This window comes from Pseudophryne corroboree, chromosome 8 (assembly GCF_028390025.1).
Source record: "Pseudophryne corroboree isolate aPseCor3 chromosome 8, aPseCor3.hap2, whole genome shotgun sequence".
NCBI classification, from domain to species: Eukaryota; Metazoa; Chordata; class Amphibia; order Anura; family Myobatrachidae; genus Pseudophryne; species Pseudophryne corroboree.
In genome coordinates this window covers 85,418,239-85,562,417 of record NC_086451.1, presented here as the reverse complement: position 1 = coordinate 85,562,417, position 144,179 = coordinate 85,418,239, and the positions used below count along the sequence as shown (strand labels likewise).

Sequence of the window (144,179 nt, the reverse complement as noted above, 5' to 3'; positions counted from 1 at the left end):
AAAAAGAGGCAATTTGGAGGCCCTTGCACAAACTGGCTTTATTCTACCTAAGTTGCCCTCACACAAGTGTGTACTCCGAAAGAGTGTTTAGTGCCGCCGCTCACCTTGTCAGCAATCGGCGTACGAGGTTACATCCAGAAAATGTGGAGAAGATGATGTTCATTAAAATGAATTATAATCAATTCCTCCGCGGAGACATTGACCAGCAGCAATTGCCTCCACAAAGTACACAGGGAGCTGAGATGGTGGATTCCAGTGGGGACGAATTGATAATCTGTGAGGAGGGGGATGTACACGGTGATATATCGGAGGATGATGATGAGGTGGACATCTTGCCTCTGTAGAGCCAGTTTGTGCAAGGAGAGATTAATTGCTTCTTTTTTGGGGGGGTCCAAACCAACCCGTCATATCAGTCACAGTCGTGTGGCAGACCCTGTCACTGAAATGATGGGTTGGTTAAAGTGTGCATGTCCTGTTTTGTTTATACAACATAAGGGTGGGTGGGAGGGCCCAAGGACAATTCCATCTTGCACCTCTTTTTTCTTTTATTTTTCTTTGCGTCATGTGCTGTTTGGGGAGGGTTTTTTGGAAGGGACATCCTGCGTGACACTGCAGTGCCACTCCTAAATGGGCCCGGTGTTTGTGTCGGCCACTAGGGTCGCTTATCTTACTCACACAGTCAGCTACCTCATTGCGCCTCTTTTTTTCTTTGCGTCATGTGCTGTTTGGGGAGGGTTTTTTGGAAGGGCCATCCTGCGTGACACTGCAGTGCCACTCCTAGATGGGCCCGGTGTTTGTGTCGGCCACTAGGGTCGCTAATCTTACTCACACAGCTACCTCATTGCGCCTCTTTTTTTCTTTGCGTCATGTGCTGTTTGGGGAGGGTTTTTTGGAAGGGACATCCTGCGTGACACTGCAGTGCCACTCCTAAATGGGCCCGGTGTTTGTGTCGGCCACTACGGTCGCTAATCTTACTCACACAGCTACCTCATTGCGCCTCTTTTTTTCTTTGCGTCATGTGCTGTTTGGGGAGGGTTTTTTGGAAGGGACATCCTGCGTGACACTGCAGTGCCACTCCTAGATGGGCCCGGTGTTTGTGTCGGCCACTAGGGTCGCTAATCTTACTCACACAGCTACCTCATTGCGCCTCTTTTTTTCTTTGCGTCATGTGCTGTTTGGGGAGGGTTTTTTGGAAGGGACATCCTGCGTGACACTGCAGTGACACTCCTAGATGGGCCCGGTGTTTGTGTCGGCCACTAGGGTCGCTAATCTTACTCACACAGCTACCTCATTGCGCCTCTTTTTTTCTTTGCGTCATGTGCTGTTTGGGGAGGGTTTTTTGGAAGAGACATCCTGCGTGACACTGCAGTGCCACTCCTAAATGGGCCCGGTGTTTGTGTCGGCCACTAGGGTCGCTAATCTTACTCACACAGCTACCTCATTGCGCCTCTTTTTTTCTTTGCGTCATGTGCTGTTTGGGGAGGGTTTTTTGGAAGGGACATCCTGCGTGACACTGCAGTGCCACTCCTAGATGGGCCAGGTGTTTGTGTCGGCCACTAGGGTCGCTTAGCTTAGTCATCCAGCGACCTCGGTGCAAATTTTAGGACTAAAAATAATATTGTGAGGTGTGAGGTATTCAGAATAGACTGAAAATGAGTGGAAATTATGGTTTTTGAGGTTAATAATAATATGGGATCAAAATGACCCCCAAATTCTATGATTTAAGCTGTTTTTTAGGGTTTTTTGAAAAAAACACCCGAATCCAAAACACACCCGAATCCGACAAAAAAAATTCGGTGAGGTTTTGCCAAAACGCGGTCGAACCCAAAACCAAAACACAAAACCCGAAAAATTTCAGGCGCTCATCACTAATTCCTATGCTGATAAAAGCTAGGAAGAATGTGACAGCAAAGCATTATCACCGCATATGGCGGAAATATGTTGCTTGGTGTGAGGCCAGGAAGGCCCCAACAGAGGAATTCCAGCTGGGTCGATTTCTGCACTTCCTACAGTCAGGGGTGACTATGGGCCTAAAATTGGGGTCCATAAAGGTCCAGATTTCGGCCCTATCTATTTTCTTTCAAAAAGAACTGGCTTCACTGCCTGAAGTTCAGACGTTTGTTAAGGGAGTGCTGCATATTCAGCCCCCTTTTGTGCCTCCAGTGGCACCTTGGGATCTTAACGTTGTGTTGGATTTCCTGAAATCACACTGGTTTGAGCCACTTAAGACCGTGGAGCTAAAGTATCTCACGTGGAAGGTGGTCATGCTGTTGGCCTTAGCTTCAGCTAGGCGTGTGTCAGAATTGGCGGCTTTGTCATGTAAAAGCCCATATCTGATCTTCCATATGGACAGGGCAGAATTGAGGACTCGTCCCCAATTTCTCCCAAAGGTGGTATCAGCGTTTCATTTGAACCAACCTAATGTGGTGCCTGCGGCTACTAGGGACTTGGAGGATTCCAAGTTGCTGGACGTAGTCCGGGCTTTGAAAATTTATGTTTCCAGGACGGCTGGAGTCAGGAAAACTGACTCGCTATTTATCCTGCATGCACCCAACAAGCTGGGTGCTCCTGCTTCAAAGCAAACTATTGCTCGCTGGATCTGTAGCACGATTCAGCTGGCACATTCTGCGGCTGGACTGCCGCATCCTAAATCAGTAAAAGCCCATTCCACAAGGAAGGTGGGCTCTTCTTGGGCGGCTGCCCGAGGGGTCTCGGCTTTACAGCTTTGCCGAGCTGCTACTTGGTCGGGTTCAAACACATTTGCTAAATTCTACAAGTTTGATACCCTGGCTGAGGAGGACCTTGAGTTTGCTCATTCGGTGCTGCAGAGTCATCCGCACTCTCCCGCCCGTTTGGGAGCTTTGGTATAATCCCCATGGTCCTTACGGAGTTCCCAGCATCCACTAGGCCGTCAGAGAAAATAAGAATTTACTCACCGGTAATTCTATTTCTCGTAGTCCGTAGTGGATGCTGGGCGCCCGTCCCAAGTGCGGACTCTCTGCAATACATGTATATAGTTATTGCGTCACTAAAGGGTTATTGTTATGAGCCATCCGTTAAATGAGGCTCAGTTGTTGTTGTTCATACTGTTAACTGGGTATGGTTATCACAAGTTGTACAGTGTGATTGGTGTGGCTGGTATGAGTCTTACCCTGGATTCCAAATCCTTTCCTTGTTGTGTCAGCTCTTCCGGGCACAGTTTCCCTGACTGAGGTCTGGAGGAGGGGCATAGAGGGAGGAGCCAGTGCACACCAGATAGTACCTAATCTTTCTTTTAGAGTGCCCAGTCTCCTGTGGAGCCCGTCTATTCCCCATGGTCCTTACGGAGTTCCCAGCATCCACTACGGACTACGAGAAATAGAATTACCAGTGAGTAAATTCTTATTTTTCTCTTACGTCCTAGAGGATGCTGGGGACTCCAAAAGGACCATGGGGTTTATACCAAAGCTCCAGACCGGGCGGGAGAGTGCGGACGACTATCACTGGAATAGTGTATAAGAGTAACATTGTCATTATAATAGTGTATAGGAGTTACCTGATGACCATAGTGCATTGTCTCTATGATAGTGTGTAGGAGTTACCTGGTGACCATAGTGCATTGTCACTATAATAGTGTATAGGAGTTACCTGGTAAACCTACTGTATGTGCATTGTCACTATCACTGGAATATTGTACTGTAGTAACCTGATCACCATATCTGGTCTGTGTATTATCACTATAATAGTGTATAGGAGTTACCTGGTCACCATAGTGCATTGTCACTATAATAGTGTATAGGAGTTACCTGGTAAACCTACTGTATGTGCATTGTCACTGTCACTGTATAGTAATAACCTGGTCCCTGTGTCTGGTCTGTACATTGTCACTATAATAGTGTATACCTGGTCAACCTATGTGCATTGTCATTATCACTGTAATAGTGTATAGGAGGGGTGTGGTTCGTTTTATCGACAGTGTCTAGGTCGACAATGTTTAGGTTGACCACTATAGGTCGACAGTCACTAGGTCGACATGGATGGAAGGTCGACAGGGTTTCTAGGTCGACATGTGCTAGGTCGACAGGTCTAAAGGTCGACATGAGGATTATTATTATTTTGTGTCGTTTTCTTCGTAGAGTGTCGTTTTCTTCGTTTTCTTCGCTCGCCATGCTTCGGGCATGGTGCCTTCGCTCCGCTACCGCTTCGCTCTGCACACTTTACCGTTCCAATCGTAGTCCACGTGGATCGTTAAGTATGAAAAAATAAAAAAATAAAAAAATGTGAAAAACTCATGTCGACCTTTAGACCTGTCGACCTAGCACATGTCGACCTAGAAACCCTGTCGACCTTCCATCCATGTCGACCTAGTGACTGTCGGCCTATAGTGGTCGACCTAAACATTGTCGACCTAGACACTGTCGATCTTCAGACCGGATCCCTATAGGAGTTACCTGGTCACCATAGTGCATTGTCACTATAGTAGAGAATAGTGAATTACCTGGCCTCCATAGTGCATTGTCCCTATAATAGTGTATAGGAGTTACCTGGACACCGTCACTATCACTAGTTGGTGTGTAGTAGTAACGTGGTCACCATATCTGGTCTGTGCATTGTCACTGTAATAGTGTATAGTAGTTACCTGGTCAATCTATGTAGGAGTTAACTGGTCACTATAGTCCATTGTCACGATCGCTGAAATAGTGTATAAGAGTTACCTGGTCACCATAGTGCATTGTCACTATAGTAGAGAATAGTGAATTACCTGGCCTCCATAGTGCATTGTCACTATAATAGTGTATAGGAGTTACCTGGACACCGTGACTATCACTGGTTGGTGTGTAGTAGTAACCTGGTCACCATATCTGGTCTGTGCATTGTCACTGTAATAGTGTATAGTAGTTACCTGGTCAATCTATGTAGGAGTTAACTGGTCACTATAGTCCATTGTTACGATCGCTGAAATAGTGTATAAGAGTTATTTGGTCACCATATTACAGTCACTATCATTGTAAAGGCCCATACACACTAGCCGATTTTGAGCTCAAAGTAGCTTACTTTTGGCGTTCTGAGCTCAAACTCGGCCAGTGTGTATGGCCGGGCGATGAGCGCTGATGCGCGCTCCTGCATCATCACTGGCCGTCGCCGTCCGTCGGGCTGTTTTACCAGCCGAGTGAACCACTTTCCACAGTCTCCTACTGTGGAAAGTGGTTCACCTCCCATGAACATCGCTGGGCACAATAAAAATCGCTCAGTGTGTATGCACTGAGCTATTTTCCTGCCAGTGATGTTCACATCATCGCCCAGCATACACACTGGGCAAAAAAGCCCAGTGTGTATAGACCTTGATATTGTATAATAGTTACCTAGTTAACATAGTGCATTGTCACTATCACTGGGATATTGTATGGCAGTAACCTGGTCACCAAAGTGCATTGTCCCTATTACTGTAATAGTGTATGAGAGTTATCTGGTCACCATAGGGCATTGTCACTATCTTCTGTAATAGCGTATGGTAGTTATCTGGTCACAATATTGCGTTGTGGCTGTTAATGTAGTAGTGTGTAGAAGTCATCTAGTCACCTTAGTGCACTGTCACTATCACTGTAAAAGTGTACGAGAGTTACCTAGTTATCATAGTGCTTTGTCACTATCACTATAATGGTGTATAGTGGTTACCTGGTCACCATATCTCTGTAATAGTCTACAGGAGTTACCTAGTCATCATAGTGCAATGTCACTATCACTGTATTAGTGTAGTAGTGTTACCTAGTTATCATAGTGCATTGTCACAGTCACTGTAATAGTGTATAGTAGTTACCTGGTCACCATAGTGCATGGTCACGATCAGTGTAATAGTGTATGAGAGTTGCCTGGTCACCATAGTGCATTGTCACTATCTTCTGTAATAGTGTATGGAGTTATGTGGTCACCATATATTACCATTATCACAGGGAGATTGTACAGCAGTTACCTGGTCACCATAGTACATTGGCAATATCACTGAGAGATTGTATGGCAGTTACCTGAACAAAGTGCATTGTTCCTATCACTGTAATAGTGTACAACAGTTACATGGTCACCATAGTGCATTGTCACTAGCACCTAGATGGTGTATGAATTATCTGATCACCATAGTGCATTGTCATTATCACTGTAGTAGTGTATGGAGTTACGTATTCACCATAGTAGATCACCATTATCACAGGGAGATTGTATAGTAGTTACCTGGTCACCATACTGCGTTATCATGGGAAGATTTATGGAATTTATCTGGTCACCATTCTGTATCACCATTCTCATGGGAAGATTGTATTGGTAGTTACCTGGTCACGGTAGTGCATTGTCACTGTAATAGTGTATAGACGTTATCTAGTCACCATAGTGCATTGTCACTATCATTGTAAAAGAATATGAGAGTTACCTAGTCACCATAGTGCATTGTCACCGTTACTGTAATAGTCTACAGGAATTACCTAGTCATCAAAGTGCAATGTCACTGTACTAGTGTATGGTAGTTACCTGGTACCATAGTGCATTGCTACTTTCACTGTAATAGTGTATGGAGTTACATGGTCATCATAGTGTATCACCATCATCACTGAGAGACCCAACCAGGTGAATTGGAGTAAGTTGTTTAGTCATTAGGGAATTGCTTTGCCATTATTAAAGGAAGTTATAAAACTAGTCAGAGGGTGGACTGTCAAAGTCGAAAAATATCGTGCTTCACATTGCCATATACTAACCCCATGCACATGCCCGCTGCTCGTGCATTTAGTCTGCTGTACGTGCACATGTCCGCAAATTGCGTACGCTCGCTCCGGCGATTACGTGCGGTATATGTGTATTTACGGTAGAGTTTATGAGCTTGTAGCGGGCGACTCGTTTATAGCAAAGTTAACCTTTATAGTGTGTTTTGTAGATATTAATCCCCTTAATAATGTCTGCAAGTATGTTTAGTGTAAATGGTTCGTGGACATAGGGATTACTCTTTGCATGATACGAAGGGTCTGACAAAGGTTGAACAGTGGTGTCTAGTACCTAACTGAAGAGTATTTTATTAGAAACAATCCGGTGTTGGTTAGGAAGAGATTAGTCGCTCCTGCGTATAGTTATGTTTAAAAGAAGTTTATGGACATTTACAGTATTTGCAGTTCATTATCCATGCGGCGGGAATCCTGAGGATTCCTCCCACCTGAGCAGTTTGAAATAGTCACAGCCCACCTGTTCGAATCCACCTATGATCTTTGGTTATAATGCAGAGGGACATTCCTGTGTCCAATGAACAATGAGATTGTAGGGCCCTTTGTAGTGTACAGTATGCTGTGTATATAAAGACCCCCATAGCCAGACCAGCTCTCACTTCTCTCCACAAGGTTTTCCCCGTGATGACTGAGAGCTGGTTTCCAGATAGCGCATGCGATTCATTCCCAAGTGTGTAAGTTTTCTCTGTGGCCATTTCGTTACTCTGTGTGTATGCAATTGTTCTCTTTTGTTATCCTTTAAGTGTTTGCCATTTATTCTCTTTCTGTTTATTTGTATTTGTGATCGTTCGCTATTGTGTATATTCCTGTATAGTTATTCTGTTTAGTTATTAATGTTAGGACTGTAGTGTATAAGCTGTTAACTGTACTTTTCCCTTTTACTTACTAAAAAATCATCTGGTAAGATGTTGGAACCTTAACAAGTGTTTGTGTGATTCACCATATAAGTGCTAAGGGTTTCAGAGCATCTCAATTGCTCAAACAGCTTGCATACTCACAAAGGTTCAGTGTTACACCATTATAGTACCACGGTATTAAGGTTTACAGTGTAAGCATATTCTGTGTTTAAAGTTTATAAAGGTTACTGTCTGTGTGTACGCTCGCTGTGTGTATTCCGTACACCCAGCGCAGCGTGTGTACGTAACTTGCGTACCACGTGTGAGGTCTTTGTACGCAAATAGCGTACGAAGTGCGTAGCACGTGCACGTGGTTTAGCGGCCATTACGGCTACACGGTATTAGTAAATAGCTTATGTTAAAAGGTCAATAATTAGCTTTATCAATTGGGGGCAAGTCCGGTCCACCTCATATCCGCAGTCAGGCGAAAACACACAGACTTTATCGATCAGCAAAGGGCGGATAGGTAGATAGGTAGTATCTTGTAGTGCTGATCGGATGTGCGTCTGTGTCTGCTTCTCTTGGTTTGCAGGGATGCTGGTGGAATCCGAGGAAGGTAAGAACGTTACGCTATTGTCTTTTTAAACGTTTTTTAATTTCTGTTAAGTAGGTTTGAAAGTATTTTAATCGCTCTGCATAGCTTGATAGTTTTATTTTTAACCCATGCCTAAAATAACTTCAGGGGCTTGTATGATGATTTTCTTTGTGACAAAAGAAGCCGCATGGTCTGTCCTCCATTTTGTGTAACCCTCATGGATGTGGAAGGGGGAGGAGCAGCGGCCATTTTGGGAAGGTCAAAATTTTTGTTTTTTTCTGAATGGCTGATTTTCAGTTGACTCAGGAATAATCAGCCATCCCTTGTCAAAAAGAAATCACCATTTATGAGTTTCCAATGCATTTATTTAATCCATATCATAATCAATTATAAATAGTTCAGATAGGGTTTAATGTAAGTTAATAGTAAAATTTATATTTTGATTTAAGAACGACACACACAGATAAAACAAAGTTTTGTTTTTTTTTGTTTTGTTTTGTTTCTTTACCTCCAAGCTTCTAGGATTCTCTGCTTGTTGTAGGATAGCCATTGAAATGCAAATTAACCTGTGTAATTGTTTTTTTTTCCCCAGCAGTGAAGAGACTCACCCTCACACACAGTCAAGGGCACATTCATATGCAAATTAGAGAAGTGAATGGGTCTCATAGATGTAATAGTGATCAGTACATAGATGTAATACTATATATGTGTGCTTACATCAATGTATGTTATTAGATTAATTTAGAATTGTATTGTATCTGTGTATTTTCACCTATCTACCTTCCTGTTTGCCATTTGCATTGATAACGTACTGAGAAAATTTGCTGCTATTTTAGTTAAAAGTAAAACAGTAATATTTAAAGGAGTAATTATAAGACGCACGCACACAGCATAGCGGATACTGTGTGGTGTTCGATAAGCGATTATAGTTAAATATCGTTTATATTTATAGAAGTGTGTTATTTGCGTTACTGTGAGAGTATCTGGCCTTTTGCATACGTGTCTCGGGCAACGTGCGAGATTACGTACGCAAACGCAAAAGCCTACACACGTGGCGTATATTACGCAACGCAGTGTGCAGATGCGCCCACTAAACACAAATCACACGATAGCATTGTTTTAGTAAGGCGACACGGAAGCCACGAAGATAATAGCACACATTTGTTTAGTTTCCAAAATTTATTTTAAATACCTTAATTTACTGTAATATCTCTGGGGAGAGCTATCAGATTACGGGAAATGATTATTTTTTTCTGATCAGAAAATTATAGAATGATAGTGTGGGCAAAAAGAAAAAAAGGTATGAGTGTATTGAACTCCTCTTGATGGTCTTGGTGAAGTCTTGGTGAAACTTGGTGAAACTTGGTGAATCTTGGTGAAGCACGGTCTAGGTGAAGACGTGCGACGAAGTGTGGTATTACGCTCCGGCTGTTGTGGAGCACAGTAGGAAGACTCCAGTGATCCTACCATTTATAGATAACAAGTATCTATAAGTGGTACGATTGGACCGCACGGTTGTATGTGTGACCAATAACGCAACGTGATATGAGGTCGTATATTTAAATTGCCCTCATGCGTGTTGTAGGGAGCACATGCAAGCGTGATTTGTGTAAAATATAAAGGTAAGGAATTTTCGCTGGTAGGGCCTGCAACGATTACGTGGGTCTGCTAAAAGGGGCGGATTCGTTGTACTCGGAGCAGAAGAAGCTGGTGGAAGAGCTTGGAAAACTCCCACCGTAGACTACTGTGTTTGGTGCATTTTAGGAAGTTTTTCTGTGTTAAAAAGGTCCACAATGGAAGCCAAGGGCACAACACAGGGACGTTTAGCAGTTAGGGTTCAGACTGAAGAGGCTTGCAGACCCCGAGGGTCTGCTCGGTTAGTAATGTGGGGGAAGTATGGTCCCCACACTGAGACCTTTTGTGATGAATGGACACGAATGACTGTGGGGGATAAAGCACCATTTCCTGGGATAGGTAGTTTTGACTCAGAGGTATTGCATAATTTAAGGAGAGGGATCTGTCTCATAAAATCCGGGAAGCAACGGATTAGACATTATGATTGTTTACAGATATGGCAACAGGAAGGTGAGATACAAAGGGAATTAGCTTACACAGCTGGTTCTCACCTTAGCAGGAAACATATGGCAACTGGAGAACAAATGGCTGCAGAGAATGACATACGGGGATATGATGATAATTGTGCACTTAGTAACTGTATTAATGATAAGAGAAAATGTAATAACTGTAATAAATGTAAGAATGATAGAAGGAAAACTGATAAATATACAAATTCTAACCCGTGCAAGTTGCACTCCATGTTAAACTTCCCTCAGGATTACAAGCAAGAAAGTGAGCCCAGCAGGATGTCGGCACCTCTTCCAGCAGCCATCATACGAGACACCCAGGTGGGCACGGCCCAATCGGTAAAGGCAGTAGTCAAGCCCCCTAACGGAGGGTCAGGTGAGGTCGTGTCCACAGGTAAGTATGGTATTGTATATCATGCACAGACAATTGCACCTCACATTGTAGAGTCAACACAAGATGGTGTAATTGAACTAAATCCTGTCAGGGTGATCACAGTCCCCAATGGGAGGACTGACGCTCAGGGAATCACTCCCGTCAGAGACATTGCTATGCATTGTCCCTGGTCCCGGATGGAATTGAGAACAATTATGTCTGAATTTCCTGATCCCAGGAGAGATCTAGCCGCATGTCAGAGGTTTATTAAAGAACTGGGTAACTCCTCAGAACCCACAAACAAAGATTGGCGAACAGTGCTACGAGTATGTTTACCTTCCAACATTGATCCTGCAAAATTCATCACTGATTGTAGATTAGACACAGACGTACCCCACACTGAGGAATACACCCAGGAGAATGTACGACAAATCAATCTGCAATTAGGAGTATATTTCCCAACTATTGTCGAGTGGAACAAAATTTTCTCCATTAGACAAAAAGAAGGTGAAATGGCAGCGGAATATTTCCAGGAAATATCTAGATACACTGGGATCACGGACATTGAGGATAATGTACATCATAGGGAGGTAGCTGTGTCCGTATTAATGGACGGCTTAAAAGACACACTAAGAATCAGGGTACAAACCTCTCTACCTCACTGGAGAGGTATCTCGGTGGCTGCATTAAGAGAGTCCGCTATCGAGCATGACCGTAATATCCAAATAACCAGGGAAGCACAGGGAGAGCGGTTGATGGTGATGAGCATTCAAGCACTAGAGGAGGCATCAAATCGACCAAAACCCCAGGCCCCTGGCACATGGAGGAAGCCAAGGGTTTGTTATCTTTGTAAAAGAGAAGGGCATTATGCCAGCAACTGTAACAGCCCACATAAAGTTAGACCCCCTAGACAAGAACACAAGCAAAGTTATGACACACGAAATTGTAATCAGGGATCATATAGGAAGAATTTTGGGCCGCACCTGTAATTTGCAGCCAGTAAAGCTAATCAGTAGCCTTGATAGTAAGCCTGAGGTTACAGTTAATGAAATTGGGAGGTCATTTCCTTGTAAGACACAGGGACGGCCGGGTAAACTTTGTAATTTATCTTTAAATGTTTTCTTCTCATCCGTAACTTTCACCAACAGAACTCAAAAGTCACATGGCTACTTGGTCTTTTCAGAGGTCTACCTAACCCCAGTATGTCTTACCAACATCGTTGTGTTTGGCCAGACACAAAGGGTGGAGAGGGGAAATACTGGTGGGGGGAGATTATGCAGAGATACTGGTGGACATGTTGATATGACAGCCTGTTGATGAAAATCTGATAATGTTTTTCCTTTTCAAATTGTTCTCTCTCTTTTTGTTCTTTCATGTTTTACGGATGGTATGTCACACAAAAGTTATACAAATGGTAATGCAAGATTTATGCTCCTTACAGAAAGATCGCTGATTTGGAAAGAATATTGTATCACCAGAGTGTTCGTTTTGGGAAGACTGAGAGACAGCACCTTTGAGATGAAATCTGAGCAAGAAGAACAACAAGACTAGAGGACAAATCATCGTAACAAGTTTTTTTTTCCCCTTCAATTATTTTCTGTCCCCCCATTACAACTTTCTCTTTCTCCTCCTGTAAGATGGACTCGCCCTAAGAGACTGCAGTCCGTGTTTTCCTGTTGACCCTGTTGTTGACCAGAGCAGTCTGTTTCGGTGAGAGTACCAGAGAGGCCAAAGAGGGATCTGGAATGGGATCTGATGATCAGGATGGAGGCGTAGAGTTCCAAGAACAACACAATCACCGAGCAAAGGCGAGTATCAGAAAACGATCTGGCAGCCATGTTATTAATAGACATTGTGAAGGATTGTTAGCTGAAGAGAATTGTATCTGTAGGAATTGTGACAACATAGTTGAGGACGATTGCATCAAGCAATGTCCGTCCCGTTTTAATATCAATATGGACCGGCATCCATTGAGTGACTACCACTCATTGGTGGGTAAAGTGTTAAATCAGACAGACTGTTGGGTGTGCTCACAAGTACCTCAAGGTCATAGTAAGTCAGGACTAGTGCCATATCCTTTAATGGTAGATGAGGTACTTGAGTTAAGGGGTGGGAGACCGGTGGACAAGAGATTTAATATTTCTAGTCCTCCTAGTTTAAAGCTCCACCAATACCATGTAGATAGGTCCTTAATGTGTTTTCACATTTCCAATCCCCGAAAGCCGGGAAATTGGGAAGTGTCATGGAACAACCAAACCATGACATTCTCACACAGAGCCGACAGAATGCCCCTAGACTCAGAACTTATACGCCAAATAGCCGACAGTGGAAAATATTTCCGGTATAGGTACACTCTAGGAAGTAGGACCATGCGAGTTGGAGAAGTATCGCCAGGATACTGTGCACATATCATACAGACTGATACGTGTACTAGTCAAATGAGAGAGCTAGGGATAGGATTCTTCCCCTGGAAGGTTTGTAATATGGTTATGTCATATTCTGTCCCATATGTTCTCCCCGATGACGCATATTTCATATGTGGGAGAAAGGCGTATAGGTTCCTTGCCCCAAACTCAGAGGGATTGTGTTACATTGGAAAAGTGTTGCCGGAAGTGAATTTATGACCCAACGATTGAGACGATGTTGTGATAAGATATGATTCCAAGGACCGTTTCTTTCACCCGTTTCTCCTTTGATTTTCTCCGAGGTACCAAGAGATCCGCCTGGAAGAAGAATTTGATGACCGTTTGTACAAGACCAATGATGAACTGTGTCACAAACACCTGATGAGCTTTTTAGAGACTGTAATTCTTTTTATGGACACTTGAAGAAGCTTTTTGTTTGCCAATAAACCTCAAAGCTACAGTAAAGACCCGACGATTCCAACAAGACACCAGACAAGACATCAACAAGACCCCAATCGGCGACTGTATACTAAACCTCACATAGTTATATGACTGCATTTATAACGCTTGTTTCTTATCTTCATCTCTACAACCTCCAGGTAGTATCCCACATAGTCGACAGGTGATTTTCACATATTAGCATTCACATATTCTCCCCCTTCATGTATCATCAACTAATGTGCACCCCATTTGTTGTAACCAAAAGCCGGAAAGAGCTCGGTAGAGTTTGACAGCCCATCCACAGACCCTTAATAAGGGATAAGAAGGATTCAAATGTATATTTCGCAATACCTTGAAGCTTGATTTAAAACACGTACGGCACGATGATACATGACCCCTCAGACATGGATCTCATACACACATGCTTTTATTATCTCACTAGGTCATATCTTTCCCACCTTCTCCTCTCCTCCCTCTGCCCAATCATAAAAAGGTATTTACATGATGACATATATTTTTCTGTTTGAATTGTTTAGGAAGTGGCAGTTATTGGTGACTGCCAAAGGGTGGACTGTCAAAGTCGAAAAATATCGTGCTTCACATTGCCATATACTAACCCCATGCACATGCCCGCTGCTCGTGCATTTAGTCTGCTGTACGTGCACATGTCCGCAAATTGCGTACGCTCGCTCCGGCGATTACGCGTGGTATATGCGTATTTACGGTAGAGTTTATGAGCTTGTAGCGGGCGACTTGTTTATAGCATAGTTAACCTTTATAGTGTGTTTTGTAGATATTAATCCCCTTAATAATGTCTGCAAGTATGTTTAGTGTAAATGGTTCGTGGACATAGGGATTACTCTTTGCATGATACGAAGGGTCTGACAAAGGTTGAACAGTGGTGTCTAGTACCTAACTGAAGAGTATTTTATTAGAAACAATCCGGTGTTGGTTAGGAAGAGAGTAGTCGCTCCTGCGTATAGTTATGTTTAAAAGAAGTTTATGGACATTTACAGTATTTGCAGTTCATTATCCATGCGGCGGGAATCCTGAGGATTCCTCCCACCTGAGCAGTTTGAAATAGTCACAGCCCACCTGTTCGAATCCACCTATGACCTTTGGTTATAATGCAGAGGGACATTCCTGTGTCCAATGAACAATGAGATTGTAGGGCCCTTTGTAGTGTACAGTATGCTGTGTATATAAAGACCCCCATAGCCAGACCAGCTCTCACTTCTCTCCACAAGGTTTTCCCCGTGATGACTGAGAGCTGGTTTCCAGATAGCGCATGCGATTCATTCCCAAGTGTGTAAGTTTTCTCTGTGGCCATTTCGTTACTCTGTGTGTATGCAATTGTTCTCTTTTGTTATCCTTTAAGTGTTTGCCATTTATTCTCTTTCTGTTTATTTGTATTTGCGATCGTTCGCTATTGTGTATATTCCTGAATAGTTATTCTGTTTAGTTATTAATGTTAGGACTGTAGTGTATAAGCTGTTAACTGTACTTTTCCCTTTTACTTACTAAAAAAATCATCTGGTAAGGTGTTGGAACCTTAACAAGTGTTTGTGTGATTCACCATATAAGTGCTAAGGGTTTCAGAGCATCTCAATTGCTCAAACAGCTTGCATACTCACAAAGGTTCAGTGTTACACCATTATAGTACCACGGTATTAAGGTTTACAGTGTAAGCATATTCTGTGTTTAAAGTTTATAAAGGTTACTGTCTGTGTGTACGCTCGCTGTGTGTATTCCGTACACCCAGCGCAGCGTGTGTACGTAACTTGCGTACCACGTGTGAGGTCTTTGTATGCAAATAGCGTACGAAGTGCGTAGCACGTGCACGTGGTTTAGCGGCCATTACGGCTACACGGTATTAGTAAATAGCTTATGTTAAAAGGTAAATAATTAGCTTTATCAAGTATGAAAGAGGTCGAAAATTTTTTGAAAAACTCATGTCGACCTAATGTATGTCGACCATTAGTGGTCGACCCAATCATACATTGGGTCGACCACTAATGACCGCCATCTCCCACCCAGGCATGATGCCCACCGACCCAGGGATACTTTGTACACTTGATACTACCACGTAGCCACTAACCCATGCCAATTTTTTTTCTTCTCTAGGCCTCACAGTTTTCAAGATGTAGGGGGTAAAAATTTTAAAAAATTGCTGGGAAATGCCACTCCTGATGCTCCTTTTTTTCCGAGGTGTATCTGGGAAAAAATTCACATCTCAGTGCCTAATCCACGTATCAATTTGAAATTTTGACACTTTGTCAATTATAATATGGAGATTCCAGGAAAAAATGTTTTATCAATCTTGCCTGACTCCGAGAGTTCATTATGCATTCCTTTACTTCATACTTAATCATTTTTATAATGCAAAAAAAAAAGTTCAATTAGCATTATCAACCTAAGGCAGATAGATATAAGTATACTTAAAAAGGCTATGAAAGAAAAATAATGGAATTTTGATTGCCTGTATGAATATGTCAATGTTTAATTATAATTCTCTTGTTAAAAACTAAAAATTTCCATGAGGTATAATTTTGCCCACCAGGGGAGTATTTTCATTTGTATATTTCTATGTATATGTACAGATTTCAAATTACATATACGGGAGTATTCAGTTAGCGTCGATAACCTATTTTTTGCATGAAAAACTGCGATTGTACTGCAAATCGTGAAAGACCCCTATTCAATTAGCTGCAATAATTTATTGTCGATAATTAAACTTCATCTACTCTGAGCATGTGCAAAAATTTCAAAGTGATATGTGGATTAGGCAACGAGATGTGAATTTTGTTCCAGATACACCTCAGAAAGAAACAGCATCAGGAGTGGCATTTTCCAGCAATTTTGTGAAACTTTGACCCCTATATCTCAAATACTGTGAGGCCTAGAGAAGAAAAGCTTGGCAGGGGTTCGTAGCTCTGTGGTAGTATCACGTGTACAAAGTGTCATGAAAATCTGAGTCAGTGGGTGTCATACCTGGGTGTACTGACAGGAATGACCCAGTAGTGTATCTGGTGACCAGTACATTCCAAGCATGTCTGAAATAAAAAAAAAAAAACTTTTTAAAAAAATTACAAAAAAAAAATCCTTACAGTTCATTATATTCGACATTACAGAATACTTTATGTTACAATTCTGATTCAATCTGTTTTGATTCCATGATGTAAAAATACTTTTATAGCCGCTGTAGATGACTGTATTAAAGGGCTATAATTGTCTTGTTAATTACCACAGGAACATAAAAGCATTAATGCACCATTATGTGCTATAGCCTGTTACCATTTGTACCAACAGGGTGGGTGCCAGTGGCATGACCTTTTGCCAGCTCTATCCTCCTGGAGATGATGCAGGGGGCAGCCAGCGGCAGACTTTGCTCTGCTGTAAATATTGTCCTTTGTTAATATGTGACTGCTGATGACAAGCTGTAGTAATTGTAGTGTACAGTGTCCTATGTAAGCAGACCCATGCTTCGGACCCACTGTTGTTTTGCTTGTACCGGTGATCAGACTGGAAAGATCTGTAGACGAGCGTAGGTCTGAAGGACTTTACTGTTTGTAAAATGCAATGTGAAATATATGAGCCCAGTTTATGTGCAGAGTTGCCAGCAGAGCTTTAAAATGGGATCGTTAATCTCTATGGCCATTTATGGGGCTGTTCTCATGGCCACTTGGGACAGCACAGCTATTGGAAAAGCCACAAGGGTCCATCCTCAGTGCAAAAGTCTTGTCTAGAACAGAAGATGGTGGGAGGCTCAGATGATACAAATTATGGAAGACCAGGCATGTTAGGCTCCCCAACCTTCATTACATTTCATTTAAAATAAATAAATCTTAAAAAGACCTCAGTACCCCCACATCACTCATATTAAAATGCCCCTCACTCAGATGAGATGTGACCTCCCTACAGTTAGCAGAGGATATCATGTGACGTGGGAGTCCTATTCTCTGCTTCAGTCTTCTCTGATAAATGCAAAGCAAGTGAGTCAGAACATAGGGCCTAATTCAGAGTTGATCGCAACAGCTAATTTGTTAGCAGTTGGGCAAAACCATGTGCACTGCAGGGGGCAGATATAACGTGCAGAGAGAGTTATACCCCTTTTCCACCTGAGTACTGTGTCCGATCCGGGATATTTAACCCGGCTACAACCCGTGTCGGCCCCCCCCCCCCCGTTTCCACTGCACTTCGACACGGGTTATTTCCGTGTTGGATCTGTTTCCACCTAACCCGGGTAAGCTCTGTAAAAGCCTATTGATGTCATTACAAATGGTGTCTGCTGCGGTGCCTACATGTGCCCATCGTGTCTCCCAGGGATGACATCATCTTCCTGTGCCCCAGAAGCACTAATCAACGTCTCAGAGCGTTACTCGTGTCTGAAAACACGTGTAATGACCGTTTCCACTGCACAGTTACCCGTGTCATTACCGTGTTCTACCCAGGTAGCTATTCGGGTAGGATTCCCGGGTCACTCAACCCGTGTTGAGCCGTTTCCACCTATTAAAAAAACCTGTGTCGAAGCGCGCCCCCGTGCAAAAACACGGGTAAAAAAAAAAAGCTAGAGGAAAAGGGGTATTAGATTTGGGTGGGGTGTGTTCAAACTGAAATCTAAATTGCAGTTTAAAAATAAAGCAGCCAGTATTTACCCTGCACAGAAACAAAATAACCCACCCAAATCTAACTCTCTCTGCACATGTTACATCTGCCATACCTGCAGTGCACATGGTTTTGCCCAACTGCTGACAAATTTGCTGCTGCGATCAACTCTGAATTACCCCCATGGTACAGAGCTGGGCTGATGGGGGCCCACTGGTGCCTTGTGCCCAGCACTGATATGAATAGTGAAGAACAGATATGGGTGACAGTAGCTAGCTGTCTTTAAGGTTCTTCCACCTTCTCTCCTTCTTCCAGTCGTACTGCACTGCCGGCCACAGCCCAGTAATGCCAATGTCCCTGTATGTCAATCATGATCCCCGCAATGTATAGCACTGTGTAATATACCGGCACTGTATAAAAGATAACATTTGTGATATTGCCCATCTGCTGTAGTCCACAGTATGTGAGAAGATCATGGAGCTCCTGGGGCAGAATGAGGTGGATCACAGACAGAGGAAAGTCGTTATTTTGAGCCAGGACCGGTTCTACAAGGTACTTACCCCCGAGCAGAAAGCCAGAGCCCTCAAAGGACAATACAACTTTGATCACCCTGGTGAGTGGAGTGTGTGTGGCTCTAACCTGCCCATCCTGCTAATAGTTTTATGAAATGTAATCGAATTCGATATCTTGTAAATCTCCACCCGGCTCCGTAGAGAATGTATCCATCCCTGCTGCAGTGGAACCTACAGTCTAAATTCACACATGAGAAGAACATACAAACTGCACACAGATGAGGATGAGGTCAGCAATTAACCTCATGATCCCAGTGCTATGAGACAGCAATGCTAACCACTGTGCTGTGGAACTGTACTATGGATTTTAGTTTGTTTACATTTTCTCATTTCACTGAGTGGATCCTGAATAGACATTGTTGAGTCCACCTCTAAGAACTAGTCATACAGTTATTATATTTTATTTCTAGGGTCGTAGGATAAGCATTCCCGGTAATACCTGTGTCTGTCCATGTTGTCACTCTCTTTCCAGGCGCTTTTGATAACGAATTGATGTACCGGACGCTTACCTGCATGTAACCCCTCCCCTAATACTCTAACCTGAGATTCTAGATTACTTCTTCTAGGGGATGGTTATTCAGTATCTGTGCCTCCACCCAAGCTAATTATTTGGGCTTGCCTGGGTAAGCCTAACTTTAATAATGAATAGTAACTACAGGATTATCCTATCTGTGTCATAAGCATATATAAATGCACACATTCATTTCAGTATAATATTATACCTGTTCTTCTGTTCGCATTTCAGGAACTCCGGATGAAATTTCAAAGCACATCAACATATGTGGTAAGTATAAATACATGCATTTATTTGTCACAAAAGAGTATTTTACGCCATACATTTCTTTCCTACATAGTAAGGCAATGTACATTTCAATCCTATCCCACTATTTCCTTTTTTTTTTTAGAGCCTATACAAGTTGTTTTGCATGCAATATACAAAAAATTACCATAACATTAGAATAAGAGTGACCCGGGTACTCAAAAAATAAGTATAATGTCTGGGCCCTTAAATTAGTGTACACTAAAGAAAACCTTGCATAACAACCAAAGTTAAATGAGCAGAAAGCTCTACACTTTTTCTGGGTTAGATTCCCTTCTTTTCTTCTTTAGCAGAAGGTGCTTTGTACCATGTAGTACATTAAATAAATCCACACCAAGGCTCATGGGGTAAGCTGCATATGTAGTATGATGTCCGCCTCCTTACTTGTATTAGATCCTCTACACAAAGAACAGCAGGCAATGTCTATAGAACTGTCTGCATGGAATATCCTGCCTCCTGCTACAATTGTATCCACATCTTTTGAACCGCAATGTAGTCTAGCAGCTGTTGTTTAATAACTGTATCAGTCCCAACGATTGCTGCGGTGATATTTCAGTTACTTGATACACTACAAGTCAAAACCCTGCACTCTGTTACAATTGTTTCCCCTCTGTACTATGTTTCTATTTGTTGTAGCAGCTGATGTCCTTTGACTGCATTAGCCTTATCTAATCCTTTTTCTTATTACAAAATCCCATTAGAGCAACACCATGCAATTTACGAGGTTGTCAATACTCCTTTGGTGGCCTTACTACTGTATAACTGGTAAACAGTACATTAATATCTCAGCTCTGTGAGATAAGTCTCTCCACATCACTCTCCTCTTCTATACTTAAGCTCTTAGCTCCATACAATGATATTTATATATATATATATATATATATATATATATTACATATACAGTTCCCAATTTCTTGTCTATAACGTCCCTTAGAGATGGTTACTACTCATCCCAGCACTTAAAGGGTAATATGATATATTCCCTGGCCAATAATTAGTACCAGTGGCTGGTGTCATTAGGTAAAATATTTACTTTAGCCACCATATAATGCAGGCCATTTATTTAGCTTAAGCTGCTTTCAACTGTAACATATCCGTACTCTTTCCCTTATAGTCTTTATCTAAATCTCCATCCTTTCTCAGAGGGTGATATATATAGTAGTATAAGCAATACATAGAGTGCAGCTGTACTGAAGCGTTTGTAATGGCAAACAAAGGCTTATCTCTATTCAACCTTGTACTAAATTTGCTTCTACTGAGGCAGTTTTTTCTTTCTGGGTCAAGGGGCATTAATTTAATATTTCAGTCCCAACTGCATTGCAGGACATCACAGTCTATGGAACATCTATAACTAGCAATGAAATGCTGGATGCTTAAGTCTATAGTCATTGCCACATATCATGACCCATATGACTCTAATATGTGAGTTGCCTCCAAATACTTTAATGGATTCACTGAGTTGTGCAGGCTAAACTTCCTTGGATTGGTTTAGGGTAACTTTTCCTTTTTCTTCCCTTGTATATGGGTAGATTTTACAGTCAATGTCTCTTAATTACTGCTCCTTCTTAACACACACTTATGCAGGCACTCCTATCTCTTGTAATTTACACTACCACTAAATAGGCTTTGAGCCTTTGTAGTGAAATGGTCTCTTCACTGAGATATCCTATGGAATCTGCTGCTAGGAAGTCTATTATATCTCAGTGTGTTTATAATGCAGTATTTCAATATTTGCACTTACATTCCTCAGAAGTGCAGACCGCTGGCATTCACTCCCCCGACTCCTCCCCGCAGTTTTCTGACAGGCTAGGCCGGCTGATGGGTGCTGCTACAGGCGGCGCTTCAGGTTGGTGCTGCCTCTATTCAGCCTACTGGAGGCGGGTCCCGCTCTAGCTTCTCTGCCCACCATCTCCTACTGGCTGTTCATGCTCTGCATCACCATGGGTGGCCGGAACGGGCGTCCTCATTACCGCCTCCCGCCGCTCCCAACATCAGCGAAGATCGCAGCAGACCTCTCCGGCTCTCGCTCTGTAATCAACGGCCCCTTCCTGCTTCCATAACCAGGTATGCCCGGTGCCGGTACAATACACCTCAGCAGCGCTACCGCAGCTCTTGTCATGCAGCGCTCTGAAGACAGTGTACGTACTCTCCCCGGGGGAACAGCAACTCCAACTCCTGCCGGCGGGGAGCTCTATTTATTCTCCCCCAGACCTCCGGCTCGTGCCGCCCGCTTCCCGCCGGAGCCGCGCGATCCCCCTGCCACCGCCAGTCAATATCTATCTTTCCCCCAGCCTCGCGGTCAGCCAAGCTCTTTCCTCGCGGACCCGCTCTTCCCGCCCTGCAGGCCATCACTCCTGCAGCGCGTGGACAACTCCAGAGACCCACATGTCACCTTCTATTACCCTGCAGACTATTACCGGCTCAAAATCCCTCGTTCTTATGTTAAATAGTACACCACAGTGGCTGACTAAAAAATCACCATATAACTTATACACATATAGGTATATTACACCAATATATATATATATATATACATACACATATACATATATATATACATATATATACATACATCATTTACACATACATATATATTATTAACACTATATATATGGTTACACTACATATATATATACATATATATACATACATCATTTACACATACATATATATTATTAACACTATATATATGGTTACACTCTCCCCCTGGTGATCTAAACAGAGGTATTTGGGTTAGATTACCACAAATATACACAATATTAGTTTATTCAATAACTATTTGTATAATTCTCAAAATAGGGCCAGGTAAGTATAGCATTGGGATGTATTATCCTAGGTATAATGCTAGGGATTCCTAATTCATCATAAGTAAGCATAGACGGGGGTTGACATGTTCTTCTTGGTCTGTTTATAGTTTCTTGTTCTATGCTTATATCACTATAGGGAGAATAATGATCAAATCCCTCCCCTGAACCACTACTCTCCTCATCTTGAACAGCACTGTCATACTCTACAGGATCTATACAGGTAATTGTGTGATCAACTCTGAAAAAGACTCAGGGAGCCCCCTGATGTCTCCTATATCAGTCACTTTCCTACTTTCAACATATGGATCCTTATAATAACAGCCCTGACCTTCATCTTCTCCCTCATCACCATCTTCATTGTTAGATCCTATTGAATCAGTTAGCTTTTTTGATGTTTCCTTCCCAAACGGTACTACCTCACCTATACTTTCAAATTCTTCTAGGCGTACTTCTCTACCTATAGGAAGTAAATTTTGCCTGTGATGGGTCAATACTGCACCTTGTCCATTTTCAAGCTGTATTCTATACACGGGTAGATCTTTAAACTTTTCTACCACTACATAGGGGTCCTCTCTCCATCGATTGGAGATTTTAAATTTCTTTGGCATCCCTAGTTGTTTTAACAATACTCGGTCCCCAGGACACAGAACCTGATCCCGCACACTTCTATCATAGCGAACCTTGTTCCTCTCCCCCAATCTATTGGCAGTTCGCTCAGCTAAAGCATAGGCATCCCCCAATTCTCTTCTCAGTCTTTCTACATACTTTAAATGAGAAACACAAGGGTCATTGCCTGCATTAGTTCCCATACATACATCGATTGGGAGCTTAGCCTCCCTCCCAAACATTAAATAGTAAGGTGAAAATCCAGTGGCCTCGTTTCTGGTGCAATTGTACGCGTGTATTAGACGGTCAATATGCCTCTTCCAATGCTGTTTGTTTAAGGGATTCAGAGTCCCTAACATGTCTAATAAGGTTCTGTTGAACCTCTCAGGTTGCGGGTCACCCTGAGGGTGATATGGAGTAGTCCTAGATTTGGAAATCCCACAGCTCAAACACATTTCCTTTATTAGTCGACTTTCAAAGTCTCTCCCCTGATCTGTATGCAACCTGTTCGGCAAACCATAATGGATAAAAAACTTATCCCATAAGGTATTTGCTACAGTGGTGGCCTTTTGATTTGGCGTCACATATGCCTGGGCATAACGAGTGAAGTGGTCTGTCACAATTAATATATTACACTTCTTTCCTTCTTCTACTTCAAGGGAGAGAAAGTCCATACAGACCAGGTCCATGGGCCCTTTGCTCTTAAATGTCACCAAAGGAGCTACTCTGGATGGTAACATTTTCCGTAATACACAGTTTCCACAGTTTTGGCAGTATTCTTTTATTTCCTTACCCATACCCGGCCAGTAAAATCTATCTGCTATAAGGTTTAACGTTTTCTCAAACCCTAAATGACCATGCTTATCGTGTAATGCGTGCATTATTAGAGCACGGTGTTTCTTAGGTAACACTAGCTGAAACTTCTTTCGCCCATCCATTTGTCTAGTGCTGCGGTATAATATCCCTGCTTTTATAAGCAAATTACGCTTTTGTTTCCTCAACAGTCTGACTTCTAATAGAGATTCATGGGCAATTTCCGATATTCTACGGCCAGGAATTAAATGTTGTATGCTGGGGTCCTGTTGTTGCTCTTTCCGAATTTGATAGCGTTTCAGTTTAGGCAAATCGTCAAGCTCTACATGACTAATCCAGCAATATGATGGAGGCAGTGCGGTTGACTTCATTCCCAAAGCGCTAACTTGTTCACTTCCAGCTGATACTTTCAAACTCATTTTATGACACATTCCTTTGATTTCTCCCGCTGGTATCTCTATCCACTCTTCTTCTGTATTTTCCATCTGCTGGTTTGGAATTCTGGAAAGGGAGTCGGCGTCAATATTGCTCACACCTGGTCTGTATTTCAGTGTGAAATCATATAGCGCCAGGGCAGCCAACCACCGGTGACCCGTGGCGTCCAGTTTTGCCGTTGTTTGAACATAGGTCAGAGGATTATTATCTGTTTGTACTTCGAATGTTACTCCATATAGATAATCATGGAATTTATCTATTACACTCCATTTCAAAGCCAAGAACTCTAATTTGTGAGCGGGGTACCGTTTTTCGCTACTAGTTAGGCCTCGACTTATGAATGAAACAGGTTTCAATCCATCGGAATGTTTTTGATACAGAACACCCCCCAATCCTTCTAAAGAGGCATCAATATGAAGGACATAGGACAACCCAGGATCTACATAGGCCAATACAGGAGCATTAGTCAGTTTTTGTTTTAACAAATTAAAGGCCATTTCACAGTCGGTAGTCCATCTTTCTCCAAACGGATCATTTACTTTATGCAAAGGACCTCCTTCACCCGATCGTTCTCGTCTCTTCTTCTTATTTGACGTTGGATATCCTCTGGTCAAATCGGTTAATGGCCTAGCTATACTGGAATAATTCGGGACAAACCTGCGGTAGTACCCGCAAAAGCCTAGGAAAGACCTTAGTTCTTTTAACTTTGCTGGTCTAGGCCAATTCTTAACGGCCTCCACTTTTTCTGGATCAGTGGAAACCCCGCTTCTGCTTACAATGTGCCCTAAGTATTTGACCGTGGATTGGCAAAGATGACATTTTTCCAGTGATAATTTCAAGCCCCCTTCCATCAATCTATCCAGAACTTTAAGAAGTCGTTTATTGTGTTCCTCCAGGGTGGCTCCAAAAACAATTATATCGTCTAGATATACAATGACTTCCCTATAGTTCATATCCCCCACAGTCCTTTCCATTGTTCTTTGAAAGGTAGCTGGGGCTCCTTTTACTCCTTGGGGCATGTTTAGAAATTCAAAGAAACCTAGCGGGCATATAAATGCAGTTTTTTCACGGTCTTCCGGCTTCATGGGGATTTGGTAATACCCATTCCTTAAATCTAACACAGAAAACCAAGAGCTCCCTTGGAGACAGTCCAAAGCTTCGTCTATCCTTGGTACTGTATACTGGTCTGTAACAGTTCTGTGGTTCAATGTGCGGTAGTCTACACACATTCGTATTTTTCCACTCTTTTTCCGCGCAATCACTATGGGGGAAGCGTAAGGACTTCTAGACTCGATTATAACTTGATTCTCAAGTAGTCCTTTAAGGTGTTGCCTTACGTCTTCAAAGTCTGCAGGAGCTATCCTGCGGGAACGTTCCCGGAAAAGAGTCTCATCCATTAATCTAATACTGTGTTCCACCCCATTAGCTGTCCCCAGATCCCATTCTCCCATAGAGAATACCTGTTTCTTAGATTCCAGCTCCTTAATTAAAGCAGATTTTTCCTCCAAAGAAATGTCACTCCCTCGGAAACATATATCAAATTTATTTTCTAAAACAATTATACTCTCAGCGGATTTAATGCAACAAGTCCGTGCAGAAGACAGTTCCTTGTCTCCTTCGTACCATTCAGCCAGTAAAGGGTATATCCGGGTGTTAGTCCCTATAATCACAGGTGGCTCATCCCTCCCTTCAGGAACTTCTGGACATATCAATGCAATAAGTGATGTCTGCATCCCTTCCTCTTCTCTTACCCTGTTGTTGATTTCAAGAGTAACTTGTACATACCCTAGATAAGGGTACTTTTCAACACTCAGACCCCATATCACTAGTCCGCTTAAGGGCTGGATGGTTACATCAGGAATGTTCTCATGGTACCAATTTTCAAAGATGATAGAAACTTGGGATCCACTATCCACCAAGATCTTGCAGTGGCGTCCATTTATATTTGCATTCAAAAGGGGAGCAGGTCCCAGCAATCCTTCTGGTAGACTTCCACTCCTCCAGGAATTCCCCATAGCACAGTGACTAACCTCTAGGGGGCCTGTGAGGGGCCCACAGACCGCCCCCGTCCGTTTCCCGACCCCGAACCTTCCGTATTCTGGTTACCACCTGAAACACGGTCAGTATTTCGATTCCAATTTCTATTCAAAGGACATTCAAAGGCCCGATGTCCTGTTCTCCCACATCTAAAACATCCTCTATTAAAGTTGTTACTCCCTCTACCTAATCCTCTTACGGGGCTGCTTTCGTTGGATATTTGCAGAGAAGTATTCACAGCCTGTGCTGCAATGAATTTGTCAATTTTCTGACTTTGGCCCTCATTCCGAGTTGATCGGTCGCAAGGCGAATTTAGCAGAGTTACACACGCTAAGCCGCCGCCTACTGGGAGTGAATCTTAGCTTCTTAAAATTGCGACCGATGTATTCGCAATATTGCGATTACTAACTACTTAGCAGTTTCAGAGTAGCTCCAGACTTACTCTGCCTGTGCGATCAGTTCAGTGCTTGTCGTTCCTGGTTGACGTCACAAACACACCCAGCGTTCGCCCAGGCACTCCCACCGTTTCTCCGGCCACTCCTGCGTTTTTTCCGGAAACGGTAGCGTTTTCAGCCACACGCCCCTGAAACGCCTTGTTTCCGCCCAGTAACACCCATTTCCTGTCAATCACATTACGATCGCCGGAGCGAAGAAAAAGCCGTGAGTAAAAATACTTTCTTCATAGTAAAGTTACTTGGCGCAGTCGCAGTGCGAACTTTGCGCATGCGTACTAAGCGGATTTTCACTGCGATGCGATGAAAAAGAACGAGCGAACAACTCGGAATGAGGGCCATTGTTCGTCCATCAACTTTAATATTTTTTCTTCAAATGCATTGCTTTCCACTACCGGTTGTATTACCTTAACCTTCTTTACCGTTTTCTCTCTCATTTCTATTAATACCTCTTCCTGTTTGACCTCTTTTAACAGTTCGTTAAAAGTAGGAAAAGGTTCTTTAATTCCTAAACATCTTAACTTCTGAGCTACTGAGTCAGTGGTCAAGGCACCCCGCAGTAACTGTTTCATTCTGCTTCTGTCCACATCATCCCTTACTATACCTCCTTTATCCACTATCTTATATAGTAGCTTGTCTAACCTAATCAAGAATGCACTCAGCTTTTCCGTTGATTCCTGGAACGTGTGGTGTAACCTAGAGGTGAGATCTCCCACATCCTCAAGGGTGCCATATGCATAATCTAATGCCTCAAAGAATGTTTCTAAAGTAGCATTAGGATTACTACGTCTAGCAGCTTGTATAATTCCCATAGCTGGCCCTCTCAAGCTTTCGACTACCCTCTGTCTCTTAATCTTATCTGGGCACTGCCATTCTTCCACTTGTTGTACCGCCGCTTCTTTCCAGGCCTCATATGTCTCTTCTCCTGATGGTACAGGTAGAATCCCGGAAAAGATCCGTAACCGCCTATAACTCCCTTCATAATGCCACCTTTCTAACTGAGTGACCACTCTATCCATTATGACCTCAAACTGTCCACCAGTGGCATTTGCACCAGTATCCTGAGCGTCACCCCCTTCACCACCACTATTCCTCTCACCCCTATTAGGGTTGTCTAGAGAGGGCACTGATATGGGTGCACTAGTTGCTTCTTCTTCATTCCTCCATATGTTAGGCCACATCACATTCCACCTTCTACCCATCTCTTCATTGGCTACCACTATCAATGGTATTACATCAGTCTCCAACTCATTTTCTGTTTCTATCAGTACTGCTATTACTCTTCCCAATCCTCCCATCCATTTATCTACAATCCTTGGCCTAATTATTCCATATAACCTGGCTAACCTTTCCACTATCTCCGCATCAGAGAACTCCGAAAAATTCCCTCCCACACTTAAACATTTCTTGGGATCTTTTTTCTTCCTTTGACACCAAGCACTAATATCTTCCCCAGTAAATTTTTCCATTGTTTTATCCTGAATATATTCATCTCAGCAGTGCCTCCAAATGTAACCCCTCCCCTAATACTCTAACCTGAGATTCTAGATTACTTCTTCTAGGGGATGGTTATTCAGTATCTGTGCCTCCACCCAAGCTAATTATTTGGGCTTGCCTGGGTAAGCCTAACTTTAATAATGAATAGTAACTACAGGATTATCCTATCTGTGTCATAAGCATATATAAATGCACACATTCATTTCAGTATAATATTATACCTGTTCTTCTGTTCGCATTTCAGGAACTCCGGATGAAATTTCAAAGCACATCAACATATGTGGTAAGTATAAATACATGCATTTATTTGTCACAAAAGAGTATTTTACGCCATACATTTCTTTCCTACATAGTAAGGCAATGTACATTTCAATCCTATCCCACTATTTCCTTTTTTTTTTTTAGAGCCTATACAAGTTGTTTTGCATGCAATATACAAAAAATTACCATAACATTAGAATAAGAGTGACCCGGGTACTCAAAAAATAAGTATAATGTCTGGGCCCTTAAATTAGTGTACACTAAAGAAAACCTTGCATAACAACCAAAGTTAAATGAGCAGAAAGCTCTACACTTTTTCTGGGTTAGATTCCCTTCTTTTCTTCTTTAGCAGAAGGTGCTTTGTACCATGTAGTACATTAAATAAATCCACACCAAGGCTCATGGGGTAAGCTGCATATGTAGTATGATGTCCGCCTCCTTACTTGTATTAGATCCTCTACACAAAGAACAGCAGGCAATGTCTATAGAACTGTCTGCATGGAATATCCTGCCTCCTGCTACAATTGTATCCACATCTTTTGAACCGCAATATAGTCTAGCAGCTGTTGTTTAATACCTGTATCAGTCCCAACGATTGCTGCGGTGATATTTCAGTTACTTGATACACTACAAGTCAAAACCCTGCACTCTGTTACAATTGTTTCCCCTCTGTACTATGTTTCTATTTGTTGTAGCAGCTGATGTCCTTTGACTGCATTAGCCTTATCTAATCCTTTTTCTTATTACAAAATCCCATTAGAGCAACACCATGCAATTTACGAGGTTGAGATAAATTTCCTATTTTATAATGGATAATTCACTGTTCCATATAATTGAGATATAACAAATACAAAAAATTAAAAAAGACATATGTTGTCCATTTCCTAGGTATATTTGGAAAAAACACTGAACTAAACAATTCAAGAGATGTATCAGAATTTTGCAGTCTCTAATAGAAACAATGTTGCCACAGCTACTACAAATGAATCCTGAATGTATCACATTGGCTGCACATATTAATTGATAAGCAGCATGAAAAGATGCATATGATACCTCTCCACAAGGGCTGATAGACCCGAGCGTCCCCGGGTAGGTTCAAGAATTGCCCAGTAATTGAAAGAACTCGAAGGTACGTGTAATGTCTGATACTTTCAGTCAGCTGCACCAATTAGTTGTTACCTTGCTTGTAGCCCCTTGCAGGTGCTTGATGCAGGAAATTTGTAGACGGTAAATGGTATAGCTGCCAGATAGGGTGATGTTTATAACCCAGATGTAGAAGTGTGTACCTTCATCTACCTGGACGTGCACCGTCCGCCGGTAGTGGCCGAAGTGGAGAGCGCTAACGGGACTGCTGTATCCGTGCGGCGTCCGTTCAGTGTTTTCCAAAAAGGGGAGGAGTCCCCTTTTTGGAAAACACTGAACACCTTCATCCAGGACGTACTCAAGCCACAGCTACCTTACCCGGCTCCACCAACAACAGCCGTGGTCGGTCATTCACGTGGCCGCATTATCAGTTGCAGACGCCGCACAGACACAGCAGTTCTCCAGCGTTCTCCACTTCGGCCGCTACCAGCGGACATTGCACGTCCAGGTAGCTGAAAAGGTGTTGTGGACGCACGATCATTTACAAACGCTGCACGGACGCCGCACGGATACAGCAGTCCCGTTAGCGCTCTCCACTTCGGCCACTACCGGCGGACGGTGCACGTCCAGGTAGATGAAGGTACACACTTCTACATCTGGGTTATAAACATCACCCTATCTGGCAGCTATACCATTTACCGTCTACAAATTTCCTGCATCAAGCACCTGCAAGGGGCTACAAGCAAGGTAACAACTAATTGGTGCAGCTGACTGAAAGTATCAGACATTACACGTACCTTCGAGTTCTTTCAATTACTGGGCAATTCTTGAACCTACCCGGGGACGCTCGGGTCTATCAGCCCTTGTGGAGAGGTATCATATGCATCTTTTCATGCTGCTTATCAATTAATATGTGCAGCCAATGTGATACATTCAGGATTCATTTGTAGTAGCTGTGGCAACATTGTTTCTATTAGAGACTGCAAAATTCTGATACATCTCTTGAATTGTTTAGTTCAGTGTTTTTTCCAAATATACCTAGGAAATGGACAACATATGTCTTTTTTAATTTTTTGTATTTGTTATATCTCAATTATATGGAACAGTGAATTATCCATTATAAAATAGGAAATTTATCTCAATATTAATAAATATATGTATTTTATACATTTTATTATTATTTATTCCTTGGCTGATATTGAACCTGTGATATTTTGGTATGCGGTCTATATGAGCGCTTCTATTTTTTATCTATTTTCTGATTAATTTCATTGGAGTGTCGCACACCTCCTTATAGTGGCGAACGTGGTTTTCCCCATGCCATAAGATCTGTGGTTCAATTCATTTTTATTTACTTATAACAGATAATATTCACAGGCGCAGCAAAAGAATTTGATTCTTTTTGTTCAATTTACGAGGTTGTCAATACTCCTTTGGTGGCCTTACTACTGTATAACTGGTAAACAGTACATTAATATCTCAGCTCTGTGAGATAAGTCTCTCCACATCACTCTCCTCTTCTATACTTAAGCTCTTAGCTCCATACAATTATATATATATATATATATATATATATATATATTACATATACAGTTCCCAATTTCTTGTCTATAACGTCCCTTAGAGATGGTTACTACTCATCCCAGTACTTAAAGGGTAATATGATATATTCCCTGGCCAATAATTAGTACCAGTGGCTGGTGTCATTAGGTAAAATATTTACTTTAGCCACCATATAATGCAGGCCATTTATTTAGCTTAAGCTGCTTTCAACTGTAACATATCCGTACTCTTTCCCTTATAGTCTTTATCTAAATCTCCATCCTTTCTCAGAGGGTGATATATATAGTAGTATAAGCAATACATAGAGTGCAGCTGTACTGAAGCGTTTGTAATGGCAAACAAAGGCTTATCTCTATTCAACCTTGTACTAAATTTGCTTCTACTGAGGCAGTTTTTTCTTTCTGGGTCAAGGGGCATTAATTTAATATTTCAGTCCCAACTGCATTGCAGGACATCACAGTCTATGGAACATCTATAACTAGCAATGAAATGCTGGATGCTTAAGTCTATAGTCATTGCCACATATCATGACCCATATGACTCTAATATGTGAGTTGCCTCCAAATACTTTAATGGATTCACTGAGTTGTGCAGGCTAAACTTCCTTGGATTGGTTTAGGGTAACTTTTCCTTTTTCTTCCCTTGTATATGGGTAGATTTTACAGTCAATGTCTCTTAATTACTGCTCCTTCTTAACACACACTTATGCAGGCACTCCTATCTCTTGTAATTTACACTACCACTAAATAGGCTTTGAGCCTTTGTAGTGAAATGGTCTCTTCACTGAGATATCCTATGGAATCTGCTGCTAGGAAGTCTATTATATCTCAGTGTGTTTATAATGCAGTATTTCAATATTTGCACTTACATTCCTCAGAAGTGCAGACCGCTGGCATTCACTCCCCCGACTCCTCCCCGCAGTTTTCTGACAGGCTAGGCCGGCTGATGGGTGCTGCTACAGGCGGCGCTTCAGGTTGGTGCTGCCTCTATTCAGCCTACTGGAGGCGGGTCCCGCTCTGGCTTCTCTGCCCACCATCTCCTACTGGCTGTTCATGCTCTGCATCACCATGGGTGGCCGGAACGGGCGTCCTCATTACCGCCTCCCGCCGCTCCCAACATCAGCGAAGATCGCAGCAGACCTCTCCGGCTCTCGCTCTGTAATCAACGGCCCCTTCCTGCTTCCATAACCAGGTATGCCCGGTGCCGGTACAATACACCTCAGCAGCGCTACCGCAGCTCTTGTCATGCAGCGCTCTGAAGACAGTGTACGTACTCTCCCCGGGGGAACAGCAACTCCAACTCCTGCCGGCGGGGAGCTCTATTTATTCTCCCCCAGACCTCCGGCTCGTGCCGCCCGCTTCCCGCCGGAGCCGCGCGATCCCCCTGCCACCGCCAATCAATATCTATCTTTCCCCCAGCCTCGCGGTCAGCCAAGCTCTTTCCTCGCGGACCCGCTCTTCCCGCCCTGCAGGCCATCACTCCTGCAGCGCGTGGACAACTCCAGAGACCCACATGTCACCTTCTATTACCCTGCAGACTATTACCGGCTCAAAATCCCTCGTTCTTATGTTAAATAGTACACCACAGTGGCTGACTAAAAAATCACCATATAACTTATACACATATAGGTATATTACACCAATATATATATATATATATATACATACACATATACATATATATATACATATATATACATACATCATTTACACATACATATATATTATTAACACTATATATATGGTTACACTACATATATATATACATATATATACATACATCATTTACACATACATATATATTATTAACACTATATATATGGTTACATGCATATTAGAAGGGCAAATAGTGGACGTTCCTACTTGACTTTGTCACTCATTCAAGGTGAGGCACTCACGTTACACTCATATGAGTAAAGGGAGCTGTCGTCGAGATACAGGTTTTAATAATATCTTCTATTAAATAGGATAAAACCGAAGTTTGAAGTGTAATAAACTGTTTTTTTGTATAGCTCTAATGTTTTATACTCCTTTTTAGCATTTGTTTCATCTGTTTTAGAAACTAGTCTCGGGGGCGTATGCAATTAGTTCCGATTACATTTCGGAGCCAATGAATTCGCCCCACTCATATTTATTTATTTAGGGTCGTTTTCGGCAGTTTTGAAGGCATTTTCGTCAATGCCTTTTCACCTTCTTTTATTAAGTGAAAAGGATTTGGCGAAAAACGCCTCAAAATCTGCGAAAATGGGCAGCATTTTCGACGGAAAGCAAGTGGATTCACTGATCCACGTGTTCTCCACCCGTCACATTTTTCGCCTAGGCGAAAATATTGCATAGGGCGAATCTCCATTCGTCCTAAAAATAGGCGAAAAAACTGAGCTAATTGCCTACGCCCCTCAGTGTGCACTTATTTTAGGAGAAATGATATACACATTCCTGAATGCTATGAATGTATCTGTCTGACAACGCGTTTCATCTTAATTGAACTCTTCCAGTAGTTGAGCCACAGAGTAGATGTTGTTGACCTGTGCTCAGAACTGTCGCTTCCTGAAGGGTGGGCTGTGCACCTTACTGTCTGTTACTTCTCCAGATTGTCAGAGACTACAACAGTGTATCCGGCCGACGTCTTGCTGTTCGAGGGGATTTTGGTGTTCTATAACCAAGAAATAAGGGACATGTTTCAGTTGAAGTTGTTTGTGGACACGGACTCTGACGTCAGGCTGTCCCGCAGGGGTAAGACTCTCCTAGCCTTCGTCTTCTTAGCAGCGGTCTGTGAAGCTGAGTGTCAGTTTCACTATCCCCAGCAGATCACTGTATCTCAGTGTACAGTACAGCAGAGTTTTGTGTCGCCATATAAACACTAATAATTTAAGGTAACAGTTTGTCTCCCTACTTCAGTGTTATATCAGGGAGGACTGATTGCATTGAAGGGACTAGTATACCTTCCAGCAGTGTTTTCTCATCTTCTGTCACAGAAATATAGCAGTGCCCAGGTTTGCAGGGCTGCAGCCAGAGGGGGATATCTTATTTGGCCCGGTAAAACATTGGGTGCGGAAAATGTTTGTTTTTCTCGATGTTTTCTCGATTATTATTTGTATAGGCTGTCCTGATTGATCGCTTGTAACAATGTCCCCTTTCTCCCGAAAACACACTGGTTCAGTGAAAGCTGTGTGTTTTCTGTAGAAACAGTCCCATTTTCGCATGAAAACGGGGTTGTTTCCGGGGATTTGGTTTCGCATGCCTGAGGCAGGTGAAATATAATCCCTGATAAGCCGTGTCTCGTGCCGGTTTATCAGGGCCAATTAGATAGCCCCCAGCAGCACAATTAGCCCCGGTAAACTACTGGGGTTAATAGGATATCACCCAGAGTCTCTGCTGGAGTAACATTCTGCTGTACACTGTGCTATTCAGGCAAACGTGGGCTTTCTGGTGCTTCAGGCAAGGCCACCATCAGAGGGGGGGGGGGGGGGTTTACCGGGACACTATTACCGGGCCTGGGCTGCAAAGGGGCCCGCATGACAGCGGTGTAGATTGGAGCACACCACAGGCTGCCATAGTGGGGCAGCACTGCACTATTTTAAATTTGGAGATAATCAAGAATACTGGCGGCGCTGTCCCTTTATGGCTGACTGATCCGGACTCCTTCCCTGTGCTGCTGCTGTGGTTCCAGCCTGCCGCGGTCGTGCATAGGGACACCACCTGATGTCCTGCAGCCTTTTCCAGCAACTGGCTCCCGGGATGGGAAGGTGAGGGGCCCTTCCTATTCTGGCATTTCTGGGCCCAACAGGCAGCATTATTGAAAACGGGTGCATGTCACCTCTGCTTTCTGGGAGTGCCAAAGCCACTGTCTGCGTCTGATTTACTGGCATCAGCTCCTGATGTGAGATGGTCATTCTGAATAACATGAGGGTTGTTTAGATGGCTGATGTTCTCACAGATGATGCGATGCTGGGTCCTCAGACGCAGAGCCGGCCATAGGCATAGGCAAACTAGGCAATTGCCTAGGGCATTTGATATGCCTAGGGACATCAGCAGCTTCTGCTGATTGAAATGATATGCGGCATGCCTATATTCTCTGTGTAGCATTTCATGTGCAGATACAGCCACAGTCTCACACAGTATATAGGCATGCTGCATATCATTTTAATCAGCAGAAGCTGCTTGTGCATCCTAGCCACGTAGCAATGCAAATAAGATGCATTTTCATTAAAAAAAGGTGCCCGACATTAGCATTGAGGCAAGATTTATGAGGACACATCTGTATCCAAGCAGAGGCAGAGGTCACAGTGTTAGTGGCAGTGTGAGTGCTGTGTGCATGTGAGTGGGTTGGTTGTGCAGTAGTGTTCAGAATATGTGTAAGGAGCATTATGTGTGTCATGTAAAAATGCATTAATGTGCAACATATGTGTGAGGGGCACTATGGGGTAAATTTACTAACATTCGTAATTTCCGAAAATAGGTCAAAGTTCAATCACGAATGACATCGACAGTGTAAAACTGCAACTTTTTGAATTTATTACGATGGATTTACTAAGCTGTCGTATTCGTGTTTTTCTTTTCTTCCGATGTCGATGTCATTCGTTTTTTTTTACCTAATTTTACGGCAGTGATTAGCAAAACACTGCCGTTTTTTTTTACAATCAATCTCGGCCGGATCTGTGTGATCCGTGCTGGGGTTCTTTTTTTTTTTTATTTTTAATTAAACAATGTAAAATCCCCAAAAAAAATGTGTGGGGTCCCCCCTCCTAAGCATAACCAGCCTCGGGCTCTTTGAGCCGATCCTGGTTGCAGAAATATGGGAAAAAAAATGACAGGGGTTCCCCCATATTTAAGCAACCAGCATCGGGCTCTGCGCCTGGTCCTGGTCCCAAAAATACGGGGGACAAAAAGAGTAGGGGTCCCCCGTATTTTTAAAACCAGCACCGGGCTCCACTAGCTGGACAGATAATGCCACAGCCGGGGGTCACTTTTATATAGTGCCCTGCGGCCGTGGCATCAAAAATCCAACTAGTCACCCCTGGCCGGGGTACCCTGGGGGAGTGGGAACCCCTTCAATCAAGGGGTCCCCCCCCCCAGCCACCCAAGGGCCAGGGGTGAAGCCCGAGGCTGTCCCCCCCCATCCAATGGGCTGCGGATGGGAGGGCTGATAGCCTTTGTTGTAAAATAAAAGATATTGTTTTTAGTAGCAGTACTACAAGTCCCAGCAAGCCTCCCCCGCATGCTGGTACTTGGAGAACCACAAGTACCAGCATGCGGCGGAAAAACGGGCCCGCTGGTACCTGTAGTACTACCACTAAAAAAATACCCAAAAAAACACAAGACACACACACCGTGAAAGTATAATTTTATTACATACATACACACATACATACATACTTACCTTATGTTCCCACGCAGGTCGGTCCTCTTCTCCAGTAGAATCCAAGGGGTACCTGTTGAATAAATTCTACTCACGAGATCCAGGGGTCCAGGCTCCTCGGCAAATCCAGGGATAATCCACGTACTTGAATAAAACAAAAAAACGGTTGCCCGACCACGAACTGAAAGGTGACCCATGTTTGCACATGGGTCACCTTCCCACGAATGCCAGAAACCCACTTTGCCTTCTGTCTAAGTGGGTTTCTTCAGCCAATCAGGGAGTGCCACGTTGTAGCACTCTCCTGATCAGCTGTGTGCTGCTGTCCTCACTGACAGGCAGCACGCGGCAGTGTTACAATGTAGCGCCTATGCGCTACATTGTAACCAATGATGGGAACTTTCTGCTCAGCGGTGACGTCACTTTAGGTCAACCGCAGGGCAGAAAGTTCCCATCATTGGTTACAATGTAGCGCATAGGCGCTACATTGTAACACTGCCGTGTGCCGCCTGTCAGTGAGGACAGGAGCACACAGCTGATCAGGAGAGTGCTACAACGTGGCACTCCCTGATTGGCTGAAGAAACCCACTTAGCCAGAAGGCAAAGTGGGTTTCTGGCATTCGTGGAAAGGTGACCCATGTGCAAACATGGGTCACCTTTCAGTTCGTGGTCGGGCAACCGTTTTTTTGTTTTATTCAAGTACGTGGATTATCCCTGGATTTGCCGAGGAGCCTGGACCCCTGGATCTCGTGAGTAGAATTTATTCAACAGGTACCCCTTGGATTCTACTGGAGAAGAGGACCGACCTGCGTGGGAACTTAAGGTAAGTATGTATGTATGTGTGTATGTATGTAATAAAATTATACTTTCACGGTGTGTGTGTCTTGTGTTTTTTTGGGTATTTTTTTAGTGGTAGTACTACAGGTACCAGCGGGCCCGTTTTTCCGCCGCATGCTGGTACTTGTGGTTCTCCAAGTACCAGCATGCGGGGGAGGCTTGCTGGGACTTGTAGTACTGCTACTAAAAACAATATCTTTTATTTTACAACAAAGGCTATCAGCCCTCCCATCCGCAGCCCATTGGATGGGGGGGGACAGCCTCGGGCTTCACCCCTGGCCCTTGGGTGGCTGGGGGGGGGGGACCCCTTGATTGAAGGGGTTCCCACTCCCCCAGGGTACCCCGGCCAGGGGTGACTAGTTGGATTTTTGATGCCACGGCCGCAGGGCGCTGTATAAAAGTGACCCCCGGCTGTGGCATTATCTGTCCAGCTAGTGGAGCCCGGTGCTGGTTTTAAAAATACGGGGGACCCCTACTCTTTTTGTCCCCCGTATTTTTGGGACCAGGACCAGGCGCAGAGCCCGATGCTGGTTGCTTAAATATGGGGGAACCCCTGTCATTTTTTTCACCATATTTCTGCAACCAGGATCGGCTCAAAGAGCCCGAGGCTGGTTATGCTTAGGAGGGGGGACCCCACGCAATTTTTTTTAAAAAAATAAGCACTTTCCCACCCCTTCCCACTGATATACATGCACGGATCTCATGGATCCGTGCATGCCTATCCAATCACGAATAAAAAAAAAAGTTCTGTTTTTTTTTAGCACTTTTTTACGAGTTGAAATTTTTCACGGCAGTGTTTGTTCTTTTTTGGCTTTGCACTTCTTAGTAAATGACCGAGATTCATACTTAAACAGCCGCGTTTTGACCGATGGTGTATTCATTCGTAATTTTTTACCTGAACTTGCAAAAAATTACGAATGCCCTCATCACTGCCGTGATTAGTGTTTAGTAAATGACCGAGATTAACCGAGATGACACTTTGAAGAAAAAACGGCATCTCGGTCAAAATCGGGAGCTTAGTAAATATACCCCTATGTGTGTCATTATGTGTATAAGGGCATTAATAATGTGCGGCATATGTGTAACAGGGTACTACTGTATTTGTCATGTGTAAAGGGGCACTAATAATGTGCAGCAAATGTGTAGGTGGCACTATGTGTGTCATTATGTGTAAAGGGGCACTAATAATGTGCAGCAAATGTGTAGGTGGCACTGTGTGTGTCATTATGTGTATAAGGGCATTAATAATGTGCGGCATATGTAAGGGACATTATGTGTAAAAGGGCATTAATAAAGGTGTCATAATGTGTAAGGCGCATTATGTTTATAAGGACATTAATAAGGTGTCTCATATGTGTAAGGGCCATTACTGTGTGGAATTATGTGTATAAATGCATTACTAATGTGTGGCATTATGTGTATAAGGTACTCTACTATGTGGCATTGCATATAGAAAGGGCACTACTGTGTCATCTATTGTGACTAAAGAGCAATAGGGTGTGGTGTAATGTGAATAAGGAGCAATTCAGTGTGATGTAATGTGAATAAGGGGCTCTACTGTGAGGAGTAACGTTTATAAGGTAAAGTGATACTACTGTGGGATGTAATATGAATTATGGACACTATCGAATGATTAAATGTGAATAAAGTTGCAGTACTGTGTGGCGTAATTGGAATTGGGGTTACTGTTGTGTGGCCATGCCCCTTGCCAGCAAAAACACACCCCTTTTTGGGCTGTGCGCCAAATTTGCGAGCTGTTCCTATTTAAAGTATAGGGGATACAAACACCAAAATAAGGACTGCTGTGGGTGAGGGGTGATGGTGCTGGGAAAGAGGTGTAAGGTCAGGGGCGGAACCAGCGGTGGTGCTAGGGGGCACCAGCCAAAATCTTGCCTAGGGCATCATATTGGTTGGGGCCGGCTCTGCTCAGACGCAGCAGTGGATCACACAAGCATGAAGAAGGTGTCCTAATACCAGCCGCCTCCTGTAGCTTTAGCATATTTGTGCTCAGTACATCCACCCCTGACTCTCCACCAAATGATAACCTAGAAAACATCTTCAGTGGGATAGAGGGAGAATCTAAAAGGCAGGAAAAACTCTGCATATGTAATTATGATTCTAGAACATGTTATGTCTTATGCTGCCTTTTTTTATTTTTTTTTAAATAAGGAATTAATTAATTTGTGTGGGTGTGGGGCAGGGTCAGTTGTACCTTCACCACCACAACCACCTTTGTGCTATTGTAATATTCTGCTTGGCTTGAGGTTATATTATTGTCAGTATGTATTATATTACATGCAGGCTACTCACAGGGGTGTTTTGTCTTCCAGTTCTGCGGGACATGAAGCGGGGGAGAGACCTGGAGCAGATTCTCACGCAGTATACCACCTTTGTCAAGCCAGCATTCGAGGAGTTCTCTCTCCCGGTAACACTGTCTATATCGTTGTCTGTTTAGTTTCCTTCTGTACGGATCTGACCCTCCGCCTCCCGCCCTTCCCTGCTCACCCTATCATTCCAGCTGGTTGAACGCATTATTTGCTTACATGATGTTAGCAGACGATCGTATCTCCATGTTACATCACTAGCATACATCTCTAACTTACATGGCTGGGCAATGGTGCAGTTTTGTAGAAGGAACATTTTATGTCACTTTACTCTCATGTTTATTGGTTTAACAGTGTTTAATGGAATAACCCGTCTACAACTGTACAACATAAACCTGGGTTGCATTAAGTATAAATGGAAGAAATACACATCTGTATCTGCCGCAGCCCTTTAAGGAATTCAATAGTTTTGTGGGCGTCAATCGGAGCGGTTCAATTGCCCTTCCCCCTTTGATACGAATGCCGTGTGTACGCATCTATTAGTAATGGGTTTAGGGACGCAAAGTGGCTAAACACGTCTAAAGTCCTGGTTAGGGTGCTCAGGAGGCTGTGAGCTGAAAGAGGGATGGCCATCAATGATCATCACCCGATGTAAGATGGTTTTACCATCAATGGCAGTGAAACAACTAGTTTCACACCATCGATGGTAGCCATTGGCCCCCCTTCCGATGGTTTTTAATTTTCATCTAAAATTGCAGCACAGAACTACTAAGCTCTCTGAGTCCACACCATCTCTATCCTTGCAGTATGTGCAGACATGACAGCCGGAGGGGGGGGGAATTTGGGGGTGACACAATTCACCGCCTTAGGGTGGAATTCAATTGTTTGAAAAGTCAGTTGGGTGTCTGTTTTTTCCTATCTAATAGGCAGGAAAAACCAGACACCCGACCGACTTTTCAAACATTTGAATTCCCCCCATAGTGTCATTTCTCCTGGAGACAGGGCCTATACCTCACACTTCCAGTGTATATGATAATGTGGGTACTAATAAGTGTATATGTATCTCTGGGACAGGTTTTCATTAGGTTCTTAATAAAGCATATTAAGTTGTTGTAGATGAGTTCTAAGTAATCTGAGCGTCTGATGTTTCTATTTCTAGACTAAAAAGTATGCAGACGCCATCATTCCACGTGGAGTGGATAATATGGGTGAGTTGCTGCTTCCTGTGTGTTCTCGGTTAGGGACTATCTTTAAAGTGGTGTCTCTTTAGTCCCTAACTAGGCGGGGCAGTAGGCCAACATCAGCTGGAGAACTGCATGTAAAGTGGTTGTTCGCATTGTACTGGCTTGTACATAACCTCTCACATATTTATTAAATACGCTGCCTAGACCAGGGGTAGGCAGCCTGTGGCACTCCAGCAAAACTGTGGAAGGACATGCTGGCATGTGTAGTTCCACAGAAACTGGACTGCCACAGGTTGCCTAGACCTTGCTTCTTGACCATTTTATTTCATCAGACAGTTGTATTTGTTTACCTGGGGTATCACCATTTCTGCTGAGCTCCCTGCACTGGATAGGTAGAAGGAAACCCATCTTTTTTTTTTTTTTTTTTTGCAGACTACAGGTTGTATGCATATAAACATAAGGGGATTGATTCCTGGGGTAAATGCATCCTTAATGCCCCTTAAAATGCTTTCAGACAAATGAAGGACTATCGTCTATTTGCACTAAGAATGTGTATACTGTAGGGATTAATGGTCATATTTACAGCTATCCAGGTGCAGTCCCTGAATGCAGCCATAATGCACTGGATTTATATAGAGTCAAACTGTATATACTGTAGAGTCATTATCTTTTTCATAACATGTACTGTGGATAGCTATGTTCTTATTTACTCAATCCAGCCACCGCTGTGATTGTTTGTGGGGTTTAAAGCTGAATTTGGGGAAGGGGGTGATGTTGGGTACATCACTGAGAAGCTTATTTAACCCTTTATGACCCATTGCATGTTTCCGGTGTATCCCAATGATGACACTGGTAAAGTAGACAAATGAGGCCCTAAGTAGGCATAGTTAAGGCCATCAGTCGGCATGAAACCATTGGTGGAAAGCCATTGCCAAGCCAGGCAGTGGGACAGTCAGGGGAGGGGGTGGGATGAAACGCCCTTCCCCCTGCGCTGCGGCAAGGAAAGATAAAACATCTCTACCCGTGCAATCGATTGCAGTGAACCATAACATTTCTGACACCGATGGCTGCTAACTGTCAATGGCTGTCCCCAAACTGGTACTTCTGTGGATCAGCTGAATCAGTCATTGTTCCTATCACTGAAACCCAAGGAGGAGGAGTGAGCCTGGTTTTCCTCCCCAAGCTATGCCCTGCTGGTTATTAGAGTTAAAGTGCCAGGCTCCTCCCAGTACCAGCTATACCCCCGTGTTCTGATTTCGTCCATTGGACAGAGAAGAAAGCTATTTTTTGATGAGCCCAAGCATCAAACTATAAATCAAACGGTTTCTTTATGTCTTTTAGTAAAATGATAGCACCTGTACTGAACACCAGTATTAATACACAGTATGTTGCTCTCTTTAATAAAATTCTGATTTTCTGGTCACTCCCCCAGTCGCCATTAACCTGATCATGCAGCACATCCAGGACATTCTGAACAGAGACATTTGTAAGTGGCAGCGAGGGTCTGTGAATGGTCGATCGCAGAAGAGGGCCTTGTCGGGACAGGGGGAATCCGGAGGCGTGCTGCTGCCTGGCAAACGCACTCACCTGGAGTCCAGCAGTAGGCCACATTGAGCTGGTTTGGGTCTATAGATTACCTTTCCTCCCACATGGAGCCATTGTTCACTGCCAGCGTTGGCAAGACCTGACTTCTTACTGTATGTCTGTTGCAGCTACGAGGTATTAGAAGCTGGTTGGGGGAGGGTGGGTTACAGTCCATATGCTAATTCCATAAAGCATCTACTTTTCTCTAACGTCCTAGTGGATGCTGGGAACTCCGTAAGGACCATGGGGAATAGCGGGCTCCGAAGGAGGCTGGGCACTCTAGAAAGATCTTAGACTACCTGGTGTGCACTGGCTCCTCCCACTATGACCCTCCTCCAAGCCTCAGTTAGATTTCGTGCCCGGCCGAGGTTGGATGCACACTAGGGGCTCTCCTGAGCTCTTAGAAAGTATATTATATAAAAGCTATTAGGGACATAACTCAGTTAGTCCCTGTATATATATAGCGCTCTGGTGTGTGCTGGCATACTCTTACTCTGTCCCCCCAAAGGGCTATTGTGGGTCCTGTCCTCGTTTAGAGCATTCCCTGTGTGTCTGCGGTGTGTCGGTACGGCTGTGTCGACATGTTGAATGAGGAGGCTTATATGGTGACAGAACAGAGGCCGATATATGTGATGTCGCCCCCTGTGGGGCCGACACCAGAGTGGATGGATAGGTGAAAGGTATTAACCGACAGTGTCAACTCCTTACATAAAAGGGTGGATGACGTAACAGCTGTGGGACAGCCGGCTTCGCAGCCCGCGCCTGCCCAGGCGTCTCAAAGGCCATCAGGGGCTCAAAAACGCCCGCTCTCTCAGATGGCAGACACAGATGTCGACACGGAGTCTGACTCCAGTGTCGACAAGGTGGAGACATATACACAATCCACTAGGAACATCCGTGACGTGATCCCGGCAATAAAAAATGTGTTATACATTTCTGACTTTAACCCAAGCACCTCTAAAAATGGGTTTTAGGTTTGGGGAGAAAAAACAGGCAGTGTTTTGTTCCCCCATCATATGAATAAATGAAGTGTGTGAAAGCGTGGGTTCCCCCGTTAAGAAACTGGTAATTTATAAAAAGTTACTGATGGCGTACCCTTTCCCGCCAGGTGGATAAGTTACGCTGGGAGATATCCCCTAGGGTGGATAAGGCGCTCACACGTTTGTCAAAAAAGGTGGCACTGCCGTCTTAGGATACGGCCACTTTAATAGGTACCTGTTGATAAAAAACAGGAGGCTATCCTGAAGTCTGTATTTACACACTCAGGTACTAGACTGAGACCTGCAGATAGTGCTGCTGCAGCGTGGTCGGTGACCCTGTCAAACGGGGATACTAGTTGGCAAACATAAAAACATATTAAAGACGTCGTCTTATATATGGGGGATGCACAGAGGGATATTTTGCCGACTGGCATCCAAAATAAATGTAATGTCCATTCTGTCAGGAGGATATTAGAGACCTGTCACTGGACAGGTGATGCTGACTTAAAAAGCGCATAGAGAGCCTTATAAGGGTGAGGAATTATTTGGGGATGGTCTCTGGGACCTCGTATCCACAGCAACTGCTGGGAAGAAATAATTTTACCTCAGGTTTCCTCACAGACAAAGGTACAGTCCTTTCGGCTTCAGAAAAGCAAGCGGGTCAAATGGCGCTTCCTTTCTGTACAGAGACAAGGGTAGAGGGAAAAAAGCTGCACCAGTCAGCCTGTTCCCAGAATCAAGATTCTTCCCCCGCCTCCTGTGAGGCCACACCATGACGCGGGTGCTCCACAGGTGTAGCCAGGTACGGTGGGGGGCCGTCTCAAAAATTTCAGCAATTAGTGGGCTCGCTCACAGGTGGATCCCTGTTTCTTTCAAGTAGTATTTCAGGGGTACAAGCTGGAATTCGAGATGTCTCCCCCCAGCCGTTTCCTAAAATATGCCTTGCTGACAACTCCCTCAGGCAGGGAGGCTGTGCTAGAGGCAATTAATAAGCGGTATTCCCAGCAGGTAATACTCAAGGTGCCCCTACTTCAACAAGGACGGGGTTACTATTCCACACGGGTTGGGGTACCGAAACCGCATGGTTCGGTGTGACCCATTTTATATTTAAAATCCTTGAACACAAAAATTCAAGTTCAAGATGGAATCGCTCAGGGCGGTTATTCCAAGCCTGGACGAGGGGGATTACATGGTATCCTGGGACATCAAGGATGCTTACCTGCATGTCCCCATTTACCATCCTCGCCAGGAGTACCTCAGATTGTGGTACAGGATTACCATTACCAAGTCCAGACACTGCCGTTTGGACTGTATATGGCACAGAGGGTGTTTTATCAAGGTAATGGCCGAAATGTTGATACTCCTTCAAAAAAAGGGAGTTGTAATTATCCCGTACTTGGACAATCTCGTTATAAGGGCGAGGTCCAAGGAGCAGTTGGTAGTCGGGGTAGCACTATTTTGGAAAGTGCTACAACAGCATGGTTGGATTCTAAACAGTCCAAAGTCACAGCTGGTTCCTATGACACGTCTACTGTTCCTGGGGATGGTTCTGGACATAAACCAGAAATAGTGTTTCTCCCGGAGGAGAAAGCCAAGGAGTTGTCATCTCTAGTCAGAGACCTCCTGAAGCCAAAATAGGTAGCGGTGCATCATTGCACGCGAGTCCTGGGAAAAATGGTAGCTTCCTACGAAGCAATCCCATTAGGCAGGTTCCATGCAAGAACTTTTCAGAGGGACCTGTTGGACAAGTGGTCCGGATCGCATCTTCCGATGCATAGGCTGATAACCCTGTCTCCAAGGACCAGGGTATCTCTACTGTGGTGGCTGCAGAGTGCCCATCTTCAAGAGGGCCGCAGGTTCGGCATACAGGACTAGGTCCTAGTGACCATGGATTCCAGCCTTTGAGGCTGGGAGGCAGTCACACAGGGAAGAAATTTCCAGGGACTTTGGTCAAGTCAGGTTATTTCCCTACACATAAATATTCTGGACCTGAGGGCCATTTACAATGCCCTGAGGCCGGCAAGGCCTCTGCTTCAAAACCAGCCGGTACTGATCCAATCAGACAACATCACGGCAGTCGCCCATGTAAACCAACAGGGCGGCACAAGAAGCAGGATGGCGATGGCAGAAGCCACAAGGATTCTCCGATAGGCGGAAAATCATGTGTTAGCACTGTCAGCAGTGTTCATTCCCGGAGTGGACAACTGGGAAGCAGATCTTCTCAACAGACACGACCTCCACCCGGGAGAATGGGGACTTCCTCCAGAAGTCTTCCAATAGGATTGTACACCATTGGGAAAGGCCACAGGTGGACATGATGGCGTCCCGCCTCAACAAAAAGCTATAAAAGATATTGCACCGGGTCAAGGGACCCTCAGGCGATAGCTATGGACGCTCTGGTAACACCGTGGGTGTACCAGTCGGTTTATGTGTTCTCCCCTCTGCCTCTCATACCAAAGGTACTGAGAATAATAAGAAGGCGAGGAGTAAGAACGATACTCGTGGATGGCCAAGAAGAGCTTGGTACCCAGAACTTCAAGAATTTATATCAGAGGACCCATGGCCTCTGCCACTCAGACAGGACCTGCGGCAGCAGGGGCCCTGTCTGTTCCAAGACTTACCGCGGCTGCGTTTGTCGGCATGGCGGTTGAACGCCGGATCCTGAAGGAAAAGGGCATTCCGGAGGAAGTCATTCCTACGCTTACTAAAGCCAGGAAAGAGGTTACAGCAACTCATTATCACCGCATATGGCAAAAATATGTTGCATGGTGTGAGGCCGAAAGGGCCCCAACAGAGGAATTTCAACTAGGTCGATTTCTGCATTTCCTGCAAGCAGGAGTGACTATGGGCCTTAAATTGGGTTCCATTAAGGTACAGATCTCGGCTCTGTCGATTTTCTATCAAAAAGAACTAGCTTCAGTACCTGAAGTTCAGACATTTATAAAAGGAGTGCTGCAGAGTCAGCCCCCGTTTGTGCCTCCTGTGGCACCTTGGGATCTCAACGTGGTGTTGAGTTTCTTAAAATCACATTGGTTTGAACCACTAAAAACCGTGGATCTGAAATATCTCACGTGGAAGGTGGTTATGTTATTGGCCTTGGCTTCTGCCAGGCGAGTATCAAAGTTGGCGGCTTTGTCTTGTAAAAGCCCTTATTTGAATTTCCATATGGATAGGGCAGAATTGAGGACTCGTCCCCAGTTTCTCCCAAAGGTGGTGTCAGCGTTTCACCTGAACCAGCCTATTGTGGTGCCTAGGCTACTAGGGACTTGGAGGACTCCAAGTTGCTAGACGTTGTCAGGGCACTGAAAATATATGTTTCCAGAACGGCTAGAGTCAGAAAATCTGACTCGCTGTTTATCCTATATGCACCTAACAAGCTGGGTGCTCCTGCTTCTAAGCAGACTATTGCTCGTTGGATTTGTAGTACAATTCAGCTTGCACATACTGTGGCAGGCCTGCCACAGCCAAAATCTGTCAATGCCCATTCCACAAGGAAGGTGGGCTCGTCTTGGGCGGCTGCCCGAGAGGTCTCGGCTTTACAACTTTGCCGAGCAGCTACTTGGTCAGGGGCAAACACGTTTGCAAAATTCTACAAATTTGATACCCTGGCTGAGGAGGACCTGGAGTTCTCTCATTCAGTGCTGCAGAGTCATCCGCACTCTCCCGCCCGTTTGGGAGCTTTGGTATAATCCCCATGGTCCTTACGGAGTTCCCAGCATCCACTAGGACGTTAGAGTAAATAAGAATTTACTCACCGGTAATTCTATTTCTCGTAGTCCGTAGTGGATGCTGGGCGCCCATCCCAAGTGCGGTTTATCTGCAATACTTGTACATAGTTATTGTTAACTAAATCGGGTTATTGTTGAGCCATCTGTTGAGAGGCTCTATTGTTTCATACTGTTAACTGTGTTTCATATCACGAGTTGTACGGTGTGATTGGTGTGGCTGGTATGAGTCTTACCCGGGATTCAAAATCCTTCCTTATTGTGTACGCTCGTCCGGGCACAGTACCTAACTGAGGCTTGGAGGAGGGTCATAGTGGGAGGAGCCAGTGCACACCAGGTAGTCTAAGATCTTTCTAGAGTGCCCAGCCTCCTTCGGAGCCCGCTATTCCCCATGGTCCTTACGGAGTTCCCAGCATCCACTACGGACTACGAGAAATAGAATTACCGGTGAGTAAATTCTTATTTTTTTTATTTTTTATTATTATTTCTTGTTATACCAATCCTGTAAAAATCCTTTTATTTTTACACGTTGAGTACAGAAGATAATAGAAGGAAAAGGGCTTATTTATGATCGTGTGGGACATCGATCCCAAACATTGAGAGAATTTACCTCTGAATGTAGACTCATGTCACCCAAAACTAGCAGATTTTTTAATCCTACAGAATATCGGTCAACTATTAGTTTAAACAATGACTACAGTTATTCTGTATCTCAGGAATCGGATCCATCTACACCCGCTTGCACTGTGTCTGGGTGCTGGGAATGGGGTTTTGTTTTCTTTTAACTCCACCTAAGAATAAAGCGACTGTTATTTTTTTAGGTTTAGAACAGTGGATTATAAAATAGCCCTATATGAAGAAGGGGATAGGCCAATACCTGTACAGAGTGATTGTAACGCAGGATCTCATAGGGTGCCTGAGAGAGTACAGGAAATATGCAGCAGCAATGTGCGTGTAACTCAGACACGCATAGCTCATGTATGTGAGTTACACATAATTCCCAGATCTCGGAGAGAGGGATTTTTTTCCTACAGAGCAACAATTGCCCTGGGGTTTGGCTAAATAAGCTTTATACGGGAAGAGACTGTTTTGTGTAACATCAAGACTGCAAATAGAGAACATAATCTATATTATGCTCATCCTTTAAATCTAAATAGAATTATTTAGAAATAGTAAACTTGATTATATGGGAGGGTGACCACGGTCTTTCATGTTGACGTATCCATTTGTTCTTCCACTTAAACGATAGTGATATTATAGCCCTTTCAGACCGCCTGAGGCGCGTCGCACCAGGGAGCCAGATACGGGAGCATATTGGCGGGTTGGTGATGGCAGTGATGATGCGGCGCTTGGAGATCACATGATCTCCAAGCGCCGCCTGTCCACACACAGTGAACGGGAAATGGGTCGCATCGACCCGGCTTCCGTTCACACCGCAGAGCGAGCCGGGTTGAACACAAGTTCAACCCTGCTCGCTACCCGAGTTGGAATACCGGGTCGCTCGACCTGGTATATCAACCCTGGCACCTGTCAGACCGCACATGAACACGGGTTATGCGCATTCATGTGCCAATAACCTGTGTTCATAGCTGGCGGTCTGAAAGGGGTATTATTAAATGTTTGAGCTAAAATGACTGAACGCTGCCATTTATTATTGGAAAATCTGCTTAATTCCTCTTTTATAAATGTCTTTTATGGAGAGGGTCCTGTAAGTACAGTAGAAACAGCAGTCCCTACAGGCTGAGCATATTCTCTGATGTGCACGCGGCTTTTCCGGTAATATCCGGTGTAGAGTTCAGTTGCGTTACTTTTGGGTTATGTGAAGATGAAACCTTTTTGAAGGTTGTTTTTTATTTTAAGTTGAGACTCTAGAGCAGGCGTACCCAACCTCGCTCCTCGAGGCACACTAACAGTGCAGCTCTTGGTAATATCCAGGCTTCATACACATGGTTAAGTCAAAATAACTGAGGTACTCACTCAGTCACCTGTGCTCAAGCCTGGATATCCCTAAAACCTGGACTGTTAGTGTGCCTTGAGGACGGAGGTTGGGAAAGTCTGCTCTAGACAGTGAGTGAGGCGGAAAGCGATCTCATCACCTACACAGATGGGGGGGCAGCCATTGTGGTGGCTGCAGCATTTTCCATGGGAATGCGACATACATTCCCTATGAACCAGTGACGGCAAGAGATGTAATGCATAGTGATGTCACTGGATCCTTGTGAGATGAAACATTGGCTTAGCACCCTATGGTGGGCGCTGTGGGTGTCGGCTATGGGTGCTCTGTGAGAAGTCTGCTATTATAGACCTGCTGGCATGGTTAGGAAAGAAAGTGACTGGAGATTATATGCATTTATCTTCCTAGTAGTCTTTCCCTGTAGCTTTCAGGAGATGGGTAACAGCTTAAACATGTGGACTTCTAACTCAAGGCAAGAAGTAATGCGGACACATTGGAATGACTGTAGGTTCTGGCTCTGGTTTGTCCACTTTACACCAGGGAATACGCAGATTACCTGGCAGGGCGCAATCTTGCGTATAAGCAATAGACTTCATTCCTGCGTTTCTTGCGGCAAATAAGAAACATTGTGAAGGTTGTAGCAGCATGGCATTATGAAGGGGATATCCATTAGCTATGTATGGTGTGCTTCCTTTACATTCACCATGTGTCTTATAAATGCTATGCATAGACAGGACCATACTGGGGGCACCTACAGAGTTGGCTGTATCTGCATGAAGGGTGGTGGACTCCTGCCCAGGAGGGCAGGTACCAGGACAGTTTGTTTGGGCCCTCTGTGGTGCACTTAATCAGGCTGAGATGCGGCTTTAACCGCCAAAATCAATCCCAGAGTGCTCTCCTGCAAATGGCCATTCCTATAGCTCCATAATGCTTACTTGCCTGGACACTGGTAACGTTTTAACTGTTTTACCTGTCTTGCTTAGATATATAGGGGTCTATTCATGAAGCAGTGAAAAGAGCGGAGAAGTGAGCCTGTGGAGAAGTCGCCCATGGCAACCAATCAGCTGCTCCGTATAATTGTATGGTATGCAAATTATAAATGTTACATCAATGCTGATTGGTTGCCATGGAAAACTTCTCCACTGGCTCACTTCTCCACACTTTTCACTGCTTCATAAATAGACCCCATAATATGGGCAGAGCGGCTTGAATGAAGATAGTACTCTGAAGTACTCTATTACTTAGCAGCACTGGTGGTGTAGGACACATGCTCCACTCCTGCTGTATATATTTCAATTCACTTTAAACAGTAATTGTGTTTTATGTCAGCACTTTACTTTACTTTAGCTGATGTTTGGATAGCTTGTGGCTTTTTAGCTAAAATAGCCAAGGACATGCTGGGACTTGTGGTCTTACAATAGCTAGAATGCCACAGTTTTCACAAATCTGCTTTAGTCAAAATGTCCTGTATTTCATATGACTGAACCTGAGTCTCGTCTCATCTGCACTTTTCTGTCTATCAAGTAGATCTGCCACTAGATTTCACGATGAACATTTCAGACTGTTTCCATAGTTGTTGCTCTATACATGCAGTGGATTCCTATTAAATGACATAATCCGGTGGTTATCAAGTCCATGCATCAAGTAACCCCAACAAGACATGTTTTCAGGATTTCTGTCTGTGGGATAATTATTGACTCTGCAAAATAAATCAACTCCTCTACGCATGATTAAAGAAATCCAGAAAACAAGACCTGTTGGGGGTACTTGGAGTACCGCCTACACTGCAGGGATTCACGTAATAGAGCTAGTAGCACATTTCAGTAGACCAACAATAGTTGTGCATAGACTGAACCTGTTGTCTCAGTATAAATATGTTTCACTGCATCCTATCAGGATAATAAATTGTGTTGGTCAACCAGAACAAGCAGCTTCTCAGTATCCAAGGCTATGAGCTCGTAAGACATTTCTTTGTAAAGACTGTTATATTCTTGTATCTGTGTTTGAAATATTTTATATTGGTAGAAATGTTGATAAAACAGGGATCCTTTGCAGTAGGATTCAGACCTCCGTACGAAACAGTATTCTGATCCTTTTCTGTTTACAGAGCTTGTATAATGCATTTATATGTCTGCTACATCGAACTTCAATCATTTTCATTAAATTGGAAAAACATACAAAAAAAAGTGTTGTTTCATCATTAAAGCACCTGACGTCAAAGCCGGCCCCAGCGTCGCAGAGATCGTCACACAGGGTAAGTATGTCCGGGGCTGGTCTTCTTTCACTTGAAATTTTTTTTAGCTTAGCAGGACTGCACAATGACCACCTAAATCTCTGCTTGTACAACTGGGTCTGTTCCTGGCTGGGGGTATAAGAGATGGATCACATGTCCATTGCTCACTGTCCCCCAATGCTTCACCTTCACACACTGATTTCACCATGCTCTTCTTCCTGCATTCACTATGAGCAGGCTTACCATAATATCTCTTTAAACTGGAACATGTATTACGCAGGTCCTGTGGCTGCCTGACTTCAAACCTGCATTTCACCTGGTTGTAATCAGCCACGGAACCTGTGTAATCCATTAGCCTTCTGGTCTAAAGGGATAGTATGGTAAGCCTAACTATGAGGAGCACAGTGACTGATAAAGGATGAGTCAGGAAGCCTCACCTGTATCTCCTCCCCTCCTGCAGTTACAGAGATTGAAAGGGATCAGACATACGACAGAGGGTCCTGAGCTGGGCCCATCACTGCACTTTATGTAGCATTAGCATGAAACAAGGACACATTTTTTGAATACATTTCTGCCCTGGAATTTCTGTCTGAACTGTAGTATTTCCAGCAATCTCAAATCAGCTGCCTTTGTTTCTGTGCGACAGCTATACGTAATACGACGGACAGACTTTATGTAATGGACAGACTTTACTCTATATGTATCCATCTCCCTTTCTCTAGTCAGCTTACCCGAGCGAGTGCTGGTGAGTGTGCTCAGAGTGGGCAGCAGCAGCAAGAGCTGGCAGGTAGTGATACAGGAAGAGGGTTTCCTACATTAAGAAGAAAGGCAAGTAATTCACTGCCCACCCCCTGAGACACAACGCCCTGGCCAGCTGCAAGGACTGTCCGTAACCTGCAGACCAAACAGCAATAAATGTATGTAATCTGAGCGACTGACATACAGTACAGCTATCCTAATAATGATTACACATGAACTGTAAGTGTTCTGGAGCAATGAAATTGTGTATAAAGTATTAATTACGGCTGTATATTCTCCAGTGTTCTAATCAGACCTTGTGGAATGCCTCGGATTGCTCTGCACTGGTACAGCAAGTAATAAAGGAACAGCACTGCGTAAAGACGACGCCAACATTTGCAGAATACCAAATGACTGGGTTACCCAGGAGCTGGACCTGAACCTGCTGAGATGTACAAATAAGTAAGGATCAAATCACATTTGTACCAGATATGTTGAAGGGGGCTTATTCCCAAAAACTAGGTCTCAGGACAAGGGTGCCTTCATTTTCTAATCCGTTCTAGAAAAGTATCTGTGAGAACCTGATTGGCCGCTAGGGATTACATCTTTCTCCTGTGCATCAGTTTTAATACATATGACTTCACTTAGTTTCTTATAATGAGCACAGATCCAGTATGTAACGGCAACATGTAGCATTAACAGGTTGTACTATATCACAGGTTCTCAAACTCGGTCCTCAGGACCCCACACGGTGCATGTTTTGCAGGTCTCCTCACAGAATCACAAGTGAAATAATTAGCTCCACCTGTGGACCTTTTAAAATGTGTCAGTGAGTAATTAATACACCTGTGCACCTGCTGGGTGACCTGCAAAACATGTACTGTGTGGGGTCCTGAGGACCGAGTTTGAGAACCCCTGTACTATATAATAGATGAGCACAATGAAAGACATTAATGAAAATGTGACGTATCCCCAAAGCAACCAGTGTAATGTTATTTTCTGACTTGTACTAGTGATTTACTGTGGGCTCTAAATGAAGGAATGAGACATGCAGACAGTTGGTGAGAGAAGGTTTCCCCTTCTGGGAAGCAGGGCAAAAAAACTGTCTATGTGCTTAATTCAGACCTGATCGTAGATGTGCGGAAAAACACACATCTACGATCACAATCTATGACATGCTGGGGGACGCCCAGTGCGGCTGCTGCGCGTGTGCACACCTCACTGGGCTTCAGCCTGCGTACACTGCCAGTGCATTAGGTCTGAATTAGGCCCTATATTATCTTAGCACCTCGCACTATTAGGTACAGTCAGTTTTACAGACAGAAGGATCCTTGATGTTTTCTTAGTGTATGTCACTCTTATTTGATACATTTTGATACCGTGGACCATGGGCTTCTGATTGAGCGACTGATACATTTCTGTAGTCTGGATGGCACAGTCCTAAGCTGGTTCAAATCATTTCTCACAGGCAGGTCACAGAGAGTATCATCTGGATTATACTCATCACCACCAGTGCCATTGCCATGTGGTGTCCCACAAGGTTCTATACTATCCCCCATGCTTTTTGCAGTATACATGCTCCCGTTGGGCGAAATAATCAGGCGCCATGGCCTGGTCTACCACTGCTATGCAGATGATACACAACTGTACTTGTCCTTTGCTCCGGGCACTGATAACCCAATAGCAACCCTAAATGGTTGTCTAGCTGAACTACAGGAGTGGATGAGCGCCAGTTGGCTGCGACTGAACCCGGATAAAACAGAGGTCCTTATGATTCGACCGCAACATCAAAGGACAAGACTGCAGCATAGCCAACCAACTGGACTTACACTCGGGGATTCAGAATTACAGACCAGTGATCGTGTGCGGAATCTTGGCGTTGTCCTGGATGGTGGCTTGACACTTAAACATCAGATATCAGCCACAATCAAATCCTCATTCTTTCACCTGAGGAACATAGCCAGAATCAAGCACTTAATTCCCTCAGATGACATGCCAAAAGTCATACATGCATTTGTATCATCTCGTTTAGACTACTGTAATGCCCTCTACCTTGGTCTACCAGCAAAATAATTGCAACGCTTACAGCTGGTGCAAAATACAGCTGCCAGGCTGTTAACCAACCTGCCCCGTTCTAGCCACATAACACCCATCCTCTACTCCCTTCACTGGCTGCCTGTAAGATGGCGAATCATCTTCAAGATTGGCTTACTGAGTTTCAAAGCATTACATGACCAAGGCCCAAGGTACCTGAAACAGCTTCTGACCCCATACTGCCCCACTCGATTACTGCGATCTGTAGATGAAGGACTTTTAGCAGTACCTAGAATCTACCGTAATTCATCTGGGGGTCGAGCTTTTAGTCATGCGGCTCCGACTCTATGGAACTCACTTCCCCGCACAGTGCGAGAGGCCCCAACTATAGAATCCTTCAAAAGTAGACTCAAGACTTTTCTGTTTACTAAAGCATTTCCATAGTGTCCCTTTTAGTATCTTCATGCTTCTGTATTTTATGAAAATGTACTTCATTATTTTCTGTACTATATTATGCTATGTATCTGTTAAGCGCCTTGAGTCCTATTGGAGAAAGAGCGCTATATAAATAAAATTATTATTATTATTATTATTATTTCTGACCCCTGGGGGTTAATTCAATTGTGGGCGGTGTGCCGTTGCAATGGCATGCAGACAGCCGGAACGGCACAGCAAATCTCCCCAATTTCAAAGATTTTTTTGTTCATAGCCCCATATGACTGCAACTGAAATACATTATCTCGGTGCTACTGTTAGTGTGTCATATGAGTGCTTTACATCACTGACATCACCCGCAATTGAATCGACATCCTGTAGTGTCAGGTATGACTTCTGTCCTACCATGAATACTTTGCATAGGATGCTTTGTCTGATTAGAGAGAATTTCTACGTCCCACTGTGGTGCATATCTAGTGCCTGGGCCTTTATTCTTGTGGAAACTAGGTTTTCAGATGGAACCTTATAACTTTCTTAGTTTTTCAGTTTTTTATTTAAAGAGTGAAAAAAAATAATCCATGACAACATATTACAATTACCCATTAGCCAAAGTAGGCATTTATTAGATGTGCCATCACAGTCCATGTGTCCACTCACCGTGCTCTTGGGATGAAGCCAGTAGGCCATGCTGGTGTCCAGTGTGACCAAGGCCAGGGGGGAGGAGCTGTATCTGTGTTCCTGACTGTAGCTCCTCATGGTCAGTATCTTCCACTACAGACAGGAACAGTAGTATCATCTGTTCTGTCTCACAGCCACTGTCCTCTAAGACATCTGACATGTTCAGAGTTGTACAGTTTATAACTTTAGCATTTTAAACCATTACCAATGATGATTTATACACCATAAAATATTATGCTGAATCCTGGGGCTCCTGATTAAACCAAATCCACAGCATGTCACATATATACTAGAGATGAGCGGGTTCGGTTCCTCGGAATCCGAACCCCCCCGAACTTCAGCCTTTTTACACGGGTCCGAGGCAGACTCGGATCTTCCCGCCTTGCTCGGTTAACCCGAGCGCGCCCGAACGTCATCATCCCGCTGTCGGATTCTCGCAAGGCTCGTATTCTATCGCGAGACTCGGATTCTATATAAGGAGCCGCGCGTCGCCGCCATTTTCACACGTGCATTGAGATTGATAGGGAGAGGACGTGGCTGGCGTCCTCTCCGTTTAGATAGAGAGTGAGACACTTGATTTACTAGTAATTTAATTTTAGTAATTTTGGGGAGCATTAGGACTGGAGTACTCAGAGAGTGCAGAGTTTTGCTGATAGTTATACTAGTGACCACCAGTTTTATTTATTATTTAAAATCCGTTCTCTGCCTGAAAAAAAACGATACACAGTCACATACCATATCTGTGCTCAGCCTCAGTGTGCTGCATGATTGATAATATCATCTATGTATATCTGACTGTGCTGAGTGCTCACTGCTCACACAGCTTAATTGTGGGGGAGACTGGGGAGCAGTTATAGCAGGAGTACATAACAGTGCACACTTTTGCTGCCAGTGTGACTGACCAGTGACCACCAGTATATTGTCTGCCTGAAAAAGTTAAACACTCGTGTGGTGTTTTTTTTTTTATTCTATAAACGCATTCTGCTGACAGACAGTGTCCAGCAGGTCCGTCATTCATTATATTATAATATATACCTGCAGTAGTGATATATATATATTTTTTATATCATTATCATCCAGTCTATACTAGCAGACGCAGTACGGTAGTCCACGGCTGTAGCTACCTCTGTGTCGGCAGTGCTCGTCCATAATTGTATACCTACCTGTGGTGGGTTTTTTTTTTCTATCTTCTTCATACTAGTAGTTTAGGAGTCTGCTGACAGTGTCCAGCAGGTCCGTCATTATATAATATATACCTGTCCTGCAGTAGTGATATATATATATATTCTTTATATCATTATCATCCAGTCTATACTAGCAGACGCAGTACAGTAGTGCACGGCTGTAGCTACCTCTGTGTAGGCAGTGCTCGTCCATAATTGTATACCTACCTGTGGTGGGTTTTTTTTTCTATCTTCTTCATACTAGTAGTTTAGGAGTCTGCTGACAGTGTCCAGCAGGTCCGTCATTATATAATATATACCTGTCCTGCAGTAGTGATATATATATATTTTTTATATCATTATCATCCAGTCTATACTAGCAGACGCAGTACGGTAGTCCACGGCTGTAGCTACCTCTGTGTCGGCAGTCGCTCGTCCATAATTGTATACCTACCTGTGGGGGTTTTTTTTTCTATCTTCTTCATACTAGTAGTTTAGGAGTCTGCTGACAGTGTCCAGCAGGTCCGTCATTATATAATATATACCTGTCCTGCAGTAGTGATATATATATATATATTTTATATCATTATCATCCAGTCTATACTAGCAGACGCAGTACGGTAGTCCACGGCTGTAGCTACCTCTGTGTCGGCAGTGCTCATCCATAATTGTATACCTACCTGTGGTGGGTTTTGTTTTTTCTATCTTCTTCATACTAGTAGTTTAGGAGTCTGCTGACAGTGTCCAGCAGGTCCGTCATTATATAATATATACCTGTCCTGCAGTAGTGATATATATATATTTTTTATATCATTATCATCCAGTCTATACTAGCAGACGCAGTACGGTAGTCCACGGCTGTAGCTACCTCTGTGTCGGCAGTCACTCGTCATCCATAAGTATACTAGTATCCATCCATCTCCATTGTTTACCTGAGGTGCCTTTTAGTTGTGCCTATTAAAATATGGAGAACAAAAATGTTGAGGTTCCAAAAATAGGGAAAGATCAAGATCGACTTCCACCTCGTGCTGAAGCTGCTGCCACTAGTCATGGCCGAGACGATGAAATGCCATCAACGTCGTCTGCCAAGGCCGATGCCCAATGTCATAGTACAGAGCATGTAAAATCCAAAACACCAAATATCAGTAAAAAAAGGACTCAAAAATCTAAAATAAAATCGTCGGAGGAGAAGCGTAAACTTGCCAATATGCCATTTACCACACGGAGTGGCAAGGAACGGCTGAGGCCCTGGCCTATGTTCATGGCTAGTGGTTCAGCTTCACATGAGGATGGAAGCACTCAGCCTCTCGCTAGAAAAATGAAAAGACTTAAGCTGGCAAAAGCACAGCAAAGAACTGTGCGTTCTTCAAAATCACAAATCCACAAGGAGAGTCCAATTGTGTCGGTTGCGATGCCTGACCTTCCCAACACTGGACGTGAAGAGCATGCGCCTTCCACCATTTGCACGCCCCCTGCAAGTGCTGGAAGGAGCACCCGCAGTCCAGTTCCTGATAGTCAGATTTGAAGATGTCAGTGTTGAAGTACACCAGGATGAGGAGGATATGGCTGTTGCTGGCGCTGGGGAGGAAATTGACCAGGAGGATTCTGATGGTGAGGTGGTTTGTTTAAGTCAGGCACCCGGGGAGACACCTGTTGTCCGTGGGAGGAATATGGCCATTGACATGCCTGGTGAAAATACAAAAAAAATCAGCTCTTCGGTGTGGAAGTATTTCAACAGAAATGCGGACAACATTTGTCAAGCCGTGTGTTGCCTTTGTCAAGCTGTAATAAGTAGGGGTAAGGACGTTAACCACCTCGGAACATCCTCCCTTATACGTCACCTGCAGCGCATTCATCATAAGTCAGTGACAAGTTCAAAAACTTTGGGCGACAGCGGAAGCAGTCCACTGACCAGTAAATCCCTTCCTCTTGTAACCAAGCTCACGCAAACCACCCCACCAACTCCCTCAGTGTCAATTTCCTCCTTCCCCAGGAATGCCAATAGTCCTGCAGGCCATGTCACTTGCAATTCTGACGAGTCCTCTCCTGCCTGGGATTCCTCCGATGCATCCTTGCGTGTAACGCCTACTGCTGCTGGTGCTGCTGTTGTTGCTGCTGGGAGTCGATGGTCATCCCAGAGGGGAAGTCGTAAGACCACTTTTACTACTTCCACCAAGCAATTGACTGTCCAACAGTCCTTTGCGAGGAAGATGAAATATCACAGCAGTCATCCTGCTGCAAAGCGGATAACTGAGGCCTTGGCATCCTGGGCGGTGAGAAACGTGGTTCCGGTATCCATCATTACTGCAGAGCCAACTATAGACTTGTTTGAGGTACTGTGTCCCCGGTACCAAATACCATCTAGGTTCCATTTCTCTAGGCAGGCGATACCGAAAATGTACACAGACCTCAGAAAAAGACTCACCAGTGTCCTAAAAAATGCAGTTGTACCCAATGTCCACTTAACCACGGACATGTGGACAAGTGGAGCAGGGCAGACTCAGGACTATATGACTGTGACAGCCCACTGGGTAGATGTATGGACTCCCGCCGCAAGAACAGCAGCGGCGGCACCAGTAGCAGCATCTCGCAAACGCCAACTCTTTCCTAGGCAGGCTACGCTTTGTATCACCGCTTTCCAGAATACGCACACAGCTAAAAACCTCTTACGGCAACTGAGGAAGATCATCGCAGAATGGCTTACCCCAATTGGACTCTCCTGTGGATTTGTGGCATCGGACAACGCCAGCAATATTGTGTGTGCATTAAATATGGGCAAATTCCAGCACGTCCCATGTTTTGCACATACCTTGAATTTGGTGGTGCAGAATTATTTAAAAAACGAGAGGGGCGTGCAAGAGATGCTGTCGGTGGCCAGAAGAATTGCGGCACACTTTCGGCGTACAGGCACCACGTACAGAAGACTGGAGCACCACCAAAAACACCTGAACCTGCCCTGCCATCATCTGAAGCAAGAAGTGGTAACGAGGTGGAATTCAACCCTCTATATGCTTCAGAGGTTGGAGGAGCAGCAAAAGGCCATTCAAGCCTATACAACTGAGCACGATATAGGAGGTGGAATGCACCTGTCTCAAGCGCAGTGGAGAATGATTTCAACGTTGTGCAAGGTTCTGCAACCTTTTGAACTTGCCACACGTGAAGTCAGTTCAGACACTGCCAGCCTGAGTCAGGTCATTCCCCTCATCAGGCTTTTGCAGAAGAAGCTGGAGACATTGAAGGAGGAGCTAACACAGAGCGATTCCGCTAGGCATGTGGGACTTGTGGATGGAGCCCTTAATTCGCTTAACAAGGATTCACGGGTGGTCAATCTGTTGAAATCAGAGCACTACATTTTGGCCACCGTGCTCGATCCTAGATTTAAAACCTACCTTGGATCTCTCTTTCCGGCAGACACAAGTCTGCAGGGGTTCAAAGAACTGCTGGTGAGAAAATTGTCAAGTCAAGCGGAACGCGACCTGTCAACATCTCCTCCTTCACATTCTCTCGCAACTGGGGGTGCGAGGAAAAGGCTCAGAATTCCGAGCCCACCCGCTGGCGGTGATGCAGGGCAGTCTGGAGCGACTGCTGATGCTGACATCTGGTCCGGACTGAAGGACCTGACAACGATTACGGACATGTCGTCTACTGTCACTGCATATGATTCTCTCCCCATTGAAAGAATGGTGGAGGATTATATGAGTGACCGCATCCAAGTAGGCACGTCAGACAGTCCGTACTTATACTGGCAGGAAAAAGAGGCAATTTGGAGGCCCTTGCACAAACTGGCTTTATTCTACCTAAGTTGCCCTCCCACAAGTGTGTACTCCGAAAGAGTGTTTAGTGCCGCCGCTCACCTTGTCAGCAATCAGCGTACGAGGTTACATCCAGAAAATGTGGAGAAGATGATGTTCATTAAAATGAATTATAATCAATTCCTCCGTGGAGACATTCACCAGCAGCAATTGCCTCCACAAAGTACACAGGGAGCTGAGATGGTGGATTCCAGTGGGGACGAATTGATAATCTGTGAGGAGGGGGATGTATGTACACGGTGATATATCGGAGGATGATGATGAGGTGGACATCTTGCCTCTGTAGAGCCAGTTTGTGCAAGGAGAGATTAATTGCTTCTTTTTTGGTGGGGGTCCAAACCAACCCGTCATTTCAGTCACAGTCATGTGGCAGACTCTGTCACTGAAATGATGGGTTGGTTAAAGTGTGCATGTCCTGTTTATACAACATAAGGGTGGGTGGGAGGGCCCAAGGACAATTCCATCTTGCACCTCTATTTTCTTTCATTTTTCTTTGCGTCATGTGCTGTTTGGGGAGTGTTTTTTGGAAGGGCCAGCCTGCGTGACACTGCAGTGCCACTCCTAGATGGGCCAGGTGTTTGTGTCGGCCACTAGGGTCGCTTAGCTTACTCACACAGCTACCTCATTGCGCCTCTTTTTTTCTTTGCGTCATGTGCTGTTTGGGGAGTATTTTTTGGAAGGGCCATCCTGCCTGACACTGCAGTGCCACTCCTAGATGGGCCAGGTGTTTGTGTCGGCCACTTGGGTCGCTGAGCTTAGTCACACAGCTACCTCATTGCGCCTCTTTTTTTCTTTGCGTCATGTGCTGTTTGGGGAGTATTTTTTGGAAGGGCCATCCTGCCTGACACTGCAGTGCCACTCCTAGATGGGCCAGGTGTTTGTGTCGGCCACTTGGGTCGCTGAGCTTAGTCACACAGCTACCTCATTGCGCCTCTTTTCTACTTTGTGTCATGTGCTGTTTGGGGAGTGTTTTTTGGAAGGGCCATCCTGCGTGACACTGCAGTGCCACTCCTAGATGGGCCAGGTGTTTGTGTCGGCCACTTGGGTCGCTGAGCTTAGTCATCCAGCGACCTCGGTGCAAATTTTAGGACTAAAAATAATATTGTGAGGTGTGAGGTGTTCAGAATAGACTGAAAATGAGTGGAAATTATGGTTATTGAGGTTAATAATACTTTGGGATCAAAATGACCCCCAAATTCTATGATTTAAGCAGTTTTTTAGGGTTTTTTGAAAAAAACACCCGAATCCAAAACACACCCGAATCCGACAAAAAAAATTCGGTGAGGTTTTGCCAAAACGCGTTCGAACCCAAAACACGGCCGCGGAACCGAACCCAAAACCAAAACACAAAACCCGAAAAATTTCCGGTGCACATCTCTAATATATATAGGCAGGTTTTCCGCATACAGCTAATGTGACTATAACACTATGTGCAAGCTTCCATCAGAAGTCACTACTGTGACCCGATAATGCTTCTGGAAACACTCCACAGGCCGCACAGGGTAGTTCTGACCTCCAGAACCTCATGGTTTCATCAAGCCTGTCTGTGGCAACAGTGGGACAGTTAATGACCCAGCTAAATGTACTCGTATGACCGTTACCAGTGTGTGATTAAAGAAATCCCGAATATATGACCTGTTCGGGTACCTGAGGACTGGATCTTTAGTTCTAGTCTATAAATTGCAGAAAGGCCGATACATGGAGCTCCCAAAATCTGAGGTTCCTTCCAACATTCATCTGCAGCAGAGTGTGCAATTCCTTCTCTCTCTCTTAGACTGCACCCGGCCTGCAGGGGGCACAAGTGTTCACCAGAGTCTAAGTACTGTAGTGATGATGAGTATTACATTGTATATAGGGGGTCATTCCGACCCAATCGCACCGCAGCGGTTCGTCGCTGCGGTGCGAACGGGTCGGAAATACGCATGTGTGGTGCCCGCAATGCGCACGGGTGTCGTTGTGACAGCTGTCGCCGGGTAACGACCAGAAGAAAGAAGAAAGTGATCGCTAGCGCGATCGCAAGAAGATTGACAGTGGGGAGGCGTTCCAGGGCGGATACTTACCGGTTTCCGGGCGTGGAGATCCGAACGCAGGCGTGTCCAGGCGTTTGGAGGGCGGTTGTCTGACGTCAATTACGGGACCTTCATCGCTGGATCCATCGCACAGGGTAGGTAACTGCAGGACTAGTCTTGTTCTGCACAAAACCTTTTTAGCATAGCAGGGCTGCACAAGCGATCGCAGCCCTGCTATGCTAAAATACACTCCCCCATAGGCGGCGTCTAGTCGATCGCATGGGCAGCAAAAAGTTTCTACGTGCAATCAACTCGGAATGACGCCCATAGTGCAAAACACACAAACACCAGAGTTACCCACTTACTGTTGCCATATCGGTGCTCCTCCACATTCCATACCAAGCTCTGGTGTAAGATTTTGCCATTTTTTCGCCGACCGCCTCTAACTGCTGGAAGCCCCAATCTGGTAATGCGGACCCACTGAGTTTGAATATGTATTTGCTTCATGTATCAGAAAAAAACAATGAAATAGTTACAGGCACTCTCACTACAACCCGACACTGCCGTCTACAGGTGGCGTCCAGCATGAGATTTGCCTAGGGCACACCGTCTGCTGTAATGACAGCAGCTTTGAAATAATTGAGTTAAGTAACTATGACTGATCCTTCTGTTCCTAGGAGACTAGTCCTACTGGGACCATTTGTAGGAAGGAACTATACGTGTAGTATTGCCACCTGTATCTACCAAGCCTCCCCCATCATGCTCTTGCAGTACCTTTAGAGCTGCTGAATTGTTTACATGAAGCTGCTTCACTTCAGACAGGATAGTCTTCCACGTGTCTCCATCAGTCTCCCGATTAGCATTCTGCTGTAAGGAATAAAGAAAGTATTAGAACTGGCAAGCAGCATAGACAGGATATCAGCATGTGTACAATTCTGGCATTCACTGGCAGCATGACAGGAGATACACATCACTAGTACAGCAACAGAAAAGGACATACCCTCCAACTGTACCTTTTTAATAGGTACAGTACCTTTTTTTATGGTCTGTACCTATTTTTGGCTCTCCAAACTTCCATTGAAAGTATAGGAAAAGGGGCGTGGCCACGCCCCTTTACCCGTGGCCACACCCCCTTTCTAATTTGTACCGATTTTTGTGTGTAAAATGTTGGAGGGTATGAAAGGACTGTGTTCATTCTGATATGGTCACAGAATGCTACACTGCATATAGTGGTCTCTGTTGTAATTTATAAAGAAGGGTCACTGCCGACTAACCGGCGGCCTTCCAGAAACAGTGACACCTGAAGGCTGTATGAGTGTACTGCACCACCAACTGTTACACAGATGAATGCATAACTTTATAGACGAGCCATTTACAAGCACTTGTTTTAGGCTTAAAGTCAGAAAAGTAACAGGTTCCGCTTGCATGCTATTGCCTACAGGACGATTATTTCTGAGTTACTCTTCAGCAGCATGCCCGCACTCACCACCTTCCCATGGGTCTGTGCTGGCCTGAAAACATTCTGGTCAACATAGCAGCCACGTTGTGCTTGAAAAATAAATGATGTAAAAAGGATATAATCATATAGGGCAAAAACTATATACACGTACACAAAACATCTGTGGGCCATAAGAGGATCTAAAACACACAGAAAGATTCCCTGTTCCTCTGTGGCACCAGCTGGCCATGCCCATTATACTCCGCTAAACCCAATGCATGTAGATATCAAGTGGGAGAAAGGGCAGAGACAATGCACAGTGATTCAAGCTGAAGTGACCGTACGATCATAGCTCACATGCCCTGCCATGTACAAATACTAATCAAGGCCAACACATATGATACATATTCTACACACATACATTCAAAGACACACATACGTGATGAGGAAGAGCCGCTGTCGTTCCATGTACCAGCTGTATGGTGTCTTCGTGGCACACAGCACGTGGTGAGCACCTGACAACCATATCCTGTGTTGGAAGATTTACAACACAGCAGTTATCAGCAGTTTGCTTTTCCAGATGTGCTAAATGGAACTCCACAATCCTGCTATTGTGTGGTCCAGCGATGGGTCCTTGACATCTTTGTACGGATAACAGGTGACCTGTGATAATGTCAAATATTACCTTTAAACATAAGCTATATACTATTACGGACTAAGTACGCTATTGGTGCACTGAGTACCGTAAGGGTACGCACTTAGCGTAGCAGACACTAGGCCGTGGGCGCGACGCACGAGCGACACGTACGCTCACAGACTCACGCTGTGTATCGAGCACGCTATAGGCGTCCCGAGTACCGTAATGCTACGCTATTGGCGCAGCGGGCGCTGCGCCGTGAGAGTGAGACACGAGCGGCGCAGACGCTCACAGAATGATGCACAGTAAACCTTATTAACAACACACAGTAAAGATATGCTTATACTCTAAACCTTAGCAATGTAATACTACAATGATGTAACGCTTATTAACCTTGATAATGTGTAAGCTGTTTGAGCGATTGAGACGCTAAGAAAAGCCCTTTATAGAAACTAGTGAAAACACAAGACCTGGTTTGGATTTAAAAACCACTCCGGCTCTAACACCTTCGTGGATGATTTTAGAGTAAAAAGGGGAAAACAGTACAGATTATACACTACAAACTAACATAGAACTCTAAACAGAATAACAAAGAATAATATGAACAATAGCATACGATCGCAAACACGAGCAATCAGAATGAGAACAAATGGCAAACACTATGGATAACAAAATGGCTACAGAGAATAATACATACGTGGGGATGATTCGCAAGCGCGTCCTGGATCCAGTCCTCAGCATTCAATGAGAAAGCCTTTCAGAGAGAGTGAGTGACTGGCCAGGCAATGCTGGTCTTTATATACACAGCATACATTCACAATACAATGGTCCCTATAATCTCATTGTTCATTGGACACAGGAATGTGTCTCTGCATTATAACAAAGGTCATAGGTAGATTTGAACAGGTGGGCTGTGTCTTTCCCCAACTGCTGTAGTGGGTGGTATCCTCTGGATTCACCCCGCATGTGTAATAAACAGCAAATACAATTAATGTCCATAAACTACTTTTGTACATAACTATACGCAGGAGCGAGCGATCTTTTCCTAACTAACACCGAAATGTTACCCTTAAAATACCCTACAGCTGGATACTAGACAACACCTTTCAACCTTTATCTGACCCTTCCTATCATGTAAAGAGGAATCTCTCTGTCCAGGAACCGTTTAAACTAAACATACTTGCTGACGTTGTCTAGGGGAATATTAACTATAAAACACACTATATAGGTTAAATATGCTATGATCGAGTCGCCCGCTACACGCTCACAAACTCTACCGTAAATGTGCATACCACGCGCCAAAGCGCACGGCCGTAGAAGCTCTATTACGCAAAGTGTGAATATGCGCACTCACGGCAGAGCGTGCGCACACACAGCGGGCATGTGCATGGGGTTAGTACAAGGCATGTGAATCATGATATTTTTTGACTTTGACAGTCCACCCTTTGGCAGTCACCAATAACTGCCACTATCTAAACAATTTAAGCAGAAAAATATATAATACCATGAACTATCTATTTATGATTGGGAGTAGGGAGGAGAGGAGAAGGTGGGAAATGTATGACCTAGTGAGATAGTAAAAAGCATGTGTGTATGAAATTCATGTCTGAGGGGTCATGTATCATCGTGCCGTATATGTTCTAAAATAAGCTTCGAGGTATTGCGAAGTATACATTGAATCCTTCTTATCCCGTATTAAGGGTCTGCAAGTGGGCTAACAAACTCTACCGAGGTCTTTTCGGCTTTTAGTTCCAACAAATGGGGTGCACATTAGTTGATGATACATGACGGGGGGAAATATGTGAGTGCTAATATATGTGCCTATATTACCTGTTGACTATGTGTGTCACTACCTGAAGATAGTAGAGATGAAGATAAGAAACATGCGTTATAAATGCATTCTTATGATAATATGTGTGGTCGTCCTTGGATGTCTTGTTGAAGTCTTGTTGATGTCTTGTCCGGGCTGCTGTATCTTTGCTGTAAGTGGCAAGCAAAGTTTTTCAAGTGTCCATAGAAAGTTAAAGTCTCTAAAAGTTCATCAAATGTCTGTGAAAAAGTTCATCAATGGTCTGTATATAAAGGGTCATCAAAATCTTCTTCCGAGTGGATGTATTTTTACCTTGGAAAAAAACAAAGGAGTAACGGGTGAAAGAAACGGACCGTGGAATCACGTCTTATCACAACATCGTCTTGATTTGATCGGTCATAAATTAAACCAGTTGTTGTTACAATGCCCTTGCTCCTCAAACTCATCAATTTGGTACTGCGCTTGCAATTCATTAAAATCCGAACACATCTAAATATCAAACCAATCATTATGACAACTCCTAGGATACACAAGAGGAATTTCCCTACAGTAACGATAACATTTTGAGCCCATTCTCCTAAACCTGAGAACCAATTGCGTGGGTTCAACCATGATACCCAGCCGGGCAAGTTCATTACTCACAGATGTAAAGGTAAGGTTGTGCCTCCTTCGGAACTCCCATTTCAATTGCAAGATAGCATCCATCTTTTGATCTATGACCTCTGTTGGGTCCTCAGTGCTGTTTGTGATATACGTACAGCACTTCACATCATACTGAGTTGCTAGGGTGACACAATACCCGCCTGTCACCGCTGTGATGTAATTTAGAACCATCCTGTGCTGGATCAGTTCCGTTTTGTAAGCTTGCAATTCTCTCCCAGTATACCTGAAGGTGTCATCATACATCTCGGTGATATTATCTATCAGGTTCGCTAGCGCAGTTATATACCTAAAATTTATAACTCCTCTGGCGGTACGGGTGATATCTAGCGCGAGTAGGAGTTGAATCCCGGTGGATTTGTGGATCAAATCAGAGGCTGCATGCTCTGTCCTATCTATAAGGTGTCTCTTTACAATGTGTTCGTAATGGGTGTGAGTGTAAGGAGCTTGAGCATTGCGGTGAACGTCTTTCATTCTATCATGGGTAATGGTCATTACTTCCGGCAACACTCTTCCAATGTAACACAATCCCTCTGAGTTTGGGGCAAGCCACTTATACGCCTTCCTCCCACATATGAAATATGCATCATCAGGGAGGACATATGGGACAGAATATGACATCACCATATTACAAACCTTCCAGGTGAAAAATCCTATCCCTAACTCTCTCATTTGTCTAGTACACGTATCAGGCAGTATGATATGCGCACAGTATCCTGGTGATACTTCTCCAACCCGCATGGTCCTACTTTCTAAAGTGTACCTATATTGAAAATACCTCCCACCGTTGGCTATTTGGCGTATAAGCTCTGAATCTACGGGCATTCTATCGGCTCTGTGTGAGAATGTCATGGTTTAGTTGTTCCATGTCACTTCCCAATTTCCCGGCTTTCGGGGATTGGAAATGTTAAAACATATTAAGGACCTATCCACATGATATTGGTGGAGCTTCAAACTAGGAGGCCTAGAAATATTAAATTTCTTGTCCACGTCCACCGGTTTCCCACTCCTTAATTCAAGTACCTCATCTATCGTTAAAGCGTATGGCACTAGTCCTGACTTTCTATGACCTTGAGGTACTTGTGAGCACACCCAGCATTCTGTTTGGTTTAAAACCTTACCCACTAATGAGTGATAGTCACTCAATGGATGTCGGTCCATGTTGATATTAAGGCTGGACTGACATCTCTGGATGCACCCGTCCTCAACTATGTTTTTCACAATTCCTACAGATACAATTCTCTTCAGCTAACAATCCTTCACAATGTCTCTTAGTGTCATGGCTACCAGATCATTTTCTGATACTCGCCTTTACTCGGTGATTGTGTTGCTCTTGGAATTCTACGAATCCATCCTGTTCATCAGAACCCATTCCAGATCCTTTCTCGACCTCTCTGATACTCTCACCGAAACAGACTGCTCTGGTCAACAACAGGGTCAACAGGAAAACACGGGATGCAGTCTCTTGGGGCAAGTCCATCTTGCAGGATGAGAAAGAAAGAGTTGTAATGGGGGTACAGAAAATAATTGAAGGGAAAGAAAATTGTTACGATAATTGTCCTATAGTCTTGTTGTTCTTCTTGCTCAGATGTCGTCTCAACAGTGCTGTCTCTCAGTCTTCCCAAAACGAACACTCCAGTGATACGATATTCTTTCCGAATCAGCGATCTTTCTGTAAGGAGCATAAATCTTCCATTACCATTTGTCTAACTGTTGTGTGACATACCATCCGTAAAACATGAAAGAACAAAAAGAGAGAGAACAATAGAAAAAAAAAACATTGTCAGATTTCCGTTCACCATCAGGCTTTCACACCAACATGTCCATCAGTATCTCTGCAGAGTCTCCCCCACCAGTATTTCTACTCTCCACCCTCTGTGTGTGGCCAGGCACAATGATGCTGGTAAGATATACTGGGGTTGGGTAGACCTCTGAAAAGACCAAGTAGACATGTGACGTTTGAGCTGTAGTTCTGCTGGTAAACGTCAGAGATGAAAAGGAAACATTTAAAGATAATCACAGAGTTTACCTGGCCGCCCTTGTGTCTACAAGGAATGACCTACCAATTACATCGACTGTAACCTCAGGCTTACTATCAAGGCTAACAATCAACTTCTCTGGCTGCAAATTACAGGTGCGGCCCAAAATTTTTTTCTATATGATCCCTGATTACAATTACGTGTGTCATACAGTGTGTCATAACTTTGCTCGTGTTCTTGTCTAGGAGGTCTGACTTTATGTGTGCTGTTACAGTTGCTGGCATAATGCCCTTCCCTTTTACACAGATAACAAACCCTTGGCTTCCTCCATGTGCCAGGGGCCTGGGGTTTTGGTCGATTTGATGCCTCTTTTAGTGCTTGGATGCTCATCACCATCAACCGCTCTCCCTGTGCTTCCCTGGTTCTTTGGATATTACGATCATGCTCGATAGCGGACTCCCTTAATGCAGCCACCGAGATACCCCTCCAGTTAGGTTGAGTGGTCTGTACCCTTGTTCTCAACACTTCTTTTAAACCTTCCATTAATACGGACACCGCTACCTCTCTATGATGTACATTTTCCTCAATGTCCGCGATCCCAGTGTATCTAGCCATTTCCTCTAATGCTCGATGGAAATAATCAGAAGCAGTTTCACCTTCTTTTTGTCTAATGGAGAAAATTTTGTTCCACTTGACAACAGTTGGGAAATATACTCCTAATTGCAGGTTGATCTGTTTAACATTCTCCTGATTGTATTCCTCAGTGAGAGGTACTTCTGCGTCTAACTTACAATCAGTGATGAATTTCGCAGGGTCAATATTGGAGGGTAGACATACCCTCAGCAATGTCCGCCAATCTTTATTATGGGGTTCGGCAGCGTTTCCTAGTTCTTTAATAAACCTTTGGCATGCGGCTAGATCTTTCCTGGGATCAGGAAATTCAGACATAATTGTCCTTAATTCTGTCTGGGACCAGGGGCAATGCATTGCAATGTTCCTGACGGGGGTGACTCCCAGAGCGTCAGTCTGTCCATTTGGGACTGCAATCACCCTGACAGGATTAAGTTCAACTACATCATCTTGTGTTGATTCTACAATGTGAGGTGCAATTGTCTGTGCATAATATACAATACCGTACTTACCTGTGGACACGACCTCACCTGACCCTCCGTTAGGAGGCTTAACTACTGCCTTTACCGATTGGGCCGTGCCCACCTGGGTGTCTCGTATGGTGGCTGCTGGAGAAAGTGCCGACATCGTGCTGGGCTCACTTTCTTGCTTGTAATCCTGAGGGAAGTTTAACATGGGGTGCAACTTGCACGGGTTAGAATTTGTACATTTATCAGTTTTACTCCTATCGTCATTAACACATTTATTACGTTTACTCTTATTGTCATTAATACAGTTATTAAGTGCACTATTATCACCATATCCCAGTATGCCATTCTCTGTAGCCATTGTTTCTCCAGTCGCCATCAGTTTCCTGCTAGTGTTGGAACCAGCTGTGTAAGCTAATTCCCTCTGTATATCACTCTCTTGTTGCCATAAATGTAAACAGTTTGTGTGTCTGATCCTCTGTTTTGGGGATTTTATGAGACAGATCCTAAGCCTTAGATTATGCAATACCTCTGAGTCAAAACTACCTATCCCAGGAAATGGTGCTTTATCCCCCACAGTCATTCGTGTCCATTCATCACAAAAGGTCTCAGTGTGGGGACCATACTTCCCCCACATTACTAACCGAGCAGACCCCCGGGGTCTGCAAGTCTCTTCAGTCTGAACCCTGACTGCTAAACGTCCCTGTGTTGTGCACTTGGCTTCCATTGTGGACCTTTTTAACACAGAAAAACTTCCTAAAATGCACCAAACACAGAAGTCTATGGTGGAAGTTCTCCAAGCTCTTCCACCAGCTTCTTCTGCTCCGAGTATCACTGATCCGCCTCTTTTAGCAGACACACGTAGTCGTTGCAGGCCCTACCTCTAGAGATTTTCCTGAGAGACCAGCGAAAATTCCCTTCCTTTATTTTACACAAATCACGCTTGCATGTGCTCCCTACAACACGTATGAGGGCAATTTACGCATGAATATGCGACCTCATATCACGTTGCGTCACGGGTTTACACCTACAACCGTGCGGTCCAATCATACCACTTATAGACACTGGTTGCCTATAAATGGTAGGATCATTGGAGTCTCCCTACTGTGCTCCACAACAGCCGGAGCATAATACCACGAAAACTTTTATCACACTCCATCGCACGTGTTCACCAAAACCGTGCTCGCACGTTTTCACCTAGACCGTGCTTCACCAAGTTTCACCAAGTTTCACCAAGCTTCACCAAGACCACCAAGACCACCAAGCGGAGTTCAATACACGCATACCTTTTTCAGCCCACACTATCATTCTATAGTTTTCTCTGACGTCCTAAGTGGATGCTGGGGACTCCGTCAGGACCATGGGGAATAGCGGCTCCGCAGGAGACAGGGCACAAAAGTAAAAGCTTTAGGATCAGGTGGTGTGCACTGGCTCCTCCCCCTATGACCCTCCTCCAAGCCTCAGTTAGGTTTTTGTGCCCGGCCGAGAAGGGTGCAATCTAGGTGGCTCTCCTAAAGAGCTGCTTAGAGTAAAAGTTTTGTTAGGTTTTTTATTTTCAGTGAGTCCTGCTGGCAACAGGCTCACTGCAATGAGGGACTTAGGGGAGAAGAAGTGAACTCACCTGCGTGCAGGATGGATTGTCTTCTTAGGCTACTGGACACTAGCTCCAGAGGGACAATCACAGGTACAGCCTGGATGGGTCACCGGAGCCGCGCCGCCGACCCCCTTGCAGATGCTGAAGAGAGAAGAGGTCCAGAAATCGGCGGCTGAAGACTTCTCAGTCTTCATGAGGTAGCGCACAGCACTGCAGCTGTGCGCCATTGCTCTCAGCACACTTCACACCAACGGTCACTGAGGGTGCAGGGCGCTTGGGGGGGCGCCCTGGGCAGCAATGAAAGTACCTATGCTGGCTAAAAATACATCACATATAGCCCCTGGGGCTATATGGATGTATTTAACCCCTGCCAGGTTGTCAGAAAAACGGGAGAAGAAGCCCGCCGAAAAGGGGGCGGGGCCTATTCTCCTCAGCACACAGCGCCATTTTCCTACACAGCTCCGCTGCTAGGAAGGCTCCCAGGCTCTCCCCTGCACTGCACTACAGAAACAGGGTTAAAACAGAGAGGGGGGGCACTTATTTGGCGATATTATTATATATTAAGATGCTATAAGGGAAAACACTTATATAAGGTTGTCCCTGTATAATATAGCGTTTTCGTGTGTGCTGGCAAACTCTCCCTCTGTCTCCCCAAAGGGCTAGTGGGGTCCTGTCCTCTATCAGAGCATTCCCTGTGTGTGTGCTGTGTGTCGGTACGTGTGTGTCGACATGTATGAGGACGATGTTGGTGAGGAGGCGGAGAAATTGCCTGTAATGGTGATGTCACTCTCTAGGGAGTCGACACCGGAATGGATGGCTTATTTAGGGAATTACGTGATAATGTCAACACGCTGCAAGGTCGGTTGACGACATGAGACGGCCGGCAAACCAATTAGTACCTGTCCAGGCGTCTCAAACACCGTCAGGGGCTTTAAAACGCCCATTTACCTCAGTCGGTCGACACAGACACGGACACTGACTCCAGTGTCGACGGTGAAGAAACAAACGTATTTTCCATTTGGGCCACACGTTACATGTTAAGGGCAATGAAGGAGGTGTTACATATTTCTGATACTACAAGTACCACAAAAGAGGGTATTATGTGGGGTGTGAAAAAACTACCTGTAGTTTTTCCTGAATCAGATAAATTAAATGAAGTGTGTGATGATGCGTGGGTTTCCCCCGATAGAAAATTATTGGCGTTATACCCTTTCCCGCCAGAAGTTAGGGCGCGTTGGGAAACACCCCTTAGGGTGGATAAGGCGCTCACACGCTTATCAAAACAAGTGGCGTTACCGTCTCCAGATACGGCCGCCCTCAAGGAGCCAGCTGATAGGAGGCTGGAAAATATCCTAAAAAGTATATACACACATACTGGTGTTATACTGCGACCAGCGATCGCCTCAGCCTGGATGTGCAGCGCTGGGGTGGCTTGGTCGGATTCCCTGACTGAAAATATTGATACCCTTGACAGGGACAGTATTTTATTGACTATAGAGCATTTAAAGGATGCATTTCTATATATGCGAGATGCACAGAGGGATATTTGCACTCTGGCATCAAGAGTAAGTGCGATGTCCATATCTGCCAGAAGATGTTTATGGACACGACAGTGGTCAGGTGATGCAGATTCCAAACGGCACATGGAAGTATTGCCGTATAAAGGGGAGGAGTTATTTGGGGTCGGTCCATCGGACCTGGTGGCCACGGCAACAGCTGAAAAATCCACCTTTTTTACCCCAAGTCACATCTCAGCAGAAAAAGACACCGTCTTTTCAGCCTCAGTCCTTTCGTCCCCATAAGGGCAAGCAGGCAAAAGGCCAGTCATATCTGCCCAGGGATAGAGGAAAGGGAAGAAGACTGCAGCAGGCAGCCCATTCCCAGGAACAGAAGCCCTCCACCGCTTTTGCCAAGTCCTCAGCATGACGCTGGGGCCGTACAAGCGGACTCAGGTGCGGTGGGGGGTCGTCTCAAGAGTTTCAGCGCGCAGTGGGCTCACTCGCAAGTGGACCCCTGGATCCTACAAGTAGTATCCCAGGGGTACAGATTGGAAATTCGAGACGTCTCCCCCTCGCAGGTTCCTGAAGTCTGCTTTACCAACGTCTCCCTCCGACAGGGAGGCAGTATTGGAAACAATTCACAAGCTGTATTCCCAGCAGGTGATAATCAAAGTACCCCTCCTACAACAAGGAAAGGGGTATTATTCCACACTATATTGTGGTACTGAAGCCAGACGGCTCGGTGAGACCTATTCTAAATCTGAAATATTTGAACATTTACATACAAAGGTTCAAATCAAGATGGAGTCACTCGGAGCAGTGATAGCGAACCAGGAAGAAGGGGACTATATGGTGTCCCTGGACATCAAGGATGCTTACCTCCATGTCCCAATTTGCCCTTCTCACCAAGGGTACCTCAGGTTCGTGGTACAAAACTGTCACTATCAGTTTCAGACGCTGCCGTTTGGATTGTCCACGGCACCCCGGGTCTTTACCAAGGTAATGGCCGAAATGATGATTCTTCTTCAAAGAAAAGGCGTCTTAATTATCCCTTACTTGGACGATCTCCTGATAAGGGCAAGGTCCAGAGAACAGTTGGAGGTCGGAGTAGCACTATCTCAAGTAGTTCTACGACAGCACGGGTGGATTCTAAATATTCCAAAATCGCAGCTGTCTCCGACGACACGTCTGCTGTTCCTAGGGATGATTCTGGACACAGTCCAGAAAAAGGTGTTTCTCCCGGAGGAGAAAGCCAGGGAGTTATCCGAGCTAGTCAGGAACCTCCTAAAACCAGGAAAAGTGTCAGTGCATCATTGCACAAGGGTCCTGGGAAAAATGGTGGCTTCTTACGAAGCGATTCCATTCGGCAGATTTCACACAAGAACTTTTCAGTGGGATCTGCTGGAAAAATGGTCCGGATCGCATCTTCAGATGCATCAGCGGATAACCCTGTCTCCAAGGACAAGGGTGTCTCTTCTGTGGTGGCTACAGAGTGCTCATCTACTAAAGGGCCACAGATTCGGCATTCAGGACTGGGTCCTGGTGACCACGGATGCCAGCCTGAAAGGCTGGGGAGCAGTCACACAAGGAAAAAATTTCCAGGGAGTGTGATCAAGTCTGGAGACTTCTCTCCACATAAATATACTGGAGCTAAGAGCAATTTACAATGCTCTAAGCTTAGCAAGACCTCTGCTTCAAGGTCAGCCGGTATTGATCCAGTGGGACAACATCACGGCAGTCGCCCACGTAAACAGACAGGGCGGCACAAGAAGCAGGAGGGCAATGGCAGAAACTGCAAGGATTCTTCGCTGGGCGGAAAATCATGTGATAGCACTGTCAGCAGTGTTCATTCCGGGAGTGGACAACTGGGAAGCAGACTTCCTCAGCATGACCTCCACCCGGGAGAGTGGGGACTTCATCGGGAAGTCTTCCACATGATTGTGAACCATTGGGAAAGACCAAAGGTGGACATGATGGCGTCCCGCCTGAACAAAAAACTGGACAGGTATTGCGCCAGGTCAAGAGACCCTCAGGCAATAGCTGTGGACGTTCTGGTAACACCGTGTGTGTACCAGTCAGTGTATGTGTTCCCTCCTCTGCTTCTCATACCTAAGGTACTGAGAATTATAAGACGTAGAGGAGTAAGAACTATACTCGTGGCTCCGGATTGGCCAAGAAGGACTTGGTACCCGGAACTTCAAGAGATGCTCACAGAGGACTCATGGCCTCTGCCGCTAAGAAGGGACTTGCTTCATCAAGTACCATGTCTGTTCCAAGACTTACCGCGGCTGCGTTTGACGGCATGGCGGTTGAACGCCGGATCCTAAGGGAAAAAGGCATTCCGGAAGAGGTCATTCCTACCCTGGTCAAAGCCAGGAAGGAGGTGACCGCACAACATTATCACCACATGTGGCGAAAATATGTTGCGTGGTGTGAGGCCAGGAAGGCCCCATGAAGAAATTTCAACTCGGTCGATTCCTGCATTTCCTGCAAACAGGAGTGTCTATGGGCCTCAAATTGGGGTCCATTAAGGTTCAAATTTCGGCCCTGTCGATTTTCTTCCAGAAAGAATTGGCTTCAGTTCCTGAAGTCCAGAAGTTTGTCAAGGGAGTACTGCATATACAACCCCCTTTTGTGCCTCCAGTGGCACTGTGGGATCTCAACGTAGTTCTGGGATTCCTCAAATCACATTGGTTTAAACCGCTCAAATCTGTGGATTTGAAATATCTCACATGGAAAGTGACCATGATGTTGGCCCTGGCCTCGGCCAGGCGAGTGTCAGAATTGGCGGCTTTGTCTCACAAAAGCCCATATCTGATTGTCCATTCGGACAGGGCAGAGCTGCGGACTCGTCCCCAGTTTCTCCCTAAGGTGGTGTCAGCGTTTCACCTGAACCAGCTTATTGTGGTACCTGCGGCTACTAGGGACTTGGAGGACTCCTAGTTGCTAGATGTTGTCAGGGCCCTGAAAATATAGGTTTCCAGGACGGCTGGAGTCAGGAAAACTGACTTGCTGTTATCCTGTATGCACCCAACAAACTGGGTGCTCTTGCTTCTAAGCAGACGATTGCTAGTTGGATGTGTAGTACAATTCAGCTTGCACATTCTGTGGCAGGCCTGCCACAGCCAAAATATGTAAATGCCCATTCCACAAGGAAGGTGGGCTCATCTTGGGCGGCTGCCCGAGGGGTCTCGGCTTTACAACTTTGCCGAGCTGCTACTTGGTCAGGGGCACACACTGGCTGAGGAGGACCTGGAGTTCTCTCACTCGGTGCTGCAGAGTCATCCGCACTCTCCCGCCCGTTTGGGAGCTTTGGTATAATCCCCATGGTCCTGACGGAGTCCCCAGCATCCACTTAGGACGTCAGAGAAAATAAGAACTTACTTACCGATAATTCTATTTCTCGTAGTCCGTAGTGGATGCTGGGCGCCCATCCCAAGTGCGGATTGTCTGCAATACTTGTACATAGTTATTGTTACAAAAATCGGGTTATTATTGTTGTGAGCCATCTTTTCAGAGGCTCCGCTGTTATCATGCTGTTAACTGGGTTCAGATCACAGGTTGTACAGTGTGATTGGTGTGGCTGGTATGAGTCTTACCCGGGATTCAAAATCCTTCCTTATTGTGTACGCTCGTCCGGGCACAGTATCCTAACTGAGGCTTGGAGGAGGGTCATAGGGGGAGGAGCCAGTGCACACCACCTGATCCTAAAGCTTTTACTTTTGTGCCCTGTCTCCTGCGGAGCCGCTATTCCCCATGGTCCTGACGGAGTCCCCAGCATCCACTACGGACTGCGAGAAATAGAATTATCGGTAAGTAAATTCTTATTTTCTGATCAGAAAAATAATTTCCCGTAAACTGATAGCTCTCCCCAGAGGTACTACAGTAAAGTAAGGTATTTAAACTAAATATTGGAAACTGAACAAATTTGTGCTATTATCGCGTGGCTACCGCATCGCCTAAACTAAAACAATGCTATCGTGTGATTTGTATTTAGTGGGTGTATCTGTACGCACGTTGCGTAATATACGCCACGTGTGTAGGCCTTTGCGTTGCGTACGCAATCTCGCACGTTGCCCGAGACACGTATACAAAGGCCGGATACGTCCGCAGCAATACAAATTACACGCTTCTATAAAATGTAAACGATATTTAACTATAATCGCTTACCAAACACCACACAGTATCTCCTGTATAAACCTTTATAACTGGGTCAGGCTGCGTGTGTGTTTTACAATTACTCCCTTAAGTATTAGTTTTACTTTTACCTAAATAGCAACAATTTTTTCAGCACGGGTCAAAATGTATCTAATAATCAATGCTAATGGCAACAAGCGAATAGATATGCAGAATACACAAAATACAATTCTAAATTAATCTAGTAATCAATGCTTCCAATAGTATGATTCATATTAGATAGCTATCTTGCAGAACATACATTGATGTAAACACACACACATAATTATAATATTATATCTATGTACTATTCACTGGTCTCCTGAGACTCATTTACTCTTCTAATTTGCATATGAATGTGCTTTTGACTGTCTGTGAAGGGTGATTTTTCACTGCCAGGAAAAAGCCGTTGCACAGGTTAATTTGCATTTCAATGGCTTATCTTACAACAAGCAGAGTTTAACAGAATCCTAGAGGTAAAGAAGAAAAAAAAACTTTGTTTTATATCTGTGTGTCGTTCTTACATCAAATATTCATCTAACTATTAACTTTTTAGTAAGCCCCATCTGAATCTATTTGTAATTGACTATGGCATGGGTTAAATAAATGCATTGGTAGTTCATAAATGGTGATTTCTTTTTGACCAAGGACGGATAATTATTCCTGAGCAGACTGAAAATCAGCTATTTAGAAAAAAAATTGACCTTCCAAAAATGGCCGCTGCTCCTCCCCCTTCCACATCCATGAGGGTTACACAAAATGGAGGACAGACCATGCGGCTTCCTTTGTCACAAAAAAAATCACCATGCAAGCCCCTGAAGTTATTTTAGGCCTGAGTTTAAAAAAACAACAACAACACTATATCAAGGCTTTTGCAGCAACTTTTAAATATACTTTTAAACCTACTTAAACAGATAAGCAATCCAATCTGAATCAAACACAATATGATTTATTTGAACCTTGTTTTGCAACAATATGGTCAGATATGCAGAGTACAGGTGTGTGCGTGTGTTACATGTGTTGCGTGCGCAGTTGGCACCAAACAGAAATTAAACAGATTAAAAAATGTTTTTTAGATCTTACTATTTATGTCAAAGAAGGTTCCCTACATACAATGACCTATCGGAAACCGACTGATTGTAACAACTTCATTGAGAGAACCAGCCAACATCATAAAAATTGGTTAGATGGAATCCCCTTTGGCCAATTTTCTAGGATAAAAAGAAATTGCACAGAACCAAATATATGGGAAGAACAACTAGATGAATTGACTGAGCGCTTTGAGACAAAGGGTTATCCCACAGATATTCTTACTAAAGCTAGGAATCGAATAGATCAAGTAGAAAGAACAAACTTATTAGAAAATAGAAAAAAGACATTATCTACTAATGATAGATCTCAATGGGCATTTATTACTCAATATAATTCATGCCATAGAGATATAGAACGAATCATTAAAAAGAACTGGAAGACCCTAAAGTTGGATACAATTCTGGGACAACATATACCAGACAAACCATCCTTTGTCTATAGAAAGGCACCAGCTCTGAAGGATCATCTTGTAAAAAGTAGTATAGAACCAGAAATTCGACAAAGTATTAGAACTAAGGGTTTTCATAAATGTGGAGACTGTTTAATGTGTAAAACTGTGAAGGATAAACAGCGCAAACAGGTCGATTTTACCATAAATAATCAGAGCTTTCTGATCAAGGAATTCATCACTTGCCATTCCAAAAATGTAATTTATTGTTTGGAATGTGCTTGTGGTTTATTCTATGTAGGAAAGACCACAAGGTGCCTTAAAGTTAGAATGGCCGAACACGTATATAATATACGTAAGGGTCTTGAAACCCATACTGTTCCGCCTCATTTTAAGAGATTTCATAATTCGAATGAATGCCATCTGAAAAACTTTATAGGAATACAACAAATATTACCATCATGGAGAAATAGGGATCTGGAGGATAGGCTCTCTAGGACGGAAATGAGGTGGATCCACCGTTTGGGGACCCTTGTACCTAAGGGCCTCAACGGGGATTTTGAACTTAAGTGTTTCCTCACATAGTATGTGTCTATATATATATATGCACCTTTTTCTCTCTTTTTGGCACTTTCTGGCACTTTTTTGAGATGCACTTTATTATATGTAGAAATGATTATTATTATTATATGTTTTTTAATCATTGGTATTATTGTTGTTTTATATTTCATATTTATGGACTCATTGTTGGGACTCTGTACATACGAATATTTATGTGCAAAACGCTGTTTCAATGGATTTATCTTTTGACATCTCCTTTTTCGATCTATGGAGTGTATTTTCCGGGTAAATGGAACGCAAGTGACGTATTTCCGCCTGCGGTGGAACGCATCTCGGACTTCCGGACATCCCCTTGACGTGGAACGCATCTTTAATTTCCGGATCCTACGGCACATGCGCAAGAGGGCGCGAATGCCGGACAGCGTCTTCATGAGACACAGGTGTTCTCTATATTGGGAAGTATAAATAGGACTCTAATGGAAAAGGGATTTACACTTCTGACGAAGGACCATAAGGTCAGAAACGCGTTAAGTGTTCCTTTTCCATACATTCGATCTACAAGGACCTGGCGGCTGATCGCGGTAACTACTCCCGGTGTGGACCCTCTTATCCGGACTGAGGGATCACTTACCTGTCTAGTTTTCCATCTTGGACTAGGACCTGAGGGTGGCTGCTGTTGTCTGCTGAGCTGGATACCTTGTGGAAATCTTGTTTTTAATGCTGATTAAACTACGTTTGTTTGTAAGTGCGCTGATTTATTAAATTTTCACATGTAAAAAGGATTATTGCACTATTGTTTTTCCTTATGTGCCTTAACCTCGAAACACATAAATATGTGGAGGTAGTCACATTCATTTTCTAGATATATACATCGATCCAGATCCTTGTCCAGATATCGCCAGCTGGCTGATGAGCTGTATGCCGTGTGGGATCATGAGACATGCTGTTTATTAACATTCGTTTGCAAGTGCATTTATTTATTCAGAAAATTTCCTTTGTAAAAGGATTATTGCACTATCTTTTGTATTCTTTTTGTGTTCTACCTCAAACACATGGTATGTGGAGGTAGCCACATTGTGTTTCCTAGATTTCAACTAAGAACGGTGGAAAAAAGAAAAATCAAGTTTATATTCCAAGTCCTCTACCCTCTCTGGAAATAGTGGGGTGATTATTGTTTTAAAGTTTTTATTGTGGGGGACTATTTTAACCTCTGAGCGCCTTGTGTATGCGTACTTTTCTATTCCTGTATATTGAACCTTGTTTTGCAACAATATGGTCAGATATGCAGAGTACAGGTGTGTGCGTGTGTTACATGTGTTGCGTGCGCAGTTGGCACCAAACAGAAATTAAACAGATTAAAAAAAAAAAAGCCAAAGCTTTACGTTCTTACCTTCTGGAACCGGATCCCACCAGCATCCCTACAAACCAAGCGGAGCAGACGCTTATCTAATCAGCACTAATGTATCCCCGACCACAAAACGGCTAACAGGGGATACTACCTTCCCGACCTTTGCTGATAGATAAAGTCTGCCTTGTCCTGCTAGGTTGCGGATATGAGGAGGCTCGGACGAGCCCTCAATTGACAATGTCAAATATTACCTTTAAACACAAGCTATATACTATTACGGACTAAGTACGCTATTGGCGCACTGAGTACCGTAAGGGTACGCACTTAGCGTAGCAGATGCTAGGCCGTGGGCGCGACGCACGAGCGACACGTATGCTCACGGACTCACGCTGTGTATCGAGCACGCTATAGGCGTCCCGAGTACCGTAATGCTACACTATTGGCGTAGCGGGCGCTGCGCCGTGAGAGTGAGACACGAGCGGCGCAGACGCTCACAGAATAATGCACAGTAAACCTTATTAACAACACACAGTAAAGATATGCTTATACTCTAAACCTTAGCAATGTAATACTACAATGATGTAACGCTTATTAACCTTGATAATGTGTAAGCTGTTTGAGCGATTGAGACGCTAAGAAAAGCCCTTTATAGAAACTAGTGAAAACACAAGACCTGGTTTGGATTTAAAAACCACTCCGGCTCTAACACCTTCGTGGATGATTTTAGAGTAAAAAGGGGAAAACAGTACAGATTATACACTACAAACTAACATAGAAATCTAAACAGAATAACAAAGAATAATATGAACAATAGCATACGATCGCAAACACGAGCAATCAGAATGAGAATAAATGGCAAACACTATGGATAACAAAATGGCTACAGAGAATAATACATACGTGGGGATGATTCGCAAGCGCGTCCTGGATCCAGCCCTCAGCATTCAATGAGAAAGCCTTTCAGAGAGAGTGAGTGACTGGCCAGGCAATGCTGGTCTTTATATACACAGCATACATTCACAATACAATGGTCCCTATAATCTCATTGTTCATTGGACACAGGAATGTGTCTCTGCATTATAACAAAGGTCATAGGTAGATTTGAACAGGTGGGCTGTGTCTTTCCCCAACTGCTGTAGTGGGTGGTATCTTCTGAATTCCCCCCGCATGTGTAATAAACAGCAAATACAATTAATGTCCATAAACTACTTTTGTACATAACTATACGCAGGAGCGAGCGATCTTTTCCTAACTAACACCGAAATGTTACCCTTAAAATACCCTACAGCTGGATACTAGACACCACCTTTCAACCTTTATCTGACCCTTCCGATCATGTAAAGAGGAATCTCTCTGTCCAGGAACCGTTTGAACTAAACATACTTGCTGACGTTGTCTAGGGGAATATTAACTATAAAACACACTATATGGGTTAAATATGCTATGATCGAGTCGCCCACTACACACTCAAAAACTCTACCGTAAATGCGCATACCACGCGCCAAAGTGCATGGCCGTAGAAGCTATATTAAGCAAAGTGCGAATATGCGCACTCACGGCAGAGCGTGCGCATGCACAGCGGGCATGTGCATGGGGTTAGTACAAGGCATGTGAATCATGATATTATTCGACTTTGACACCTGTTGCTGGTGTCATACCTAGATGAGGGACATTACTGAGTGTTAAGTACACTAAGCGACCACGAGTCAAGATAAAATGAGCCAACACGGGTTGCTGATGATAAGGACAAAGGGTTTAAAATGTGAAAGCTGCAATTTCCTTCATATCGAGGCAGCTCTACCTTTGTATACAACGTCTGGTGATCACATGATGTGTGTGGTTATGCTACAGTAGGTTGTACTGGGTGACAGAAGAAGAAAGTGTGTGCTGCTGTGTACAATGACAGAAGATTGTGTGTATAGTGGGCTTAATTCAGACCTGATTGCAGCAGCAAATTTATTCTCTAATGGGCAAAACCATGTACACTGCAGGGGGGCAGATATAAGCCGCTCATAACTTTATTGTGATTACATAAACCTTTTATTAAGCTAGCTTATCACTAAATAAAACCACACCACACACTGAAATAAAGACACGGACACAGTAGCTGGAGTTAAAGGTCAGACGATGTTTATTAATCGCTGACCAACTCTTTAAACTAATAATTGAGGCCGAATTAGAATTGAATTGAATATATATTTAACTTTAGTTTGGAGGATGGCAAACAGAAAACCGCTGCCAAACACCAGCACCCGTCACCTAGATGAAAACCACCAAACCAAGGAGGGGAGTACACATACCCCGCCTCCTTCCCGCATAACCCGCATTGTGCTGGCCTTACCCCTCTTTCTCTGGCAAACGTTCGGTTCCCGCAGGGGAACGTCTAAATGTCCAACCGCAAGAAAAGGACACACCTGCCGTCCTTCTAAAGAGGGAGCCCCACAATGACCACTTATGCCTGTGTGACAGCTGGTTGGCAGCGATTTCCCGCCAATCTGGCTTTCAATAGCCCACAGCAAGAACAAAAAACGTAGACGCATTCTGGGAGGGCGGGCGGGCATAAACTGAAAGGCAAGAGGAAGTCTAGCAAAATGGCCACCCCCTATATACTAACCTAAGACCCTCCTTTTCATCCTGATGCACAACCCTCTAATCCAATAGGAAAAAACCAACCGCGAAAACTGATCTGCCTAGCAACTGCTTAGTCATTTAACAACCAATCACAAAAAGTTGATCGCTTATATGGCCTCAGGCTTATGCAGCCTTCAGCTTATCTAAGCCGCTCATAACTTTATTGTGATTACATAAACCTTTTATTAAGCTAGCTTATCACTAAATAAAACCACACCACACACTGAAATAAAGACACGGACACAGTAGCTGGAGTTAAAGGTCAGACGATGTTTATTAATCGCTGACCAACTCTTTAAACTAATAATTGAGGCCGAATTAGAATTGAATTGAATATATATTTAACTTTAGTTTGGAGGATGGCAAACAGAAAACCGCTGCCAAACACCAGCACCCGTCACCTAGATGAAAACCACCAAACCAAGGAGGGGAGTACACATACCCCGCCTCCTTCCCGCATAACCCGCATTGTGCTGGCCTTACCCCTCTTTCTCTGGCAAACGTTCGGTTCCCGCAGGGGAACGTCTAAATGTCCAACCGCAAGAAAAGGACACACCTGCCGTCCTTCTAAAGAGGGAGCCCCACAATGACCACTTATGCCTGTGTGACAGCTGGTTGGCAGCGATTTCCCGCCACCAAGGTTTACCAAACCGCCACCGCCATCCGCAACCAAAACATTAACCAAATAAGAAACTAACTGGCTCTAACGAAAAAGACCGAAAATATCCTCCAGAAAAAACTGCACTCCTTCCGGAGAAAGGTGAACCCCATTGTCTCTATAGAACTGCCTGTTCCGCAGCACCAGCAGAGGATGCTTAATTGCCACTCCGCCTATGGCCTTGACAAAAAGAGACACCGTCGAGTTCACCTTTTTGCGTGCTTTCTCCAGCGCCGAGAAACGCACCGCACCACGCCAATGGAAACGGGGCACCATTTCCGACCAGACAATGCATACCCCAGGCCAGTGACAACGTATCGCCACTACATCCGCCTTTATAGACAAAATCAAGTCTATGCCTTTAACTCGGCCCAGATCATTACCACCCAAATGAATGATAATACAACTGGGGCGACCCCAGCGGCGCTCCCAAGAAAAAAGGACGCGCAACAGATCACCCCATAACATGCCCCTAACACCTAACCATCTAAATTGCCTGGACCCAAAAATCTCAGTCGCCCTAGACGCCATGGGATGTTTCTCCGCCCAAAAAACATATGAATGGCCAACCATCCATATGTGGTCTCCAAAATTGATGACAGCTGTAAAAGAAAATATCCTAATGTCAGATTACGCACATAATCTGTAACTTAAACACAACGTAACCAATTAAACCCAAGTGAAGGAGAAAACTCAAAAAACCTCCCGTGGACCTTGATAGAACAGCCAATTGAAATTAGGCCCCCTCGGAGGAAAAATTTTAAAAATTCGCTTCACACCCTCGATTCCTGAGCGTTCAAAAACCGACGAGTAAACACGTTTTTGGGTTAGCGCAACAGGCGCACTTATAACTTATCTATACGGACATAGGACTTATAGGAGGCCGACTTCCAGCGACCCAACTCCCGAATAGCCGCCGGTGATGAACCAGCGGCCGCCGCATGGGTAGCCGCCCCAATCCGAAAGGAATGAGTACCGAAGTCCGCCTCCTGCAAGCCCAACGCCGTCAAACATTTCTTGAACACCGATGAGAACTGAAACTTTGTCAGAGGGTCCGACTGCGCGTGCACCAACAACTGGTTGCCCCCCGGAGGTCTTAACCGCACGTACTCTTGTGTCAACCGCAGCGGGCAAACGCCCGTACCTTCCTGAGCCTCCACGGACAACCAGCGACCCCGACCTGTTTGATCTGTCTTGGACCGCACAATCCTACAGAGCAACAGGCCCTCCTGCAAGCGCACATTCTCGTAGAGCAGACCCGATTCCCGGGACGCCTTGCTGCTCGCCACTAACTCGCTCACCCGAAAAGCCCCAAAAAAGGCCAGGGCATAAGCGCTACTAAACAATGCCACCTCAAATTCCGAGGACGCAATCTGAGGTAGCACCCGCAGCAATTCTGCTAGCAGCTGCAACGTTATAGGCCTACGCGAATCCGCAGGCGCCGGGTGCAACCTAGCCCAGCCTTTCAGCGCTCTGGAAAGGACAAACGACCCCGTGGGGTCCGCCGTCCCGTGGAGTCGCGAGTGAAAGGCGATGCCCGCAAGGGCAGTAGCCATGGCCGCTTTTGACCTACCGTTTTGGTAATGCTCCCAAACAAAGGTCAACAGGGCGTCGGCCGAGGACTCACCTGCTACCCCGTACCTACTCTGAAAGGCTGACCAATCCCGCCATGCAGCATCATACGCTCGTAGCGTGGAGGGAGCCAGTGCACACCTGGCTAATGCCGTTAAACCGCTTCGACCATCTGCCAGACAGAAGGTGGGCACTGTAACCCCTCTGCCTCCGCTCCCGGAACCAACGTCCTGAATTTGTCAAACTGGAACCGGGACAATGCATCCGCAATTCCATTGTCAACTCCAGGAACGTGGCGAGCCCTAAAATTAATATTGCGCTGCAAACAAACCAACACTAAATGCCTTAGCAGTTGCAGCGCCTGCGGAGAGGAGGAACGCTGATTATTAATCGCATGCACTACCCCCAAGTTGTCGCAAAGAAACAAAATGTCCCTATTTGCGAACCGTCCGGCCCATAACTCAAGCGCCACTAAGATCGGGAACAATTCCAGCAAAAGCAGGTTCTTGGTAAACCCACGCGTTACCCAAGATGCCGGCCAGGCCGCAGCGCACCATGCGCCAGCGAAAAACGCGCCAAACCCTAGACTGCCGGAAGCATCCGTGAACAATTGCAGCTGCTTACTGGAACAACAAGGAGCGGGCCACAAAACTTCCCTGTTGAAGGACACCAGGAACGAGACCCAAATCCGCAAATCATCCTTGATCTCGCGGGAAAGGTACACGGAGTGATTCTGCCGAACCGTCCCCGTGGTGGCCCGCTCAAGTTTGCGACAGAAAATCCTGCCCATGGGGATAATCCGACATGCAAAATTGAGGGAACCAAGCAAGGACTGCACCTGCTTAAGCCGAACCCTGCGTTTTCCTAAACAGTCTGTAATCAAACCCAATAGTTTCCGCACCTTATCCTCGGGCAAGCGACAGCACCCCCCTACTGTGTCAATTTCGATGCCTAAATAGCTAAGACAAGTGCAAGGACCCTCGCACTTATCCTGCGCAACCGGTACCCCTAAAGCGCAGAATAACGACCTGGCCACCGAGAGAATGTCCACACAGACCGAACTGTCCCCGGGCCCTACAAAAAGAAAGTCATCCAGGTAGTGAGCCACCCCTAGTTGCCCGGAGGCGGTCTGGACGCACCAGTGTAAAAATGTGCTAAAGCACTCAAAGTAGGCGCAGGAGACAGAGCAACCCATGGGGAGACACCGATCGACGTAGAATTCGCCCCCTATCTTGAAGCCCAGAAACCGCAGGGAATCTGGGTGTAGCGGGAGTAGCCGAAAGGCCGACTCCACGTCCAATTTTGCCAATAGACTCCCCGGACCGCAATCCCGCACTAAGCGCAGCGCGTCGTCGAACGACTGATATCGAACTCTGCACTGGGCTTCCGGGATAGCGTCGTTGACCGACAACCCCGGCGGGTGCGACAAGTGCTGTATCAATCGAAACTTACCTATGGCCTTCTTGGGCACTACCCCTACTGGGGAAATGCACAAGGAGGGCAACGGGGAAAGGGCGTAGGGCCCAGCCATGCGCCCCAGCCCAATTTCCCCGTCAACCTTCCGCTGGACTTCCTGCGGGAATTCCCGAGCCGATCTCAAATTCTGGCGTGCAACCACATACACCGAATCCGGAATTGGCAAACGAAAACCGTGCTGAAAGCCCTCCAAGAGAAACGATGCCGCCGCCTCATCGGGGTACAAGGTAAGCCAGTGCTGCAACTCGGGAACTATAATCGGGGAGAAGGCCTTACTTGCCAACTCCACCGGCCTCGGTGGAAGCGGCAGGCTTACTGCCTGTCGCCGCGGTGCATTCCTTGGCCGTGTGACTTGCTCCGCACAACCTACATGAGTGGCGAAAACGACAACTCGTTCCTTTGACGCATTTGCCGTCGTTGTAGGCAAAGCACTTGCCTTTCCCCGCCAATCGGGAAGCCGCCGCCCCGGCCGCCCCGGGCTTCTTGGCCGTGACGTCCGGGGTGGGTTTGACCTGCTGCGTGACCTCCAACCACACCTCAACATCCTTGAAACCCGCGGGCAGGATGGGGTTGCCATCCTGATTGCGACGAAACTTCTCGTCGTAATCCCGCCACGCGGAACCCTTGGATTTCAAGTACATATCGTGTACTAAAAACAAATATTTCACCAAGTTGGCATACTCCGAGGGACGCGATTCCGTGTAGCAAGCCATGAACACCAAAAAACCACGCAGCCACTGGTGAAAATTGCGAAACGCATTTTCCCCCATACCACCCGGCTTCTTGGCTGCGTCAAAACCTTGCCGCATTTCCTCCGTAAGGGTGAATATGTCTACATACTTCCCCTTACGGATTTTTTCCCGCATGCGCTTGCGAACCCCCCTCGTAACTGCCGTGTTGGCGCAATGTACCATCTCGCCGTAACGGGGTGGGTCAGAGGGGACCACCTGCGCAGGAGCGGCCACCTTATGCGCCTCCTTAGCCATTCGCCGCGCGATGAGCCTAGCTAATTTACGCGGGCGCCGCGGAGAGCCGGATGATACGCTGCTAGAAGACGAGGAACTACAAGTTGAAACGTGTAAAGGAATGTTTAGCTCACCGGAGTTCGAAGGACCCGGAACCGCGTCGTCCGCTGCACCCGCCTCCGCTGATGGCCGTACCTCCACGTTCGCCGTCGCGCTCGTCCGCGCCCTTCGCCTCGTGTCGGGCGTAGCCCCTGAATTAGACGGGACCTGTGAGGGAGAAAAAGAGGGGACAACAGGCACAGGGGGAACCAGAACATCATTGACAATTGGCCGCAATTGCGGAGGGCCCGCCCCTCCGCTCCGCGGCGGATGGCCGCCCGGCAGCTGCAGGGAGGGGGCCCCCGCCGAGGTGTACCCGATCGACTGCGTAAAGGCCGACCCGCTCACTGCACCAAAACTCGCGGGGTAAGACGGCCGCCACGCCGTATGCGGCGGGCAGACGCCTGCCCCCGCCCATCCGTATGACGCCGGAAGTAACTGAGGGGGCGCCGGGAGAGGGGGCCAACTCTGTGCCACCTGATACCCACCGCCCGGTGCCTGTCCTGACTGCAGGCCCGCAAGGGCCGGCGAGGGCACCGCGACTCGAGGGCCACCGACCGACCACGTGGACTGCACGCCGGCACCCGCGCTGGACCCGTGCGGGGAAAATTGTGTGCCGGACACCGTCATGAAGCCCATGGAAGGCATGCTGGCGGCTAAGGGGAATGCTGGAGCCGGAGGCCACGCAAAACCCCCGGGGAAGGACTGGCTCCCCGCGAAGCCTTGCTGCGCTGTTACCGCAAGCGCCCCGCCGGGCGTAATATAAGCCGCCGAGACGGACGCCTGCGTGGACCCGAAATGAAAAGGACCGGGAAGGGCGTGGGGAGGAGTTTGAAAACCTGCAAGCGGGGGCATAGCTAATGGCGGCTGGGCGGCTGACGGCCAGAGGGCGCTAGAGCAGGCCCCCGGGGCCGGGGGGAAACCCTGCCACGTGGCCGCCGCCGGGGCGGGTGTGGCGGCAGCCGCTGCCACGTCCCCCGCCCCAGCCACACTCGGCCGCACATTACTCAAAACATCCTGGGGTGTGCTGGTCCCCTCGCTGGAAGGGGGTAGGCTGGGGCCCTGTGTTGTACCAGGAACAGCGGGAGCCGCTACCCGCTGTCCTGGGCTCATATTTCCCCGCTGCAGATCGACACCCCCCTCGCCCCCCGCGGCTCTGCCGCGGCCGTCCGGCACCGCCTGTGCCCCCAGGACGCCGCCGAGAGCCGTCCGCGGGGATGGAGGAGGAGGGCCGGAGGCACTGAACGGATGAGGGTGAGGATCCGGGTGAACCGCTGGGGGCGCCGGGGCGCGCGGCCCGGCCGGGCCGCGCGCACCTGCGCCATGCGACGAACGGCCGCTGGCCGCCGGGGGAGGAGGACTACAAGCGCCCGAAGAAGGAGGGAGAGGAGAGGCCCGTCCCGCTGCAAGCGCCGGCGCGCGCGGCTCGGCCGAGCCGCGCGCCCCGGCACCACGTGACGAGCGGCCGCTGGCCGCCCGTCTCCGTGCGGCAGGGGAGCGGGCTGTAACTGCCCGTCCCCGCCGCCTGTCTGCAACGGGGGAAAGACCTCTCTGAGGCGCAGTGCTCGGGGAGCGGGAGCGGAAGGCGCTCCCCGCATCCACGAGGCGCCTGGGGGGGGGGGCTGAACGTCTAGGACGAGGCATGTCAGAGGAGGGAGACGTCGGCAAAGCAGGCAATGACCGTACAGAGAGGGGGTACAGCACTATATAATGCCCTAGAGAAGGCAAATGAACTTCAAAACCAATTTACAGACAGTTGAAATAAGCAATAATACTTATCCTTCCTGGGCATAAACTGAAAGGCAAGAGGAAGTCTAGCAAAATGGCCACCCCCTATATACTAACCTAAGACCCTCCTTTTCATCCTGATGCACAACCCTCTAATCCAATAGGAAAAAACCAACCGGGAAAACTGATCTGCCTAGCAACTGCTTAGTCATTTAACAACCAATCACAAAAAGTTGATCGCTTATATGGCCTCAGGCTTATGCAGCCTTCAGCTTATCTAACATTTGCAGAGAGCGTCAGATTTGGGTGGGGTGTGTTCAAACTGAAATCTAAATTGCAGTGTAAAAATAAAGCAGACAGTATTTACCCTGCACAGAAACAAAATAACCCACCCAAATCTAACTCTCTCTGCACATGTTACATCTGCCCACCTGCACTGCTATTGGTTTTGCCCATTAGAGAACAAATTCGCTGCTGCAATCAGGTCTGAATTAGGCCCTGTGTCCGCCCTAGCCAGCTGTGTAATATATTGAAAGTTACCAAGTTATCTTGTCAGTCTGAGCTCCTCAACGAGTGGCCCTCCAAGTTGAGGGCCCTACACACTATGCGATCCGCCGCCGAGCTGCCCGACGGGCGACCCGGCAGCAGGGGGGCAGTGACAGGGGGAGTGAAGTTTCTTCACTCCCCCCATCACCCGGCTCCATAGCAGTGTAGGCAAATATGGACGAGATCGTCCATATTGGCCTGTATGCACAAGCGACGGGGCACCAGCTATGAACGATGCCTCCACACTGAAAGATATGAACCGTATCTCGTTCATTAATGAACGAGATCATTCATATCTTTCATTAATATCGCCCAGTGTGTAGGGCCTATTAGTCTGGGGCCCTCAGATAACACTATAATAGGATATTGAGAGAATGAAAAAGGAAAAAGGTATTGTATAGTATGGGTCTCTTTTCCACATTTCCCATTGAATTAATGTTCAGCAAATAATATTCCATACGAAGGCCCCTATTCTCTATACAGGTTGAGTATCCCATATCCAAATATTCCGAAATACGGAATTTTTTGAGTGAGACTGAGATAGTGAAACAGTGAATATGTAAATGATCATGTGATTCTAATGCGCGATAAACGCTGCCGTGGGACGCCAAATATGTTAGGTAGTGTTTCCCGCACTACCTATAGATAGGAGAATAAGGAAAGTATAAAGGATCCCAATAGGCGCTACTGCTTAATAAAATGTTCAACCAAAAAAAGTGGTGACTAAAGGTAAGTATATCCTTGTCTGGATGACGTGCATAAGATGGTCATATAGTGATAAGCAAAAAATAAATAAATAATATGGATACGTCCCTTCATGCAGGACGTGTCTCAGCATGTAGTGGTGGTCTCTGATGGCTCCTTTAGGTTCCTCCTCCTTGTTTTGCCAAACTTCCAAGGTGGGGATGTCCCATATGAGAAATGAGAAAAGAAAATTCCCCTTGTGTGTGTCGTTTTAAAACACATTTAATACAAGCCCTTTAAATTGAGCCACATCAAGAAAAAACATAAATATATAAAAGAAAGCAATAAAATTTCACAATGTGAATCACAAAAACCAAAAATTAAAAGCACACTGGCACAGTGGAATATCCAGACTATTGTAGATGTAATATTACCAGAATCTCTGAGAGCTGTGTCCAACTCTCAGATAGGTGTTAAAGAAACTCCAAGATCACCCTCCTTGGAAGTTTGGCAAAACAAGGAGGAGGAACCTAAAGGAGCCATCAAAGACCACCACTACATGCTGAGACACGTCCTGCATGAAGGGACGTATCCATATTATTTATTTATTTCTTGCTTATCACTATATGACCATCTTATGCACGTCATCCAGACAAGGATATACTTACCTTTAGTCACCCCTCTTTTTGGTTGAGATAGTGAAACCTTTGTTTTCTGTAGCTCAATGTACACAAACTTTGTTTAATACACAAAAGAATGTAAAATATTGTATTAAATGACCTTCATGCTGTGTGTATAAGGTGTATATGAAACATAAATGCATTCTGTGCTTAGACTTAGGTCCCATCACCATGATATCTCATTATGGTATGCAATTATTCCAAAATACGGAAAAATCCGATATCCAAAATACCTCTGGTCCCAAACATTTTGGATAAGGATTACTCAACCTGTATTTGCATGTAATAACATTAGTATTTAGATTGTTCAAATGGAACAGTGTCCCCCAGTGGTCAGTACTTGGAAACCAGCAACAGATTTGAATAATCCAGCTCTAGACATCAGTTATACAGCAAGAAGTTCACAAACACATTGTACAGTGTTATGCACTATTTGGAATAATATAATAATTGCAGCGCTTGTATATATTGTATCAGCAGCTCCATACAATAATTACTAGAATAAAAAACGATAGTTAGGAGCGTTTGAGTATATTTTTTTTTTTTTTTTAAATCAAGTAATTTTTTTATTGAGTTTTGTAACACATTGACACAACAAGACAAAACAACAACATTGAAATAAACTATAACAATTGCCATCAATAAACAGGTATTTTCAGATCACAGTTCGGTGTGCGTGTTAATTCTTTTCGCATATGTGTACACGACATAGAATATCAATATTATTACGAATGTCGCTCAAGTGCTCAATACTTGCCCGCCCAGCCATGTGCTACTCCAGCGATCCCACATCTCTGTAAATCGAGAGGTGGAACCCCGTATTTTATACATATGCCTCTCATGACGAATTACCTCGTTCACCAACGCCCTCCAGTGCTCCACCCTAGGCACATCTGCCGAGAACCAGACCCTAGCAATAACAACTTTTGCCAGCGTAGTGAGACACAGGACATATTTATACAGTAAGACAGAGTGTGTTTCCTCAAGATCTAACCCAAACAAGCATATACCAGGATCTAATGTAGGGAGGGACGGTGCTGTCATGATCACATCACTCCACACTTTACGCCAAAAAAGGGAAATCTCAGGGCAATCCCACAGTAAGTGCCAAAATCCGGCATCGGCTGCCCGACACCTGGGGCAGTTAGAATCTTCCCTAAGACCAGCCCTCTGCATAGTAACTGGAGTACGATAGGCCCTGTGTAAAATATAGAAAAAAACCTGCTTATATCTTATACACGGCGTAGTGTATCTAAGGGAGCTCATAATCTGGAGCCACTGCTCATGGGACAAGCGTCCCAAATCAGTCTCCCATTTAATACGGAGATTATTTAATAGATCGGGGTAGCTTCTATTATTTAAAGCAGCATATATGGTAGACACCCTCCCCCTCTGACTCAGAGAAGTAAGCATCGTCCTAACAGGTGAGTCAACAATCAGTGGTGGGCCATGAGGGAATTGAGTTTGTACAGCATGTCTAAGCCGAAAATACCGGAACAAAGCAGTATTAGGTACATCAAATTCGATCTTCAGTTGCTGAAATGACTTCAGCACTCCATCGTGGTACAGCTGACCCAGCGCCACGACACCCCTAGCAATCCATATATTATCTAGCGACATCTCATATAGCTCAGGGTATGCACTATTGAACCACAATGGAGTACCGGCATCATGTCCCTCCCAATCATACAAAGTGTGTGCATAGCGCCAGATGAGCAAGGCTTGACGCAACAGGGGAGGCAAGCCAGGCGCTGAGAGACCAGAGAGGAGAAGCTGAAGAGGAGAAAGAGAGAAAGTAGGAGAGCACTCCGCCCGCTCAGCCAGAAATCCCCTCACCGTAGTACCTAGAGAATCCCCGATCCATTCACTCAGATGAGACAGCTGAGCCGCTACATAGTATAGTCTGAGATCAGGGAGACTTGCCCCGCCGGACATCTGAGATCTGCATAATGTCCTGATAGAGACTCTCGCTGGCCCGCCACCCCATATAAATGAGGACAGAACGCCCTCTATAACACTAAAGATCTTCTTGGGGAGGTATACCGGAGAATTGTGTAGAGCATAAAGGAATTTTGGCTGCATCACCATTTTAAATAGATTAACCCGACCCAGGACAGACAACGGTAGTTTTTTCCAGCTATGGGCCTTCTCTTTAAATGTCGCTAGAATGGGGTCAATATTTTGGGCCACATAGCTACGCGCCATAGGAGTAATCCAGATGCCTAAATACTTGAACCGCAATGTCCATTGCAAAGGATACGCCCCTTGTGTATTTTCCGGGAGAAGGCCAGAGATGGGGAAAATGTGGGATTTGTCCCAGTTAATTAGTAGACCGGAAAAGATACCAAAATCTTCCACTACCTGTAACACTGCTTGTAGGGAGTCATCAGAGTCTTGCAAAAAAAGAAGCATGTCATCCGCGTATAGCGCTACCACATCCACATGACCCCCAATCTCAACGCCCCTGACCCTACCATTACTGCGCAGCAGGCCGGCCAACGGCTCCACGGCGATTGCAAACAGTGCAGGAGATAGGGGGCAACCCTGTCGAGTGCCCCTCTCCAACGCAAAAAGCTCAGACGTGAAACCATTAGCCGTCACCCGAGCCACAGGCAAGGAATACAACAACTGGATAAAGCTAATAAATCGAGGGCCAAAAGCAAATTTCTCCAGCACCCCCCACAGGTACCTCCATTCTACGGAGTCGAACGCTTTGGCCGCATCAAGGGACACCACCACCGCGTCCGACCCCACCACATCACCCCTCTGGAGATGACAGAACAGTCTACGCAAATTTTGGGCCGTGGACTTACCTGGCATAAAGCCAGTCTGGTCCGGGTGAATTATTGTTGCAATTACCAAATTCAATCGAGATGCCAAGATTTTTGCCAGTATCTTGACATCAGTATTGAGGAGGGAAATGGGTCGATAAGACTCGGGGAGCAGGGGGTCCTTCCCTGGTTTCAACAGGACAATTATATTGGCCTCGGCCATAGAGCGCGGGAGAGCCCTACCCTCTAAGAGTAAGTCAAACAATTGTAGGAGATAGGGGGCAAAAAACGTACTGTATTTTTTATAGACTTCCCCCGGAAGCCCATCGGATCCCGGTGCCTTAGACGCCGGGAGAGACAGGATCGCAGCCTCCACTTCTTCCAACGTGATAGGTGCATCCAAAGCCCCCGAGTCCTCCCGGGACAAGCATGGCAAGGTCAGCTGGGCCAAAAAATCCCGAAGCTGATCGTCAGAGTAACTGGCTCGGGAGGCATAGAGCGAGGAGTAATAACTACGGAACGTCTCCGCCACCATTGATCCAGAGTAACACAATTGGCCAGCAGAGTTCTTCACACACTGAATTACAGTTCTAGGGGAATCGGACCGGGCCAAAAAAGCCAAGTAGCTGCCATTCATCTCCGCCCGAAAATACTGCTCATGTCCTGCAAAAAGGAGTCTACGCCTGGATTTCTCAAATAAACAATCCGACCACTCGCTCTGCGCGCTCTTCCACAACAGCTCATCAGATCGCAGATGGGTAATAAGGTATTGAGACTCCAACTGCCGGCACAAAGATTCCAACCGCACCTCTTCCCTCTTACTAAACGCTTTAACTTCAGAGATCCGCTTTATAAAGGAGCCTCGCAAAAACGCTTTAAAAGCATCATGTTTTAGCGGCAGATCACTGAATAGTAAATTGTCTTCCTGGAACCCTTCCCAAGCGGCAATCAGGTCTGCACCCTCCCCCAGCAAAGTCAACCAAAAGGGGTTAAGCTTCCACATTTTTGCACCCCGCTCCCAACCAATATTAACTGTAACTAAAACAGGAGAGTGATCCGATATACCCCTAGGGAGATAATCTACCGCCAGCACGTCCGGGGACAGATCAGGAGAAACCAAAACCAAATCAATACGGGAAAAAGCATGATGGGTAGCGGACTGACAGGAGAAGTGAGTAGCTGTGGGATTACGACATCTCCATACATCCTCCAGCCCCAGCTCCCCCGCCAGTCTTGCGAACGGGGTAGGGGACGCTAGGGGAGGGGAGGACGCAACAGACTCCCTCCACCTGTCCATACCACCATCCATAACATTGTTGAAATCCCCTAGGCATATTACAGGGGTAGCAGGGGACCGGGCCAGGAATCGGGCAGCATGACGGAGAACCTCATTATTATATGGCGGGGGGACATATACTGCTAATACATGGAACAATCTGCAGTTGATATGGGCTCGTAGGAAGACGTATCTGCCATATTGGTCAGTTTCACAGTCATCCAGGTGAAATTGTACGGACTTTCTAATCATTACAGAAACGCCTCTGGCACTGCTAGAGAAAGTGGAATGATACACGTGACTAACCCATGGTTTTTTAAGTGCCAACACCCTACCTCCTTGCAAATGTGTTTCAGAAAGACAAATTATGTCCGCCTGGTATTTTTTAACCTGAGTCAGGACCAACGATCTTTTAATTTTCTCATTCAATCCCCGAACATTCCAGCTGAGCAGACGAAGCCCCTCAGAAACAGCAGACATGGAAATTATAGAAGGAAGGTGCAACAGGATAGATTAAAGAGACATACATCAAAACCTGGCATCGCAGCAGAGCAAGGCTGAGCAAACAATAAACAGGGACAAGAGCAACCAGTCCCCCTACGCCCCAGGAGACAAAAGAGCACGGAGCAGTATCGTACGGATATAGCGTGTCATTGCACAGTACGCACAGAACTAAAAAGTGATGGCTTAGAAAAAAACAGACTAACCCCCCCCGCACCCACCCTGTATCACCTCGCAAACTTAAGGCATACCTGGATCCCATAACTCCCATTAAGTAACCAAACTAAGGGATAAGGGCCTAACCAAAGAACCTTAGGAAAAGCCCCTACACTATTTTCGGCAAGAGCTCTCCACAACTTGTAGAAAGAAGTAGTACCCCAACCCTGAAAAAAAAAGAAAAAACAACATAGCTAGGCACATGCCCCATTATAAAGCATCAAACAGTAGTAAAACAATGTGGGGCTGACCGTTACCGCCATATCATAACGATGCATAGCAAGCAGTACCATAATTTTGCCCCATTTCTATTCGCCCCACATCGCATATATCCCCACAGTGCATTTATATTCACAGGAATATGCATCAGATAAATAGAAACAGCGGTGCAAGAAGAATGAAATCAACATCTGAGCAACAACACATCATCAAGGAGAACGTGGTTGACGTTCCAGCCATGCACCAGCATCTTGAGGAGATGTAAAAAAATGAGTGGTGTTGTTAAGCACCACCCGCAACTTGGCTGGAAACAGCATAGCATATTGTATATTGCGGTCTCTGAGCTGACGCTTGACGTGAATAAATTGAGATCGGCTCTTTTGCACCTCCAGGGCAAAATCAGGAAATACGGAAATATTATGTCCATCTTGTTGAATAGGGCCCTTTGTTCGGGCCAGACGGAGCACCGCATCACGGTCCTTGAAATGCAGGAAGCGTGCAATAAATGTTCTAGCCGGGGCCCCCGGCGGCGGCGGCCTAGGTGGAAGCCTGTGCGCCCTCTCCACCGCAAATTGAGAGGTAAATGCCTCCTTGCCAAATAGATCAATAAGCCACCCTTCAAGAAATGACTCCGGGGAGGTGCCCTCCGCTCTCTCGGGGAGCCCGACAAATCGGACGTTGTTGCGCCGCAATCTCCCTTCTATATCTGACATTTTAGCCTGCATAGATGTCACTTGGGCAGACAGGTCCGCCACCTTCAACTGCAAGGGTGGAGCAGCATCCTCCAAAGCCGATATCCGATGTTCAGTTTCACCCACTCGCTCTCGGATCTTCTGCATATCCTGCCTTAGCAGAGAAACATCCATTTGTACTTGCCCAATCCGGTCCGTGACCCTCTGCTCGGACGCAGAAATTGCCTGCAATATTTGCTGGGTAGAATGCACCTGTTCATCATGGTCAGAGGTGTCCCCCTCGGCCGTCGGCGAGGGCGGGTCGGCCTCACCCCGCTTTGTCGAAGTGGATGCCTGCTGTGGTCTGGCAAATTTCTCCAGTTTCGCAGCAGCGTTAGCTGCACTCTGTCCTCCCCTCACCATGGTATCCCTGAACGGGAATGCAGATCCGGAGGAGTATTACAGCAGGTTCTGCACAAGAGTCAGGGCAGAGATGGCACCCCAATAAACGGAGCAAGTATGTGGGCACACTGCAGATAATCAGGAAGCAGGTGTATGTTGTAGAAATTGCAGCAGAGTGAAAGCTGAGTCAGGGGCACCCAAGCTGTCCCCACAGGATAACAGGCAGCTAATGTAGGGCAGCTGGCTCCAGTGAAGTGTATATAGTCCATCCAAAGAAGGGCACTGTGGACAGGTATTAAGCCCAAGAGGGAAACAGGATGGCAACCACAGTCATCGCATCGCACAGCACCTCAGGGGGAGAAGGAGCAGCAGGACTGAAAATGGCGGCTTTTCGCTGGCTTTTTCGCCCGTACTCGGTCTCCAGCGTCACCGCAGTGGGGCCCCAGGCATGCACCTCCACTGGACCCAGCAGACGACAGGGCCCTCCTCTCTGTAGTCCCCCAGCCGGAGGACCAGCGCTCAGACACCGCCGGGTGCGCGGACACGCGCCGCTCCCGGAGCTCCGCCGGCAGCCGGCGGAGGGGTAGGGAGCCGGAGACCACGCTGGAAGGTCCACAACAGCACACCCGCGCCGCTCACCGGATCAGCAAGGGCAGCAGCAAAGGCAGCACACATTCAGGGGCCAGCTGGCAGGGAACAGGATCCACAGGTTGGGGTAAAAAGGATGGGTTTGCAGGATTTTAGTGGAGAGCTAAGGCTGCACACAGCTACTCCATGCCGATCCAAGCCACGCCCCCGCGTTTGAGTATATTAATTATGTGTTGAACGCACATACCTGTGAAGAAAAGAATTGGTTAATATCAATGTTACAGCTCTTTTGTGATTAAATGGTGCCTAGGCATCCTAGTTAAAGGGTTTGTGAACCCGAAACGCGTTGGAGAATTCAAGGTGTATAACGGAGGAGCCCCGCCAGTACATACAAACGCTGGCACGCTCCATAGCAAGTGAGCCGCATGAGGAGACCAAGCCGGAGCGGCCGGAGCAGTAGAAGGACGGGACGTGTTCATCCGTGGCAGCCGTTCAGGCTGTAACATCAAGCTGCGAGAGGTACAAATAGGGACAGTAGGGATAGCGTCACCCGCATACAGAGACTGTCCGGACTAACCCAGACTGGGAAGTTAATACCGCTAATGATCTCCGTTTCACCATTTAATCACAAAAGAGCTGTAACATTGATATTAACCAATTCTTTTCTTCACAGGTATGTGCGTTCAACACATAATTAATATACTCAAGCGCTCCTAACTATCGTTTTTTATAGTTATGCACTATTTATCAAACAAGGAGCAACAAAATGGGGGGAATTAAAATGTTTGAAAAGTCGGTTGAGTGTTTTTTCCCTGTCTATTAGATAGGAAAAAAACAGAAACCCAACTGACTTTTCAAACAATTGAATATCCCCCAATGAATGGACCACTACAGCGAAAACATACATAACCATATCTGAAAGAGCTACTTATAATATCCACACATATATATGTAATTTGTTTCTGTAGACGGTCAGAACTGAAAATAACACTGCAAATTGTGTTAATTGCATGTTGCCCTCTAAGCACATTTTAGCTCCACTAACAATACTCCGTGTATTCTCACATTGGGGGTCATTCCGAGTTGTTCGCTCGTTGTCGATTTTCGCTATGCTGCGATTTGCTGCTAAATGCACATGCGCATGGTACGCAGCATGCATGCGCTTCGTTATTTAACTAAAAACTTAGCAGTTTTGCTGTTGTTCGTGCGGCGCTTTTCAGTCGCACTCCTGATCGGTGAGTGATTGACAGGAAAGGGGCGTTTCTGGGTGGTAAATGAGCGTTTTCCGGGAGTGTGCTAAAAAACGCAGGCGTGCCAGGTAAAAATGAAGCGGGGGAGTGGCTGGCCGAACGCAGGGCGTGTTTATGACGACAAACCAGGAACTAAACGGACCGAGCTGATCGCAATCTAGGAGTAGGTCTGGAGCTACTCAGAAACTGCAAGGAATTATTTAGTAGCAGTTCTGCTAACCTTTCATTCGCACTTCTGCTAAGCTAAGATACACTCCCAGAGGGCGGCGGCCTAGCGTGTGTAATGCTGCTAAAAGCAGCTAGCGAGCGAACAACTCTGAATGACCACCATTATGGGGTAAGTGTTCTTGTGTGAGTGCAGCCAGCAGGGCACAGGCTTTCCAACCGCATTCTGCAGCCTGATCTGAAAACCAAATGCCACCTCCAGTGACTGACCTTGGGTGATCCGGGAGAGGCCTCTCTGCAAGAGTTTATTCCAAGGCATCAGTCATCATAACAATGGTACATTCCTTGGCACCATTTACCACATCTAAGCTCCTTATACAGGGTTGGATAAAGCCCCGGATCCAGGCAGCTGACACATGTAACAAATCACTATCGTTAATGATCCTGTCCGTCTGAATTAAATGGATGCAGTCCTTCCTGGCGATCCTGCTGGCTACTATATGTGATCGATTGGCTCCTGAATTCTACAGTATTCTGTCCACCCCTGAACTAATACGGGTATGGGACTCAAGGTCGACACCCATTGGTCGACTGTGGGTAGGTTGATACTAGAAATAGGTCGGCATTGCCATTAGGTTGACATGAGTTTAAAAAAAAATTGTGTTGTTTTCTCCGTCAAGTGACCGGAAACCCAAATTAGTGCAAAAAAAAAAAAAGGGACGCCCCTTGCATGGATCACTTCGCTCGCCATGCTTCGGGCAAGGTGCCTCACTCTGCTACCGCTGCGCTCGGCACAGGTTACCGTTCCCGATCGTAGTCCACGTGGATCATAAAGTATGAAAAAGTCCAAAAATAAAACAAAATGTGAAAAACTAATGTTGACCTTTGTTCATGTCGACCTTATGGTCATGTCGACCTATTCCTAGTGTCAACCAGTGTGTGTGTCAACATAATGGGTGTCGACCTAATTGATGTCAACCTAGAGTACGGATACCAACTAATACAACACCTGGAACATTTACAGGACCACGGGCTCTATGATACATATAGACCGGGATATAATAAAGTCTGAGTAGAGCGGCTGTGCAGGATGCCAGCCGAACGCGCATTTAAAAAAACATCTGCGTTTGGCCGGGATCCCGCACTACTGCTGAACGACATTGAGTGTACACACTGGACGAGATTGTAAAAGATCTCGCTCAGATTGGCCCTTCTGAGCGATATCTTTTATTTTCTCATCTAGTGTGTATGGGGCCAAAGGCTTGTGAGAACAGAATCAGACTAAAGGTTCAATATACAGCTGCTATTTGGGATAGAACAGTGGGGGTAATTCCAAGTTGATCGCAGCAGGATTTTTGTTAGCAATTGGGCAAAACCATGTGCACTGCAGGGGAGGCAGATATAACATGTGCAGAGAGAGTTAGATTTGGGTGGGCGGTGTTCAATCTGCAATCTAATTTGCAGTGTAAAAATAAAGCAGCCAGTATTTACCCTGCACAGAAATAAAATAACCTGGCCAAATCTAACTCTTTCTGCACATGTTATATCTTCCTCCCCTGCAGTGCACATGGTTTTGCCCAATTGCTAACAAAAATCCTGCTGCGATCAACTTGGAATTACCCCCAGTGTCACAGGAGGATCTGCTTAGTGCTTACCCACCAACGCCAAAAGCACGTGATCTAACGGGGGTTCACTATCATCCAAGAAAAATATATCCCTTGGTCACAACTTTACATATCTATTTGAGGCTGGTATTGGTGTATACGTCATACATAGGTTATATCGGCATAGTATGTTATACAGAAATCACCCAGTGAGTGTATGATCATTCTAGCCTATGGATGGATATTAAATAAATAAGTATTTAGGGACATATCTCCAATAGATACAAGTAATTTGAAGCTGGATGATTGATTTGCCTCTAATAACTGCACCACATTGATACGCAAGGAATAATCCACATGCATCCAAAATTGCCATCCGTACCCTTCGGTTGTCCTACAGTGGTGCAAGTAGAAAAAATGTCTACTGGTACTACGTGTGCGCGTGGAAGGTGTATGTGCCGAAAAATGGGTGTTGTTAAATGATACAAATATGTACACACAGTGCCATATACACATGTGTCCCCACAGTGTCAGTTATGCCCCCACAGTACCAGGTACACACATGACCCCCACAGTGCTGCTCGCCACTGCTGTGTGTCTGTCAGGGGAGGAGAGCGCAGCGCGCACCTTTCCTGCTCCTCAGTGCTTAGTCCGGCGGTGGAGTGTATCTCAAACCAGGCGCCGGTTCGTGAGCCAATGAAAGCTCACAGTCCGCCAGCCAATCAGGAGCCGCTGCTGTTGGTCCACAAGCTGAGTGGCTCACGAACCGGTGGCTGGTTTGAGATCCTACATGAAGCCAGACTGAGCAATGAGGGGCAGGAGAAGTTTGCGCTGTGCTCTCCTCACCTGACACACACACAGAGGCGGCTGCAAGTAAGGTGGATGGCCGGCGGTACTGCATACCGGCTGTCAATTTTCTACAGGTACACAGTACCACCACACTTGCAGCACTGGTTGTCCATTCCTAGCCTACCCCAAGTACCAATGCTACAAGTATGGCAGAAACGTAACAGACAGATCCTCTGTCAGTTTGCCAGCAGCAGGGCAAGTGCAAAGAGTCCCCTTGCGGGTTCGGTAGCTTGTTACGCTCCCCACAGGTTCTTTTCCCACTTTATGTATTGTCAGCAGTCGGGATTCCGGCATTGGTATCCTGACCGTCGGCAACTAACTGCATCCCCTCGCAATGCCTACTGTAGTGTTACACCAATGAAGAACTCTTCATATTGCTGGTGGTGATCCTAACCTAGCTGTACAGGTTGGTGTTACTGCTTCACCTGCATCGCTGCTTCTGCAGAGACCCCACATCAAATGAATTCCAAGTAGCTTTCCTTCCCTGCGCTTCATGTTCCAGAGATGGACTTTTCCTCATTCTCCACTGGCCTTCAAATTTTGTGTAGCAGTGGGTGGGGGAGTGGGGTTCCCGTGCTCATACCTGTCTCCTCTATAAATTCCAGATGTTTGCCATATCTTACCATTCTCATCACTGTCAACATCTCCCCATTCAGCCCGCTCGTCTGTCGGATTTCCAGCCAGACACCTCACATGGCTGGCAGGAAGGATTTAACCCTTTATCTCCGCTTGTCCGTCTCATCCATTTTTCACGTGTTCAGAAATGTCTAATGGTCTCTTGTAGAATTCATTTCTCCAGGTTTGCCATGATTGTGGATAAACTAACTGCAAAGACTTGTTCCATGCAATTTGTTCTTACATCAGTTCCTAATCCTAAACTCCACTGCCGAGTCACTAAATGATTTTACCATGTAGCTACCAGCTCCTGTACTAGTCACTCCTCCCTGGCTGATGGCTGTGAGAGTTCTGAAGAGTACCGGCCTTGGCTGGTTGTCAATGAAGCTGAACTTTGTGGGTCGACTCCTGGATATGAAGTCTTCACTGCTCTACTGTTTAAGGACTATTTGGGGGGGGGGATTTTAGGGGAATTTCTCTCTACCAAGACTGGTGACCTAATGTCTTCATGGTCTTTGCATAGTAACTATATACTAGGTGCAAACTATTGTAATGGTTTTTACCGTTTCTGCTTTTAATAAAGCTTGTATTGGGCGACTGTAGATGCTGCAAGTCATCCTCATAGTATAGGAGCTATGTACACCTCTTAGAATGTATGGTAATGATCATATTCAGCTTGGTGAGCTTCTAGCCACGAACCTGCATTGGAGTATGGATTTGTCTCCCATTAAAGTCTGTCCTCTTCACCTTTTCCCCTTCATTATGCTGTCAATGTGAGGTCTGTTGTCTCATTAATGGTTCTTCACTCTTTAGGCTACAGATCGCCCTGTAATGGGAGTGAATGGACTGGATGTTGCCGGATTGAGACCTTCTGACTTGGTTATTCCATTCACTATTAATAAAGGAGAGATCACAGGTATAACGTGCCATAGAATAACTCTTCATACTCAGATGCCTGACTCAAGGTTTTTTGTTATATGCTTCAAATCCATTTATAGGGCAGATTCAGTAAGTTGCACGGTCCTGGCAGAAAACTGTGTGATGTATTGGGTCAGGAAAACCTTGCTTGATGCTTGACCCCATAGAAGTTTGGGCAAAATAAAAAGTTCCTTCCGTCATAACTGGAAATGAACCCAACCCGTACCTAATAGTCTGTACCTCCTAGTGTGTTATAGTTGTCTTGTAACATTGATTAACCCAAACGTTGTGCCTCCATGCAGGAGAGGTCCGTATGCCTTCTGGGAAAGTAGCAAAGCCGGATATCACCAACTACAAGGATGGGACAGTGACGGTTAGATACGTTCCCACAGAAGCTGGGCTCCACGAGATGGATAGAAAGTATAACGGCATCCATATTCCAGGTAAGCCTGCTCAGACTTGTCAGTAAGGGTCTTGGATCTTTTAATCGCCTGTGCAACAATGGTAAGGATGGGGTGAATATAAATCCGTGGGCACACACATTTTAGGCTGGGAAAGGATTGTTTCTTTGGTAAAAAGGTAATTAGTGTCAGCTGTAAGTTGTTGTACAGTCAAATGAAGGTGCATGAACTGAAAAGTAATATAGCTTTGGATGTCTGATGGTGTTAGGGGGAGCACTTCTCTTGGATGCATCGGGCATCAGTTAGATCATGTTACAAGTGGATTAAATAGCTTTTGATGTATAAACAATAAGCATGAGATAAATGTGGGCTAAAGGATCTTTTTGCCACCTGATAGTGTCCGCTCGTGATGAAGCCAATGTCAAAGTCAGAAAAATGTCTTAATGCACACTGCCATATTTGCACCGCACACTGGTCCGTGCTGCGCGTGCGTACGCTCTCCCGTGGAAGCGCATACTCGCAATAGCGTGCACTCGCACGCGCAGTATGCGCATTTACGGTAGAGTTTATGTGATCGTAGCGTGCGACTCATTAGTTGCAAATGTTCACAATTAATGTAGTTTATAGATCATGATCCCTTTGATAGTTTCTGTAAGTTTGGTTAAAGTACAATGTCCCAGAGCTGAGGAATCCCTCCTTGTATCGTACGAAGGGTCTAACAGGAATCATACAGCAGTGTTTGGTACCCATCGGAAGAGTATTTAATTAGCAATATTCCGGTGTTGGTTTGGAGCGTATTAATCGCTCGTGCGAATAGTTATGGACATAAGAAGTTTATGTCCATTTCTATGATTTGCACATACTCAGGTATGCGGCGGGAAACCCAGTTTCCCACCCACCTGAGCTGTTGGAAATCGTCACAGCCCACCTGTATGAATCACCCTATGACCTTTTGTTATGATACAGGGCCGAATTCCTTCGGCCAATGGACAATGGGATTGTAGGACCAGGAGATTGCATTGTGTGTGGGGCATAAATAGGCAGGCCGACCACATCCAGCTCTCACTCTCTCATCAACGGTTATCTGCTGATAATCGGGAGCTGGATATCGAGGCGCAGGCGATCATACCCTTTGTGCGTAAGTTCTCTCCATAATCATTGTCTTTCTGCGAGCCAATATCTCTCTTTCTCTCTCTATCTCTCTCTCTCCTCCTTTCTCTTAAATACTTCGTAGTATTATTGTATTGTATTGCATTTAGGTCAGTGTAGTATTGTCTTTTTGTATTTATTGTTTAGTTCTGTGGTTAGGAGGTCTCTGTTATATTGTAGCGTATCATATGTACTGTTATCCCCTTTTACAAGTATATTAGATATAATACAGTTAATAGGCTTTGGAAACCTAAACCAGTATTAGTGTATTTACTATAGTGTTAAGTGTTCACTTGAGCGTCGGTGACGCTCAAGCAGTTTTGTAGGTAGTCAGGTTACACAAGGTTGCATTTACACCCTGTACTCACATTAAGGTATTCTGTGTGTTTCATCGGTATAAGGTTTAATATCAAGGTATAGTGTTGTGAGCGTCTGCACCGCTGGTGACCTCCTCGTGGTCTCTAGCGTATGCTACGTTACAGCGAATCTTTCCCCTAGACATAACCAATAACGTGTCCTGCGATCGCTGGGCCGTGAGCGAACGTGACGCTTGAGCGTCTCGCCTACGGCTGAGCGATCGTTACGCAAATAGCGTATCATTACGGTATTTCTTAAGTAAACCGCGTACAGTGTTCTTAGCTTCATAAGGGTTGTTTATACGACAAAGGAATTTAGCATTGTCAATTGCGGGCTCGTCCGGTCCTTTTCACATCTGCACTAGGTAGATCAGCAGACATTATCCCTCCAGCAAAGGGTGGGAGGTTGTCTCATAGTGCTGGCGGGATAAGCGTCTGCTTCGCTTGGGTAAAGAGTGCTGAAGGAATCCGGTAACCGGAAGTAAGAACAAAACGCTTGTGTCTTTTAAAACTGTTTATTTTTCTTTTGTCTTGCGTACGTACGCATATATCTGCATTTCTGTTTCATTTTTCGTATATCACTATTCCTGTTTGCCAAATTTTATAGTTGATATAAAGTGCTAAAAGGAGATTTGCTGTTATTTAATAAGTAGAGGTAATAGTTAAAGTATAGAACAAACACACGGTTTGTCTGAGATACAAGGCAGTCAGTGTGGATTGCGGTAGATGATCAGGGATCATTTACATTGATAAAAAAAATATTGTGTTACGGTGGATCCTTTGCATTGCGTACACGTGTCGCTAACAAAGACTAGCGTACGCAATCCAAAAGGCAGACGCACGCAGCGTTCATTACGCAACGTAGCGTCTGGTTACGCCCACGTAGCCCAAGTCACGAAAAGTTGAATTAGCGCAAAGCGATAATTAGCGCAAAGCGATAAGTAACGCACAGCGGTAGATAACGCGAAGCGGTAAATAACGCAAATCTATTTTTGGAAAATCTAAAATTTAGTTTAACAGATCCTGCTCCTAATTGGTAACACTCTTGGCCTGAAGACAATTTCTGCGCAGAAATAGATATAGAAACAAAGTGTACATGTGTTGAGTGAGTGTGTTTTGTATACAAAAGTTTATATAACTTTAAGGTGGAACCAAAAGGAAAGTCGGGTACTCGTCAAGGGACATACGTGTAAGTGACATATACGGTGGCCAGGGAGGCATCCCTGGTTAAATAATATTTGAGCATTAGAGTATAGCGGACCATAAGGTAACAAGACCAGGAGGTCATAAGGAACAAGACCAGGAGGTCATAAGGAACAAGACCAGGAGGTCGTAAGGTAAAAAGGTCCGCTATAAAAGTCCAGTGGCACAACGCCTGGGGTGTTGGTGCAGAACCCATATAGGCCATAAGCTCTTGCTGAAGGAATCGCGGCCGGAAACATCGATTCCATTGGTCTTTCAGTACATGACAAGTAGTGCTCGTGTACTGAACGATTGGACCGCACGTAATTGTGTGCAGTAGTTAGTAATCTGACCTAAATACCATTAGAGTAAAGTGGTCACAAACGCTATTTGTACATTCTGACGTGATTTGTGTAATTTTTTATTTTTGGAAGGGAAGTTCGCTGGTCACTCAGGAACTATCTAACAACCCCAACTTTACTGGAAAGAGTAAGTGTCCTGCGGGTAACCCTCATATGTTCCAGTAAACTGAAGGTTCCATAGGGGCCCTGTATCGAGTACGCCAGCACCACGTCGGTGTGATCAGGTCGTATTGGTCGAGGTGGGCGAGTGAGTGGGGTACTCGGTAAACCGCCACCGCCGGCCTACTGTGGAGTAATTTGGTTGTCTGAAAAGGCTTGCTGAAAACCTTGATACAGAAAATCCAAGGAGGACTAAGCAACACCTGCAGACTATGGGGGCCAGTTGCTCAGGTAGGGGGCGATCAACCCTGGTTCAGGTTGATTCTGTGAACCGACCAGTTGGGTCGGCACGATATGTAATGTGTGAAAAATATGGAATTCACACCGAATCTTTATGTGATGAATGGGAGAGAATGACTGTACAAGACAGGGACAAGTTCCCAAGAATAGGTAGCTTCAGTCCAGAGGTGTTACAAAATTTAAGGAGGAGGATATGTCTCGTAAAATCAGCAAAGAGACGAATTCAGCATCATGATTATTTACAGTTATGGCACCAGGAAGGTGAGATACAGAGAGGTTTGGCTCTGGCGGCGGGATCTGGGGCAGTCAGGAAGTTGATTGCCACAGCTCCTCCTCCACCATACATTGCAGGAGAGAAGTTGATTGCGGAGAGAAACGCACTGGGTAGTAAAACACAAACTCTTAGTAACACTGTAAATGTTAATGATGTTAACCAAATAACTCATGCAAGTATTAACCCGTGCAAGATGTACCCTGTTTTGAACCTTCCTCAGGAGTGTGATCAAGAAGACGATTCAGCAACAATTTCAGCTCTCTCTCTTGCAGCCACCATAGCAGAGACCACAGTAGGCACAGCGACACCCACGAGATTAGTGAAAGCCCCTAGCGGAGGGATAGGTGAGGTCGTGTCAACGGGTAAGTACGGCACCATGCACTACACTGAAACAATTGTACCACAACAAGCTGTAGAATCTACACAGGAAGAGGCTGTTAGAATTGCTCCTGTAAGGGTAATAGCAGTTCCCAATGGAAAAACAGATGTGTCTGGAGCCACTCCCATAAGGAACATTGCCATGTACACTCCATTTTCCAGAATGGAATTAAGAACAATAGTGTCCGAATTTCCTGACCCCAGGAAGGATTTAGTTGCTAGCCAAAAATACATCAGGGATTTAGGTAACACGGTAGAACCCAACAACAAGGATTGGCAGATACTGCTAAGAGCTTGTTTACCTTCCAATGTTGATGCAACTCAGTTTTTAGCTGATTGTGCATTGGATAAAGATGTACCGCTTACAGACGTGTACAACAAGGATAATGTAAAAAGGATAAATTTACAGCTAAAAGAGTATTTCCCTGCCGTTGTTAAATGGAATAAAATATTTTCCATTAAGCAAAAGGAGTCCGAAACGGCGACAGAATATTTTCACCGGGCACTATTAGAAATGGCAAAGTACACTGGTATAGAAGACATTAAGACCAACCCAAACCATCGAGAAGTAGCAGTATCTGTACTGATGGATGGTTTGAAAGAAACATTAAAAGCTAGGGTACAGACCACGCAGCCATGTTGGCGAGGTCTGTCAGTGTCCACCTTGAGAGAGGCTGCTATTGATCACGACAGAAATATCACTAGGCACAGGGAGGCGCAAAGTGATAAATTGATGTCCGTAAGTATACAGGCGCTGACCACAAGGCAGCCTGCGTATGTACCACCGAATCCTGTGGGTAAGGCAAGTATGATAACATGTTATTCTTGTAACAAACCGGGACATTTTGCACGAGACTGTAGAGTAAGAAATGTACAAAGATCTTTTCAACCCCCTAGACAACAACACCACACACGACATTGGGAGCAGGGTCCACAGAGGCGGAGTTTTGAGCCACATACAGGGGAAACAAAAAGATATCCCCCAAACAGAGATTGGCATGCCTCTGGTAGTTCCCAGCTAACTCCCTCACAAGTAGTTGCTGCCAGCGGGATTCAGGGAGGCCAGCATACCCAATAGGGGTGTGGCCATACCTGTAATCTGCAACCAGTTAAATTGATTGCCAGTCTTGGAAGCGAACCAGAGATTGCAATCAATGTAGCCGGTAAAACTTTAAACTTTCTTGTAGACACAGGGGCGGCCAAGTCAGTGATCAATTCGACAGTGGGCATGAGAACCACTGGTAGGACAGTTCCAGCCATAGGAGTGACAGGAGTAGTCCAGCACTACCCTGTTAGCAAACCAGCCGAGATTACAATAGGGCCTTTGCATACCAAGCATTCCTTTTTGCTGGCTGCATCGGCACCAACCAATCTCCTGGGGAGAGACTTACTATGTAAAATGGGTTGCGTCATTTATTGTACTCCTGAAGGTGTATTCTTGGACATCCCTGAGAATCACGCTCAGGAAGTACGAGACATGTTAGACTCCCCATCAAAATTAATGTCACATTCCATTATGACAAATAGGAATCCATCCCAAGTAGAAGAGATGACATCTCAGATACCAGAGTCGCTTTGGACAAAAGATGGACAGGACACTGGATTAATGGCAAATGTAGCTCCAGTAGTTGTGCAAGTAAAAGATGGTAGGATAGCTCCAAAAATCCCACAGTATCCTCTGAAGCCAGAGGTGGAGTTAGGAGTTTTCCCGGTAATAGAGCGCTTGCTACAACAGGGCATTCTAGTAAGAACGTCCAGCACAGCAAATAGTCCCATCTTCCCTGTTAAAAAGAGTGGGGGGAGGGGTTACAGGCTAGTGCAGGATCTAAGGGGGATTAACAAAATAGTTGAGAGTCAGTTCCCCGTAGTGCCTAATCCAGCTGTCATCCTAATGCAAATTCCTCCCACTGCCAAATTTTTCACTGTTATTGACCTCTGCTCCGCTTTCTTTTCGGTACCTCTGCACCCTGACAGCCAATATTTGTTTGCATTCACATACAGAGGAGTCCAATACACGTGGACTCGGTTACCCCAAGGTTTCATAGATAGTCCAAGTATATTTTCTCAGACTTTGCATGATTGTTTACAGTCTTTCCAACCGGAAAGTGGATCAGTGTTGATACAGTACGTGGATGATCTACTACTGTGTTCTGATTCATTGGAGGCATCCCTGAAGGATACGAAACAGCTCCTGTTTCATCTTTCAGACACAGGTCACAAGGTCTCCAAAGACAAGTTGCAATTATGCCAAGCTAAGGTAAAATACTTGGGACACTGTCTAACACAAGGACTGAGACACCTGACCGCTGATAGAATCCAAGCCATTAGAGACATGACACTGCCACAAACCCAGCAACAGATCAGGACGTTTTTAGGAATGTGTGGGTATTGCCGTAATTGGATCCCAGGGTTTTCCATATTGGCGCTACCTTTGCAGGAAATGGTCTCTTCAAACAAACCTGATCGGATTTCGCATACAGACGAATCCGAAACAGCATTTGAGAGACTCAAACAGTGCCTAACGCAGGCACCAGCACTAGGTATGCCAGACTATGGGAAACCCTTTGAACTATATGGAACAGAAAGTGCTGGGTGCGCAGCAGGTGTACTAACACAAAAACACGGTGATGCCAGCAGGCCAATTGCATACTACAGCGCTCAGCTAGACACGGTAGCGCGATCCCTCCCCACATGCTTGCGTAGCGTTGCGGCGATAGCATTGCTAGTGACGAAAAGCGAAGATGTCGTGCTAGGCCACAACCTCACAATCCATACACCACATGCGGTATCGGCCTTATTGAATTCTGCCCAAACCAGACATGTCTCATCAGCAAGGTTTACGAGATGGGAATTGGCATTAATGGCCCCAGTAAACATCACCATAAGGAGATGCAGCGCATTAAACCCTGCAACATTTCTCCCAGGTGTGCCTGGACAGGCACAAAGGGTGGGAGGTGAGAGTGATGGGGAAGGAGGATTTAATACAAAGGAAGATACACATGATTGTATGGAATATTTGACCCAAAATTTTACCGCAAGGCCTGACATCAGTGACAATCCACTAGAAGATGCAGAACTCACGTTCTACACGGACGGTAGTTGTCACAGACAGTCAGACTCGGGAGACTTGTGTACTGGATACGCAGTCGTAGATGACCAAGACACCATAGAAGCGGAACCGCTAGGCCCACCTCACTCAGCCCAGGTTGCTGAACTGGTCGCCCTAACCAGAGCATGTGAATTGGCTAAGGGTAAGTCTGCCAATATCTACACCGATTCTAGATACGCGTTCGGGGTAGTACATGATTTCGGAGCGCTATGGCGTCTCAGAAATTTCATGACGGCAGCTGGTACACCGATAGCGCATGCAGCTCACATAAAAAGGCTTCTAACAGCGATACAGGAACCCGACAGAGTGGCTGTTATCAAATGTAAAGCACATACATATAGTCAAGACCCAGTATCCCTTGGTAACAGCCGAGCAGACGAAGCTGCAAAGCTTGCAGCTGCTACCCCCATACGGACAGACACCACACAACTGATGGTATTTAATACCATCAACACACAAAAGTTGTGTGAAATGCAGAATTTGTGTTCCACTCAGGAGAAGGCAGTCTGGAAGGCAAAGGGATATGGCCAGGAGTCCTCAGGGCTCTGGACGGATGGACATGGTAAACCAGTGGCCCCCAGGGCATACCTTCCGTGTCTGGCTGAAGCAGCTCACGGGCTGACTCATCTAGGCAAGGAGGGGATGTGCAAATTGGTAAGAGCATACTGGTGCGCCCCAGGATTCTCCTCTCATGCTAGTAAAAGAGCAATGTCATGCCTTACCTGTCTGAGAAAGAATATTGGAAAAGCAATACCTACAGAACCATCCCATATCCCACCTGCCGGCGGCCCTTTCCAAGTAATACAAATTGACTTCATTCAATTACCCCCATGTAGAAATTTGAAATATGTACTTGTTTGTATAGATGTTTTCTCGAATTGGGTCGAGGCTTTTCCAGCAGCTACAAATACCGCTATGTTTACAGCTAAGAAAATTGTGCAGGAATTTGTATGTAGATATGGTATCCCTAGAATCATTGAAAGTGATAGGGGTACCCATTTTACAGGTGATGTCTTTCAAGGAATGTGTAAGTTGATGGGAATTGATAGTAAGCTGCACACTCCGTACCGTCCACAGGCGAGTGCGAAGGTCGAAAGAGTGAACAGCACTATTAAAAATAAATTGAGTAAAGTAATGGCAGAGACAGGATTGACGTGGCCAGAAGCTTTACCCATTGTTTTGTATAGCATCAGAACCACTCCCAGGTCCCCTCTTAATCTGTCTCCTTTTGAAATTCTGTTTGGTCGACAACCGCATGTCATGATTAACCCTCAGGATGATTTGAAATGTAACAATGAAGTAACTGTAAAATACTTGATTAACATGAGTAAGCAGTTGAGGAATCAAAATGATAATCTGAAGTTGGTGATTCCTGATTTACCAGATAGTAATTGTCATGACATTGAACCTGGGGATTATGTAATGATACGAAATTTTCTACGCTCAGGTTGTCTTATTGATAGATGGGAAGGACCATACCAGGTCTTATTGACTAGTACCACAGCATTGAAGGTTGCTGAGAGAGAGACTTGGGTCCATTCGTCCCACTGCAAGAAGGTTGCTGATCCAGAGAAGTCCCGTGATAAGGAACAGACGGTAGAGGTTGTATCACTAGAGTGTCTGTTCCAGGAGGACTAAGGCGGCACCTGAGCCTTGAAGACTGAAAGCAGTTGTCGACTCCCCTCTCCCTTTTATTGTTTTTCTCCACTGCCCATCCCCTCTCCCTTAAAATTTCTTTTTCCCCCTTCTCATTCTTCTCCATTTCCTCCTCAAAGATGGACTTGCCCAAAGAGACTGTGATCCGGATTTTGATGTTAACCATGATGTTGACCAGAGCAGTCTGTTCCGGCGAGAGTACCATAGAGGTCGAAAGAGGTTCTGGAATGGGTTCCGATTATGATGATGGAGGCGTAGTTTTCCAAGATCAACCAAGCCAACAAGCAAAGGCGAGTATCAGAAAACGATCCGATAGAAGAAATTGTGATGGATTGTTAGCTGAAGAAAATTGTATCTGTAGGCTCTGTGATAATCTGGTTGAAGATGGATGCATAAAGAAATGCCAATCTAGTTTTAATATCCATATGGACCGGCATCCATTGAGTGACTATCACTCTCTAGTGGGTAACGTGTTGAACCAAACAGATTGTTGGGTATGCTCTCAAGTACCTCAGGGTCACAGCAAATCAGGGCTAGTACCATTTCCTTTAACGTTAGGGGAGGTACTTGAGCTAAGTGGTGGGAGACCGGTGGACCGGAGGTTTAACATCTCCAGCCCTCCTAGTTTGAAGCTCCACCAGTACCATGTGGATAGGTCCCTCATATGTTTTAACATCTCCAATCCCAGAAAACCGGGAAATTGGGAAGTGTCATGGAGCAACCTTACCATGACCTTTTCACACAGAGCAGATAGAATGCCTACAGATACAGAGCTCGTACGCCACATAGCCAGTAGAGGAAAATCTTTCCGGTATCGATATACCTTAGGAAATAGGATTACTAAAGTTGGAGAGGTATCACCAGGATACTGTGCACATATCGTACAAACCGATACGTGCACTAGGCAGATGGAAGAATTAGGGTCAGGAGATTTCACCTGGAAGGTTTGTAACATGGTCATGTCCTTCTCCGTCCCTTATGTTCTCCCCGATGATGCATATTTCATATGCGGGAGAAAGGCGTACAAGTGGCTTGCCCCAAACTCTGAAGGATTGTGTTATATTGGAAAAGTATTGCCTGAAGTGATGACTGTAACACATGACAAAATGAAAGACATACACCGTGGTGCCCAAGCTCCTTATACTCACACTCACTACGAGCACCTTGTTAAAAGACAACTGTCAGAAAGGTTAGAGCATCCGGCCTCTGATCTTATCCATGAATCCACCGGGATTCAGGTTCTGGTAGCGTTAGATTTCACTCGTACCGCTCGAGGTGTGATGAATTATAGATACATTTCCGCACTCGCCAATTTGTTAGATAATATCACTGAAATGTATGATGACACGTTTAGATACACTGGAAGAGAACTTCAAGCTTACAAAACAGAACTAGTTCAGCATAGGATGATTCTTAATTATCTTACAGCAGTAACAGGCGGATATTGTGTTACATTGGCAACACAGTACGGCATAAAGTGTTGCACGTATATCACAAATAGCACCGAGGACCCGGTAGAGGTCATAGACCAAAAGATGGACGATATTCTGCAATTAAAGTGGGAATTTCGTCGAAAACACAATCTCACCCTTGCTGCTGTAGGTAATGAGCTGACTGGTTGGGTGTCATGGTTGAACCCGCGAAATTGGTTCTCCGGTTTAGGAGACTGGGCTCAAGGAGTCATAATGGATGTTGGAAAGTTTCTCCTATGTATTTTGGGTGTCGTTATATCTATTGGATTGATATTTAGATGCGGGCAGGCTTTGATGAGGTGCAAGCAAAGTACAAAAGTGATGAGCTTAAGGAGTGAGGAAACTGTAATTAACCTGGATTTGATTTATGACCCAATGCTAGAAACCATGACGTAATGATGTAATGAGTATACGGTCCGTCTTTCACCCATTTCTATGTTTTCCTCCGAGGTACAAAGACCCACGTAAACGAAGGATTTGATGAGCCAAGGGGCCGACAACGGAAAGATGGAAAGAAGAAGGGCAGACGACCTGATATACAAGATTTTGATGGACAATGCCATGGGTACCCCAGTTTCCCTAGGAACTTTAAAATCACGCTAGCCCAACATTTTTTGTAAATCCATGGACGTTGTTTGCTTTACTCACGATTTATGAGCAAAAGCACAAAGAAGAAGACTCCAATCAACCGACACCAATCAAGACCTCAATCGACGAACGTACATTAACCTGACATAGAATATCATTGCATTTTTCGTAAGTGTTCTTTATCTTCATCTCTGCAACCCTCAGGTAAATACACACATAGTCGATAGGGAATACAGGCACAGATAGCAGCAACCACATACCCCCCCAATTCATGTATCATCAACTAAAATGTGCATCCCCATTGTGTTACAACCACAGCCGAAATGAGCTCGGTAGAGTTTGACAGCCCATCCACAGACCTGTACCACAGGATAAGAAGGAATTCAAATGTATACTTCGCAATACCTCGAAGCTTGATTTACCACACGTACGGCACGATGATACATGACCCTCCAAACATGGACTCATACACACATGCTTCTACTTTCTCACTAGGTCATACCCTCTTCACACCTACTCCATTCTTCTTCCTTTCCCCACCATGGAAATCAATTAACCCCTGACTTACATTTTTCTCCTTAAATATTTTGTGGCAGTTATTATTGACTGCCAAAGGGTGGACTGTCAAAGTCAGAAAAATGTCTTAATGCACACTGCCATATTTGCACCGCACACTGGTCCGTGCTGCGCGTGCGTACGCTCTCCCGTGGAAGCGCATACTCGCAATAGCGTGCACTCGCACGCGCAGTATGCGCATTTACGGTAGAGTTTATGTGATCGTAGCGTGCGACTCATTAGTTGCAAATGTTCACAATTAATGTAGTTTATAGATCATGATCCCTTTGATAGTTTCTGTAAGTTTGGTTAAAGTACAATGTCCCAGAGCTGAGGAATCCCTCCTTGTATCGTACGAAGGGTCTAACAGGAATCATACAGCAGTGTTTGGTACCCATCGGAAGAGTATTTAATTAGCAATATTCCGGTGTTGGTTTGGAGCGTATTAATCGCTCGTGCGAATAGTTATGGACATAAGAAGTTTATGTCCATTTCTATGATTTGCACATACTCAGGTATGCGGCGGGAAACCCAGTTTCCCACCCACCTGAGCTGTTGGAAATCGTCACAGCCCACCTGTATGAATCACCCTATGACCTTTTGTTATGATACAGGGCCGAATTCCTTCGGCCAATGGACAATGGGATTGTAGGACCAGGAGATTGCATTGTGTGTGGGGCATAAATAGGCAGGCCGACCACATCCAGCTCTCACTCTCTCATCAACGGTTATCTGCTGATAATCGGGAGCTGGATATCGAGGCGCAGGCGATCATACCCTTTGTGCGTAAGTTCTCTCCATAATCATTGTCTTTCTGCGAGCCAATATCTCTCTTTCTCTCTCTATCTCTCTCTCTCCTCCTTTCTCTTAAATACTTCGTAGTATTATTGTATTGTATTGCATTTAGGTCAGTGTAGTATTGTCTTTTTGTATTTATTGTTTAGTTCTGTGGTTAGGAGGTCTCTGTTATATTGTAGCGTATCATATGTACTGTTATCCCCTTTTACAAGTATATTAGATATAATACAGTTAATAGGCTTTGGAAACCTAAACCAGTATTAGTGTATTTACTATAGTGTTAAGTGTTCACTTGAGCGTCGGTGACGCTCAAGCAGTTTTGTAGGTAGTCAGGTTACACAAGGTTGCATTTACACCCTGTACTCACATTAAGGTATTCTGTGTGTTTCATCGGTATAAGGTTTAATATCAAGGTATAGTGTTGTGAGCGTCTGCACCGCTGGTGACCTCCTCGTGGTCTCTAGCGTATGCTACGTTACAGCGAATCTTTCCCCTAGACATAACCAATAACGTGTCCTGCGATCGCTGGGCCGTGAGCGAACGTGACGCTTGAGCGTCTCGCCTACGGCTGAGCGATCGTTACGCAAATAGCGTATCATTACGGTATTTCTTAAATAAACCGCGTACAGTGTTCTTAGCTTCATAAGGGTTGTTTATACGACAAAGGAATTTAGCATTGTCACCAACAACTGCAATGGATCAGTAGTGTGTATCGCTCTAGTAAGTACGGGAAAATAAGTGTGGGTTCCTTGGCATGTGAGTGGATGGTGTTGCACTGGCAGGCACCCGTTGTGTTGTTGGGTTTCTCCTCACAGGGTCCCATGTTGGAAGGTCGGCTCTGTACACTGAACTTGAGTGCTGTCCCTGGTGGCATCGGAGTGCGTCTGCAATAGTGGAGAAACAAGTTTTCGGCAAACCACTTTCTGGAGAGAATGTCATCTGACTTTTCTCGACCAATCAGAATGGTTGTTTTATCAGAGGTATTGAGCATAAAGTTCGTAGGATGGTTGAGCTGTGTACCTAGCATTCAGGATGGAAAATGATCAGTCCACTCAAATGACTTTTAGTGAGGATGGTGTCGTGTTAGGGAAAACTAAAAGCAGTGCTGCAATAAGGAAAGCACAAGGTACCCGGTTGTACATAGTAGTTCTATCTGGCTGGTATTTATTTAAATTCCAGGAAGTCCTCTGCAGCCCTACGTGGATTAAGTGTATAGTATATATATATATATATATACATATATATATACATACATATATATATATATATATATATATATATACACACACACAGAGAGAAGTAGTCAGATTTTATAGTTATATAGTGTAGGACCTGCATGAAGGTGGGGTACCTTGGATTGGTATGCAGGCTTCCGTGTATTGGCCAATCCACTAACTAAACCCCATCATTTATTTATTGAACTGTTGAGGATAAGTGAGCTTACTTTGGTGAGTGCTGGGTTTTTTGTTTGTATATATATATATATATATATATATGAAAAATGAAGTGCATAAGAGCGCCTAATAGTGTTAAATACTCCAAATATTTTTGTGTAACCAGTTCACCCCGTGAGGTGTGCAATGTGCAAGTTAAAAAAGGACAACTTAGCTTCCTTGAGGGCACCTTCAGTCTGATGACACTTTTAGAGCATGTAAATTAGAAAACAAGAAACATAGTGTGTACTGTTTCCTAAAAATACTTTTTACACAACACACAGAGCCCAAAATTAGGAACCTTGCTAGTCCCAATGTACATACAAGAGCTCAGCAAATTTATAAAACATAGACAAAGTTTAATACAAAAGGTCCTGAAGCCAATGCAGGTAGCACACGTACAAGATAAAAACAAGTAAACAGCTTATTTGTCCACAATTGAAAGTATCGGGTGAGCAGCAAATCCCAGTCCCGTAAACATATGTTAAAATGTCCTGAAGCAAATGCAGGTAGCACACGTACAAGATAAAAACATATAAACGGCTTATCTGTCCACTGTCGGAAGTAACGGGTGAGTAGCAAGTCCCAGTCCCAACGCGTTTCGTCCTGTAGCAAAGGACTTCATCAAGGGGATGCATGGTGGGAACAATGCAGGATATTTATGGTACTGGTAATTGATCACATGACAAATAGGAAGCAAAACATCACTTCCTGGGAATACTGAGATGAATAACCAAATGTTTAAAAAACTAGATGGAGTTTATATATTAAAATGCAACAACATCAGTTATTAATATTACAGTACAAGAGAGATGAAAATACAATGAAATTGGAGTTTAAAAGTTTTAAAACGGCACAGGAGCAGCCATGAACCGCATGTTGAACCGCACATGCGTCACTTCCGCCCGGCGCAGAGGAGAGCGGCATTGTGCCATGCGGCTGTGACACGCAGCGTGAACTGCATCACGTCACTTCCACCAGGCACTACGGAAAGCGACAGTGAAGATCTCAGCGGTGGCACGCAGTGTGAAACGCACTGCGTCACTTCCGTTAACCGGACGACAGAGATACAAAATCACTTCCGCTCCGGCTGGCTGAAAAGGGTTCACAGTGAAGTGGAAGGCATCTGTGTTTAGTTCCGGGGTTTTGACACGCACGGCCATCTTCATAGGCCTTTGCCTGGCAATTTCCTGCTTTTGACAGCGCCGTGGAACGCACGGACATTTTGAGAGAGTCTTATCATACATTCATGTATTAAACAGATGGAAGAAATGAGCGGACCTTTAAGTCTAAAATTGATTAAGAAGATGATTAATAATGCTAGTAACACTTGTATTAATAAATAGGATTATATAATATATTTTTAGAGAATTATTTCAATTAGATAAAAAGTATAGTGAATTATGATCTCAAAAAGTGAAAGTTAATCATCGTCAATGAAATAGTAATATGATATTGGGTGGACAGTGAAGTGCAATAAAAGTAGGGATGTGCACTTGAAATTTTTCGGGTTTTGGTTTTGGGTTCGGTTCCGCGGCCGTGTTTTGGGTTCGACCGCGTTTTGGCAAAACCTCACCGAATTTTTTTTGTCGGATTCGGGTGTGTTTTGGATTCGGGTTTTTTTTCAAAAAACACTAAAAAACAGCTTAAATCATAGAATTTGAGGGTCATTTTGATCCCAGAGTATTATTAACCTCAAAAACCATAATTTCCACTCATTTTCAGTCTATTCTGAATACCTCACACCTCACAATATTATTTTTAGTCCTAAAATTTGCACCGAGGTCGCTGGATGACTAAGCTAAGCGACCCTAGTGGCCGACACAAACACCTGGCCCATCTAGGAGTGGCACTGCAGTGTCACGCAGGATGGCCCTTCCAAAAAACACTCCCCAAACAGCACATGACGCAAAGAAGAAAAAAAGAGGCGCAACGAGGTAGCTGTGTGAGTAAGATAAGCGACCCTAGTGGCCGACACAAACACCTGGCCCATCTAGGAGTGGCACTGCAGTGTCACGCAGGATGGCCCTTCCAAAAAACACTCCCCAAACAGCACATGACGCAAAGAAGAAAAAAAGAGGCGCAATGAGGTAGCTGTGTGAGTAAGATAAGCGACCCTAGTGGCCGACACAAACACCTGGCCCATCTAGGAGTGGCACTGCAGTGTCACGCAGGATGGCCCTTCCAAAAAACACTCCCCAAACAGCACATGACGCAAATAAAAATGAAAGAAAAAAGAGGTGCAAGATGGAATTGTCCTTGGGCCCTCCCACCCACCCTTATGTTGTATAAACAGGACATGCACACTTTAACCAACCCATCATTTCAGTGACAGGGTCTGCCACACGACTGTGACTGAAATGACGGGTTGGTTTGGACCCCCACCGAAAAAGAAGCAATTAATCTCTCCTTGCACAAACTGGCTCTACAGAGGCAAGATGTCCACCTCATCATCATCCTCCGATATATCACCGTGTACATCCCGCTCCTCACAGATTATCAATTCGTCCCCACTGGAATCCACCATCTCAGCTCCCTGTGTACTTTGTGGAGGCAATTGCTGCTGGTCAATGTCTCCACGGAGGAATTGATTATAATTCATTTTAATGAACATCATCTTCTCCACATTTTCTGGAAGTAACCTCGTACGCAGATTGCTGACAAGGTGAGCGGCGGCACTAAACACTCTTTCGGAGTACACACTTGTGGGAGGGCAACTTAGGTAGAATAAAGCCAGTTTGTGCAAGGGCCTCCAAATTGCCTCTTTTTCCTGCCAGTATAAGTACGGACTGTCTGACGTGCCTACTTGGATGCGGTCACTCATATAATCCTCCACCATTCTTTCAATGGTGAGAGAATCATATGCAGTGACAGTAGACAACATGTCCGTAATCGTTGTCAGGTCCTTCAGTCCGGACCAGATGTCAGCATCAGCAGTCGCTCCAGACTGCCCTGCATCACCGCCAGCGGGTGGGCTCGGAATTCTGAGCCTTTTCCTCGCACCCCCAGTTGCGGGAGAATGTGAAGAAGGAGATGTTGACAGGTCGCGTTCCGCTTGACTTGACAATTTTGTCACCAGCAGGTCTTTGAACCCCAGCAGACTTGTGTCTGCCGGAAAGAGAGATCCAAGGAAGTTTTTAAATCTAGGATCGAGCACGGTGGCCAAAATGTAGTGCTCTGATTTCAACAGATTGACCACCCGTGAATCCTTGTTAAGCGAATTAAGGGCTCCATCCACAAGTCCCACATGCCTAGCGGAATCGCTCCCTTTTAGCTCCTCCTTCAATGCCTCCAGCTTCTTCTGCAAAAGCCTGATGAGGGGAATGACCTGACTCAGGCTGGCAGTGTCTGAACTGACTTCACGTGTGGCAAGTTCAAAAGGTTGCAGAACCTTGCACAACGTTGAAATCATTCTCCACTGCGCTTGAGACAGGTACATTCCACCTCCTATATCATGCTCAATTGTATAGGCTTGAATGGCCTTTTGCTGCTCCTCCAACCTCTGAAGCATATAGAGGGTTGAATTCCACCTCGTTACCACTTCTTGCTTCAGATGATGGCAGGGCAGGTTCAGGCGTTTTTGGTGGTGCTCCAGTCTTCTGTACGTGGTGCCTGTACGCCGAAAGTGTCCCGCAATTCTTCTGGCCACCGACAGCATCTCTTGCACGCCCCTGTCGTTTTAAAAAAAATTCTGCACCACCAAATTCAAGGTATGTGCAAAACATGGGACGTGCTGGAATTTGCCCATATTTAATGCACACACAATATTGCTGGCGTTGTCCGATGCCACAAATCCACAGGAGAGTCCAATTGGGGTAAGCCATTCCGCGATGATCTTCCTCAGTTGCCGTAAGAGGTTTTCAGCTGTGTGCGTATTCTGGAAACCGGTGATACAAAGCGTAGCCTGCCTAGGAAAGAGTTGGCGTTTGCGAGATGCTGCTACTGGTGCCGCTGCTGCTGTTCTTGCGGCGGGAGTCCATACATCTACCCAGTGGGCTGTCACAGTCATATAGTCCTGACCCTGCCCTGCTCCACTTGTCCACATGTCCGTGGTTAAGTGGACATTGGGTACAACTGCATTTTTTAGGACACTGGTGAGTCTTTTTCTGACGTCCGTGTACATTCTCGGTATCGCCTGCCTAGAGAAGTGGAACCTAGATGGTATTTGGTAACGGGGGCACACTGCCTCAAGAAATTGTCTAGTTCCCTGTGAACTAACGGCGGATACCGGACGCACGTCTAACACCAACATAGTTGTCAAGGCCTCAGTTATCCGCTTTGCAACAGGATGACTGCTGTGATATTTCATCTTCCTCGCAAAGGACTGTTGGACAGTCAATTGCTTGGTGGAAGTAGTAAAAGTGGGCTTACGACTTCCCCTCTGGGATGACCATCGACTCCCAGCAGCAACAACAGCAGCGCCAGCAGCAGTAGGCGTTACACGCAAGGATGCATCGGAGGAATCCCAGGCAGGAGAGGACTCGTCAGAATTGCCAGTGACATGGCATGCAGGACTATTGGCATTCCTGGGGAAGGAGGAAATTGACACTGAGGGAGTTGGTGGGGTGGTTTGCGTGAGCTTGGTTACAAGAGGAAGGGATTTACTGGTCAGTGGACTGCTTCCGCTGTCGCCCAAAGTTTTTGAACTTGTCACTGACTTTTCTCTGACGTCCTAAGTGGATGCTGGGGACTCCGTCAGGACCATGGGGAATAGCGGCTCCGCAGGAGACAGGGCACAAAAGTAAAAGCTTTAGGATCAGGTGGTGTGCACTGGCTCCTCCCCCTATGACCCTCCTCCAAGCCTCAGTTAGATTTTTGTGCCCGGCCGAGAAGGGTGCAATCTAGGTGGCTCTCCTAAAGAGCTGCTTAGAGTAAAAGTTTTGTTAGGTTTTTTTTTTATTTTCAGTGAGTCCTGCTGGCAACAGGCTCACTGCATCGAGGGACTTAGGGGAGAGAAGTGAACTCACCTGCGTGCAGGATGGATTGGCTTCTTAGGCTACTGGACACCATTAGCTCCAGAGGGAGTCGGAACACAGGTCTCACCCTGGGGTTCGTCCCGGAGCCGCGCCGCCGACCCCCTTGCAGATGCCGAAAAGTGAAGAGGTCCAGAAACCGGCGGCAGAAGACTTTTCAGTCTTCATAAGGTAGCGCACAGCACTGCAGCTGTGCGCCATTGTTGTCAGCACACTTCATAGCAGCGGTCACTGAGGGTGCAGGGCGCTGGGGGGGGCGCCCTGGGCAGCAATGATAGTACCTTATTCTGGCTAAAAATACATCACATATAGCCCCTGGGGGCTATATGGATGTATTTAACCCCTGCCAGGTCTCAGAAAAACGGGAGAAGAAGCCCGCCGAAAAGGGGGCGGGGCCTATTCTCCTCAGCACACAGCGCCATTTTCCCTCACAGAAATGCTGGTAAGGAGGCTCCCAGGCTCTCCCCTGCACTGCACTACAGAAACAGGGTTAAAACAGAGAGGGGGGGGGCACTTATTTGGCGATATGACTATATATATTAAAATGCTATAAGGGAAAAACACTTATATAAAGGTTGTCCCTGTATAATTATAGCGTTTTTGGTGTGTGCTGGCAAACTCTCCCTCTGTCTCCCCAAAGGGCTAGTGGGGTCCTGTCCTCTATCAGAGCATTCCCTGTGTGTGTGCTGTGTGTCGGTACGTGTGTGTCAACATGTATGAGGACGATGTTGGTGAGGAGGCGGAGCAATTGCCTGTAATGGTGATGTCACTCTCTAGGGAGTCGACACCGGAATGGATGGCTTATTTAAGGAATTACGTGATAATGTCAACACGCTGCAAGGTCGGTTGACGACATGAGACGGCCGGCAAACCAATTAGTACCTGTCCAGGCGTCTCAAACACCGTCAGGGGCGTTAAAACGTCCTTTTACCTCACTCGGTCGACACAGACACAGACACGGACACTGACTCCAGTGTCGACGGTGAAGAAACAAACGTATTTTCCATTTGGGCCACACGTTACTTGTTAAGGGCAATGAAGGAGATGTTACATATTTCTGATACTACAAGTACCACAAAAAAGGGTATTATGTGGAGTGTGAAAAAACTACATGTGGTTTTTCCTGAATCAGATAAATTAAATGAAGTGTGTGATGATACGTGGGTTTCCCCCGATAGAAAATTATTGGCGGTATACCCTTTCCCGCCAGAAGTTATGGCGCGTTGGGAAACACCCCTTAGGGTGGATAAGGCGCTCACACGCTTATCAAAACAAGTGGCGTTACCGTCTCCAGATACGGCCGCCCTCAAGGAGCCAACTGATAGGAGGCTGGAAAATATCCTAAAAAGTATATACACACATACTGGTGTTATACTGCGACCAGCGATCGCCTCAGCCTGGATGGGCAGCGCTGGGGTGGCTTGGTCGGATTCCCTGACTGGAAATATTGATACCCTTGACAGGGACAGTATTTTATTGACTATAGAGCATTTAAAGGATGCATTTCTATATATGCGAGATGCACAGAGGGATATTTGCACTCTGGCATCAAGAGTAAGTGCGATGTCCATATCTGCCAGAAGATGTTTATGGACACGACAGTGGTCAGGTGATGCAGATTCCAAACGGCACATGGAAGTATTGCCGTATAAAGGGGAGGAGTTATTTGGGGTCGGTCCATCGGACCTGGTGGCCACGGCAACAGCTGGAAAATCCACCTTTTTTACCCCAAGTCACATCTCAGCAGAAAAAGACATCGTCTTTTCAGCCTCAGTCCTTTCGTCCCCATAAGGGCAGGCGGGCAAAAGGCCAGTCATATCTGCCCAGGGATAGAGGTAAGGGAAGAAGACTGCAGCAGGCAGCCCATTCCCAGGAACAGAAGCCTTCCACCGCTTCTGCCAAGTCCTCAGCATGACGCTGGGGCCGTACAAACAGGTGCGGTGGGGGGTCGTCTCAAGAGTTTCAGCACGCAGTGGGCTCACTCGCAAGTGGACCCCTGGATCCTACAAGTAGTATCCCAGGGGTACAGATTGGAAATTCGAGACGTCTCCCCCTCGCAGGTTCCTGAAGTTTGCTTTACCAACGTCTCCCTCCGACAGGGAGGCAGTATTGGAAACAATTCACAAGCTGTATTCCCAGCAGGTGATAATCAAAGTACCCCTCCTACAACAAGGAAAGGGGTATTATTCCACACTATATTGTGGTACTGAAGCCAGACGGCTCGGTGAGACCTTTTCTAAATCTGAAATATTTGAACACTTACATACAAAGGTTCAAATCAAGATGGAGTCACTCAGAGCAGTGATAGCGAACCAGGAAGAAGGGGACTATATGGTGTCCCTGGACATCAAGGATGCTTACCTCCATGTCCCAATTTGCCCTTCTCACCAAGGGTACCTCAGGTTCGTGGTACAAAACTGTCACTATCAGTTTCAGACGCTGCCGTTTGGATTGTCCACGGCACCCCGGGTCTTTACCAAGGTAATGGCCGAAATGATGATTCTTCTTCAAAGAAAAGGCGTCTTAATTATCCCTTACTTGGACGATCTCCTGATAAGGGCAAGGTCCAGAGAACAGTTGGAGGTCGGAGTAGCACTATCTCAAGTAGTTCTACGACAGCACGGGTGGATTCTAAATATTCCAAAATCGCAGCTGTCTCCGACGACACGTCTGCTGTTCCTAGGGATGATTCTGGACACAGTCCAGAATAAGGTGTTTCTCCCGGAGGAGAAAGCCAGGGAGTTATCCGAGCTAGTCAGGAACCTCCTAAAACCAGGAAAAGTGTCAGTGCATCATTGCACAAGGGTCCTGGGAAAAATGGTGGCTTCTTACGAAGCGATTCCATTCGGCAGATTTCACGCAAGAACTTTTCAGTGGGATCTGCTGGAAATAACCCTGTCTCCAAGGACAAGGGTGTCTCTTCTGTGGTGGCTGCAGAGTGCTCATCTACTAAAGGGCCACAGATTCGGCATTCAGGACTGGGTCCTGGTGACCACGGATGCCAGCCTGAAAGGCTGGGGAGCAGTCACACAAGGAAAAAATTTCCAGGGAGTGTGATCAAGTCTGGAGACTTCTCTCCACATAAATATACTGGAGCTAAGAGCAATTTACAATGCTCTAAGCTTAGCAAGACCTCTGCTTCAAGGTCAGCCGGTATTGATCCAGTGGGACAACATCACGGCAGTCGCCCACGTAAACAGACAGGGCGGCACAAGAAGCAGGAGGACAATGGCAGAAACTGCAAGGATTCTTCGCTGGGCGGAAAATCATGTGATAGCACTGTCAGCAGTGTTCATTCCGGGAGTGGACAACTGGGAAGCAGACTTCCTCAGCACGACCTCCACCCGGGAGAGTGGGGACTTCATCGGGAAGTCTTCCACATGATTGTGAACCGTTGGGAAAGACCAAAGGTGGACATGATGGCGTCCCGCCTGAACAAAAAAACTGTACAGGTATTGCGCCAGGTCAAGAGACCCTCAGGCAATAGCTGTGGACGTTCTGGTAACACCGTGGGTGTACCAGTCGGTGTATGTGTTCCCTCCTCTGCTTCTCATACCTAAGGTACTGAGAATTATAAGACGTAGAGGAGTAAGAACTATACTCGTGGCTCCGGATTGGCCAAGAAGGACTTGGTACCCGGAACTTCAAGAGATGCTCACAGAGGACTCATGGCCTCTGCCGCTAAGAAGGGACTTGCTTCAGCAAGTACCATGTCTGTTCCAAGACTTACCGCGGCTGCGTTTGACGGCATGGCGGTTGAACGCCGGATCCTAAGGGAAAAAGGCATTCCGGAAGAGGTCATTCCTACCCTGGTCAAAGCCAGGAAGGAGGTGACCGCACAACATTATCACCACATGTGGCGAAAATATGTTGCGTGGTGTGAGGCCAGGAAGGCCCCACGAAGAAATTTCAACTCGGTCGATTCCTGCATTTCCTGCAAACAGGAGTGTCTATGGGCCTCAAATTGGGGTCCATTAAGGTTCAAATTTTGGCCCTGTCGATTTTCTTCCAGAAAGAATTGGCTTCAGTTCCTGAAGTCCAGAAGTTTGTCAAGGGAGTACTGCATATATAACCCCCTTTTGTGCCTCCAGTGGCACTGTGGGATCTCAACGTAGTTCTGGGATTCCTCAAATCACATTGGTTTAAACCGCTCAAATCTGTGGATTTGAAATATCTCACATGGAAAGTGACCATGATGTTGGCCCTGGCCTCGGCCAGGCGAGTGTCAGAATTGGCGGCTTTGTCTCACAAAAGCCCATATCTGATTGTCCATTCGGACAGGGCAGAGCTGCGGACTCGTCCCCAGTTTCTCCCTAAGGTGGTGTCAGCGTTTCACCTGAACCAGCTTATTGTGGTACCTGCGGCTACTAGGGACTTGGAGGACTCCAAGTTGCTAGATGTTGTCAGGGCCCTGAACATATAGGTTCCAGGACGGCTGGAGTCAGGAAAACTGACTTGCTGTTATCCTGTATGCACCCAACAAACTGGGTGCTCTTGCTTCTAAGCAAACGATTGCTAGTTGGATGTGTAGTACAATTCAACTTGCACATTCTGTGGCAGGCCTGCCACAGCCAAAATATGTAAATGCCCATTCCACAAGGAAGGTGGGCTCATCTTGGGCGGCTGCCCGAGGGGTCTCGGCTTTACAACTTTGCCGAGCTGCTACTTGGTCAGGGGCACACCCTGGCTGAGGAGGACCTGGAGTTCTCTCACTCGGTGCTGCAGAGTCATCCGCACTCTCCCGCCCGTTTGGGAGCTTTGGTATAATCCCCATGGTCCTGACGGAGTCCCCAGCATCCACTTAGGACGTCAGAGAAAATAAGAATTTACTTACCGATAATTCTATTTCTCGTAGTCCGTAGTGGATGCTGGGCGCCCATCCCAAGTGCGGATTGTCTGCAATACTTGTACATAGTTATTGTTACAAAAATCGGGTTATTATTGTTGTGAGCCATCTTTTCAGAGGCTCCGCTGTTATCATGCTGTTAACTGGGTTCAGATCACAGGTTGTACAGTGTGATTGGTGTGGCTGGTATGAGTCTTACCCGGGATTCAAAATCCTTCCTTATTGTGTACGCTCGTCCGGGCACAGTATCCTAACTGAGGCTTGGAGGAGGGTCATAGGGGGAGGAGCCAGTGCACACCACCTGATCCTAAAGCTTTTACTTTTGTGCCCTGTCTCCTGCGGAGCCGCTATTCCCCATGGTCCTGACGGAGTCCCCAGCATCCACTACGGACTACGAGAAATAGAATTATCGGTAAGTAAATTCTTATTATTATGAATGCGCTGCAGGTGACGTATAAGGGAGGATGTTCCGAGGTGGTTAACGTCCTTACCCCTACTTATTACAGCTTGACAAAGGCAACACACGGCTTGACAAATGTTGTCCGCATTTCTGGTGAAATACTTCCACACCGAAGAGCTGATTTTTTTGGTATTTTCACCAGGCATGTCAACGGCCCTATTCCTCCCACGGACAACAGGTGTCTCCCCGGGTGCCTGACTTAAACAAACCACCTCACCATCAGAATCCTCCTTGTCAATTTCCTCCCCAGCGCCAGCAACACCCATATCCTCCTCATCCTGGTGTACTTCAACACTGACATCTTCAATCTGACTATCAGGAACTGGACTGCGGGTGCTCCTTCCAGCACTTGCAGGGGGCGTGCAAATGGTGGAAGGCGCATGCTCTTAACGTCCAGTGTTGGGAAGGTCAGGCATCGCAACCGACACAATTGGACTCTCCTTGTGGATTTGGGATTTCGAAGAACGCACAGTTCTTTGCGGTGCTTTTGCCAGCTTGAGTCTTTTCAGTTTTCTAGCGAGAGGCTGAGTGCTTCCATCCTCATGTGAAGCTGAACCACTAGCCATGAACATAGGCCAGGGCCTCAGCCGTTCCTTGCCACTCCGTGTGGTAAATGGCATATTGGCAAGTTTACGCTTCTCCGACGACAATTTTATTTTAGATTTTGGAGTCCTTTTTTTACTGATATTTGGTGTTTTGGATTTTACATGCTCTGTACTATGACATTGGGCATCGGCCTTGGCAGACGACGTTGCTGGCATTTCATCGTCTCGGCCATGACTAGTGGCAGCAGCTTCAGCACGAGGTGGAAGTGGATCTTGATCTTTCCCTAATTTTGGAACCTCAACATTTTTGTTCTCCATATTTTAATAGGCACAACTAAAAGGCACCTCAGGTAAACAATGGAGATGGATGGATACTAGTATACTTATGGATGGACGAGCGACTGCCGACACAGAGGTAGCTACAGCCATGGACTACCGTACTGTGTCTGCTGCTAATATAGACTGGATGATAAGGAGATGAAATTAATATATATATATATATATAATATCACTAGTACTGCAGCCGGACAGGTATATATATTTATTATGTAATGACTGATGACGGACCTGCTGGACACTGTCAGCTCAGCAGCACCGCAGACTGCTACAGTAAGCTACTATAGTAGTATGTATAAAGAAGAAAGAAAGAAAAAAAAACCACGGGTAGGTGGTATACAATTATGGATGGACGAGCGACTGCCGACACAGAGGTAGCTACAGCCGTGGACTACCGTACTGTGTCTGCTGCTAATATAGACTGGATGATAATGAGATGAAATCAATATATATATATATATATAATATCACTAGTACTGCAGCCGGACAGGTATATATATTTATTATGTAATGACTGATGACGGACCTGCTGGACACTGTCAGCTCAGCAGCACCGCAGACTGCTACAGTAAGCTACTATAGTAGTATGTATAAAGAAGAAAGAAAAAAAAAAACACGGGTAGGTGGTATACAATTATGGATGGACGAGCGACTGCCGACACAGAGGTAGCTACAGCCGTGGACTACCGTACTGTGTCTGCTGCTAATATAGACTGGATGATAAGGAGATGAAATCAATATATATTATATCACACTAGTACTGCAGCCGGACAGGTAGATATATTTATTATGTAATGACTGATGACGGACCTGCTGGACACTGTCAGCTCAGCAGCACCGCAGACTGCTACAGTAAGCTACTATAGTAGTATGTATAAAGAAGAAAGAAAAAAAAAAACCACGGGTAGGTGGTATACAATTATGGATGGACGAGCGACTGCCGACACAGAGGTAGCTACAGCCGTGGACTACCGTACTGTGTCTGCTGCTAATATAGACTGGATGATAATGAGATGAAATCAATATATATATATATAATATCACTAGTACTGCAGCCGGACAGGTATATATATTTATTATGTAATGACTGATGACGGACCTGCTGGACACAGTCAGCTCAGCAGCACCGCAGACTGCTACAGTAAGCTACTATAGTAGTATGTATAAAGAAGAAAAAGAAAAAAAAACCACGGGTAGGTGGTATACAATTATATATATATATTATATACAATTATATATATATATATATATAGACAAAATATGATATAGCGCTGATTATTATATAACAGAGAAAATATAGGATGTGTATATATAAATACACTTAGCGTGTGTCCATATATTTGAATCACAGCAACTTCATTTGGGTGTTGCCAAAGTGCACTAGATCCTTGTTGTATTAATGGGACCGCAGCTCCCCTTCCAACAATCCGAACTCCTCCGGAGAAGAGATATCTGTCAATGAAACATATATAGGGGGCGCTCCATAGTGCATAAAAGTTTTATTTTAAAAATAATACACAAGGTATTTAAAACCAACTGTAAATATTCGTACCAGAAGGCAACCAGTGTGGGCTGGTTACCACGTGATTCAAGTAAAAGTGATCAATTGGAACAGCAGCAACAAGTGTCAGGCGATCATACCGGATACCTCCACCCGTCGACGGCTGGTCTCCCCAGACTCTCGGGCAGGAATCACACACGTCCCCGACTCCTTGCTCAGCGATACCAACGATCATGTACGTCACCAGACTCCGCCCCAACGCGTTTCGTCATAGACTTCGTCAGAGGGCTGGAGTCTGTGACGATCAGATCCATTAAAAAGTGTTCAGTGTCTAATTTACATGATTATTAGAGTGACTACACCTGAGCTGCAGGCTGTGATTTAAAACGAAGATGGGAGTATACCAAATCAATGCTCCCTGATATTAATTAGGAACTTATTAAATCGGAGTACAAGAAATATATATTAATCTATTTATATATTATATCACGTTAACGTTAAGACCCACCTCTTCAATCAAGGTGTAAGAATTAACGGGACTCATATTGCCTCCATAATTATGTAGAGTAATTTAGACAATTTATAAAGTTTTAGAGGACACAGTATGCAGCTTGGTTTACAGAGCCATGAATGTTCAAATTACGTAGATATTACATCTGCAAGGTGTGAACCGCAAATCGTCACATATTATTATAATAGACCCGTAATAAACAAATGTTTAGTATTTGTTCTAAGATATATTAGACAGGTATTATTTGAATTTAGATGAACAATAAACACCAATGGATGCGGCTAAGCATAAATGATGTATAATTATATACATATTACAGGGTAAAGTGTTACTTAATTGTTTTAACCTTTTTCTAGAATTTATCATACCACGATATGCGGTCAGATCTTGTATTATGTAAATATAGCAAAAATAATGTCCAACGACCTTGGTGACACAATATATAGGTAATACATACATAAAGAGTTGTTAATTAACATCCGATTAAAAAATATATATAGTTTTTATACATATAACGGTGCATACCCATTATACTCTTATATAACTGAGAGAACAACAATAAGTGCATAGAGGACTAGGAAATTATTTATATGGGTCTAGTAATACAAGAAAGTAAACAGAGAAATATTCGGAGAATTACCAAAAGGTTACCAAAAAAGAATTATCAAAAAGAATATATATATATATATATAGATGTATAAAGAATGTAAATTGGAACTATCACTTAAGGAACGGGGTGATCTCAAACCCTTCATTTAACCCCTCTGGTTTCAGTGTTTTAAGGGTGAGTATCCAGAAGGTTTCTCTTCGTTCTAATTCTAGGTCCCGATCTCCCCCATTTTTATTCATGCTTATGTGTTCGATGCCTTTAAATCGAAGCTTCATCGGATCACTATGATGGTGTTCCTTAAAGTGTCGTGGAACACTATGATTTGAAACTTGATTTTTTATGTTTCTTGTGTGTTCCAGTATACGTACTTTTAACATTCTTTTTGTTTTGCCTATATATCTATAACCGCAGGGACATATAAGCATGTATACTACATGAGTGAAATTGCAGTTAATAAAACTATTAATTTGATATATTTTGGTTTTATTTTTGTCATAAAAAACTGTTTTCTCCTTATCAAGGAGTTTACACACCTTGCAGCTACCACAAGCATGGCTACCTTTGAGGTCATCCAGAAAATGTTTTTCTTTATTTTCTCTGATGGGTTCTAATCGACTTCTTGATACCATAGTTTTGACATTTTTTGCTTTCCTATAGAAAATTCCTGGGTGACTGGGAAGATGTTCCCCTAGTACAGGGTCCAGTTGTAGAATATGCCAGTTCTTTTTAAGTATCATTTTTATGTTTCCAGCTTCGTTGTTATAATCTGTAACGAATGGGCATGTATATTTATTTTTCTCTAACTCCACGTTTCCCACTTTGTCCTTATATACGAGTAGGTCTTGTCTATTCTTATCCCTTGCTCGTTTTTTAGACTGTTCAATTAGACCTATTGGATAACCTCGATCCAGAAACCTCTCTGTGTAAATTGAAGCCTGTTCATCAAACTTATCAAGAGTGGCACAATTTCTTCTTAGTCGTGTGAACTGGGAAAAAGGAATATTTCTTTTCCAGCTAGGTAAATGACAGCTGGCAAAATCTAAGTAACTATTACAGTCCACTTTTTAAAAAAATGTATATGTATTAATTTTACCCATGGTTATCGATTCAGTGCTATCAAGAATTAGATCTAGAAATTCAATTTTGAACTTATCCGCCTTATGTGTAAACTTTAAATTATATTCATTGATGTTAATATTATCAATGAAGATCTTAAGCAGTTCCTCACCACCCTTCCATATTATCAGAATATCATCTATAAATCTTTTGAATAGGACTATATGATCCGCAAATTGCCCTATAGATGATTTTTCCCATTCACCCATATAGATATTCGCTAGACTCGGGGCACAAATCGTGCCCATCGCTGTACCGCATGACTGGATATACCAGTCATCAAGAAATGTGAAGTAGTTATGCACCAATACATAGTGGAGGCAGTCACAGATGAAATTGACCATAGGGGCGTTAAGTTCAATATCCTCTGATAGTACATTCCTGACACTATTTATACCTTTAACATGGGGGATGGCCGTATACAAAGCCTGTACATCCACAGTACACCACATATAGTTACTTTCCCATTTAACATTTTCTAGAATCTGTAGGACATGGGTGGAGTCACGAATATAAGATGGAAGATGGGTGACATATTTCTTTATATGAGTATCCACAAATTCGGACACATTAGACGTCAAAGATCCTATGCCGGCTACTATTGGCCGGCCTGGTGGCCTAATAGGATTTTTATGCATCTTAGGCATATGGTAGAATGTTGCTATCTTGGGATGTAAATTAAGTAGATATTTATATTCCTCTTGGGATATACATTTGTTCCCTATACCCTGATCAAGGAGAATTTTGAGTTCATTGATAAAACCAGCTGTAGGGTCCTCACTGAGTTTGTGATAAGAAGAATTATCTTTAAGCAGATTATACGATTCCTCTATATAGTGGGTTCTATCAAAAATCACTATACCCCCCCCTTTATCAGCACTTTTAATGACGATATCAGAGTTCTCAGATAGACTTTTAAGTGCTTGGAACTCTGATTGAGTAAGATTGGATGACTGACCCTTCGTATTTCTCTGTAATTTTTCTATGTCTTTCCTGCATGTTTGAGCAAACATTTCTATATGAGGTCCCTTTGATTCTAATGGGAAATATGTGGATTTACACTTGAGACCTGACCTGTTAATTTCCTTGATTTCATTCTGCCAGTTTCTAACAGGAGCATCATTCTTTCTCAAAAAATGCCGTTTGAGAGTGAGATTTCTTACATAAAGACTAAGATCTATCTGGAGATTGGTTTTATTAACATGACAGGATGGAGCAAATGACAAGCCCTTTTTTAGGACGTTTTTTTGTGTGTCATTAAGTTCTACTTTAGATAAATTAAATATGCCTACATCATGTGTGTTTAATCCATGTTCCTTTTCTTTGAATCGTTTGTTGTTGGTTCCAGCTCCTCTCCTTCCTCTAAACGTCTTTTTCGACCTATTGGAGACTGGGCTCTCATATAATGGTATCTCGTTACTTGTTCTTTTAACCTTGGGGGTCTTTGCTGTTCCTTTTGAAAATCCTGCTGGTCCTTGATCTGATCGTCCTTCATGGATGCCAGACGCTCATATCGATTTTTATGAACAAATCCGTTGTTAGAAGATTTGTATCTATAGTTTCCATGGTTACGATCACGGTAACTATTATTATCATATTGCCTCTGTTTATATCTGACTTGTTGCCAGCCTGCGTCCCTTCGTGCAGTGTATGAGTCATGCCTATCCCTATAGTACCCACGATTATCTCGGGGAGCATATTCAGAAAGTTTTCGTGATGTTTGATTAGAATTACCTTGGATTTGGGTGTTTATTTTTCTGGTCTCATTTCTAATAATATGCCAATTACGAACCTGGTCATTGAGGTAATCAGTTTTATCACGAATAAATTTTTTACTTTTGGTCTCAATTACTTTCTCCTCTATATTATTTATTTTTTTATCAATGTTAGTTTTTACAGACTTGTATTTAGCCATCAGCTGTGTGTCTTCCTCTAGTACATTTAACTCTTTTTCTGTTTCTTGTAATATTTTCTTTTTTTCACATACTAGTAATTTAATCAATTCAAAAGAACAGTTGTCAAGTATTCTATACCATTCTTTGAGAAGAACCCACTATATAGAGGAAGCGTATAATCTGCTTAAAGATAATTCTTCTTATCACAAACTCAGTGAGGACCCTACAGCTGGTTTTATCAATGAACTCAAAATTCTCCTTGATCAGGGTATAGGGAACAAATGTATATCCCAAGAGGAATATAAATATCTACTTAATTTACATCCCAAGATAGCAACATTCTACCATATGCCTAAGATGCATAAAAATCCTATTAGGCCACCAGGCCGGCCAATAGTAGCCGGCATAGGATCTTTGACGTCTAATGTGTCCGAATTTGTGGATACTCATATAAAGAAATATGTCACCCATCTTCCATCTTACATTCGTGACTCCACCCATGTCCTACAGATTCTAGAAAATGTTAAATGGGAAAGTAACTATATGTGGTGTACTGTGGATGTACAGGCTTTGTATACGGCCATCCCCCATGTTAAAGGTATAAATAGTGTCAGGAATGTACTATCAGAGGATATTGAACTTAACGCCCCTATGGTCAATTTCATCTGTGACTGCCTCCACTATGTATTGGTGCATAACTACTTCACATTTCTTGATGACTGGTATATCCAGTCATGCGGTACAGCGATGGGCACGATTTGTGCCCCGAGTCTAGCGAATATCTATATGGGTGAATGGGAAAAATCATCTATAGGGCAATTTGCGGATCATATAGTCCTATTCAAAAGATTTATAGATGATATTCTGATAATATGGAAGGGTGGTGAGGAACTGCTTAAGATCTTCATTGATAATATTAACATCAATGAATATAATTTAAAGTTTACACATAAGGCGGATAAGTTCAAAATTGAATTTCTAGATCTAATTCTTGATAGCACTGAATCGATAACCATGGGTAAAATTAATACATATACATTTTTTAAAAAAGTGGACTGTAATAGTTACTTAGATTTTGCCAGCTGTCATTTACCTAGCTGGAAAAGAAATATTCCTTTTTCCCAGTTCACACGACTAAGAAGAAATTGTGCCACTCTTGATAAGTTTGATGAACAGGCTTCAATTTACACAGAGAGGTTTCTGGATCGAGGTTATCCAATAGGTCTAATTGAACAGTCTAAAAAACGAGCAAGGGATAAGAATAGACAAGACCTATTCGTATATAAGGACAAAGTGGGAAACGTGGAGTTAGAGAAAAATAAATATACATGCCCATTCGTTACAGATTATAACAACGAAGCTGGAAACATAAAAATGATACTTAAAAAGAACTGGCATATTCTACAACTGGACCCTGTACTAGGGGAACATCTTCCCAGTCACCCAGGAATTTTCTATAGGAAAGCAAAAAATGTCAAAACTATGGTATCAAGAAGTCGATTAGAACCCATCAGAGAAAATAAAGAAAAACATTTTCTGGATGACCTCAAAGGTAGCCATGCTTGTGGTAGCTGCAAGGTGTGTAAACTCCTTGATAAGGAGAAAACAGTTTTTTATGACAAAAATAAAACCAAAATATATCAAATTAATAGTTTTATTAACTGCAATTTCACTCATGTAGTATACATGCTTATATGTCCCTGCGGTTATAGATATATAGGCAAAACAAAAAGAATGTTAAAAGTACGTATACTGGAACACACAAGAAACATAAAAAATCAAGTTTCAAATCATAGTGTTCCACGACACTTTAAGGAACACCATCATAGTGATCCGATGAAGCTTCGATTTAAAGGCATCGAACACATAAGCATGAATAAAAATGGGGGAGATCGGGACCTAGAATTAGAACGAAGAGAAACCTTCTGGATACTCACCCTTAAAACACTGAAACCAGAGGGGTTAAATGAAGGGTTTGAGATCACCCCGTTCCTTAAGTGATAGTTCCAATTTACATTCTTTATACATCTATATATATATATATATTCTTTTTGATAATTCTTTTTTGGTAACCTTTTGGTAATTCTCCGAATATTTCTCTGTTTACTTTCTTGTATTACTAGACCCATATAAATAATTTCCTAGTCCTCTATGCACTTATTGTTGTTCTCTCAGTTATATAAGAGTATAATGGGTATGCACCGTTATATGTATAAAAACTATATATATTTTTTAATCGGATGTTAATTAACAACTCTTTATGTATGTATTACCTATATATTGTGTCACCAAGGTCGTTGGACATTATTTTTGCTATATTTACATAATACAAGATCTGACCGCATATCGTGGTATGATAAATTCTAGAAAAAGGTTAAAACAATTAAGTAACACTTTACCCTGTAATATGTATATAATTATACATCATTTATGCTTAGCCGCATCCATTGGTGTTTATTGTTCATCTAAATTCAAATAATACCTGTCTCTAATATATCTTAGAACAAATACTAAACATTTGTTTATTACGGGTCTATTATAATAATATGTGACGATTTGCGGTTCACACCTTGCAGATTTAATATCTACGTAATTTGAACATTCATGGCTCTGTAAACCAAGCTGCATACTGTGTCCTCTAAAACTTTATAAATTGTCTAAATTACTCTACATAATTATGGAGGCAATATGAGTCCCGTTAATTCTTACACCTTGATTGAAGAGGTGGGTCTTAACGTTAACGTGATATAATATATAAATAGATTAATATATATTTCTTGTACTCCGATTTAATAAGTTCCTAATTAATATCAGGGAGCATTGATTTGGTATACTCCCATCTTCGTTTTAAATCACAGCCTGCAGCTCAGGTGTAGTCACTCTAATAATCATGTAAATTAGACACTGAACACTTTTTAATGGATCTGATCGTCACAGACTCCAGCCCTCTGACGAAGTCTATGACGAAACGCGTTGGGGCGGAGTCTGGTGACGTACATGATCGTTGGTATCGCTGAGCAAGGAGTCGGGGACGTGTGTGATTCCTGCCCGAGAGTCTGGGGAGACCAGCCGTCGACGGGTGGAGGTATCCGGTATGATCGCCTGACACTTGTTGCTGCTGTTCCAATTGATCACTTTTACTTGAATCACGTGGTAACCAGCCCACACTGGTTGCCTTCTGGTACGAATATTTACAGTTGGTTTTAAATACCTTGTGTATTATTTTTAAAATAAAACTTTTATGCACTATGGAGCGCCCCCTATATATGTTTCATTGACAGATATCTCTTCTCCGGAGGAGTTCGGATTGTTGGAAGGGGAGCTGCGGTCCCATTAATACAACAAGGATCTAGTGCACTTTGGCAACACCCAAATGAAGTTGCTGTGATTCAAATATATGGACACACGCTAAGTGTATTTATATATACACATCCTATATTTTCTCTGTTATATAATAATCAGCGCTATATCATATTTTGTCTGTATCTTTTGTTGTGAAACTCCCACTTGGTATCTAGCTGCGATTATTTGGAGATTTATTTTATAATTTTGTGTGTTTTTTAATTGGTATTCATACTATTTTTAAAATAAATAAATACAGGTCCATTATGTTCAGAAATAGTGACTTTAAGACCAAAAGGTCTAATGAATGTGCTAGGATTTTTGAGGATAATGAAATGGAGGGTACCTCAGGTGCACTGGGGGAAGTGTTCAGCAATGGTAATGAGGATAAACTTCCTCTTCTTGAGAAATTACTCATTAGAGAAACTAAAACCTGGTGGGACATTAACAGCTTGGAAAATTATCTTAAATGTGGTCGAGTCCCAAGAGGGCTTAGATTGATGAAGAACCCCACAGTAGGTTATTATAATGAGAAATTTCTCAAAGAATGGTATAGAATACTTGACAACTGTTCTTTTGAATTGATTAAATTACTAGTATGTGAAAAAAAGAAAATATTACAAGAAACAGAAAAAGAGTTAAATGTACTAGAGGAAGACACACAGCTGATGGCTAAATACAAGTCTGTAAAAACTAACATTGATAAAAAAATAAATAATATAGAGGAGAAAGTAATTGAGACCAAAAGTAAAAAATTTATTCGTGATAAAACTGATTACCTCAATGACCAGGTTCGTAATTGGCATATTATTAGAAATGAGACCAGAAAAATAAACACCCAAATCCAAGGTAATTCTAATCAAACATCACGAAAACTTTCTGAATATGCTCCCCGAGATAATCGTGGGTACTATAGGGATAGGCATGACTCATACACTGCACGAAGGGACGCAGGCTGGCAACAAGTCAGATATAAACAGAGGCAATATGATAATAATAGTTACCGTGATCGTAACCATGGAAACTATAGATACAAATCTTCTAACAACGGATTTGTTCATAAAAATCGATATGAGCGTCTGGCATCCATGAAGGACGATCAGATCAAGGACCAGCAGGATTTTCAAAAGGAACAGCAAAGACCCCCAAGGTTAAAAGAACAAGTAACGAGATACCATTATATGAGAGCCCAGTCTCCAATAGGTCGAAAAAGACGTTTAGAGGAAGGAGAGGAGCTGGAACCAACAACAAACGATTCAAAGAAAAGGAACATGGATTAAACACACATGATGTAGGCATATTTAATTTATCTAAAGTAGAACTTAATGACACACAAAAAAACGTCCTAAAAAAGGGCTTGTCATTTGCTCCATCCTGTCATGTTAATAAAACCAATCTCCAGATAGATCTTAGTCTTTATGTAAGAAATCTCACTCTCAAACGGCATTTTTTGAGAAAGAATGATGCTCCTGTTAGAAACTGGCAGAATGAAATCAAGGAAATTAACAGGTCAGGTCTCAAGTGTAAATCCACATATTTCCCATTAGAATCAAAGGGACCTCATATAGAAATGTTTGCTCAAACATGCAGGAAAGACATAGAAAAATTACAGAGAAATACGAAGGGTCAGTCATCCAATCTTACTCAATCAGAGTTCCAAGCACTTAAAAGTCTATCTGAGAACTCTGATATCGTCATTAAAAGTGCTGATAAAGGGGGGGGGGGTATAGTGATTTTTGATAGAACCCACTATATAGAGGAAGCGTATAATCTGCTTAAAGATAATTCTTCTTATCACAAACTCAGTGAGGACCCTACAGCTGGTTTTATCAATGAACTCAAAATTCTCCTTGATCAGGGTATAGGGAACAAATGTATATCCCAAGAGGAATATAAATATCTACTTAATTTACATCCCAAGATAGCAACATTCTACCATATGCCTAAGATGCATAAAAATCCTATTAGGCCACCAGGCCGGCCAATAGTAGCCGGCATAGGATCTTTGACGTCTAATGTGTCCGAATTTGTGGATACTCATATAAAGAAATATGTCACCCATCTTCCATCTTATATTCGTGACTCCACCCATGTCCTACAGATTCTAGAAAATGTTAAATGGGAAAGTAACTATATGTGGTGTACTGTGGATGTACAGGCTTTGTATACGGCCATCCCCCATGTTAAAGGTATAAATAGTGTCAGGAATGTACTATCAGAGGATATTGAACTTAACGCCCCTATGGTCAATTTCATCTGTGACTGCCTCCACTATGTATTGGTGCATAACTACTTCACATTTCTTGATGACTGGTATATCCAGTCATGCGGTACAGCGATGGGCACGATTTGTGCCCCGAGTCTAGCGAATATCTATATGGGTGAATGGGAAAAATCATCTATAGGGCAATTTGCGGATCATATAGTCCTATTCAAAAGATTTATAGATGATATTCTGATAATATGGAAGGGTGGTGAGGAACTGCTTAAGATCTTCATTGATAATATTAACATCAATGAATATAATTTAAAGTTTACACATAAGGCGGATAAGTTCAAAATTGAATTTCTAGATCTAATTCTTGATAGCACTGAATCGATAACCATGGGTAAAATTAATACATATACATTTTTTAAAAAAGTGGACTGTAATAGTTACTTAGATTTTGCCAGCTGTCATTTACCTAGCTGGAAAAGAAATATTCCTTTTTCCCAGTTCACACGACTAAGAAGAAATTGTGCCACTCTTGATAAGTTTGATGAACAGGCTTCAATTTACACAGAGAGGTTTCTGGATCGAGGTTATCCAATAGGTCTAATTGAACAGTCTAAAAAACGAGCAAGGGATAAGAATAGACAAGACCTACTCGTATATAAGGACAAAGTGGGAAACGTGGAGTTAGAGAAAAATAAATATACATGCCCATTCGTTACAGATTATAACAACGAAGCTGGAAACATAAAAATGATACTTAAAAAGAACTGGCATATTCTACAACTGGACCCTGTACTAGGGGAACATCTTCCCAGTCACCCAGGAATTTTCTATAGGAAAGCAAAAAATGTCAAAACTATGGTATCAAGAAGTCGATTAGAACCCATCAGAGAAAATAAAGAAAAACATTTTCTGGATGACCTCAAAGGTAGCCATGCTTGTGGTAGCTGCAAGGTGTGTAAACTCCTTGATAAGGAGAAAACAGTTTTTTATGACAAAAATAAAACCAAAATATATCAAATTAATAGTTTTATTAACTGCAATTTCACTCATGTAGTATACATGCTTATATGTCCCTGCGGTTATAGATATATAGGCAAAACAAAAAGAATGTTAAAAGTACGTATACTGGAACACACAAGAAACATAAAAAATCAAGTTTCAAATCATAGTGTTCCACGACACTTTAAGGAACACCATCATAGTGATCCGATGAAGCTTCGATTTAAAGGCATCGAACACATAAGCATGAATAAAAATGGGGGAGATCGGGACCTAGAATTAGAACGAAGAGAAACCTTCTGGATACTCACCCTTAAAACACTGAAACCAGAGGGGTTAAATGAAGGGTTTGAGATCACCCCGTTCCTTAAGTGATAGTTCCAATTTACATTCTTTATACATCTATATATATATATATATTCTTTTTGATAATTCTTTTTTGGTAACCTTTTGGTAATTCTCCGAATATTTCTCTGTTTACTTTCTTGTATTACTAGACCCATATAAATAATTTCCTAGTCCTCTATGCACTTATTGTTGTTCTCTCAGTTATATAAGAGTATAATGGGTATGCACCGTTATATGTATAAAAACTATATATATTTTTTAATCGGATGTTAATTAACAACTCTTTATGTATGTATTACCTATATATTGTGTCACCAAGGTCGTTGGACATTATTTTTGCTATATTTACATAATACAAGATCTGACCGCATATCGTGGTATGATAAATTCTAGAAAAAGGTTAAAACAATTAAGTAACACTTTACCCTGTAATATGTATATAATTATACATCATTTATGCTTAGCCGCATCCATTGGTGTTTATTGTTCATCTAAATTCAAATAATACCTGTCTCTAATATATCTTAGAACAAATACTAAACATTTGTTTATTACGGGTCTATTATAATAATATGTGACGATTTGCGGTTCACACCTTGCAGATTTAATATCTACGTAATTTGAACATTCATGGCTCTGTAAACCAAGCTGCATACTGTGTCCTCTAAAACTTTATAAATTGTCTAAATTACTCTACATAATTATGGAGGCAATATGAGTCCCGTTAATTCTTACACCTTGATTGAAGAGGTGGGTCTTAACGTTAACGTGATATAATATATAAATAGATTAATATATATTTCTTGTACTCCGATTTAATAAGTTCCTAATTAATATCAGGGAGCATTGATTTGGTATACTCCCATCTTCGTTTTAAATCACAGCCTGCAGCTCAGGTGTAGTCACTCTAATAATCATGTAAATTAGACACTGAACACTTTTTAATGGATCTGATCGTCACAGACTCCAGCCCTCTGACGAAGTCTATGACGAAACGCGTTGGGGCGGAGTCTGGTGACGTACATGATCGTTGGTATCGCTGAGCAAGGAGTCGGGGACGTGTGTGATTCCTGCCCGAGAGTCTGGGGAGACCAGCCGTCGACGGGTGGAGGTATCCGGTATGATCGCCTGACACTTGTTGCTGCTGTTCCAATTGATCACTTTTACTTGAATCACGTGGTAACCAGCCCACACTGGTTGCCTTCTGGTACGAATATTTACAGTTGGTTTTAAATACCTTGTGTATTATTTTTAAAATAAAACTTTTATGCACTATGGAGCGCCCCCTATATATGTTTCATTGACAGATATATATATATATATTAAACTGGTGGTGACTGGTGGTCAGGTCACTGCCACACTATCAGCAACTTGCAAGTAGTACTCCTAAGCAGACAATCACAATATATATTATACTGGTGGTCAGTGTGGTCACAATGGCAGTGTGGCACTCTGGCAGCAAAAGTGTGCACTGTACGTTATATGTACTCCTGAGTCCTGCTCTCAGACTCTAACTGCTCCCCACTGTCAGTGTCTCCCCCACAAGTCAGATAATATACAGTCACACTATCTATCACTTCAGCAAGTAACTAGTACTCCTCCTAATGCTCCCCAAAATTACTACTGTGTCTCTCTCTACTGTCTCACTCTCTTCTCTATAAACGGAGAGGACGCCAGCCACGTCCTCTCCCTATGAATCTCAATGCACGTGTGAAAATGGCGGCGACGCGCGGCTCCTTATATAGAATCCGAGTCTCGCGATAGAATCCGAGCCTCGCGAGAATCCGACAGCGGGATGATGACGTTCGGGCGCGCTCGGGTTAACCGAGCAAGGCGGGAAGATCCGAGTCGCTCGGCCCCGTGTAAAAAAACATGAAGTTCGGGCGGGTTCGGATTCCGAGGAACCGAACCCGCTCATCCCTAAATAAAAGTGATGAGTGAATGAATATATGTCTAAGAAAAATTGATGACTTTCATAATAATTAAGATGGATTATAAGAAGGGTGCAATTGTATGTGTATATATATATATATATATATATATATATATATAGTGTAAAACGACATACCATAATGTAATATGAACCAGTTAAACAATATACAATAATATATATAGAAATAAAATGTATATAGAAAGTAAAAAGAAATTCTGTTACAATGACTAACACCAATGTGCTGTAAATGCTGCCATCTTGTGGCTAAATATTAAAAGTACAGTATACATCCAAACCGAGCCGAATGCAGCCAGCAAAATCCTATTAAATACAAAAAATATAAGCTGGATACCTTATCTGAACTGATATCAGCTATCCAGCGGATAGCATCCAATGTGTTTAGTCACAACGGAGCTATGTCCTGTCACACTCATTTTGATAGAATCTGGAAGAAGCGCAGTTCCGCAGCCCCTGCTGAGGATAGTTCTAGCGGCTGTAATCTGTCTCCTGGCCATTGCCACAGGATTGATAAGCAAGGCTGCAGATAATAAACTAGGTGCTTCATCGCGCCCTACGGGCGCTCTTCACACCGTCGCAAGGGGCTACGCCCCCTTAACCCTTGCATGCCTTTCTGGGGTTCAATATTTGTATTATATGGAGTATTATACCTGCATTCCTTTGTTAGTGGTTAAATATTGCACAATGAAAGGGCGTGCGATGGTGAAGGATGCGCAGCCCCTTGTGACGGCGTGAACAGCACCTGCAGGGCACGATGTACAGAATGTAGCGGATGCAGGGGGACTGTGGATGGGGGAGGGTGTCTGTAGATGCTGCGGGTGGAGGGTGGGCAGATGCGGGGGGGGCAGATGGGGAAGGGTCGGGAGGTGCTGTGGGTGGGGGAGGGGCAGAGGTGTGGGGGCTGCAGATGGAGGAGGGGTCCGGAGGCACTGTAGGTGGGGGAGTGGCAGGGGTGCCACGGGTGGGAGAGGGGCAGGTGCGGG

The 144,179-nt window shown here is 44.6% G+C and overlaps 2 protein-coding genes and 1 long non-coding RNA gene across 3 annotated transcripts; 2 read left to right on the top strand and 1 right to left on the bottom strand.

Annotated features, from left to right (window-relative positions):
* Positions 1 to 26,911: 26,911 nt before the first annotated feature.
* On the bottom strand, positions 26,912 to 28,090 carry LOC134949758 (paraneoplastic antigen Ma1 homolog). Its single transcript, XM_063938501.1, has one exon. The coding sequence runs from the start codon at positions 28,088 to 28,090 to the stop codon at positions 26,912 to 26,914; it is 1,179 nt and encodes a 392-aa protein (XP_063794571.1).
* A 281-nt stretch (positions 28,091 to 28,371) lies between these two features.
* On the top strand, positions 28,372 to 50,389 carry LOC134949757 (uridine-cytidine kinase 1-A-like). Its single transcript, XM_063938500.1, has 7 exons — positions 28,372 to 28,401; positions 32,875 to 32,909; positions 33,615 to 33,757; positions 39,548 to 39,642; positions 40,701 to 40,749; positions 42,158 to 42,211; positions 50,316 to 50,389. The coding sequence occupies exons 1-7, from the start codon at positions 28,372 to 28,374 to the stop codon at positions 50,387 to 50,389; spliced, it is 480 nt and encodes a 159-aa protein (XP_063794570.1).
* Positions 50,390 to 52,233: 1,844 nt separating this feature from the next.
* Positions 52,234 to 103,870, top strand: LOC134947509 (uncharacterized). Its single transcript, XR_010182587.1, has 3 exons — positions 52,234 to 52,401; positions 103,329 to 103,431; positions 103,736 to 103,870. It is a non-coding gene; the product is annotated as an uncharacterized LOC134947509 (long non-coding RNA).
* The last annotated feature ends 40,309 nt before the right edge of the window (positions 103,871 to 144,179 follow it).

Bases quoted from the DNA above. Each gene is read 5' to 3' on its own strand.
- LOC134949758 (XM_063938501.1), bottom strand. From the start codon at position 28,090: ATGGAAAAATTTACTGGGGAAGATATTAGTGCTTGGTGTCAAAGGAAG.
- LOC134949757 (XM_063938500.1), top strand. From the start codon at position 28,372: ATGAAATTTCAAAGCACATCAACATATGTG. The intron at 33,758-39,547 runs GTAAGACTCTCC...TTTGTCTTCCAG, and splicing joins CGTCAGGCTGTCCCGCAGGG to TTCTGCGGGACATGAAGCGG. The intron at 39,643-40,700 runs GTAACACTGTCT...TTCTATTTCTAG, and splicing joins TCGAGGAGTTCTCTCTCCCG to ACTAAAAAGTATGCAGACGC.